The 134,313-nt window shown below is 39.2% G+C and overlaps 6 protein-coding genes across 12 annotated transcripts; 3 read left to right on the forward strand and 3 right to left on the reverse strand.

Moving 5' to 3' along the window:
* The first annotated feature begins 2,311 nt into the window (after positions 1 to 2,311).
* Positions 2,312 to 29,999, forward strand: LOC118822337. The gene is made up of 24 exons (XM_036591314.1): positions 2,312 to 2,383; positions 4,339 to 4,464; positions 4,701 to 4,846; positions 6,134 to 6,320; positions 7,844 to 9,324; positions 10,307 to 10,466; positions 11,809 to 11,904; positions 12,016 to 12,111; positions 13,363 to 13,379; positions 13,779 to 13,922; positions 14,015 to 14,122; positions 15,806 to 15,947; positions 16,916 to 17,032; positions 17,188 to 17,312; positions 20,090 to 20,202; positions 21,181 to 21,364; positions 22,951 to 23,035; positions 23,151 to 23,296; positions 24,039 to 24,129; positions 26,821 to 26,969; positions 27,172 to 27,257; positions 29,349 to 29,418; positions 29,544 to 29,665; positions 29,753 to 29,999. Exons 2-24 carry the CDS (start codon positions 4,350 to 4,352, stop codon positions 29,919 to 29,921), a joined length of 4,149 nt encoding a protein of 1,382 aa, XP_036447207.1. The 5' UTR covers positions 2,312 to 2,383; positions 4,339 to 4,349; the 3' UTR covers positions 29,922 to 29,999.
* A 1,022-nt stretch (positions 30,000 to 31,021) lies between these two features.
* Positions 31,022 to 39,823, forward strand: cdc42l2 (cell division cycle 42 like 2). The gene is made up of 6 exons (XM_036590925.1): positions 31,022 to 31,095; positions 34,511 to 34,644; positions 34,804 to 34,876; positions 35,919 to 36,028; positions 36,207 to 36,404; positions 38,551 to 39,823. The coding sequence occupies exons 2-6, from the start codon at positions 34,540 to 34,542 to the stop codon at positions 38,638 to 38,640; spliced, it is 576 nt and encodes a 191-aa protein (XP_036446818.1). The 5' UTR covers positions 31,022 to 31,095; positions 34,511 to 34,539; the 3' UTR covers positions 38,641 to 39,823.
* Positions 39,824 to 40,712: 889 nt separating this feature from the next.
* On the reverse strand, positions 40,713 to 46,158 carry LOC118822338 (F-box only protein 44-like). Its single transcript, XM_036591315.1, has 6 exons — positions 45,900 to 46,158; positions 45,545 to 45,794; positions 42,579 to 42,693; positions 42,314 to 42,409; positions 42,103 to 42,238; positions 40,713 to 40,856 (listed from the first exon to the last, which is right to left on the reverse strand). The coding sequence occupies exons 1-6, from the start codon at positions 45,966 to 45,968 to the stop codon at positions 40,713 to 40,715; spliced, it is 810 nt and encodes a 269-aa protein (XP_036447208.1). The 5' UTR covers positions 45,969 to 46,158.
* An 8,786-nt stretch (positions 46,159 to 54,944) lies between these two features.
* Positions 54,945 to 73,312, reverse strand: LOC118822419 (F-box only protein 6-like). 4 transcript variants are annotated; one of them, XM_036591464.1, is made up of 7 exons: positions 73,237 to 73,312; positions 61,475 to 61,807; positions 61,132 to 61,381; positions 58,687 to 58,801; positions 58,361 to 58,456; positions 58,129 to 58,264; positions 54,945 to 55,504 (listed from the first exon to the last, which is right to left on the reverse strand). In XM_036591464.1, the coding sequence occupies exons 2-7, from the start codon at positions 61,529 to 61,531 to the stop codon at positions 55,358 to 55,360; spliced, it is 801 nt and encodes a 266-aa protein (XP_036447357.1). In that variant the 5' UTR covers positions 61,532 to 61,807; positions 73,237 to 73,312; the 3' UTR covers positions 54,945 to 55,357. The 4 variants fall into 4 exon arrangements, with proteins under 4 accessions (XP_036447357.1, XP_036447360.1, XP_036447358.1 ...); XM_036591467.1 differs by lacking the exon at positions 73,237 to 73,312 and adding an exon at positions 67,899 to 68,021 and having other exon boundaries at positions 61,475 to 61,598; XM_036591465.1 differs by lacking the exon at positions 73,237 to 73,312 and having other exon boundaries at positions 61,475 to 61,598; positions 61,738 to 62,048.
* Positions 61,499 to 73,214, reverse strand: LOC118822418 (F-box only protein 6-like). Of its 4 annotated transcripts, none has more exons than XM_036591460.1 (7): positions 72,960 to 73,214; positions 72,617 to 72,866; positions 71,541 to 71,655; positions 71,215 to 71,310; positions 70,983 to 71,118; positions 67,810 to 67,898; positions 61,499 to 61,598 (listed from the first exon to the last, which is right to left on the reverse strand). In XM_036591460.1, exons 1-7 carry the CDS (start codon positions 73,014 to 73,016, stop codon positions 61,535 to 61,537), a joined length of 807 nt encoding a protein of 268 aa, XP_036447353.1. In that variant the 5' UTR covers positions 73,017 to 73,214; the 3' UTR covers positions 61,499 to 61,534. The 4 variants fall into 4 exon arrangements, with proteins under 4 accessions (XP_036447353.1, XP_036447354.1, XP_036447352.1 ...); XM_036591461.1 differs by having other exon boundaries at positions 61,506 to 61,598; positions 67,749 to 67,898; XM_036591459.1 differs by lacking the exon at positions 61,499 to 61,598 and adding an exon at positions 65,359 to 65,526.
* A 12,368-nt stretch (positions 73,313 to 85,680) lies between the features above and the next one.
* On the forward strand, positions 85,681 to 114,971 carry LOC118822341 (sodium-dependent lysophosphatidylcholine symporter 1-like). The gene is made up of 14 exons (XM_036591318.1): positions 85,681 to 85,988; positions 89,015 to 89,134; positions 92,148 to 92,272; positions 94,282 to 94,414; positions 97,354 to 97,432; positions 98,760 to 98,944; positions 100,864 to 100,954; positions 103,279 to 103,400; positions 105,175 to 105,258; positions 105,359 to 105,442; positions 106,753 to 106,865; positions 107,111 to 107,254; positions 111,196 to 111,372; positions 114,735 to 114,971. The coding sequence occupies exons 1-14, from the start codon at positions 85,920 to 85,922 to the stop codon at positions 114,775 to 114,777; spliced, it is 1,569 nt and encodes a 522-aa protein (XP_036447211.1). The 5' UTR covers positions 85,681 to 85,919; the 3' UTR covers positions 114,778 to 114,971.
* Positions 114,972 to 134,313: the final 19,342 nt, after the last annotated feature.

Here is a 134,313-nt window from a genome sequence, read left to right on the forward strand (position 1 = left end):
TATTATATAGAGCACTATTGCTGAACACGACGTCTGATGAAATTTCGTCCCGGTCAACTTGGAATAAACCAAGTACGAAATCTGCACAGAGCTTAAAAGCATCAGCTACTGCGTAGAAGCGGAAACTGCTTTACGTGCGAGCATAAACACGTTCAATAAGTACCATTCTGTATACAGCGAAGTGGCTTATGAGGTGTTTAAACTGGTATATGTAGACAATTTCAGATGAATGACTGCTTTATTGTTATGAGCGTCAGCGTGAACGAGTCTAATCGGCCCCCTGCACAGCGTGGCCAGTCCGCCCACAACCCGCCATAGCCTGTTTGAACGAACTCACGTAGGCTGGCGTTAAAAGTCAGACATTTAATGCGCTTTGTCCTGCTGTCGCCTAACGTGGGCGGGGTATATAGATATACATGTACATGTTTTTAATTTGATTCTTTTATTATGGATATCCTGAATTAATATTTTAAACGTAAAATCAGTTTTCTTTTAATAAAATTACGTAATTTCGCTACGAATATTGAATATCGTGAATTAATATTTTAAACGTAAAATTAGTTTTCTTTTAATAAAATGACGTAATTTCGCTACGAATATTGAATATCGTGAATTAATATTTTAAACGTAAAATTAGTTTTCTTTTAATAAAATGACGTAATTTCGCTATGAATATTAAATATCGTGATTTAACATTTTGAACGTTAAATCAGTTTTCTTTTAATAAAATGACGTAATTTAGCTATGAATATCAAGTATCACGATTTAATATTTTAAACGTAAAATTAGTATTCTTTTAATAAAATGACGTAATTGCGCTATGAATATTAAATTTCGTGATTTCACATTTTAAACGTAAAATTAGTTTTCTTTTAATAAAATGATGTAATTTTACTATGAATAGCAAGTATCATGATTTAATATTTTAAACGTAAAATTAGTATTCTTTTAATAAAATGACGTAATGCGCTATGAATATTAAATTTCGTGATTTCACATTTTAAACGTAAAATTAGTTTTGTTTTAATAAAACGACGTAATTTCGCTGTGGTAAGGTTTGGCCCGGCCTGCACTCGGAGCGGATGTATCCAACACGTATAGTTGGAGAAAAGACGTGTTAGCACGTTCGTGAAAATCATGTTTTGGTTATGAATATGAATCTTGAGAACCGGTTATGTTGAAAACCGTGACGCGTATCGAGATATTAAATCCAGCGTTGTTTGTTTTCATTCGGTCAATGGTTTCCGCTTCTCTGAGAACATTGACCAATCGCAGCGCTGCTGGCCCTGAGCTGGGGGCGGAGCTACGGGCGGAGCTACGGTCGAAGTCAACACAATTAGCGGGCTGCTGAGCTGCGCGGGAGCTGGTAAGTCGCTGAGTTTGTTGGTTTAAAGTTTGTATTAAAGAAAGCAGCGAATATTCACTACGGGTAGAAGCGTGGTTTCTAATTGTACTCGTAAAAGCAGACATGCCTTACTGTGGTGGTGGTTAGACGGGCTGAAGGCTTCCTCGGACATTGCAGAGTGAGGAGAACACGTGTGTCGCCGAATAACTAAGTCAGTCCTCCGGGGTCTGGAAGCGCCTCCTAGTAGCTAAACTGGGAGGACATTTTGGCTGATAACGCCGTTTAGCGGCGCTGAAAGGATTCACATCTGCAAGAAACTGGACTATTTATATCTTCACACTGTATTCTGCGTCATTTAACAAGGCACAGTATACTTGTAGGTGCTGAAGCACTAAAAATCAGTCGGTTTGCCTGTAAACAAATGAGGGGTCCCCAGTAACTTAGTAAATATTGAAGCGTAAAAGGTCCTAAAAGTAAACAGACCCTTCAGGAACACATAACCGACTGTTTCCTTCCCCACTTGCTTTACGCTTTATTTCTCAAAACATATTTTTTTCCACTAAGCTCGATAAAGGAAGCCAAAAGTGAGGGGAGCCCAGAAGAAACGTCCCTTTATTGGACAGATTTGCCTGTGTGCTTGAGCTTAGACTATCTGGCTGACTGACAAACCCTGCTTTGTGGAGTAACGTTACCCCTACAATATAATGTAAACGTGTATGATTAAGAAATGAAAAATTATTTAATTTTAACCCAGTTTGCAGCCACGTTCCTACCAAGAAAGCACAGCACTGTAGCTCAAATGCATGGAAACACTTCTTTGTGTTTTCCTACCCCGCATTCAACAATGCAGAGAGAATGAATGAGAATGAATGGATGAATGAATGCCTATTGTCATCCGGGTGCCTGGCACGGCTCCCGCTGATTGGCTGAGGCTGCCCCACCGGTCCTCCCTTTAACTTTTAGCGGCAGCGGAGAGGATTCAGTGAGGACGTGGGTTCAGTAAACCTGTTTATTTCTTCGACTAAAGACACAAACCAGGTTTAGTATTCTTCGAAGAAACCGTCGGAATTGCGCTGCCGTCGGTTACACTGGGAATAGCAATGCGACGCATCGTTAAGGGCGAACTTTGTTAGTGTTTACATGAGCAACGTGCTTTCCTGTAGCTGAGGTGTGAGATAACAAAAGGGGAATTCCACTGATTTTTCAAGCGCTCTGCATGATGCAATCGTTAACATGTAAACACAATAGTTCAGACTGTTTTCATGTGAAATGGTGCATTGTAGAGAAACTTACGGTTCATTTTTTTTACAGTGGTGGTGATAAGAACCACAAGTCACAGTGTCTGCAGTGCAAATATAGCCATTTTATATGCTGCCCAGTATGACCAGTGAACCTGGATTTGTCTCATTTGATTTGATAATGGTAAAGTAGTGGTAAATACTCAGAACAGAGACATTTTCTGCCTAAAGCTTAGGTCAAAGCTGTTGTAAAACGATGTCTCAAACATCCAGCAGCGTATTTGTAATCGTTCCCATTAATTAAATGTTTTGGGCGACTGGTTCACCACCACTGTGTGAACAGTTCTGATTCCTCTAGATGAGTCATTTCACATCAAACCAGTCTTAATGACGTTGTTTACATCTTTACGGTTTAAATCTGCAGTTAGAAGTTCCGTAGTGGAATCAAAGTGTCAGTAACTGTGATTAAATGCTTGTTAAGTGTTTAGTCAATTACATGTAATTACATACACTCACCAAGCACTTTATTAGTAACACGGTAATAATGCTGGGTGGGGCCTCCCTTTGCACTCAAAACAGCCTGAAATTATATTGGCATTGATTCCACAAGATGTTGGAAACGTTCCTTTGAGCTTCTGGTCCATCTTGACATGATTGCATCATCAAGCAATGCTTGCAGATTTCTCTGGTGCGCTTTCAAACTGTCAATCTCCCATTCTGCCACATCCCACAGGCGTTCTGTTGGTTTCAGGTCCGTTGATTTAGATAGATAGATAGATAGATAGAAAGAACGAACGAAAGAACTTTATTGATCCCGAAAGGAAATTGCAGTGTTTCAGTAGCAAGACATATCATTTCACATAAACTTACATATACTATGCAGAAAAATAATAATAGACATAAGTTAAGTATAACAGTAGAAATAAAGTATATCTAGTTGCATATTTACATAGCATATGAGACAGTTGTTGTATTTACGTGGTAGCAGACACTGATTTTGGAACAAGTAAATTGGGAAGGCCACCGAAAAATCACTGGACTTATTGTGATGTTCATGAAACCAGTTTGAGACGACTTTTGTTTGGTGACATGGTGCATTAACATGCTGAAAGTAGCCATTAGAGGATGGGTAAATTGTGGCCATGAAGGGTTGCACATGGGCAGCAACAGCACTCACATAGGCTGGGGCATTCAGGCAATGATTGATTGGTATTAAAGGGCCCAAAATGTGCCACAAATGCATGTTGGGTCTGTGGATTCATGCTGTTTGTGAGTTACTGTAGACTTTCTGGTTGTTTGAACCAGTCTAGCCATTCTCCGTCGACCTCTTTAATCAATAAGGCATTTATTTCCCTACGCAAAACTGACGATCACTGGATGTTTTTTATTGCACCATTTTGAGAATGAAAATCTTTGGAGAGAAGTACTTAAACGTCCAGCACCAACAACCAGGCCACGGTCAAAGTCACTGAGATCACATTGATCTCTGCTGGACCATATCTGCATGATTTTATGCTCTGCACTGCTGCCACAAGAGTGGCTGGTTATTATAGACAGTTGAATGAAATGAGGTGTACAGGTAAACCTAATAAAGTGCTTTGTGAGTGCATGTATGACTGACATAACTGTAAAATTATTTATTATGCTCAGGGCCAATCCAGGATGCTGTCTTTTATTGTGTATTACATTGGGTGTGCTATATAGGGTGTTGGTTACTACAAAGCAAATTGTTCATATACGTGCTTTTTTCATCAGGTTATGGGAAGATGGTGGTGAATGGGGTTCTTACGCCAAATGATAAACATGCTGACTCTGAGCTGCTGGCCTGGCTCAATCACACGCTGCAGTCTAGCTTCATCAAAGTGGAAGAAACATGCTCAGGTATGAAACTCTGGCTTTTATTCATATGTTTAACTCAGCAGAGATCATGAGGCTTGTCCAGTTCTGATGATTGCAGGTGGTATGTGCAGATGTAACATGATAACTGCAGTAATGTTGACGGATATTGTAGCTGCAATTATCAGAGATGGTACATTTTAGTCCCTAAATAAATGTGATTTGTCAAACTGCCTGAAGTCTTGTGAGAACACCGCTGAAATGTGCCTGTATTTCTCCAGGTGCTGCCTACTGCCAGTTGATGGACTTGCTTATCCCCGGCTGTATTGACTTAAAGAAAGTAAAGTTCAAAGCTAAAGATGAAACAGACATGCTTAGCAATTTCAAGCTGCTTGAAAAGGCCTTCAACCTCAATTCCATCAAAAAAGTGAGTTTATTCCATGCAAATGATGAACTATTTTTGAATTGTGAACTGACTGGCAGGGATGCACAACGTATGTACAGGCGATGTTTTTTTCCGATAAATGGAAAAATGTAGTTATTGTCAGTCCAATGTTGAAATTATGGCTGATTACAAACAATAGGCCTCATTCACTGTTGCGGTTTAAGAAATATAGTTTATGATAAAAGTAATTGGGTCACAAATCTAACGTAGACGTTTTCTTAGGACCTTTCTTTAGAACAAATTAAAAAAAAAAACTTTGGTGAGTTGAATTTGGTAAGAAAAAGATTTTGGTGAATGAGGCCCAATTGTTTTCCATCTCATTTCTAGTACTGACTCATGTGTATAAGCACATGTAGTCACCAAAGGTGGAAATTTCCAATCTTCTAGACCCCACAGCTGCTTCTGCCAGTACCTGTGAAGTAATGTCCTGTAATGCACTAACACAAAAAATCTACTTTTACCATAAACTATATTTGTTAGTTAATATTTTAGAACATTTACGTTTTTTAATGTACAACAAAGTGTTACACAATTATGCACCCCTTCCTAAGGTGAATGCTATAAATAGCCAGAGACATTCAAAATTGTTCAGATGTTCGTTATTACAGTACCTTGATAGCTGCGACGATGCAAAGGTAAGTCTTGTGAAAAGTTTAAGAAATTGTGTTGAGGAACATGTTTTCTTACTTCATTTAGCTGAGTTACTAAATGCAAAGCCATGTTGATGGTTTATAGCTAATTTAAAGCAGTCAAAGCTCTAGTTCTATCGCAAGTGAGTTAACGTCTGCAAATCTCATTCTGGACTCATGGCTCAGTGAAGGATTCCAGTGTTTGATACAAAGTTGTATATGTTTTTAGAGATGATATTTAACCTATTAGCCTGTTTTCAGGTTTGTCTCATATACGCTGGGCCAAAACACTTGAGTGAGGACCCTCTCAGCTTCACTTATGATTGAATCTTGAATAATGATGAATCTTATGCTGATTGTTGTTCAGTATGCAGTACTAGAGGCAAACAAATAGACTTAAAGGGGGCTGGCGTTTTTTGCTTGGTTTTTTTGGTATGAACCTAAAGATAAATTCAAGGATAGGGGGCTTGTTTGATCATTCTTTACAACTATGCGGACATTTTACATGCTAGAGATGAAATCATGAACAGTTTCATGTATTCATACATGGTTTTTAATTCAGTTTTATTTGTGTAGTTCGTTTTACAGTTGACACTGTCACAAAGCAACTTCTTTCTTTGGTTCTTGTTTTCCCTTACAGCCGCTGGAGTTTGACCTGGTGATCCTTGGCAACTTTGTAGAGACTGGCAAACTGCTGAGATGGTTCAAAGTGTATTTTGATCAGAATTTTAAAGGACAGACATACAATCCTGTGGTGGCACGTGGTGGACAGAGTCTAGAGCCTTTCCTTGATAAGAAACCTAAGGCTCTTGCACAGCTGGACTTCAGTAAGGCTTTGAGTTTTTCCCCTACATTTCACATTTATATACACTCTCAGAAATAAAGGTACAAAACTGTCACTGGGGCAGTTCCCCTCTTTTCACTGGGGTGGTAGCCTCAAGGAAACATCTCAGTACCTTTAGTCAAGGAACATAACTGTACCATAATCCATTGAAATGATATTTTCTGAGTTGTATTGACTCCACACACCCCGTCTCGTCTCCAGGCTTTTATTTTATTGTTCTGTTTTAAAACATTAGGATATGAAAAGGTACAAATACAGACTGTTCTCCTGGAAAAACTTATTTAAGGTTCACAATCAGACCATAAAACTATTATTGTACCTTTTGAGGGTACATTTATATTGTTTGTACCTTGATGAATGAAAAATGTACCAGCACCTTTACTTCTAACAGTGTAGTACACACTGCATGATACTTCATTTGAGGGCTTATTTGGCTTAATTTTAGGCATTCTCCCACTGTGTTACTTACTTGCAAAGTCAGTGAAATCAAAATCACACCAGTATTCATTTATGCTGTTTTTTTTTTTTGTTATAATTAAGATGATCAGATACCGAACTGCTATTACCATCACTATCTGTCTTTACTATCACATCCTCTTTAGTGATGGGAACGGCGTTGTTCATTTTGAGAGAAATGTCTTGGACATACCGACCCAACTGGATAGCTATCATGCAATTTAAATACACTACAGAAGTTTGTAGACACCTGTTCATCCAGCTTTTCTTGCTGCAGTAACAGTCTTTACTCTTCAGAGAACTCTTTACACTAGATCTTTAAACATTGCTGTGAGGTTTTGATTTAATTCAGCCACAAAAGCATTAGTGAGGTCAGCTACTGATGTTGGATGATAAGTTCCGTATTACAAACGCCACTCAAGTTCATCCCAAAAGTATTGGATTGAGCTCCATCACTCCAGAGAACACAGTTGCGCTGCTCTACAGCCCAGTCAATGCGAGTAGTCTTAAAACACCTTCAGTCTGTGCTCGCCATTGGGCATTGTAACCTTAAGTTCAGGTGTGGCTGCTTCAGAGCATCTCATTGTATTGTTAATGCTTTTCTATGCAGATTATACCAGCTGTGTGCGCATTTGAGCACCTGTGTATACCTAGGTACACCTTAAAGTGGCTGAATTCACAGTTTAAAAAGGGTGTTTAAAACTTTTGGACGTACAGTGTATGTTAGAAGAGAAACTGACCATTTCTGATTTTGAAAGTCTCAAATGGTATTTTCCATTTTTTAACATAATGTTTAAAACAGATGTTACGACAGTATTTGAGAGAATTTGACAAATTATAATGTGTCTGTAATGCACTTTTCATATCTGTAGCTAGGCTAAGATTATGAACTTAGGGACTGTTACAGTTATAGTCCTAAATGCGGCGCTAACTGCACTGGTGACTAAACCTGTGAGATTTTAACAATTCCTATAAACAACCAACATCTGTTCATTTTGTATGAAAGGTGGAGATTTCCTAATTGTTTGCTTGCTTCTTATTTCTGTGTAGCAAATAAAGGAGCTGGACGCCAGCTGGACATCAACACACAAATCGAAGCTGTGGACTCATTCTCCTGCAGCCTGACAACGCTGCTTTTTATCAAGAAACACTGGTCATCTTTCTCGGCCAGCAACTTACGTGTTACATATAGTGCAGTCAGACATGTGCTGGGCCAGAAATACCCCACTGATATCACAGCCTCCTGCGTTCAAACCCCTTATTGCCTGTATGTGTACCATGCAGTAGAGCTTATGGAAAGGGAGAAGGGTAGTGTAATCCTGATAGGATATTTTGACCAGGTTGCTGGAAAGAGCAGAGTCAGGCTGCTTGATGTCGTTCAGCCCATGGAGGAGACAAATGCTGCTTTGCTGACCTGTCTAACGGAGACGCTGAAGAAGTTTGAAATCCCTCTAGTGAACCTGGCAGCGTTTTATTCCAATGCACCAGACCCTACAGAGCTTGTTTCAGACCTGAGGGTCCTGAATCCCAGAACTCTCTTTCTGTGTAGCCTCACTGATCTCGCAGGACAAGCTTGTCGTGGTGGCATTATGGCGATGGAGCTGTCCAGGAACATCCAGGGACTTCTCAAGAAGGTCCAGCAACACTTTCCATCTCTCCCAGCTTCTCTGAAGGAACAGCTCAGTAGTATGGAGGACACCAACTTCACCTCCTCTTTGACATCCGATTGTGTGCTCTTGAGGACAGTGGTCCATAAAATGACCACAGTTTGGTCAGACTTGGCGCAGTACTTTAGCTCACTGGATGCTCGTGGCGGTATAAGGGAAATTCGTCGTCTCCTCAGTGATCAGTGCTTAAGAGTGAGCTTCTTGTTTCTTAGCCATGCTCTACAGCCTCTGTGTGAGTTTCAAGAGATCTGGCTTCATGATGGGGATTTGAGGAAAGCCCTCAAAGATGCTTTTGGCTTAATCCAGCTTTATACATCCAGCTTCCTCCAGCCTAAATCCATGGAACACTTCAGGAGAAGCAGTGGGTCCCTCAGAAGTGACCTGATGGAATATCTACCGAGAGATAAGGTGAAGGTTGGCGAACAGGTGGTGGAGTATCTTCGACAGAAAGATGCCAAGCTGACTGACAATCTAGACCTCTTCTACAAGAGCGCTATCTCGTTCTACACTGCAGTCGCTTCCAGTATCATCAAGAGTTTACCCTTGCCTGACACTGCTCTGAGGAACATGCCTCTCATCTTAAGTCCAGAGGGAAAGATGGAGGTCACTGGGAAAGCTGTAGCAGATTTAGGTGTGCTGTTTGGGGTTTGCCCAAGTGCAGAGGATGTTAACTTGTTAACAGATGAGTTTTTGGAGTACCAGTTTGCTGAGCAGGAAAACTCACCTAGTCCAGCTGACCAGTCCGTGGAGCAGTACTGGAGGGCAGAGATGAGGATTATGGGAAGGTCGTCCATTTTCCGAAAGCTGATCCTGAGCCTCTTGGCCCTACCTAAAACTTTGAGAATGGAAAGCGTCTTTGCACAAGTGAGTAGCTATGCATCATATAATCAACACTGTGGGACATACGACACTGCATAATATACACTACATAACCCTGGTTCAGAATCAAGTATATTCTTTTTCTAGGAGAAATACAACTTACATTTTACTGTAATTTAAGATTTTCAGACAAATGAGGCTGTTCCAAGTTTGCTGTGATGGGTTTTTGTAGCTTTAGGGTGTATCACTCATTTATATCTGTGTTTTAAATTAGTTCTTTTGTCCGTAAAATGCATTTATCCTGGAATCTGTGCCTTTAATATCGAGCTAACTGAGAGTTTTGCCTGATGATAGGTGGGGGTGGTGAATAAGGCAAGTTTATGATCAATAATATTGGTCAGTAATATTTTCACTTCCTGTTATTGCACAGCAGCGTAGCCAAAATGTAGCCAATGTAGTTTTTGAAGCTAGCAAAAGTCATTACACTCTGATGGAATCTGAATTTTGTCTTTCAAATGATAATGAATGTTCAATAATAGGACCAGGAACATGTTTAAAATGGTTAAAGGTAAAAGTGAAAAATTGATTTCAGGTTGATTTTAAGAAACGACTTATGTAGTCCCTATGCTTTGGCATGCATTTCTTTGCTGTCCGAAAAAAATCTGTTTTTCGTACATCATTTGAGCACAGCGGTAGCCCTTTAAAATGGGTTAAACATTTCATGATGAGTGGACCAATAGAAATTGCTTGGAATATTTTTTTTTTCTTTTTTACTTTAATTGGCATTACAAATAAAGAATGATTTTGTCTTCACCTGTAAAGTTGTTATTTTGGAAATACTATTTTGTTTTTGTTTTTATGTTGGGGGGACAGCAATGATTTGTTAATGTGTTATAGAAGCACTTTAAGAACTTCAGACCAGACAAGCTTTGTAGAAGTATTACATTGCATTTAAAATGTCTGTAAACTGTCATAAATTCCAAACCTAAAGGTTGTTGTTTGGGTGTTTGCTTTCTGTTGATTGCAGGTGTTTAACGGTGCAAGTGATTACACTCTGCACGCGAAGGAAATGGAGACCTCAGAGGAAAAGAACGTGCCACAGGATGATGATGTTACCGACAGCAGCTCCTATAAAAGTGCCCCGTCACACCCTCTCAGCCCAGAGACCCAGGAGAGCGTAGCATCAGGTAACGGTCATTTTTACATATCCATATAATTATAAGTCATATCAACCAAAGCTGGTATGGCCAAAAATATTGTCCATATCTTTTCGATATAACTTGACTGATAGTTATTGATTACTTTTTCCAATGTTTAGATCTAATAATAATTTGAATAATAATACTTTGAAACCATAAGAATCCAAAAAAACACTTAACTTTCCAAAATGACCCGTGAAATTTTATACAAAGTGTTGATCCTGGAAAAGTAGTGGTAAAAATACGTTTTAGGCCTAAACCAGATCTCAGGACCATCAAAAAAACAATGTTTCAGGCAGTGCATTCAAAACTGTTTCCTGTAATAATTTTCAAATGTCCAAAACGTTCAATGCCCCATAATCTTCCTCACACAGTGAAAGAAAGCATATGTCCTTTGGCGTGTGCTTTCTTTTATGCTTCATCATATGTAGTTCTTTTGTTGTGTCAGCTATGTTGTCTTTGAGTTGTGTGTCCTTTAATGTTTTATCTGTATTGTTTCTCCTGAGACGAGAACGTTCGCTCTCCCCTGAACCCAGACCACAGACCCCCTTCACTTTTTAACCTACCTCATCTTTCTATTTGCTCCCTCAGTGTTTCTGCTTAACCCATGTCAGACTATGTATTCATTGGACTGGCGACAGACTGATGACCAAGCTGTCGCCATGCATGATTCTCAGCATACACGTGAACAAAAACCCAGTCTCCTGACTCTTCCTGACGAATTTCTAGCAAAAGGCATTAAACACTTTGGACATTTGGTTCCTATCACCACCACTATGAACATTCCTGATTCAGTAGGTTTCTCTAGAACAGCGCATTTCACGTCAGATCACTCTGAGTTTTTACACCCATTTAATTTTGCAGGAAGGTTGAAAAATTAGTGGAACTCACCTTTAAAATCTATAGTGTTTATGGTTATTATTTTCATATATGAAACTCCCACATATACTTCAGTACTTTATGTCTAATATGCAAACACTGCAAGGGCTGCTGCCTCACATGAGTTTTAGTCAGTAAATCTTCAATTGACTGCTCTCACTGACCGCCAAGGCCAGGCACAGTTCACTTTTAATAAGTCCATTGGTTGTGAGAGAATGACTAGACTTCTTCTCCTTCCCTGTCTAGCGAGTAAAAGGTGCACATTTCCACCTAGTGTACCAAAGTAGCTGTTGTGCAAGTTGTCATTTTACCAACAGGGGATCTTACTCACATGCTTGTTCCATTTCCAAGTCAACTGGAAAAAGGAAAAGGCGTATGTTTTGTGATCTGTGCCTTCTAATAATCATTGCTTTACCTCATGAATTAAACAAAGACTTTTTATGATTCTCAGACATTATTGACCTGACTGAAGTGGATGATGTTACTCCTATGGAGACGAACACCTATACCTCTCATTCAGAGACAGAGGTGAAAGGGAAAAAACAAGGTTTAGTAACATGACTGCATTTACCTAGTAATAATTTCTCATTGATGTGCTTTATACACCTGATTGTGTTTGTTATTGAATTACACATTTTTCTGTAATTTTGCCCTGCAGACAAGACAAAGATTTCAGAATCAATAGTCATTGATGATGATGATGATGATGAGGATGATGAAGAAGACGATGATGATGATGGTGATGTCACTGACGATGATGTTATGTGGACTGATAATTTTTATCGAGAGGTATCTAGAGCTTCCATTTTCTCTTCATAGTGTTAGTGAGTTGTTCACTGTTCACTAATGAGTTGTTTCCCATTTTCAGCCGGTTCACAGTTCAGTGAAGGAAATCACCTCAACGCCCAACAGGAAAGAGGAAATGCATCACACATGTCAGGTAATCAAAATGAAAATGTGCACCAAGTGGTCAGCCATTTTACCATTTGAATTCTGGTTGTGTTGAGCACTATAACTCACAATTTGCCAGTGGAACAAATATTATGTTTATTAACCTCTTTAACTCCTTGGGACCACCGGTGGTTCCAAAACACACTTGGTCATATTCTTTACTTCATAACTTTCATATTTTATAATCTACATTCAAAAGGTGGGTGCCATATGCGAACTATAACTGTCTTCTTTCCAGTCAAATTGACAGGTAATGTAATTTTTAAACTTTATAATAAAAGAAGCTGAACTTACAATTTTTTATTTTCTACTGAAAGTCGAAATCTGAGCTAGAAACTGGATCTCAAATGGTGTCTCTTCAGTGATCTGCACTGTAGAAATTACTTTTATAAAATAATACAAAGAGCGTCTAAGATTTTTGGCTTTCAGCAGTAAATTGTAACCATATAGCAATATGTTTATGATCATAAAACACATTTTCAGTTCATTTGAAGGGAGCTTTTACAAAAAAAACTACAGTTATTTCATGCAGTTACAGAATAATTTGCCTTATGATTTGGGCATGTAAATTCACTACGAGCATAACACGCAAGTGTTTTTCTGCATCTGTAGTAGAGATGGAGCGATACCGCTTTTACTTTCGGGACACTCATACTGAAACCTTGAGAATCGATCGATACAAGAAATATTTTTCTAGGAAATTTGTTATATAGTATTTCTTAGAGATGTCACATCAGTATCAATGGGTATTGATAGCAGGCAGAAAATGCTGGCTCGGATATCAGTTCACTGTAATGTCGCGCAGAAAAGTTTGAGTAGTTTGATCGTGATTACCTACTTTTGGATGCTTATCTAAAGTGAAGTGCTTCAGTTTAAAACAGCCAATGTTCAGCATCGCCAATTTTAAACAAGAAATATCGGATTAGTATTGATATCGAACGATACTCGAGGTTTCAATATCGGAATCAGAGAAGAACAATTGACAAACACTCCTACCCTTCCATTAATGCTATTTTTTGAGGTTATCATGGGGTTACTGATGTTATAACATGACTGACTTTATGTTTTGTGGTGCTACAAGCAATTCTGTGCTGTTTTTTAGGTTCAATTTGTGACCGAATCAGAACAGTTTTAAGTTTTCCTGGGATATCCAAGCCAGTATTTAATGTTAATGTTGGCCCGGTGTCTATGTCTTCGGTTCAGTGCCATCTCTAGTTTCCAGTGTTTTTCTGCAGCATCTGTACCATACAATTGATTTAATATGCACAATAATTTCAGTACATTTCGGTGTACTTAGAAAAGAACAGAAAACCTGTTGACTGAAAACATATTTATAACAGAAGCCAGTGGGGGAGTTCTGTCTGAATTATTATCTACTGTGCGCAGCAGATGGAGATTAGGTTGAAAAACACTGGAGTATTCTATTAGATATTAAGAAATGCCATAACTTGTCTCCCCCTGTAGAATGAGACGGTGTTTGCAGTAGGGGAGATGGTGTGGGGCCCGGTGGAGGGCTTTGCTGTTTGGCCTGGCCTGGTGGAGGAGTTGACTAGACTGAAGGATGGAGACACCATGTGTAAAGTGGCTTGGTTCGGTGATGGTATGATCTCTCAGGTAAGAATAAGGACAGACTGCGTAATGTGTTCTGTACTAGACTCTTCAAGCGGCTCAGACTTGAGATAATCTGTTTTTTGCTGCTATTGCAGATCCCTTCAGATGCTCTCCAGCCTTACTCTGTGTTTGCGCAGTGCTTCTGCCCTAATTCCTTTGCTACTGTGACGGCATACAAGGACGCCATCTTTCGTTCTCTGCAGGTAATATTTAGCACGTTGTTTCTTTTAAAGAATCATTGTGCTAGAATCTCTAAATTGTCCTCACCATCTTAAGACTTCTTCTCGCTGCTTCATCCTGCTGCCCAGACTGGTAGCACAAAGCTACGGGTCACTTGCATAAAACGTCTTAAGATAATTTTGGCCTTAAGTTTTCCCTTTACCTTAAGTAAGCTGTTTAAAATCTCTTTAGGGAAGTTTTCAAGTGGAAAGTGAAAAAATCCATAATTGTAATGACAAGTTTAAGACCAAAAGATCAGATCTCCAGTTTTTGACTCTTATAAATTTAAATTTCAATTTACAGCTTGAAATATTTTCTCTCAGCATTTAACTTAAAATCTACTACTCGATAAGCCGTTTTTTTCCTTCCACTTCAGTGTCTTTGTGTGAGTGTTTAATAAAAAGCACCAAAAAACCCATAAAAATCAACGCTTCATGAAAAAAACTCACAACGACTAAATATTAAAGTAACCTTAAGAATGAAAAAAGCTGCTTCTAATGGCAGTTCTTTCATGTAGTAGCACCCCAGTGTGACAGCAGCTCACTGCTGAGTGTGTAAATGAAGTAAAGAACCTTCAGAAATAGTGGCATAACTGGAGGAGGGGTCAGAGTGGGCAGTTGTATTGGGGCCTGCATTGTGACCCCTCCAGACTGGGACTGCCCATGGGGAGTACCTGGAGATTTTCTGACCTGTAGTCTGATCTGTTGGTTGGACAGCCAGACCAGTAGCACAAAAGATGAACTAAATGAAAGCATCACACAAACATCTATTAATAAGTGAAATAAGTGATTAAAGTTTTTATTTTTTTAATTAATATTTTTAGAGACATTACATTTAAAGGCGTCACTGCTCTTTAACTTAATGTGTCCAAGTATTTAAAATATCATATGGAATGGAGAATTGTTTACACTGCAATGTTGAAGTGACTGAGCTGATTATGATAATGTCATAATTAATGGGTGGGTATCATACTTCGGTAGGTTACTTAGTATCACATGATATACATTTTATATCTGGAAGAACTTATCGTAAGTAAACGATAGCAGGTTATAAAATTATATGTAAAGTTATTTATCTAGGTGGTAACTTGTTTCAGAAACACTAACATTAAAATCACTACAAATAAACAAGTAAAAAATCTGTTGTGGATCAAGTCTAGTATTTACAGTCACTATCCAATAACTAACTTATCTAATCAATATTTCATTAAATTCAATCTGGTGTTGCTGATGCAGTGGAACAAATCCATGTGTTCTTCCAACAGTATTCATCTAACCTACATAATACATAATTTCACTGCCAAACAACACATTAATTTTACTGTACATGTGTTTATTTGTATTTATTCCATAGTGTTATATAGCAAACCGAATACATTAGATGCTAGTGGGTGGAGTGGCATGTCTTAAGAGCATCAACTCGTTTAATATGTAATACAGAATCAACATGAAAATTACATTGTAATTTTGTTTTATTATTTATAAGTAATTATTGTATGGTGGGGGGGCTATTAATTGTTTATGCACTGGGGCCCATTAGATCCTAGTTACGCCACTGTTCAGAACCCCTTATGCTAACAAAATGAAAAGGAAAAAATATATATATTTCTTGCCAGGCAGAATGTGTCATCTCTCCCTTTTGCTATTGTTGTTGTTGTGCACCTATAGGTGGCTGCCAACCGCACTGAAATGGTGTTTTCTCTTGAGTCGGACTCTCAGGATGAGCTGCTGAGAGTTCTGCTGGACTGGGCTTTCGGAGGCTTCAAACCTGCAGGACCAAATGGACTTAAACCTCGATCAAAAGAAAATGGTAGATCATCATTAGAAAACGGTTCATTTCCCTACACTGTTCTGGGACGGTCTTCAAAGCCGGCCAGCATAAGATGCTTTTAGCAAAACAGACTAAAGCTACGTTCACATTACAAGCCTCATTGCTCAAATCCGATTTTTTCCTCAAATCCGATCTCTCTGACAGGATGGTTCACACTCGTTTAGTGTTAGTGTTAAGTGACTCAAATCTGTCTTTAATGTGAACGAACCGGCGTCCTGAAATGACCCACATGAGCACATCCTACTCGGTAATGTCACGTGAATGAATCACATGCATCATCAGCAAACAGACTAACGAGCAGAACGAGCTTCGCTGAGAAGATCATTATCTCTGATCAGCTCTCAGCTTCATTATTAGAGCGAGACGAAGGAGAAAAAGGTGAGATGAGCTGCTTTTCCACCGTTTACAGGCTTTAACTTCTGTTCGGCGCTGCTGCCATGGTAACGCTGAATGATGGCGCACGCGCAGTGGAAAAAAAGCACATCAATTCCGATCTGAGCGTCACATTAAGGTCGCATGGCCACAAATCGGATACGTATGTGATCTAGGACCACATATGAAAGTGGCTCAGGTCGGATTTGAAAAGATCAGATTTGCGTGTCCACACAGCCCTGAAAACATCAGATCTGAATCACATTAGGGGAAAAAATCTGATTTGTGCCACTTCAGCCTGGTAATGTGAACGTAGCCTAAAAGTGTCAGTATAATAACTTGGTTTTATTCATTTTCAGGGTGCTTTAAAGTTTTCAAGTGGAGCCCACAAAAATCAGCTGAAACACCTGTGAGGGAGTTTCAAAGGAAAAGAACACAACAAAGAAAATCTAAAAAGGTATTCAGGTTGAAAGACGTGTCCATCTGCTTGGAGAATCTGTCTAAATCTGTGGACCTGCAGAAGGGCTGGGTGGACCTAAAGGATGAAGAAGTTAGCAGACAGTTAAACTGGAAAGAGGACTCCTCTCAGTCTGTGAGGAAATCGTCTCTATCTGACAGCCGCCCAACTCCCAGAAAACTAAAAAGTGCTTCCAAGAATAAAGATCAAAACAAGGATCAAAACAAGGATCAAAGTCCTCGTGTTCAGAAAAAGCAGGACTACAACAGGCGTATGTATACCTTCTGTTTTCTTGCGATACGTCTAACCTTTTGCAAAAGTGTTTATTTCTTGATTAGATCAGAGTTTTTTGTTTTTTTTCCTCAACATTTTCTTGCATGTTTCTTACAGATGAAATGGTACATGAGGTTTTGGACAAAGGGAAGAACATTGAAGATTTCTGCCTGTCATGTGGGACTGGACATGTTGAGATCTTCCATCCACTGTTTGAAGGGAGTCTCTGTTTAAAATGCAAGGTACCGTGTCTTGATTGGAACATTTTCCAAACCTCTCCTTGTTTAATATTTTATACAACATACCCATGACGAACTTTTAAGTTATAACTGTAGAAAAAGTATCAGTTCTCTATTTACTATTTTAATGTTTTTTGTTCCAAAACACATAACAGACTATATATAAGATTTTTTTTTCATAATATACCTTGTTGGATATACAGAATTTTGGAATGAAACTCGTTATTTCTATTTGAGTTGCTTTTGAACTTCAAGTATCAAAAATACTGATAGTTATTCTTGCTATCCTAGAAGAACTGTGGTATTTTTGATACCTGTGTGACTGCACATATAATAAAGAGAGTTTAGATTTGGCAAACTCTTCTGTTTATTAAAAATAGCTTTAATCCGAAACAATTTACATTGTTCAAAATGTACCATACATTACTCTGTTACCACTGCTATATCTGATAAGTGCACCATTTCAACTTTGGGGTTTACAGCAACAAAGGTAGAATATCTATATAGCCTGTCACATTCTTAGTCATTTTTGGATCAGTACATTAGAGGCCTGCTCTACCGCAGATTCCCGCGGGACCCGGCACGAAATCTTGAGGCGTGGGACTAATTTTCAGTGTTGCTTGTGGGAGGGAAATAAGACTCCGTCAGACGGGAGCGGGCGGAAACACGCATGAAGAGAATTCCCGCAAATTAATGAATAGCCTAAATAAAGTAGAACGATCACTAAATCATATGTAAACAATAACAGTAAAACAGTTAAAATGAATAAAGTCATTCTTGAGCAACCGATCACATGAACAACACGCAATTTTCATAGGTCTGATTCACATATTGCGTCTGCGTGGCGTGAGTGACACAGAAAGTCTTGTTTTTCATTTCGCTGACCATGTTAAGTTGTCAGTGCTTTCAAACAGAGTCCCAGTTGCCGCACTGAAGCGCGCAGTGTTTAGAGAATAGCTGCATGCGTCACGCGGCCAAATACACTGAAATAAGCCAAGAAAATCAGTGGAAATGAAACAGAAGACCGTATAAAAACTTAAAAAGGCGGTTTTAAATGTAATTCATGACAAAATACTAGTTAAACATTCTGTGCTGCAGACAGGTTTCCCAGGTTGGTCTACCAGGCTTGAAACTTTTGCCTAATCAGAAGTCAGAATGCTGTCCAGGATAAACAAATATACCGTGCACTTTTATAAATCATATTTCTAGGGAGCAGAGTGACTGATGTGACCATTTATCCGTCTGGAAACAGGAATGTCTGTATAATTGTCTCGCTGCTCCGCAGCACAAACGCTGTGTGTATGAAAAGCCAGTCCGTCTAAACTGTAGCGCTCGTGCTGCCGCTTCACTCATGCCGTGCAGAGTCAGCATGTGTGAATCAGGTGTTAGAGAGATGGTGGAACCTTCAGCCTTTTGGTGTCCAGCAAAACCGCTCTGTGGGTTAATTCCTGCTTTGACTGGGAATAAATGGCATTTGATGAGGTTACTTCACAGTGAGCCGGATGACCATGACTGCTGTGTTATTTCAGTAGAGGATAATGTGTTTGTGATAAGACTGTGTCAGATATTGGATGTGCGCAGGCGGGAGCGGGACAAATGATTTCGGTTGCGGGCGGGAGCGGGAGAAATGATTCCGATTTTCTGCGGGAGCGGGCGGAACTGGGTTAAAATCCCGCGTACAGGCCTCTACAATACATTCAAACTTTCAGAAAGACGTAGACAAACAGTTAGTCTCAAGTATCTCCAATATGCATTTGAAGGATACATAAAGTTACCTATAGCGCTAAAAGGGTAATGATAAAGACTAAAGGACATGGAAATTAAAGAACAGTATCATTCTTGTTCTGCAGGGAAGGCAAGTGTATTTTACGCACATGGGATTTGATTCAAGAGTTTGTACACATTCATAATGCTGCAATGAGCAAATGTACCGTTCTGTACTCTTTAATCCAGATCCTGGAGCACATCTGCTCTTGTGTTTTTGGTTTAGTGAATGGGTTAATATTAACTCTCCCCTCCAAACACTTTCAATATAAGCTATGTGATTAAAAATATTCCACACACAAAATGCTACACATTTTGGACCGAGTTCAGGGCTGTCCGTTCTTATCCACAAAGGGCTGGTGTGGCTGCAGGTTTTCATTCCAAACAAGTTCTTTCCAGTTGTTTAATCTTCAAGTCTTCAAATAATTGCTCATTTGTTCTGCTGCCTTGTTGCAGTGAAGTACTCAAACCACACTGACCCTTCACAGATCAGTTTGGACACCACTGGCTTGGATAAAGTTAATGTGCTCCAATTGGACCATCAGTAATTAGGGGTGGGGTGTAATGAAAAGCATGCTATTATTGGTTTGCCTTGGTGTAAAGTGTGTCACATATTTTAGAAAATCAAGTTTTTTCTTACTTAAGAGTAACGAGTAGCAAGACAAATTAGTGGAGTAAAACCTAAACAGTAGGAAATGTAGTGAAATAAAAGTATCAAAAATGTAAAAACAATGAAGAACAGGTACTTAAAAGTACTTAAGTATGGTAACAAAGTATGTTTATTTCATTACTGAGACTGATTGAAACTATTATAGCAATGGATATTGTGAGTGCATATAAAATCCTGTACAGTTAAATTCACATAATTCCAATGTTTATATATGTTTCTAATGTTTTCAGTGAATAAAATTAATGAAGAAATAATTGTGATTTAGGTCACATTTCTTTAGTGCCTTTAAAGGAGAATTATGCTGATTACTTGACAGTGCTTTTCTGTGTGGATGTGTGTTGTCTAGAATAATTTCACAGAGACGCTTTATCGGTATGACGACGATGGCTACCAGTCGTACTGCACTGTGTGCTGTGCTGGACTAGAGGTCATCCTGTGTGGAAACGACAGCTGCTGTCGGTGAGTTAAAAGGATCAGACACTTTTATACACAGTTTTCTGACTTGTACTGTGTACTGTTGTATGTTGTGAGCTTTAAACTGTCACACAGTTGTATGGTGGTTTGATAAGGGTTATAAATACAGTCAGATGCAAAGGTTTGGGCTCAAATTACATGTATTGTTGTTTTTGTAAAAAGTGAAAATAAGTTAACATATCCTCTACAGAGAACATACCTCTGCACACTTTAATTAAATTATTGTTTACTTGCATAATTTACCACATTGGGTGTGGGGGGACATAACATAAAATGTGGCCTGTGCAAATATTATGGCACATATGTGATGTTTTTATTTTTTCCCAATGTGTTAAACTCAGCAAATAAATAGGAATGGTGGACTAAAATGGTCATGAAAATGCCATATTTAAGTGTGTTCTTTTTAGAGAATGTTAAATTATTTCTGCTTAGAAAATCAACAAAATAATTAATTTGACAGGGGGTGTTCAAACATTTGCATACAATATTACGTGCACATCAGTAGTGTGTAGTAATCAGCTCTATTTACACTAAAAGTTTGTTGGATTTATACTTATTTTTTTAGATCTTAATATTTTTACATACTCTAGTGTTTTTGTGAGGAAAGTAAGTTATTTTATTACTCATTTACATTCCATTGATTCACATCCATTTTCCTGTCACACTGGTGACAGCATGTTTACTACTTTGTGATTGGTTTTGACTTTTAAAATTACTTATGTAGTTGTTGACCTGTTACTTTTGTACTTTAAATCATGTTTTTTGTTTTTTTTGTTTTTTTTAAAAAGTTCAAAAGGTCATTGTTTCACCAAAGAAACAGTAACTTTACTTGAGTATGGGTTTAAGTTACTCTGCTCAATCTCTTCATGATTCAAAATTATTTGGTTCTGTAAATTGATTTATAGCCAGGCTTTCTTCAGGTACTCCCAAAACCATGCTGAACCTGCTGTCTCCTGTTTTTAGCTCCTTCTGTGTGGACTGTGTGGATATCCTGATTGGTAAAGGCACGTTTGACCAACTAAAGGATCTGGATCCGTGGATCTGTTACCTGTGTGCACCAGAGAAAAGCTCTGGGGCATTGAAACCCAGACATGACTGGAGTATCCGTGTCCAAGAGTTCTTTGCCAATAACAGTGCCATGGAGTTCGTAAGTGACCTTATCTTACCTTTCCTCAGTCTTTTATTGTAATAAGAGATTTCTACTACATGTTAATGGATTCTTTTAACATTATTTGCTTATGTTCACTTTGTAACATCAGAATGTGTTAAATGGAGTGTGTGACAGTCGTTCTGATTCTGCGAAGATTTAAAGCATTTAAATTTTTCAGTCATCCCAGATGTAGTCAATCAGCCAAGACATGCTTGAGCTTCTAGGCTATTGTGGCTTACACTTGTCCATAGACATCTTTTGCTTTGAAACATCCCCAAACCCTCTTTCAACCCACATTAAGATCTTCAGATTGTTAATTCAGCGCTTAACCCTGAAGGTTGACGTGCAGACTGCTGGTCACAAAGCAACGCAGACAACAACCTCGCCTAGCTAGTAGCTAATGAAAAGGCAAAGAGAACGATTTAAGACGAACATCGATAATTTAGATATTTATGCATTTATTTATTTATGCACTCAGCTGGTTTCACAATATTCAAACAAGTCATGAAATTGGAGTCAGTTTCTTTGTATTTTCCCGTTGCACCTTAAATGCTGCTGCAGTTACATTCTGGCACCTCAGGCACCGTTTAAGGTGAAACGGGAAAATTTGAACAAGAAACTGACCTGGTTTTCACGACTTCGAACATGAAGCTGGCAAATGACAAGCTGATTTAAGCGAAAAGTTGAACATTGAGGAAATGTTTTCTGCCTGTGATGTGAAAAAAGTGGCTGTAGCTGAGTTATTGCCCGGAAATCTTTGTTTTTGTGATTGAAATTAAATGATCTTTTTCAGGGCCTATTTTACAGTTTTCAGTGTTGAGCAATTAAGGAAAAGAAAATTGTATTTAGAAAAAGCTGAGTTTGGTTTTCCTGCGGGCCGCTATGCTTTGTAGTTATAAACAGTTGGGGCTTGGGGTTGAAAACGTTGAGAACCCCTGTCCTAAATGACACTGACCAGTCTATGTGACTTTAATGACGAACTGGTTTGAATAGGTTGAGAGAAGTTGTATGGATGTATTTACAGAAGAGAATTGGGTGACTATTGACTAGAGTTTGTTAGCAAAGTAATCGTCATAGCCAAACGTCAGTGTCAAAGTAAAGAAGCAGGGTTTGAACGGCAAACATGTCTGATTCACTACATCTGGGTGAGTAGAAAATGGTGTGAAATTGATTTTTCTCCAAACCATTCCTTTAAGATGAGAATCTAAAAGTAGGCTCAAATCAGGCTCACACTGCTCAGACACTCTGCTGCCCCAGAAGAAAATACAGCTAACATTACATCACACAATGTGTGTGTGTGTGTGTGTCTGTGTGTGTGTGTGTGTTATTTCATTTGTTACAGCATTGGATCATATTTATTGCTTTTTTCTTAGGTATCCAGTTCAGCATTTTCTCTTCAGAAGTGTGCCAGAAGTGCTTTTATCTACAGGCTTGGTTCTATTGGTGCTAGATATTAGCCTTGTGAACATGTTTTAGGAAAAGTATCTAGTATGTTAGGTTTCTGGGTGAAAGCAAAATCACACCCTGATTAAAGTTACAAGAGTGACTATTTAGCTCATATCACTGACCTTCTTGCTCAACAGGAGCCTCATCGTGTTTATCCAGCAGTCCCTGCCAACATGCGTCGTCCAATCAGGGTCCTCTCTTTATTTGATGGTATTGCTACAGGTAAGTCAGAGGCCTATTGAATGATTTTTGTTGTAGTATTTTAGTGCCTAAAGATGTGATTCCTTGCTTTGTCGTGTTTCTGTAATATTAAAACAGTCTGTGTATTCTGTTTTAGGATATCTGGTACTGAAGGATCTGGGCTTTAAAGTGGAGAAGTATGTCGCATCAGAAATAGATGAAGAATCCATTACTGTCTCTGTGGTGAACCATGATGGAAAAATCACTCATGTGGATGACGTCCGAAGAATCACCAAAAACCATGTATGTTTACATGTTTGCTGTGTCCCTTCGCCTGTCTTCTTCACTCAGTCTTTTTGGTGTATTATTATTTGAAAAAGAGGTACATCCTAATTAATTGAAGCATTTAATACTGAAGTCTTGTTGTAAGGTTTAAAAGGAGAAGGATATTGGCTCCTGAGTGGCGCAACCGTCTAAGTGTTGGCCCTGTCATCAGGAGATCGCGAGTTCGATCCCTGGTGATGCTACAGCCATCCGTAGCCGGGAGTCCAAGAGAGCACAATTGGCCTCGCTCTCTCTGGGTGGGTAGGATGGTTGCCCTTCTCCCCCCATCACTCAGCGCGATGCTAGTCAGCGCAGGCGTCTGTTAGCTGACGTAACAGATCTGGCGGTTGGCGCTTTCCTCCGAGCGCGTTCGGCTGTCCAGTGACGTTGCGTGAGCGGCAGCTCGAAAAGAAAGCGGTGGCGCTTCACAGGTCTCGGAGGAAGCCTGTGTTAGCCTTCACCCTCCTAGCGTTGATAGCATCGTGTGATTGGGGGAGTCCTAACTAGCGGGGTGGAATTGGAGACGACTAAATTGGGGAGAAAATCGGGTAAAAATTAAAAGGAGAAGGATATTTTGAAAAAAAGCATTTTTCTAGTTTTAAAATGATTAAATTGTGTACCTGTGAGTTAAAAAGAGGAAACTGAAATGAGATGCTTGACCAGTAACGTCTCTAAATGACAGTGAATCGGTGTTTCAACCTCTTAAATTTGTGTTGTTCAGATTGAGAAGTGGGGTCCATTTGACCTTCTAATTGGTGGGAGCCCATGCAACGACTTGTCTATAGTAAACCCAGCACGAAAAGGATTGTTCGGTAAGGCATTTCACAGGATTAACCCCATCTATCACATATTTATTTGTTTATATAATGATTGTTTTGATCAGGGCTGGGAAAAAGACTTGATTCTTGGATTCCCTGCAAATCTCTTTTGAAAGATTCTGATTCGATTCATAAAACATAATTGGGTATTTAAATAGGCTCACAGGCCTATTTAAAGAGTTTATTGCTGTAAAATAAACTCACTTTACAAAATAGGATCCTTTGGAACAGCCTTGGATGGAGAGGAAAGAAAATGCAGGATCTCACTGATGCATGCATGTCCACAGTCACAAATAGGTCACACTTTTTGTGTATATAAAGTAAAAGGCCCAAAACCATTTTAGATATGCATTATTAATGATGCTGCTTTGTTTAAGAACCATGTCTAAAAATTGCTTACAGGCTAATGAGTTAATCCACAAATACAGTTAGGTTAAGTGACCCTTATTAGTCCCACAACAGGGAAATTTCATCTCTGCATTTTGACCCATCCGTGCAGTGAAACACCACATACACACTAGTAGGGGTGTCGGGGGAAATCGATTCTTAGATGCATCGCGATGTGGATCGATTCACAAATGTCAAAAATCGATTTTCTAAATTTGATTTAATAACAATGTTGACGGAACCAAAAAAGGTGGAACCTTGCAAAGTGCGGAAGTGCAGCGCCCGGACAGTCTGTGGCGGCACACTACATTAAAAGCTAGTGTAGGGGTCGCAACACAAATGTTAAAAAGAGTCATTTTGTCTTTTCAACAAAAATCAAACCACCTTGGAAACCACATTTTGAGTCCATTTTACCATCTTGGCTGTACATACGTCTCAGTATGTGCTAATGTACTAGTATAGACAGAAAAATATAATACAAACAAAAATGCAGACTCACTCTGCTCTGCTTTAAGCTTTAGCTCAGCTATAGTCGCTTTTCTTGCATCACCAGCAGGAAACTTTTCCACAAATGTAGAACAGTTTTTGTAAAACGTCTCTCAATGTTCTATTTTTTATGTGGCTGAAGTCGCTTCTCATTCACCAGCCTCTCATTCGAATTTTCCCGTTCCACCTTAAAAGGTGCCTGAGGCACCAGAATGTAACTGCTGCACCATTTAAAGTGGAACGGGAAAATTCAAACAAGAAGCTGGCGGATGAGAAGCTGACTTCGGTTTCACGTTTTTCTTTTTTTTTTCAGTGTTTAGTATTTGACAGTTTCTCGTTGCAGATTAAACATGTCAAGAAACCAGCTGGAGTGATGATAAACGTCTGTTAGTCTCCAAATTATCGATGTTCATCTCAAATCTTTCTCTTTGCCTTTTCGTTAGCTACTAGCTAGCTAGGTGAACTAGTGATTATAGGCTACATAAATTCCAGCGTTTAAGATCATTTATTGTAAACTGTGCTGAATGATCAGCAGAGCTTTATTTTACTGCAAAGGAGGATTATTTTATTTTTACCTACAAATCTAATTCTAATGTGGAACCGCAGGTTGCCGACCCTTGAGCTAGTGTATGGAAGCACTTTGGCTTCAGTGCAGTTGAGGGGGAAAACCATATTACATGTTACCACCCGTTTTCCGCCCGGTTGTAGTTGCTGCCAACCAGAGGACCATCGATCTAATTCTTTAGTTGCTGAAGTCTTTTTCAAGTGCCTCCGAATCTTCCCATTCCACCTTAAATGGTGCGGCAGTTACATTCAGGCACAGAATGAAACTGCTTCACGATTTAAGGTTGAACAGGAAAATGTGAATAGGAAGCCAACCTCAGCCTCATCTACTTCGAGGAATATTTGGTGGAGGAAAATTTGGAGGGTAGCTTTCACCTGAACGTTTTCTACTGCACTTCACTATCTGAAGTGATAGTGCCCACACAATGCTGTGTGGGCGGTCGCTGTCTTTGTTTCGTGGGGTGGGGGTGTGACTTCATTCTCTGCTCAGGATGCCATTACTCCACTATATCTTCACATAGAAAATAGTTGTTTGCTGCTGTATTAAGGTTTAAAATGTCATATGTAGAACCTTTAATAAGTTACTGGATTGACTTGCATTCAGATTCAGTTAATCGTTGCTGTTGGGACAAAACCGTGCATTTCCATTTTTGTTGTTTGTCATTTTTTTGATATACATTTTAAAAAGACCAGTTGCCCTTTAAGATGTAGCAAAATGTCATGATGAACGGATCAACAGAAATGGTCTAAAATTACTTGAAAACGATTATTTATTTATTTACTTGCTTCCGTTAAAAGTTAGAACGTTTTTGTCCTTCTCCTGTAAAGTTACCTTTTTTGGAGAGACAAGGTTTTATACTGACAGCAATGTAATACTACTTGTTAATGACAAATACAGGAAAAATCACAAAGTAAGCCTCAGAAAATCAAGATGCATCGTTTTAAAATCGAATCGAATTGTAGGGTGCCTAGAGATCCCCACCTCTAGTTTTGAACTTACTGATCTCATTATGTGTCTGTAATTCTAGCGAAGCCTTCCAGCATCTCACTACCTGATAAAAAAAAACAAAAAATAATCATTTCATACATGCCTTACCATTTAAATTATAAACAATCGTGTATTGTGTTCTTCAGCATAAACAAATAGAGCCTTTTATCGAATGAAGATACAAGGCAATCTCTGCTGCAGGCTTTCTGCTTTTGTGTTGTAATTAACTCACTGTGATTTTACACCTCTGCTCCTTGCAGAAGGCACTGGGCGGCTCTTCTTTGACTACTATCGGCTACTGAACGTCATGAAGCCGAAGGAAGACGACCCTCGGCCGTTCTTCTGGCTCTTCGAGAATGTTGTGTTCATGAACAACAGGGACAAAGCTGATATCTGCCGTTTCCTAGAGGTGAGGCTTCATTTCCAAAGGAAAGAAGTCTTGTTCATCGTGTTCATATGTTCTGTGTTGTATTTGGTGCCCTTACTGATACCATAACATCAGATGTTACAGTCAACATGGCTGCAGTACATACAGTGTGCAAGTATTATCGTTCAATAATGCACGTTATCACAGTTTCCTGTTTTTCTCTGTGCGTTTGTGTTGTTCGCAGTGCAACCCGGTCCTTGTTGATGCTGTCAAAGTGAGCCCAGCCCACAGAGCCCGATACTTCTGGGGGAACCTCCCAGGCATGAACAGGTGTGTCTTTAATGCCCACTATAAAACTGTTAAATCCAAAGTTTTAGTGCTTTTGAAACTGAACGTTTTAACCATTTTCATTGTGCCTAGACTTTTATTTTGTAGTACTGTTGTAAAAAGATGAAAGTACAGTATTCTTCTTGTAATACTCTTGTAGCAAGTGTTTTAGCTACTCCTAGGAAGAGGGTCTCTTAGCACTGTAACATACAGTGCTCAAAATGGTCTTGGGACCCCTCTGTCATCATTTCTTTTAGAATTATTTAATTTTTTTCATGGATTATGAAGATTGTGCTTGACTATATTTAAAAGAACATGATGCTAGGTATATGATAACCTTTCAATCAAGCTTTAGGTCCAAATTAACAATAGCAAACTAGAAAACATTCACAAACTCCCCCATTTTATTAAATAAACAATATTGAGACATTAATCTAAATGCATATACATCATATTCAAATCACCCAACATACCTGACTCAAACATTTCATGAACATTCTGAAAGATACTGCTTTAGATAACATAATTATCGTTTACTTAAGTATTATTGTCTCTTAAAATGTGTCTGCTGATACAAAAAAAAATGTACTGTGAAGTCATGGAAAGAGACAGTAGTGAGTGTTCAAAACCTGCCGCGCTCTGGCCGTCCAAAACAGAGAAAACAAGCCTGGCTGATCATCACTTGCAAACTCACACACTGCATGCCTAGACGACTTCAAGCTGTCATCCAAAAGAAGGGATATGCAGCAGTATATTAACATAAATACAAAATATTAACCTACCTACAGGAAAGAGACTAGTTTGTACTCAGTGTGTGAAATACTCCTCGGTATTTAAGGGTTTTAGGTTGGCTGGCTACTCCAGTGTTGGCTAACTGTTAACTTATTCGCCTTAGCAGTGCTGGTGCTAGCTTTAATGGCACCAGTGTTTGGTTCAACAATACTTCTTGTGGAAAGGCACTTTCCTGGTTTGGTAATGCAGTCTTCCACACATTAATTGAGATCTTACACTTCTCCTCTGGTGTCTTTGGTTTGAGAAATGAGCAACAACCCACTAGAGGTGTCCAATATGACACAAATATTATATTGTGATACTTCAAGAACTTTTTATGATACATAGCGTCACAGTATTCGTTTTGCCAGACATCTGATCAGTTGGAACAGAGAAAGATGAAGCAGTAGTGCTACATTTACATAAAAAATACAAATACAGTATTCAAAAACTGTGAACACTGATTTTTATTCAGTGTTTTACATACTGTGTTGCACTAAATCCAGTCAAACAGTTGCTCTCTTTAGAATAAAACAGTCAGTGTTTGTCAGTGTACTACAAGTACTGACGGTATACATGATATGTTCAAAAAAGCGTATTGTATTGCGACATAATTTATCATGAAAACTATATATATATATATATTGTCCTATTTCTCAGCCCTGTTGTCCACCAGTGTCTTGCGAAATTGGCCAAGTTTTCAGATTTACAGATACGGTACAGCATATTGTAAAGTTTTTTAGGGGTATTCTGAGCATAGTTACAGTTGCTAGGCTATAAAGAGCCAATGGGGCGAACTAATTTGCTACAGCGCCTCCCTGAGGCAGACCAGTGCTGCATAGTAGAATACTAAGGACAGAAGTTTGGCAGCTGTGAATAGAATAAATAATGTCCTTTCCATGAATTTGTATTTGAGTGTCTATTTTTCCCTAACAAACAGCATAACTTCATTATAAGTTGAATTATGAGACATTCAGGGGGACCAAGAGATTAATTAGGGAGTCCCGGACCCTCCAGGACCCCCTGTGTTTTGCATTGTGTTTGTACTGCTGCCGTTTTAATACCGTGATCATTTTGCATTTTCTGATGCATATGTATTAATAATTAGTGACCTCAATTCCACAGTCGTAGTACTTGTGAAACTAAACATGTTAAACATTCTTGGCTGTTTTTGTTGGAACTGTGAACCTGAGTTTTATGTTTTAATTAGATGTTCATTTAAAAGTACTCTCTCAAAGATGTACCCACCTTTAAGAAGTAGGGTTGAGTTACTGTCATTGTGTGGTGTTTTAATAAGTTTTGTAAAATGGTTTTATATTCCAGACCAATCATTGCTTCTCAGAACGACAAACTGACTCTTCAGGAATGCCTCGAACCCGGCCGCACTGCCAAGGTCTGGTGCAGTTAGATTTCTTTTTTTTTTTATTTTTTGTTGAAAAATGAGGAAATAATTTTGCATTTGTGCAGAAGACACATTGTGCTAATTCTTCTCATTTTCATTTGTGATTTTCATTATAGTATGTCAAGGTACGCACTATTACCACTCGCTCAAACTCCCTCAAGCAGGGGACCAATGACAGTCATTTCCCCATCACAATGAATGGAAAGGATGACGGTATATGGATCACCGAAATGGAGAAGTTCGTCTTTTTCTATTTTTTTCACATGGAAACCACTTATATAAATGGTAAACAATGGTCTAATGGTCTCTTTGCACTCTTTGACAGGATTTTTGGATTCCCAAAGCATTACACAGACGTGAAGAACATGGGCCGTAATCAGAGACAGAAGGTGCTGGGTAAATCCTGGAGCGTCCCGGTGATCAGACATCTGTTTGCTCCACTGAAGGATTACTTTGCCTGTGATGAGGTCCTCTCAAAATGTGGAGAGCTTTAAGAGAGCTTGTCTCTCTGTCACAGTTCAAGACTCAGGAATGTATCGATTTCCTTGTAATTTGTGATTTTAAAGTTGCTAAATTTTTTAAACTTTTTTTTTCTTTTTTAAACTGAATGTATAGATAATCAAGTCATGCTGAATGTACCGAACGTGAGAGTCAAAGATACTGACTCAATTTTATCTACTGGACCAAATGTTTGGTCTTTTATTGTGATGAATAATGTTTTCTTGAATTGTCCAACATTTGTTTTTTATTCCACTGTGTTAAATAAATGAACAGCAGTTTGAATAAAGTGGATAATCTTTTTGGAAAGTCTTGGTGTTTTAAGTGTGTTTTAAGGTGACCCACACATTTCTGGGCGAGTTTGTAATTTTAAAGTGTAATTTACCCATGTTAGTGTAAAAACCCATGTTAATTTTTCCCCCATGTCTTTTCTGGGGCTCCATATTTAATTGAATTTATTTTCTAAGAATCTAAATAATCTGAATTTATTAAGACAATTTTTTTATTTATATATCACAATGAAACAGCCACCCTTTATAGTACTTTATGACCACATTCTAGTAATAATTTTATGTTCTTGCCAAATTACAACAGAGGTACTTTTACTTTGGAAAAACAGTTTTCTAATAATCTAAATAATCTGATTAAGATGATATTTTTATTTATATATCACAATGAAACAGCCACACTTCATAGTACTTTATCACCACATTCTAGTAATAATTTTATGTTCTTGCCAAATTACAACAGAGGTACTTTTACTTTGGAAAAACTCTGAATATATTTAGATGATTTTTTTTATTTATATATCACAATGAAACAGCCACCCTCTATAGCACTTTTTGACCACATTCTAGTAATAATTTTATGTTCTTGCCAAATTACAACAGAGGTACTTTTACTTTGGAAACACTGTGTTTCTAAGAATCTAAATAATCTGAATATATTAAGATGATTAATTTTATATTTATATATGACAATGAAACAGCCACCCTTTATAGCACTTTTTGACCACATTCTAGTAATAATTTTATGTTCTTGCCAAGTGACAACAGAGGGACTTTTACTTTGGAAAAACTGTTTGGGCGGCCACCGGAAAATTTCTCGGTCCTGATTGCCGAGTTGCTCGCTCGCCGCTGTTCGGTTCGCGGATCGGTGGAAACGACTGTGGTAAGAAACGATTTCACATCTTCGAGACTCAAACTTTGTAACCAACACTGAATAAAGAGTGTCAGTGTGATGATGGCTGACCTTCCTCTGTGAAGTCCGGGGCTTGTCATGGCTTTAAAACAGGGAATTTGCCAGTTAGCGGATGGGAAACCAGTTAGCTTGGTTAGCTTCCCAGCGATAATGAGCGGAGCTCAGTTTGAGCTGGTGGCTAACTAGCTAGCCTCGTATCATGTTAAACCTTGTTACATATTGGCTCTGTTATTTTGTTTATGTGAAATATGGCCATGTCACAACACCTCATGACGACTGAAGGCAACGTTAGATCGATGTAAATATCGTCAGAGTAACGTTAAACGCTGAGCTTGGGAGCTTAACTTAGCTTATTTAGTGTTTTGGCCCAGTTCAACGAAAGGCGGTTTGACCAAATCGTCACTAAAATGTGTAACTTATACATTTTTGTGCACAGACATTGAACATTGCTGAAAATACATACACTTACAGTCACACCACTGGATATTGGCATATAAAATGGGCTCAAACTGGCTAGATTTAACGTTAGCTTCCTCTCCTAACGACCCTGCCAGGGTTTCCTGTCGTATCTGTAACTTTTCTTCTTCTCAGGTAATTTTGAATTACGTCCAATAGTCTAGTTTAAGTAACATTACATCAGTGGTGCATCTTCATACCTGCAGGACCCACATTTTTCCCGCACTACTCACTGGTATTTTGTCGACTCTCAGCTGCAGGGCCTCTGTCTTTGCTCATAGCCCTGCAACAGCTACAGTTCACTGAGCTGTTCAGTAGGAAAGGCAGCAGCTGTAGTTCTGCTATCTACACTTATATAGATGCTGCAGTCGTTTGAACTGAGATCCAACAAGAAATGCTTCTCATCCTGTATTAAAACCATAAAAAGTGATTGGAAAAACATTTCCCACTGACTGGGCAAAACTGTGCTCCTATATTGCAGCCAGAGCTCCTAAAAGCATTTCAGTTTTAAGAGATGGTTAACTGGTAGATAGTAGGGGTGGGGGGAAAAATCGATTCTTAGATGCATCGCGATGCGGATGTGAACGATTCTGAATCGATTCACAAATGTCAAAAATCGATTTTCTAAATATTTAATTTGTAACGTAATGTTGACGGAACGCAAAAGGCGGAACTTGGAAGTGGGAAAGTGCAGCGCCCGGACAGTCTGTGGCGGCACATAACAAAAACACCACTGGATGAGTGAGAAATCCGACCGGCTCCCTCTGCATTAAAAGCTAGGTTAGGTCAGGAGTCACAACACAAATGATAAGAAGAGCCATTTTGTCCTTTCAACAAAAATCAAACCACTTTGGGAGCCTCAGCATTTAATGTCCAGTATGTCTCAGTATGTGATGATGTCCTAGTATGGGCTAAACAATATATACGAAAATGCAGACTCTGCTTTAAGGTTTAGCTCAGCTATCGCCGATTTCCTCCCATCTCCGTCAAAAGTTGAATAGTTTCTTGTAAAATGTCTCTCAAAGTTTGACTGTTTTACGAGGCTGAAGTCGCTTCTTATTCGCCAGCTTCCTGTTCGAATTTTCCCGTTCCACCTTAAATTCTGACTGAGGCGCCGAATGTAAATACGGCACCATTTAAGGTGGAACGGGAAAATTCGAAAGAGAAGCTTTGCAACTTTTGAGTGTTTGACGTCTCTTGTTGCAGATTTAACATACCAGGAAACCAACTGAGCTTCTTATAAATGCGAATAAGTCCATTTGTCTCCGAATGTTCGTCTTAAATCTCTCTCTTTGCCTTTTTGTTCGCTACTAGCTCGGCGAGACTGCATTGCTATGTGATCTGCAGTCTGCACGCCAGTTCTCAGTTGTTGAGAACCAGGGCTTTCGCGCTATGTTGCACACTTTGGAGCCGAGATACAGCGTCCCGTCTCGAAGATATTTTACTGACACAGCGATCCCCCACACGCTCTACAACGAGACCAAAACCAAAGTTATGAAATCACTACAGAAAACGGGTAGAATAGCTTTAACATGCTGCGTGGACACCCAGTGCCTCTGGATCTTATTTCACCGTAACAGCGCATTTTATCACAGATGAGTGGCAGCAGCGTCTCATGTGCTCCAAACAAGAGCAGTGAATGAGAGCCTTCCAGTTCACTTGCCACATCACTTCAATTTGATTTATTAATAAAAGATATTGGAATTAAATTCATTATGGATCGTTACAAATACTCTGCTTTAAAACTACCAAGTCCTCAGACAGTGAGAAAAAAGAAATCCTGTATAGAAAAAAAAGACGCATCAAGATGCATCGATAATCGTTTTATAATCGCATCGCAGCCTCTGAATCGTATTCGTAATCGAATCGTGAGGTGCCTAGAGATTCCCACCCCTAGTGTGTTCATGGTGATGCTCGCTCGATGGTTTCATGTTAGAGGTGGGCGATATGGCAAAATGTCATAGCACGATACTACGAGACGTTTTTACGATACACGGTATGTCACTTTTTATTTTTTCAGACGTCTCATAAGTTAGAACAGACAAAGTAGGACCACATTTTGAAAAATACCAGAAAAACTATTCATTCAGTGATTTGGTTTTAAAAATTTCACACACTGTGCTGCACTTAATCCAGTTAAACAGGACTAATTATACTTTTTTTGTAATCAAACATGCAAAAGATAAGGCGCTTTTAAGTACTGATATCCATGATTAGTTTAGAAAAGCATTTTATGATGAGCTTTATCACAATTACTATTAACCTTTTAAACTCCTTGGTTCCAAAACACACTTCGTCATATTCTTCATAACTTTCATATTTCATAAGCTACATTCAAAAGGTGGGGGTCATATGAGAGCTGTAACTGTCTTCTTTCCAGTCAAATAGATGGTGATGTAATTTTTAAACTTTATAATCAAAGAAGCTGAACTTACAAGTTTTTGTCTACTGAAAGTCGACCCATTTGTCCACAAATCTGGGCTATAAACTATAAACAGATGGCGTCTCTTCAGTGATCTGCTCTGTAAAAATGATTTTATAAAATAATACAAAGAGCGTGTCAGATTTTTGGCTTTCAGCAGTAAATTGTAAGCGTATAGCTATATGTGTATGATCATAAAACACGTTCTGTTCATTTGAGGGGAACTTTTACAAAAAAATAAATAAATAAAATAAAGATTTACATTTATTTCATGCAGTTACTGATTTGGTGATGTAAATTCAGATGGAAAAACTAAAATATACCCACGAGCATAAGAGTTAATATCATCATATTTCCCAGCTCTATTTCATATATCTTATATTTTGACCCATGAATCTAAAGCTTTTCTGACATTTAATTGTTCTCATATAACCTCTTATAAATGTAACATGAAACGTTATTCAAATATATGACCAGTAAAGATCCTTTTTCCTCTCCCTGTTGCAGATACCAGAGCACAGATTCACAGTGCAACAATGCAGACAATTAAATGTGTAGTAGTTGGAGATGGTGCTGTGGGTAAAACTTGCCTTTTGATTTCATACACCACAAACAAGTTCCCTTCAGAGTACGTACCAACAGTAAGTACACTGAATACAACCTCTTCAATGTTCACATTGTGGTCCATAGTTTTAAACTGTATGTGTTGAATTAATGCATCTATTTTAATAATTCTGTGTGCAAACCAAAGAGAAAACCTAGTCAGTTCATAGCTGCATAACATTTGTCTTCTTTTTCAGGTGTTTGATAACTATGCCGTAACTGTAATGATCGGCGGTGAACCTTACACTCTTGGATTATTTGACACTGCAGGTATGGTGTTTTCTTATTGTACAAACATGCATAAAATGTCTGTAGAACAAAATATTATACCTCAAGTCATAAAAGAAGATGCTAAAGAGAGTTTGGATAAAAAAAAATTGTCCTGTCCATTCAAAGTGCTGCAGATGGTGAGACTAAGGCCCAATCCTATATTTTTATTTTTATTTTTATTTTTATTTTATTTTTTTTTCACCCCTACCCCTTGTTTTTGAGTTACAAGGGGTAGTGATTGAAATCTTTCCCTATGAAATTGGACAACCCTCAAAATAAGGGAAAAAAAAACACTGCTTCATTAAGAGGCTACTAGCGCTGCTCTGTAGGCGACCCGGCCCGTCTTCAGTGACAGCAGAGGAGGGTAAAGTTCAGCTCCTCACTGCTGGGCTTTAGTTACATTTAGGGCATCATATGCCTTTAAAGAGGCGGGCAATTATTTATTACCGCCCACCGCTAATTCTTCAGTGATATGAAGCTGAAGTCAGGTATTCACCAGCTTCTTGTTCGAATTTTCACGTTCCACCTTAAATGGTGCAGCAGTTACATTCTGGCGCTTTGGGTGTCAAAACCGCTGGACTATTTAAGGTGGAATGGGAAAGTTGGCTAGCTAGCTACCAAGACATTAGCATGCTACTAGCGATTTGTAATGCTTGTTATGAAGAAAACGACCATAATACATTGAAACGACATTAAACTAAGATAATAAAATGGTTATCGTAATTTTTTTAACTGAGAAAATTCTCACATTTGTGGGTTTCTTTGGTCTCTTGTTCAGCCATCTTGCCGTTTTTTCTTTTTTTCCTCATAGCACTCTGTTTGGAGTCTCTGAAAAACCTCCGTTTGGAGGGCCATGTAGCCCCAACACTTCGCCCTACCCCTCTATCTCAACAAAAATTGGGACACCCTAATCCTAGACAAGAACATGCAAAACAGAGGGCTAAGGGCTCAGTGGTAGGGGTGAGGGGTGGAGTGGGATTGGGCCTATATTTTATGCATTTTAGCCACAAATCTAAAAGGATGTCATTTTCTCTGTTTCTAGGTCAGGAAGATTATGATCGGTTGCGTCCCCTGAGCTATCCCCAAACCGACGTCTTCCTAGTTTGTTTCTCTGTAGTTTCACCCTCTTCCTTTGAAAACGTCAAAGAAAAAGTAAGATCTGATTTTGGAAAAATTCAACCAACAACAGCCAACAGTTTCTTGCTCTGTTTTCTCTTTGTGAGATTAAGGTGTTGATGTTTTGAAACCCATCAAAGTGTTTAATCTCAGACCTGCCAAGCCGACCTAGAAGTGTGTTTACAAGCTTTCCTGTCTTTCCTTGTGCATGCAGTGGGTCCCTGAGATTACCCATCACTGTCCAAAGACCCCATTCCTATTGGTCGGAACGCAGATTGACCTTAGAGACGATCCCTCAACTACTGAAAAGCTTGCCAAGAACAAGCAGAAGCCCATCACTCCCGAAACGGCAGAGAAACTAGCCAGGGACCTGAAAGCGGTGAAATATGTGGAATGTTCGGCTTTAACACAGGTGAGTAGACTTTAAACCACAGGCCTTAATCTGCAATCACACTTCAGATTTGCAGTTTAGATATCTTGCGAAAAGGGGTGTGGCCAAGGCTGGACCAGAAGATTGGTGCAGTTGGCAAACTAGCTAACTAACATGAACAGTAAAGACACAAAAGCAAACATAATTATATCACTGTACTCGGAAGAAAACCTTGTATCTCCAAAATGGTAACTTTACAGGAGAAAAAACCTGCTTTACTTTTAATGTAAGTCAGTGGAACCAGACTTTTTTTCCCAAGTAAATTTGGGTCATTTCTTTTAGTCCTATCATCACGAAATTTACACACAATGTAAAGGGTAACAAATATTTTCAAATTATGTCAAAAACTGAAAATGTCAAAAAGGAAATACGAGGTTTTCTTCCGACAATGGCAATATACTCGCTAGCACGTTGAGTTGTGCAAAAAAGAGTATGTAACTGCCACGGTTGTTGGCAGTTGGGTGACTTGTGTGTGCAGATGCTAGCCTAGCAGTTAGCATGCTGGCTAACTCATGTACCATAAACAGTGAGTAGTAGAGTTTCCCAACTGACAGTTTGCTTTACAAGCTCTTTTTATGTGTTTATTCATAACTAGTGGGGATGATATGTTAAAGATGTGCTTAGACACTGCTAAATTTAGCGTTTACGCCCGTTTGTATATTCAGCACAGGTCAACACGGCCCAAACAGTAGCACTGTTGGTTGAGGACTTGTGACAAACCTCAGCAATGCTGAACTCAAGGCAAAGTTTCACAAATGAAATTTGAAAATTGTAAGCAACTTATCTTGGCAAACTCATTTGAAATGAATCCTAGGGAAAAATATATAAATATAATATAAAATATGATATATATATATCTAAATTCTTTTTCCTGGGAAGAGAATGCAGATACATGGTGCATGCCTAAGGCTAAGTTCACATTACCAGGTTGAAGTGACACAAATCTGATTTTTTGCCCTGATGTGACTCGGATCTGTTTACAGAGCTGTGTGGACACGCAAATCTGATCTTTTCAAATCCAACCCGAGCAATTTTCATATGTGGCCCTAGATCGGATACGTATCCGTTTTATGGCCATGTGACCTTAATGTGATGCTCAGATCGGAATTGATGTGCTTTTTTTCCACTGCGCGTGGATCATCATTCAGTGTTACCATGGCAGCAGCGCCAAACAGAAGTTAAAGCCTGTAAACGGTGGAAAAGCAGCTCATCTCACCTTTTTCTCCTTCGTCTCGCTCTAATAATGAAGCTGAGAGCTGATCAGAGTTATTTATCTTCTCAGCGAAGCTCGTTCTGCTCGTTAGTCTGTTTGCTGATGATGAACGTGATTCATTCACGTGACGTTACTGAGTAGGATGTGCTCATACGGGTCATTTCAGGACATCGGTTCGTTCACATTAATGACAGAATTGAGTCACCTACCTAAACAAGTGTGAACCATCGTGTCAGAGAGATCGGATTTGAGCAAAAAATCAGATTTGTGAAATCAGGCTTGTAACGTGAACATAGCTTAATTGCGGTCTTTCTTGTCAGTCTTCTGTGGCACCATCGACAAGCTTATTGTTGATGTTGACAAGCAGACCAGAGCAATTTCTTGTCCCACTATAAAATCCAACGCTCAAGATTGGTTTAGGACAGGGGTGGGAATGTGAGGGCCAGAGGGCCCCCCCACCACTCTAATACTCCAGCTAAATCTGGCAGGTAACCGATGAGTTGAATCAGGTGTGTTTGTGCAGGAAAGTCACCCATTTGTGCAGGAAGCCAGCTCTCCAGGACTGGAATCCCCAGTTTAGAGAGTTTAGACATTTCAAACTCCATCACTCCGATAAATTCTGCCCACATTTAAAGCCAAATTCCTTCTTCTCTCCATCGTTATGAGATCACATCTTGGACCACAATACCACCCTTAAGCTTCTCTGATCATGGCAGCATTCATGGTGTCAGTAGTGTGGATGGTCACTGGTGAGAGATTAATGTGCCTCCTAACGCATAATTAGGGCTTTATCAGTGCTCTGCCACTATAGCCAGAGATGTTGTGCTCAGCATAAATACCACGGATGCAGGTCTTATTCTGCTCCGGCTTCTGTTCTTGATCAGACTAACTCATTTCCTTGCTGTTTATTTACAGAAAGGGCTGAAGAATGTATTTGATGAGGCCATCCTAGCTGCCCTGGAGCCCCCGGAGCCTAAGAAGAAGCGTAAATGTGTTCTTTTATGAGTTCAGCCTTTACGTAGGTCCTGTCAGGCATAAATCATCATGATGTACGGTTATGGAAAATGGAAACTAAACACAAGAACCAGTTTTGATTCTGAACCACTTTTGGTTCTTAATCTGAAACAATTATCAGGAAGTGAATTGAACTATTTCGAATACCATTATTTTTCTTTTTCATATTTGCCTTGAAATATTATGCCACCTCAGTTGAGCAAAGTGGATATGTGTAATGAGTGTAAGATATTACTTGGCAAAAAACTTTGTGGTCAGTTAAGATTATCTTGATTTGTCAAATGTGTCATAATTGTCCTCTTCTGACATGGAGGTGATGTAGTGCTTAAAGCTAAAGAGTGCTTTTCAGTTCAGCTATTTATTTGTGGTGAATTCTGACAATATTAAGATCAAATATCCTATGATAACCTGTTGGATATTTTTCATGCATTTCTGGAATGGCAGCAATAATTATGGTGTTTATTTCATACAAATTAACCAATTATTCGAAATACTTTTAAAGGTCTCCACAAAAGCTGGGAACTAGTAAGTGTTACTGTGTCTGATCACATGGGCTCAGGCTTGATTAATGTACCAGCATACAGACCTTGATGGCTATACCTTTTAGGTTACAGGTAACCTAGAACAACTCAAAAACTGTAATAGAGAACTTTTCTGAAAGTGGGCCAAAAGTTAAAAATATATGAAGACAGTCGATCACTTTCACTAAAATGAATTCATAAAGGATTTTTCCAGTTTGTTATTAGGATTTTTATTTTATTATTTTTTTTTATTTATTTATTTTTGGCTTACCTAAATTTAAGACAGATGGATCGAGAAATGGATGGAAGTTCCCTTTCCATACACTTTAACACGTCTGTAAATTAGAACTGTGGTCATGTTAAATCCCATATTTTTCATATGTTCATTTGGATCAGTCAGTCCTGACCTTCTTTGAACAACCTTCAGTTTTTTTTATTTATATGTATAATTTTCATTACTCTCTTGATGAACTTATAATTACGTTCAAAAGAATTATGATGTAAAGTTGATCCCTTGCCATTCAACAGTTCAAATGCAAAACCCATGTTTTTTTTTTTTAATATATATTTTTATATTGAATGTTTCGTTACAGAAAAGAATTATTACATGTGAATATTACATAGAAATAAACATTTCCAGCATTTCAAACACATTTATTGTTCAAAGCAAATCTCTTATGTACTAAAGCAAGGGCTTTTCAACCACTGGGCCACAGACCACAAGTGGGCAGGCGAAGCATGTTTCAAAGGGCATACAATATTATTATAAGCCCTGCAACAGCGGCGCACAAAGACAGGTGTTTTTTTTGTTTTGTTTTTGTTTTTTTGCCCCTAATCTCTAAAAACAAAATACTCTAAACTACTGTACCTCTCTGCTTTAGGATTGATTACTGGTGACCCATACATCTCATCACTGTATACTATATGAAAAGGCATCTCTGGCTGTGCGTCAGGAGACACACTGGCTTCTTTTTATCTATTAAAGCACTTACTGGCCATGTTCCATCGTTCATCACAGAAATGCTCAGTGTGAATAATGCATTTCACCAGACTCGTTTCATTGATTGGAATTCATAACAGGAAACTAAATACTTTAAATAATGATGTAAAGGTGATCCTTTGCCGTTCAACAATTCAAATATATATTTTTTATTTTTTCCTTTTTGCAGATCTTTTTATTGTGCAACATACGAACAAGTACAAAGGAATAAAGTGAGGAAAAAATGATATATGTAACCAAGTCAGTTTTAGTGTGAATGAAAATACTGTAAATAATAAAAGAACAGGAGAAATGGCACGCATTAAGCAGGAATCAGATAGCCTTTAAGTTAGATATAAGTGGATGTGGTCCAGGGTTGCCATATTTTGTTAAATCTTAGAGTGGAACCTTTGAAGGTCCAACGAATATGTTCAAGAGTAGCATGCTGAACACATATAATCTCTAGAAACAAAATACACCCCCCATACAGTATTTTTAAAAGAGGTGGTGTGGATTAAGGCACAAGTACAACACAGTAATTCCTGTAGTAGTGGGTGTAAACATCACCCTGCTGTTAGGCACACTTTAACACTGCTGCTGGTGACCCGTATTCCATAGTAGCCTGCCCAGCACTTTGTGTCCTGACCTCCATGAGTGAAACGGATGAAGCGAACTCCTCGTCCGTAGTTTTTAAAGACATGTTTCATCTAAAATACAGCAGAGAGGAACATCATTTTATGCATTTAAGTCCTTCAGAATTGTTACCCTTTAACTTGAATTTATATTTGGATTAGATTAGGATACAGACAGCCTATGTCTCTTTAAGAGGCAGGATTAGGAGGATTACTTTAAAATTGTATTCTGGTACGGATTACTGAGTACCTGTTACATACATTCCATAACCAAATCTAAAGGATTGTGATAGAAAATTAACATATTCTAATTAAGTTCTGTTTTTTTTGGAAGGCTTATCTTTTTAAAGTCATATCCACTAAATGAAGTTAAAACAGGTTCTGACCGATTTCAACAACATCTTGGAAACAAGCAGACAGGAAAAACTTATGAAATCCATGGCCACTTTATTTATTTATTGAATGAATAAATAAACAAATTGCAGATGTCCTTAAATGACAGCTATCCTTTGTTCCTCACAAAAAAGGCCGAGGGTGCCCTTGGTTGCCACTTTCAAATTTGATAAGAGTGAAAGCAACACAGAGTTTGAGCCCTCGTTCAGGAGCTGAAACTTGTTTTGCTTGTAGTTCAGACATCTGTAGCCCAGTTTTATCTGCGTTTGAAATGCAGCACCTTACATGTTGAAGCAAAGGACAAAGGATAATCCTGATCATGTTAGTTACAAGTTTATGTCGCCTGTCAACAGTCTCTGAAATCGAAAAGGGGACAAAAAAATCTTGCATTTTTCCCATTTGAAAAATTGTGTTTGGTGTGTAACAGTGGTTTTAATGTAATCCTGCTCATAATCACCCAGTAACGCCTGGTAAAGGGTGTCATGCACAATGAATAATTCACTCGCTGTTGAATCATTTGAGCTAGCAAACACAGAGTCAGTCTGATATGGATATAAGCTGCTTTGAGAATAGAAATAGTATATAGTCATTGCACATGTAGAACTAAATTACATTAGAAATGAAATTTTAAAAAATTGTTTCCATGACATGAATTAAGCTTGTTCTCAGAATAAATTGCAATGCGATTTCTTTTAAGCCAAGGGTTAGGCTTGATCTGGGTCTGTGAAACTCTCTTATTGTCAGTATTAAATTTAATCTAAGGATGCCTGCAGACACTTTGCCAATGTTTTTGAAATCCTGCTAAAGGGAGAATAGCTTTCTGATCCCAAATTAAAGGGTAAGGCAGAGCCTATCAGTCAGTCTATGTATAGATTTGTCAAGTCCCTTTTTCTGAATACTGTTTTATTCCATATAATATGTTATCCACCTCTTTCCATTGCTGATCATTCCACTGTGGAAAGAAGACACTCTCTGGTTGAAAGGTTTGGATTGCCTCCTGGTTTTGATTCAGCAGTTCAACGCAAATGTCATATTTGCTTCCACAGTCACGCCGTGGGGCATACCTGTACAAAAAGAAGATTACTTCAGTGAATGTGATCTACATATCCCCACCGCCCCCCCAATAAACGAATGCTCACCAATCTGAAATCACAATGTCAGGCTGCATTTCATCAAGGAACGCAGGACTGTAACCTTCCTTCTCCAGATCAATCAGCTGACATTTCAGGCATGAACTGAGGAAATAAGTTAAAATTGATAACTTAATTGCTTCTATTATATTTCCAGCTTATTATATAGAGCAGTAGAGGGTGGCATGCAACAAATAAGTAGCATGGAAGTTACTAGTGTCCAATATATGAACAGTGAAAAGAATTTGTAGTCATTTTAAAATTGAGAACTTACTGGTAAGAAGTAACAAAGCATTTTGTTACTGTGTTATCTGGGTGAGGTGCAAATATGCGCTCAATGGTCCACCCGTCACCTCCATTTTGTATGATCTCCCAGCCACTGAAACTCTCTACAAAAGAGAACAAGAATAGTTGTTGGTAGTAGTAGTGATACAGTAACAGGCCAAATGTGAAATGCTGCTAGTATTTGGGATGTCCCAGTGTCACACTTTGATCTTTTTGATTGTTTTCTTATCTAAATATATTCTGGAGAAGTCATAGCTACACATCTAATGGGACAATCTGTGCGTCATACTTTGTTCTTTGAGTAATCATGTCTTTTTTTTGGTGACAGCATTGTGCTAGCCATTTAAAACGGAAAATGGTCCTTGTAACTAGTGTGCAATATGGCAAAAATATATCCTGATACTTCAAGAAATTTCACGATACATGATATTTCATGATATCAATTTTTTCCGATGTCTGATCAGTTGGACAGACAGCAAAGGACCAGCAGTGCAATTTGAACACATTTGAATATAATAAATTTTTTATTAGTTAAAGCAGGACTAATGCCCTGTTTGTAATGAAACATGCAGTTGGACAGTATTCTAATAAAAGATATTTTGTGTTGTATTGTTAGTAATTTACCACAACAATGCTAAATCTCATCACATTGCCCAGCCCCATGACTAACAATGCCCAATGCAGTACAGTGTTGCCAGCAGAGCGGTGCCACTTGGGGCAGTGGGGATTGGGTGCCTTGCCCAGGTGCACATCCAGGGGTATGTAATCCGATTCGGGCTGATTGCTCGCTCACCTCTTGCGACTAGGCTACCAGCCACCCCCGACCATTGATATGTTTGGCCTTTAATGATAAAGCCAGAAATTCTCAAAAATAGGACCAGAACTATATGCATATCACTCGAATTTGATTCTTGAAGGGGTGCAGCGCAGAACTGTTTAGGGTTTCTTTGGTCCTTTATATAGTTACCATAATTGAATCTGGGTAATGGGTCAAAGAAAACAAAACCCTGACACCCCACCTCCCATGATTGAAGTACAAGCACCTAAACCAGAGCTCAATCCGAGGCGTGTTAAAATATTAGTATGTTAGGCCCAATCCCATTTCACCCCTCGCCCCTACCACTGAGCCCTTAGCTCTCTGTTTTGCACGTTCACGTCTAGGAGTAGGGTGTCCCGATTTTTGTTGAGATAGAGGGGTAGGGCGAAGTGTTAGGGCTACATGACCCTACAAACGGAGGTTTTTCAGAGGCTCATCCCAAGTGGCTTCAGAGGCTCATCCCCATGGAGTGTTATGAGAAAAAAAGAAAAACCGGCAAGATGGCTGAACAAAGAAACCCATGAATGTGAGAATTTTCTCAGTTAAAAAAATTACGATAACCACTGTATTATCTTAGTTTAATGTCGTTTCAATGTATTATGGTCGTTTTCTTTGTAACAAGCATAAAAAACTCGCTAATAGCATGCTAATGTCTCGGTAGCTAGCTAACTTTCCCGTTCCACCTTAAATAGTTCTGATGCCTGAAGCGCCAGAATGTAACTGCTACACCATTTAGTGAATAGCTCACTTCAGCTTCGTATCACCAAAGAATTAGCAGTGGACGGTAATAAATAATTGCCCCCTTCTTTTAAGGCACATGATGCCCTAAATGTAACTAAAGCCCAGCAGTGAGGAGCTGAACTTTACCCTGCTCTGTTATCACTGAAGACGGGTCGAGTCGCCTATAGAGCAGCTCTAGTAGCTGTTAATGAAGAAATGTTCTGTGTTGTTTTTTTTTTTTTATATTTGAGGGTCCCATTTCGTAGGGCGAGATTTCAACCACTACCCCTTGTAACTCGGTTCCAAGGGGTTAGGGTGACACTCGAAAACAAGGGGTAGGGATAAAAAGAATAAATGGGATTGGGCCTTAGTGTGACGCTGCCACATTTTACATGATTTTAATACAGGAGGTCGCAAACTTTCGAGGCTTATTTGGTGTGAGATTGACAAAGACTAACCAAACTTTTTGGTGTGACACTGGCCTGAAATGGGACTGTGGTTAGATGACTTTTGACATCTGGATAATTAGAAAACTCCATGAGATGATACAGATAAGGTTACAGCCACGTTGCAATATTTCATAAATGACACTCTGGTTTTTGTTGTTTTCCCGTTAGCTGTGAGACAGTCTTGCATTCTTTTATCTCTTTTAGCTCTCATCAACGAGTAAAAGCCAGTGGGAGATTTACTCTTGTCCAGTCTCTTGCTCACTTTCTCTTTTTCTCTTCCTCGCTTGATGTTTTTTTCGGTCTCTTAACAGCCTCTGACATTATATCCATACTGGGATTATCGAGCAAACTTCTTATAGCTAGCTGAGGACATAGTTGTTGGACGCTGTGCTGTAAAGCATTACACAGTTCTTGCGAGAGGTCTCGTGCCCACTCCTCCAAAGTTACATGGGCCTGGAGTGGCAACGACAGAGATGCTGTTTTCCCGGTTATAAGTCAGTGGACCATCATGTTGTTTCCCTGCTGAAGAAGGACCATTAGAAGCCATTACGATTAAATAGTTTTGCTTTCTAAAAGGAATTGGCTTATTGCTGTTCAGTAGAGACCACTACTTTCCTGTAGAACACCTTTAGATCCCATTAAGAAACCATCAGATGCATTTAGAATCAGCCATTGGTCACCTGTTAAACCACTAGGATCTTTTACATTGTGATATCAACTCACTAAAAAAGCCAAAATATTACAAAACCATCAGGAACCAATGGAAACACTTAATGGTTAAAATGTTTTTTTTTTTCAGCAGAGTTTTACACTCTGAATTAACTCATGAAGGTCTTTGTAAGTAGCTCAGGCGAGTTAAATAAAGTAGAATGTATGTTAAGCTCTACAGTGTTGATCTTCCAATGGCAAATTTGACTCAATTGTGAAAAATGTAACGTTACACAAGCAGTCAGTCCATTTCCGACTCACCGTCTGCGCTGGGATTCTTCAGAAGGTTGCGAGCCTCCTTAAAAAGAAAGTAGAAGGTCTTCCAGTCCCAGAGCTCCGTGGTGATGCAGCGGGGTTTCAGCCCTTCTCTGCGGCACTTCTCTCTCCAGAATGAAGCGCTGTCCACCACCACCTTCCACTCGCGACACACCAGGCGGCACACACGCAGAGCCTGGTCAGCAGGGAGGTTCAGAATGATCTCCTCAATAACAGCAACAGGCAGATCTGGACACTGAGGCAGTGGACAACAAGAAGAAAAAGACATTTCTTTACAGCTACTCAGAGCTTCCGCTCACTCAAAACAGAATCTCTACTCTGATGCAGGTCACAAACTTACATCTTGACCATCTGGCCTATTTGCTGACTGATCCATTTTCCTCCTCCCCCTCCTTGCCCTCCTCTTCATTGACTAAATTTGACTTGACTCTCTTATCTCGTACAGTGCAGTAACGTTCCTGTAAGCTATGGCCCACTGCTGTATTCAGCTGGGAGGGTCAGGCCGGTTCTCCAAGGCTAACTGCACACAAATGAAACTAAAAACGGCCGTGTTAGAGGCACAAGTTTTTATGATGACTTCCTTTGTCGTCATAGACTACTTCCTCTTCCTTTTTTTTTTTTCCTTGTTGTTCTTTTTAGCCGTGCTCCTTGTGCCTTTGCTGCTGCCCATGTGCTGGAGTATTTACAATCAATCAAGTACTATAAAAAACAGTCACTGGAAACAACCAGTTAAAACCTATTCTCCATGAACAAACCAGTGGGGGATTACGGCAGGCTGGAAAACCTCCAAGTCGGGGGGGCATAACAAAAGGGTGGGCAGAACTCAAGAGTGCTTCACTATTGGTTGTTCTCATCGTTTATTCATAGCCATACAGATATAAGGTGATGTGGTACTACAACCACCCAACCCCCCTCCATCCACGGCCCTTCCTATATTGTGAAAATCGTGATCAACTTTCATTTAATGGTTTTGTATTATTTTTCAAATTCGCTGTACATCATTCCAAATTGCAGTGATCCATAAGGACTTGAGCCAATGCTTTACTGAAATTTTGGTTCTGTCCGTCCAATTCAGCAATATACGTTTTTTGGCAATGGTAAATGATATCACTATAAAGGATTTGGGGTGATTGGGTGCTGAGAATGAAGTAGGTGCTACAATGGGACATAAAGGGATGACAAGGCCCAAAATCTCTGAAAGCCTGTCCACGACCTCTGACCAAAACTGCTGAGTAGGGGGACAAATCCAGAAAGCATGATAGTAATTGTCTGTTAAAGCTGGACAATGTTGGCATGCATCACTGTGACTAATCCCATACGGTGTAGTTTAGAGGCTGTAATGTGTGTTCTGTGAAGGGTTTTATATCGAATTAGCTGAGTTTTGAATTGCTGGTCATAGAGAAGATGTCACTGCACATATTTTGCCAGTTGAGATTTGTTTCTTTTATATCTGAGGTCCATTTTTAACAACATTTTTCACTATTAACTATTACTATAAACTACTATTTTTCACTATTAAGATGTTTTCTTTATAACATCTTTCAGTTGTGTATACTGAAAGTGACCGTTATCCGGTATGTTATCATGAGCAAGCCATCAGAGAATAACTGTGCCAGGCTGGTTATTCCTGCTTCCAGGCTGCACTCCTGTCTCGGAGGCATCTACCTCTACAGTGAAGGGTTCAGATGGGTCCGGATGCTTAAGTACTGGAGCAGAGGTAAAAGCGTCCTTCAGGGAGTTGAAAGCCATCTCAGCTTGAGGGGTCCAACATAACTTACGAGGGGAACCCTTTAAGGGGAATCCTATACTACTAAAATGACGTATAAAGCGTCTGTAAAAATTTGCAAAACCCAGGTAACGCTGAAGTTCTTTAACTGAGGCAGGTTGAGGCCGGTTCATGATCGCTTACACCTTGTGGTCGTCCATTAAGACACAGTTCTGACTGATTACATAACCTAAGGAACACAGACTGCATATGAAATTCACATTTCTCTCCCTTAACATACAGGTTGTTCTCTCGAAGTCTCTGTAGGACAGAACAGGCTTGTTTTATATGAGTATCTAAGTCAGGGGAGTAAATTAGAATATCGTCTACGTAGGCAATGACAAACTGACCAACCATGTCTTGTAGAACATCATTTATGAATGCCTGAAACACAGAAGTGGCATTAGATAAAACAAAAGGCATGACCAGGTACTCATAGTGCCCCCTAGTGGTAACAAATGCTGTCTCTCACAAGATTGTATGCGCTACGTAAGTCTAATTTGGTGAAATACTTAGCTCCTCGAAGTTGTTCTAAGGCTACCAGGATTAGTGGGAGAGGATAGGTGTACTTCTTAGTCACTTGGTTTAATGCTCTGTAATCTATACAAGGACGAAGGCCACCATCCTTCTTTTTTTACAAAGAAAAACCCTGTGGCTCCTGGTGAAATTGGCGGTCTGATAAACCCCTGTTTCAATGCTTCTTGTATAGAAATATTCATAGCCTGTTCCTCTTCCTGGGTTAACAGATAAATTCTCGATTTGGGTAGAGTAGCATTTTCAATAAGGTCAATATGGTCATATGGATGATGTGGCAGTAACTTAGTGGCGTTTCCCTTATTAAAAACTTCTTGGAGGTCGGAATATTTGAATGGAGTGCTATAAGTTGTGTCTGCTTTAGGACTTTCTACTGATATAGAGCTGACTTGAATACACAGTAAGGTAAGGCAGTTCTCATAACGATGTTCTGACCATGCAGTTACTGAATGGGAGGACCAAGAAAGACGGTGATTATGCTTTTCTAACCAGGGGAGACCTAATATCACAGAGAACTCAGAGGCTTCTAAAACTAAGATGGAAATTTGTTCATTGTGAAGCGCACTGGCACACATTCTAATAGGTTTCTTGAGTGATGGATCCTGGTTCCACAGGCTCTCCATCTAGTGTGGCAATGCGCAAGGGAACCTTCAAAGCCATCACAGGAATCTGCAGCTGCTCAACGAGTCTTGCGTGAATGAAGTTCCCCTCAGCTCTGGAAACGATATGGGTTGGAATGACAAAGGAGAGAATTTGGCACATCACCACATTTTCAGGGGTCGGCGCCTTAAATCTGTGTGGACGGGCACTGCAGTCTCGTAGAACTTGACCAGCATCTCCACAGTAGAAGCAAAGCCTTTCCTTCATCCGACAAAGTCTCTCCTCGGCCGACAAACGAGATCACATTGCATGGGTTTGATTGGCTCTTGAATCACCCAAGGTAGCACGGCTGGTGGTTTAATTCCTCTCTTGTTTCCTGGATGTTGTTCATTCCTGAACATTCCTCATTCCTGGTTCACTCTATCCGCTACCTGCTGCCAGTGTATGGAATTCCAGAGAATACGCAACTACTGTGCAATCAGAGTGAGGAGGAGAATTACTAAAGAATATGGCACACTGGAAAAGAAAACCATGGCACCTCCTGGATTACCATTAAATTTATCAGGCTTAACCGAAAAAACAGAATTGGATATTTCAATGGGCGTAGACACATTAGCCGCATTATCACTCTCTGCTGACATACCTAGAGCTTGGAGTTGTGAAGTGAGCTCTTTCACACTGGCGACCAGCTGTACGAGTTGCGTTTGCTGTTCTGTCTGTTGTTGAGTTAATGCAACAGCCAAAACCTGTTGATGTTGCCCGAGCATATGACCCTGATTTCTAAGGGCCTTCTGGAGAGACTCATGATCCGCCGTCTGCATTGATGGCGAGGTATTCTGTAACATGACAGACCCAGTCAGACTCTCGCGGAAAAGAGGAGAGGCTTTAATACAAAAGGAATTGGCAAGAATCGTAGTCGTGTTACAGGTGTGGGTCAAATCCAAAATAGCAAGAAGGCAAAACAGACCAATCATAACCAGTAGGGCAGAGACAAAAGACAACAATGAAAGATCCAGAAGAGAGTCCAATAAACCGAAAGGGCAACCATATTTGATAAGTGGACCTAATAAAATTGACAATGAATACAGAAACCTGTGTGTAGGTAAATGTACCAAATAAAGCAGACCGTGAGTGTAGATAAATATATACATACACTCACTTGTGGTGGGATAGTTTCTCCCCTGCAAGCTCTAGTTGGTCATTTTCTTTAATCTCCATCTCCATTGAGTCTTCCCTGCTCCAGTGAAATGGTACCCATTCACCAGTGTTAATCTGTACTATATGCAACATAATTTACATTAAAAATACACATTGCACCATCAAACAAAACATCAACCAAAACAAGTCTAAGTGAAGCAATTAGAAGCACAAAAGTTTATTGTTCATATACCAGAGTATACATACAAAGATCGCAGAGGAAATGCCTGTCATTGGAAACAATACCTTTTTAAGCAAGTCACGTGCTTAGCCACACACGGGTCAGCCATCAGTTCCAACACTCAGCCAAACAGCCTCTTTGCTAACTGAGTTAGTATTGTTAGACAATAACTACAATTCAATGTTGATTTAATGTCTTGCTTTCAATGTTTAAACAATATTTTAGAAATCAACCTAAGATTTGTAGTTGATTTTTGCTCAACAAAAAAGACGAAAATTACAACTTTTCAACGTTGATTCAACGTTACATTGCTATCTGGGACATTTTGATAGGCCAAAACTCTTAACCTTAACAAAAAATACTACCAGTGTTAAAACTATTAGGCTGAATTTAGCTTTTCTTCCACCAGCTTACTGTTCGAATGTTCCAGTTCCACCTTAAATAGTGCAGCAGTTGTGATTAGCTACAGGACAAACATTAGAAAATGGGACAAAACAATACTGATCTGTTTGCAGGGCCATAACTAGGATCAAAATTTTAATGAGATCCATTTTGCAAAAATTTTACCTACATCTCATGGACAGCAAACGAACTGCTGAATATGAGTATTACACCAACCGTAAGTTTCCTCTTTAGGTTTTTCATTGCTCCTTTTTTTTTTACCCCTTTATTATGCACCTTTTCCTTGTTCCTTCCCCATCCCTCCATTCTTCTATAAACTAATATTACTCTTCTATAAACTGATTTGACTCCTACTTAATTAAAACTATTTATTTATCTTTATTTTCAGCTGAAAATACATGTTAAAACCTACACTAAATCAAGTGATAATTTCAAATTGATTTAATTTACCTCTCTCTCTCTCTCTCTCTGCTTGTTTCTTTGCATCTCTCTCCTCCCTGATGACTGAAAAACCGAATCACGCTTCTCTGTCTGGCAATCCGATGGATGAGTCTGGGTTTGGCGGTTGCCAGGAGACGGTACTTGTCTGACTGCATTGTGCCAAGTGTAAAGTTTGGTGGAGGGGGGATTATGGTGTGGGGTTGTGTTTCAGGAGTTGGGCTCGGCCCCTTAGTTCCAGTGAAAAGAACTCTTAATGCTTCAGCAAACCAAGAGATTTTGGACAATTTCATGCTCCCAACTTTGTGGGACCAGTTTGGGGACGGCCCCTTCCTGTTCCAACATGACGGCGCACCAGTGCACAAAGCAAGGTCCATAAAGACATGGATGAGCAAGTTTCTGTAGTCCTGACCTCAACCCAATAGAACACCTTTGGGATGAATTAGAGCGGAGACTGCGAGCCAGGCCTTCTCGTCCAACATCAGTGTCTGACCTCACAAATTCGTTTCTGGTAGAATGGTCAAAAATTCCCATAAATACTCTCCTAACCCTTGTGGAAAGCCTTCCCAGAAGAGTTGAAGCTGTTATAGCTGCAAAGGGTGGGCCAACATCATATTAAACCCTAAGGATTAAGAATGGGATCTCACTCAAGTTCATATGTGTGTGAAGGCAGATGAGCGAATACTTTTGGCAATATAGTGTAATTCGCTTTTTTCCACAGTGAATCTCAAAACCCTTCAGAAACTTCAGAGAACCTCAGAGTCACAACGCTAGTTACAAACATGACAGGCACTGATTACTAAAGAAATTGCGGATAGCAACGTTTGCTAAGCATTGATTGGAGGGTTGAGACGTTAAGGCGGAGCTTAGCAGATTTTAATTTGTTATATTACAGTGACAGCGCTCACAGAAAACAAACCAAATTTCATCAGTATAAAAAATGATGCATAATAAATATTCTGGGAAGGTCTGTGGTACTGTGGCTGCGCCCCTGAATAAACAACTGTATTATCATAATGGGGCTGTTTCTACGTTTAATCTCATGAGAGAGAAAAGTGGAAAAAAAAACATTTGAAACTACTAAGGTCCAGACCACGGCGTCCTCATGCAGTTACAGCCATGCCTGTTGATTTTATGAAACAGCAAAAATAAGTTACTCAGCTGTCAAGTAGAAATAGAAAAACCTCCTCATATCAAGCCTTTCAGCTCTCTACGAGGCTGTAGTCAGCTTTTTCACCAGCTGCTTGTGTGAATTTTCCTGCTCCACCTTAAATGGCGCAGCAGCTGCGAACGTAACTGCTGCACCATTTAAGGTGGAACGGGAAAACAGGAAGCTGGGGAATGTCCTGAGAAAACGTCCTCAGAAAATGTAACCAGGATTAAAATAATAATTACTCTGATAACCTAAATCAGCTAACCAGGGGTGAGCAGTGATATTAAGCAGAGTCTGTACTGAAGTGCAGTTAAGTTTGTAGAGCTTTTCAAATCAAGCTGTGTACAGAAAGGAAAGATCTATCGTGTTTCAGTGAGCATCAGATGAAGAACAGAGAACTGCAGGGAAACCTGCTGATTTCGTTCTGACTTCTTTTCACCTGCCCTCAGTCTGTACATGGAAAGGTCCACTGCCAAAACCCGCTTAAGGAGGCTGCAAGTCAAATGACGTGAATTCAGTGCGCAGTAGCTTTAGCTCACATGTAGCAATATTCATATTCCAACTATTTAACAACCTCAGAATTCAGGGAATCCAGTGGTATTTGAGAGAAGAATGTTCACAGGACAAAACGTATCGGGTTCTGGACATTTTTATTTAACACAGGGGGCGATTTTTCGAAAACCCTATTCATTCTGGCCATAGAGAAATGGAGCTCAGACCCGGAGTTCCTAATATGGGCATAAGAGCATGGAGCCGACTACAAAATGACGACACGACTACAGTGGTCTATACTGTGTACTCGCATACTGGACGTATATATTTCTTCAATGAATTGACTGAATTTAGTACATACTGCTTAAGTCTGCCATTTCGGATGCAGCCTACAAGTTCTTAGGCTACGTCCTCCCAGAAAGGCCACACTGCATTTTGGGATGCAGGATATCACAGAGATAGTTCTGGCAGCCTACTGGAAAATTTGCCAGAGCAGTACGTCATCTGGGAATCTTTGGCGTACTAAAGAAATTAAAGTTGGTCACATACTGCAGAATCAGTACCCGAGCAGTATGTGGGCTATTTCGAACACAGCCCAGGTTTCCTTGTAGTGAATAGTGCTCATGTGCTCATCTTGTAAATACAATATTTCTGACGCAACATGAAGGCAGCAATATTTTTTCCTCTTAGGCTACAGAGCTGGGGAAAACAGCACCAGTCTTGAGAATTCTGGGAAGCTCTACCCTCCACGTATGGAGAAAACGAGCAGGCAGTTATTTAAATGTTTAGTATTTGACTTTAAGGTTCACTTTAATTACTAATACGACCTGTGAACAGTAAAGTTTCATTCAACAGTAACAATAAATTACAAACTAGACACCAGAAAGTATTTCAAGATGTTTTACTCAGTATTTATGTTTTTGGGAGCAGCAAGATATTTTTATTTAATGATAAAAAAAACTGTATTTATGTATTCATAGTAACTTCCTGATACATTTATCTGCCTTGAGATTTGATCAACGCTTTTCAACTACAAGGCATTCTGGGTGTTATTTTTTTTAATAACTTCCTTTTTAGCTTTCTCAGTCACTCCTGAATCATCTCCAACGCTCTGTTCATCATTCTAGACATGCCTAACATTTCTTCATTTTAAAGCTTCATGCAAATTAGTTAGAATAGAAACCTACTGTAGCATCTTAACTGAATCATTTCCTACATTTATCTGCAGCATAACTGTTTTTTTTTAAATGGAAACAGCGAATCCAAACTGACAACCCCCCAATATATGCTTTATCATGTCCGCAAACTTCAATATTAACATATTTTTCAAGAAAAAAAATGGAAAAAAAAAATCAAACATTTTTTAAATCAACAGGGAAATGTAATCAATTTCCAAAATTTCAGCATAATTAAATGGTTAAAATGTAAGTGAAGTCATTCAGAGTGGTTTGCTGTGAAATATTGCATTACACAAAAAATTACCAAAACAGAATTGTTCAAAGTGGTGGCAGGAACCAGATGTCTGAAGTGTTTAATATCTGTGAAAGCTAAACAGGCAAAACATTTCCCAAAAATAATTTTTTTTCTAAAATTCAAATTTTTTTTCCACTAACACCTCTACATATAAAAGCTGAGAAGAACTGGGCAAGTCTTAGACAGTAAATAAAATGGCTATATTTGTGTTGTAGACATCATAACTCCTGGTTCCTGTCACCACCACTGTAATGAGTGTTACATTTCTCTACAGTGTACCATTTCACATCAAACTACTCTGAATTACTTTGTTTACGTCTCAATGACTGAACTATGCAGGAACCTTTAATGATCAAATAGATTACATTATAATTTACATATTACAAAGTGCAGTTAGAGTGTATTCTATGATGGCGTTTTAGGGCCACTTAATAAAAATAAAAATAGTAGACTTCAAGAATAAAGTCGTAATATTTAGAGAAAAAAGTAGGAGAATGACGACATTAAAGTGGCATTAATACCAGGAAAGACTGCAATATTGTGGCCAAAGGCTTTGCAAAGGGGAGCCGCACCTCCTCGTGTTAAATGAGGGGCGGTGAGGAGTTGGTGGAGTTACACTTTCATATCGATTCACCCATAAAGAAACACTCAGTCTCCCTGTCTCTCCTGCACATCAGCACCAGCCTGTTATTAGTATAAGAACCGGCTGAAACGGCTGAGCAGGAAACGGTTTATCTAGAATAAAGAGCCAGACGGACTTGAGGAAACTGTCTGTCTGTGTTGTTGAAGGAGAATCGCAGGCAGGGTCGTCTACACGGCTATCAGGGCTTCATCTCCACACCATTCAAAGAGGGCATGAAGTTTCACAGACAGTGAGAATGATGATCAAAATGATCCACAAAGAGACAGGAGTGAGTGGAGCTCCGGCAACCGAGACCCCAACGCGTTATGGCAGCCCCCCTACAGTTAGCCCCCCTACAGTTAGCCCACTATATCCTCCAAATATTACGATTTTTTTTTCTCAAAATATTATATATTTTTTTTATTAACCCTTTTATTAACCCTAAATTTTTTTTATTAACCCTAAAACAGCGTCACAGTATTCAGTATATAGCTTTAAACAAAATTTTAGGATTTAGGAGCTGTCTTGTTGAATTGTTAAACAAATTTCAATGTAATATATATTCATATATGCAATACATACATAAATAAGAACACAAACAATGGAGCAGATATATATATATATATATACACACACACACACACACACATACATATATACACAGTATTATTTTTCCACTCCTGTAGATAGCAGATACATTATCTCTTGTGTACGTGTGGGTACATTTATATATATATATATATATATATATATATATATATATATATATATATATATAAAAAACAACAATACAGAAATAACAAGAATTATTATTATTTGAAGTCATATTTTGGCTTCCTCTATCAACAGTATAGTAAAGTGAGGCTGGCTGCATGAAGGCACAAACATCTATGGGAAGGAATTTACTATTCATTTGCTGAATAAAGAAGCGAGAGCACACACTAAGCTTCTTCTGCTGGGTAGATTTCCACACTGCTGTTAGTGACCCGGATTCCATACCAGCCAGCCCAGAACTGTGTGTCTTTCCCGCCGTGAGTGAACTGGACATATCGAACTCCTGGTCCATAGTCACTGAAGACATGAGTCACCTAAAATAAAACACCAAGAGAGAGAAGAGGAGGATATCAGGCAGGACATCACGTTTAGCTAATCACCCAGCAAAAGACATTTGAACAATAATAATGACGATGTTTAAAGCTGTGTTATGTAAGGTTTGGGGATTTGGCGACATCTCTGGTGGAAATGTGCAATTGCACACAATGTGCAGAAGAACACTTGTATAATGTTGGGTGTGCTTCAGACCCGGGGCGGCCTTTGCACTAAGCCAGGGGTCGGCAGCCCAAATGTTAAGAAGAACTGTTTTGTCCTTTCAACAAAAATCAAACCACCTTGGGAGCCACAACATTTTAAGGCCATTTTATCATCTTGTCTGTAAATATGTCTCAGTATGTGCTAACGTACTAGTGTAGGCTCACAAATTTAATATAAATGAAAACACAGACTTACTTTGCTTTGCTTTGAGCTTCAGCTATAGATGTAATTAAAGTAAATAAATAAATGTATGTAAATAAAGCCGTTCAGAGTCTCCATTCAAAATAACCAGTGAACCTGCAAGTATCTCCTGAGCTTTTGATACTGATTATAGTAAAAATAGTGGTAAATCTGAAAAAAAAAAAGTTGTTTTGTTTTCTTTGGGGACGATTTTGCCACATAATGCCCCACACAAACCTCTCCATCATGACTGAATTTACAAAAATATGATTTAGGCCAAAACTTTACCTACAAACTACTGTAAAACAACGTCTCTGACATCAGGCAGAGTATTTGTAACCATTTTGTGTAATAACGTTCTGTGAGGGAGCTTTTAGAAACATTAAATTCTTCAGATATCTGGTTCCTGTCACCACCACTGTAAATAATTCTGCCTTGGTAACTTTCTCCACAGTGGCACTTCTCACATTAAACTGCTCTGAATGACTGTTTACTCAAGTCTTAATGACTTGAATTCCACAGAAATTTTGAGAAATAAAAGGAATTTTGATTTAAAGATGGTAAAGTCACCCCAAAACTGATCAATGGAAGAACTTCAGCACAGGAACTGGCCCAACTGGAAGACCTAGTGCTTTCAAACCAACCATTGTTAGAGAAATGCTGAAGGAAACTGGGCTGAGTAGTTAGTCTTAGTCTTAATTTCAAGTATTTAGCCAACTGTCACCAACACACACACACACACACACACACACACACACACACACACACATCATCTAAACCGCTTATCCTTCTGGGTCGCAGTGGGACGCTGGAGCCTATCCCAGCCGTCATTGGGCGGAAGGCAGGATACACCCTGGACAGGTCAACTATCACCAACAAAAGCTTACAAATTTGTTTTAGTCAGACTAAAATACTTCACATGCTGACTTTCTGCAACAGTGGTTTCTGTGCTGCGACTCTTCCAGTTGGGCCAGTTTAACATGATCTCCTCTGAATAGCTAACGCTGAAGCGTATGTACTTCTACCTGTATTTAGCTGGGCCTTTAGTTGGGGGCAGTTTGACAGGTTTCTCAGACTTACGATGTGAATGAAACTGATTTTGAGGTCACCACTGTCCAGCTTAAGCTTGTTCATTTTTATTGGTGGCCTTTTCTGCAACTTATTTGATGGTTTGGGCCATTGTGAATACAAACACTTTAAATGATCTTGGAATTAAACATATGAAACAAGCTTTTCCCTATTTTTGTACATGTGGAGAGATTCAACACACAGCCTGACGAATCATGAATCTGGGTTTTCCCTGCTCCTAACTACAAAATCACTACTGTTGAACTATCACTGTACACAACAGTTAATGTTAGTGACAAATGAGCCACACTACAGGCTGTACCAACTACCTCGGTGGGACTTTACGACACTAGGTGGAACAAATTATAACTTGCGCTACTATAAGTTAAACTATTTAACTATTAAAAGACAACTAACCTTATGCGTTTTAGTGTTTTTGTTTTGTTCTTTGTTGTACTAAACTTCTACTAAACCATGATGTCTAAACTGCAGTGTGAACCAAACCATGACCTCTGTGTCCAGTTTTTCAGATTTGCCACTACTTTCCCAACATTACACATCGCTGCTGTTGAAAGAAAACCTCAGATCTTTTTTCAGGTTTTCACATAATTTAAAAATACCTGTTGCCCTTTACATTGTGTGTAAATTTCATGAACAGACCAAAAGAAACGGCCCAAAATGACTTGGAATAAAGTCTGGTTCCACTGACTTACATTAAAAGCAAAGTATGTTTTTTCCTTCTCCTGTGAAGTTACCATTTTGGAGATACGAGGTTTTCTTCTGACAACAACAACATGCAGGTAGCATGTAGGTTCACTGATAATTTTGGATGATAAACAAAATGACGGCATTTACATTGCAGACATGGCAACCCACGGTTCCCATCACAACCAGGGTGAAGAAAGCAAGTCTTCGCAAGTTTCTCTATAATGCACCATTTCACATCTGATCACTCTTAATGGCTGTTTACATCTCAATGACTGAATTATTGCTTGTTTTACACAAATGTTGTTTTTATTTTCTGTTGAACTGTAAACTTTTTGCCTTAAAAATGACAACTCAAAAAGGTTTTTTTCCACCTGTAAATATGATATAGCATATATTGTGTTGGGTGGAAACCCAAAGATTCTGGTTTAGAGGATTAAACATTTACCTGGTTCCACTGCTGATCATTCCACTGTGGAAAGGTGACGGGCTCAGGTTGGAAGGTTTGAATCGCCTTCTTCTTGTGATTGAGCAACTCTACACAGATCTCATATTCACTACCACAGTCCCACCTCGGAGCATACCTGTACAAGAGGAAGGTGATTTTTTTTAAAAAGCATATAATTAACATGCCACTTGTGACAGGAGAAGGAATAAAGGAAGGCTGAGTTAAAGCTTACCAATCTGATATGATGATGTCAGGCTGCATTTTATCAAGGAGCGCAGGACTGTATCCCTCTTGTTGCAAGTTGATCAGCTGCCTCTTCATACATGGGCTGAGATATGAAACATGCTTTATTATTGCTGAATAATAGGCTTCTACTGCACAAAGGCTGTACACAGACATTTTTATATCAAGCTTCACTTGATGGCTTCAGGCTTTATAATCCTTTCATGCACTTTAATGTAACATCACATAATAGTTCATATGAAAGGCGGAGCCTTTTATCTTTATGTGTCACGAAGATAATCAGTGATTTTTGAAGTTTTCAAGTGTAAAACTTACAAGTAAGAGGTAACAAAGCATTTTGTTACTGTTTCATCCGGATGAGGCACAAACATTCCTTCTATATTCCACTTGTCCCCTCCACTTTCTATGATGTCCCAGCCTCTATAATTCTCTGGACAAGAAAACATTGTTGACATAATTAGTAGCAATATTACAGTAACAGGCCAATAATTTGAGATTTTGCAGGTTATTAGTGTCCGTCTTGGCACAAAGTTGGTAAAAACCATTCCGAATGTCATATCGCTGTTGTCGGAAGAAAACCTCATATCTCAAGTTTTTGACATAATTTAAAAATACCTGTTACCCTTTACATTGTATGTAAATTTCATGATGAATGGACTAAAAGAATTCACCCAAAACGACTTGGACAAAAGTCTGGTCCCACTGACTTACATTAAAAGTAAAGTAGGTTTTTCCCTTCTCCTGTAAAGTTACCATTTTGGAGGTTTTCTTCCGACAACAGCGATTTGCTTTCTTGTTTTACTCAGTGGATTCAGTCTGACACGATTTCAATCCACCAGCCATTTTGCTGAGACCAATCAATGTACACTGTGTCCAAAAGTATCAACAGACCCCTTCTAATGAGTGAAATCAGCTGTTTTAGGTGCGCTGGTTGCTGACACAGGCGTTCAGTTGCGCTTACAGCTTGTATAATCGCCCTCGAAAAGCACTGCCAATAGAACGAGGCATGCAGCTGAACACGAGCCAAAGGTCCCTATGCCCAGTGTCTAGCAGGGGCTAGGTGGGGTATGAAGCCCCTCAGCACTGGGCTGTGAAGCAGTGGAACTTTGTACTCTGGAATGATGGAGCACCATCACATACTACTGGGATGACAGGTGTTACGTCCCAGACGTAATATTTTTCTGATTGTGAAAATGTTCACTCTTGTTTGACCTTCTCTCTGCTGTTGTATGTTGCAGTGCTGCCCCTTCTGTCTTGTGTCCGTCTCTGTCTAGGTTAAGTTTAAGTTGTCGCCTGACTTGCTGCGCGTTGCGATTGGCGGTGATGTAACGGCTTCGTGACTATAAAGTGCCTGCGATGAGACGTGATACTGCATGTGGGGTTTTCGCCTCGTGGCCCACGGCAGATTTTGGGGTTTGTATTTCGTAACAAGCTTTAGTACCACTTTTAAACCTGGTGATCCATAGTTTCACAATCGTTCTTTAGGTCCGACGTGGATTTGTTTCTTTTGTACACAGCTTGGGAATGTTCTCCTATAACTGTGCTTTAACTATGTCTCTAGCTAAAGCTGACTATGCTCTGTAAGCAGTTTTCTAACTTGTCACTATAGTGGGGGTGAGTGGCCTTTATTTATGCTTCTTCTTTTCTCCTGTTTAGGGAGTTAAGCTTAGTAAATGTTGTTTATTTTCCTTAGTTTTGTTAGACTAAGTTAGTTGCTAATAAGGAGATTTGTTTTGTTCATTATTTTGATCATATTGAAGATGTTACTAGTGGCTCTAGTGAGTTTGTTTGTATGTTCTTTCTCTGTATAACCCCTTTACTGCCATGCTTAAATACAGATTTACTTTTTTTTATCAGAACTTTTCTGTATCTGCCTGATTATTTATGTTACATTGCTTGCAGACCCCTAGATTGTTATGGCGTTGGTAACATTTAGATAGGGGACGTAACAAAGGCCAAACCCCCTATTAATACCCTTGATTTCAGAAGAACCATTGGACAAGCAGGTGTCTACAAACTTTTGCACATACAGGCTATTTTGATGGCCATGGGTTAAGAAAGCACTCATGCTTCCTATGAAAAACAAATTCAAGTGTGAAAATTGATCCACATACAAAATCGGAAACTGCTGAAAACTGACGCTGAGGCACGAACGGTTATTAGATGGCAACATTAGTGCTGCAGACATGGCGACCCCTGGCTCCTGTCACCACCACTATGAAGTAATCCGAGTTGGTAAGTTTCTTTAGAATGGAGCTTTTCACTTCAAACTACTCCGAATAACTTCGTTTACATCTTAGCGACTGAGTCATGCAGAACTAATGAACATCTGGTGCAATTTCCCCTCTAAATAGGCCTGATTTGAAAATGTCAAAGCAGTGGTCACCAGCCTGGTCCTGGAGATCCAGCTTGGCTGGATCGGATGCGTTGGTGTTCTGCAACATGGGCAGAGATGTAAAATTCAAGTCCAGAAAGTAAAAATCCTTCCCAGGATTTTGTTCCAACGGTCTGGCTTCTCTAGTTAGATCAAACCACCAGCAGAGCTGTCCAGGCAGTTGGAACAAAATCCTGGGAAGGATTTTTACTTTCTGGACCTGGATTTTACACCTCTGAACACAGGAGTGGCATGTTTGACACAGGTTGGAACTAAAGTCTGGGGGAAAGTGGAGGGTTTGGTGACCACTGAGTCAAGTGATCTGTACGAGTGCACCACATTGACCTTAATCGGCTGCTGTGCTGATAACGCGATGTTCTGTTCACCTTCGGCTTTGGGGTTCTTCAGAAGGTTCTTTCGTTTTTTACACAGCCAGTAGAAGAGCTGCCAGTCTCTGGCGCTTCTGTCAACGGTGCGGGGTTTCAGCCCTTCTCTGCGGCACTTCTCTCTCCAGAATGAAGCGCTGTCCACCACCGCCTTCCACTCGCGACACACCAGGCGGCAAACACGCAGAGCCTGGTCAGCAGGGAGGTTCAGAATGATCTCCTCGATAACAGCAACAGGCAGACCTGGACACTGAGACAGTGGACAAGAAGAAGAAGACATTTCTTTACAGCTGCTCAGAGCTTCACTCAGTCAATACAGAATCAACAGGCTGTTCAAACTTACATCTTGTCCATCTGCACTACTCGCTGACTGACCCATCCTCCGTCTCCTCTTCTTCATTGACTAAATATCTCTCTTATCTCGCACTGCTGGGGCAGAATGGCAGCTCGGCAGCTTCTTTCTGACCCTGAAAGGGACACGTTTACAAAGATCTAGCAAAAACAGATCACAAACTCTTCCAGGTGGAAACCGCTCGCGCTGTTTCTTGCACTTTCGATTAGTGTGTGGCGCGTGCTGTGTGTGTTATCAGGTTACTTTGAACTAACGGGTGTCTGAAGTCCAGTACTGTTCCTGTGAGCTACGCCCCACTGCTATGGTCAGCTGGGGGAGTCAGACCTGCTCTCCCAGACTTACGTAACTGCAGGAAAGAATGTAAACCAAAAAACAAAACAAGTGTCAACTCCCTTCGTCGTCTTTTTTCTCTTCTTTTTCTTTCATCGTCTTCTCATTCCTGCTCTTTGTACCTCTGCTGCCTCCTACAGTGCTGGAGTCTTCAGAAACAGCCAATGACTGTAAAAACAACCAGTCAGTTAAATCCTGCTCTCCTCTCCAGCCGGGTTCAAAACAAACCCCAGCTAAATCCCGGCACATCCATTCTGTCCAAATGGAAAAATAAATAAAATTAAATATAAATGACTTAGTAAATTAATATATGAAGAAGAATTGCAAAGAATAATGATAAATCTAAACATAAATAAATATACACAACAATTAATATATTAATAAATTAAATCTCATCTGAAATAATGTGTCTGCATTTATTTATATGTCTATTTAGTAATTTTCCCTTCTTAGTAATTTTTTTTGTTATTTATATGTCTCTTTATTACATTTTTTCTGTTTTTCTGTTCATTTTATATTGTTTCCATAACCATTAATTTCTATATTTATTTATTTCTGTATTTCCTTGTCCTTATGCTAATAAAGGGGCTGTCAGTCAATGATGTCACAGCGTCTTAATATTCCTATTGGTTGATCGATGTCACATTCTGTAGATCGATTGTTCATGTCTTGCTCTCTCAGCGGTAACGAAGTACCAGACAGTGCAGTGGTGTCTTCTTACAGCAGCAGACAGTCAGAGATCTGAGAGTCTCGGCTGATCTGGCTGAAAATGCAGGTCCGGATTATTGACTCTTCTGTTGGAGGCTGTGGGGACAGTTTGGTCCATTTTGCTGCCTCTGCTGGTTCAGAGGTCGACCCAGTAGTGTTCAGAACTTTGGAGGAGATGGTTCATCGTCTTTTTCTGCAAATTTCAGATCACTCAGACACACTTCTCACATACGGCCTGTGGAGGCATCGAGAGTTATTTATCGGCAGGTTTGTCTGTCTGTGGCACTGCAGCTCTTTATGGAGTGAAAGAGCAGTTTAATCAGCTCTTCTCCTCCTGGGCTTGATTGCTAAGCCTGAACGTGAAAACCACGCCCCCTAATTATCATATGAACGACGAAATACAGAATTAAGTAAATGAATTTATGAAAAAATAAATAAATGAATACCTGAATCAATTAATAAAGAGAACAATTGTTAAAAATATAGATATGGAAAAAATATATTAATACAAAAAATAAATAGTACAGAAGTAAATAAATTGAGAAATATATAACTGCAGAAAAAGGAAGTATGTGTATAATTACAATCACAATAAGCAATATATACTTTAGTTTTTTATTTTTTGATTAATTTACTAAGCCATTTATTTTTTAATGTTATTTATTTATCGGTTTGGCAAATCTGGTCCTCCATACTACAAGGGGTAGCATTTTTTAAATGCAAAACTTTCCAATAACTTTCTTAGAAGCTGTTTCAATAGGATACTGTTTGTTTCACAAATTCAGGAAATGTTTTCATACACAAGGTATATGAAAACACTGTCTTTTTACATTTTTCATAAGGAGCTCATGTACTATTTTAGTACCTTAGAGCGCACAAAAAATACATTTATGAAAATGGTTTGAAAGACCTTAGGGAGCTGTAATTGTGTTACTCCCCTACCCCCCACCCCCCACCCCCCTCCCATTTTTTAAAATTGTTTGTTTGTTTTGTTTTTTGTTTTTGGTTACTTGACTTTGCCGACTGCTTTCGGTTAGTGTTAAGTAAACAAGTGTGCACTGCATTGCCATGACTAGAATCTCTGTACATGTACACAGTTTAATATCCTTTAACCCTTTGATACTCTCTTCACCTTCTCATCTACTGATAAGGGCACTGGTGTAACTAGGATGCTGTAGGCCCTGGTGCAAAAAATGAATGGACTCCACACACAAAAATAGTTTAAATTATGAATAAACAGACAAACAAATAAGTAGAGAAATAACTACATAAATTACAATTCAGTTTGATTGTTTACTTGCTATTGCCATGTCTTAATCATGTTAGGGCTCTAATGCAGGCTGTGTGTAGGTTAATATTAAAAGGCTGTTTTGAGGTATATTATTAAAAGGGAATTCCATCGATTTTTCAAAGTTTCTTCATTATTAAATCATTAAGATGTAAACAAAGTCATTCAAAGTGGTTTGTTGTGTAAAATGGTTCATGGTAGACACTCTGATTTCTGGTGATAGGAACCAGGGGGTGCCACAACACAAATACAGCCACCAGGAGCTATATTTGGGGTAGGGAACCTACCTACACATGTTTTATATTGAATGTTAATGAAGGTAAAATAGCGATATTTCATGTGATAACTTTCTGTGGGGGAGCATTTTGAGGTGGACGTCTGGTTCCTATCACCACCACTGTGAACGACTTTGACTCGCTAAGTTTTTCTAGAACAGAGCATTTTACATTAAACCACTCTGAATGACTCTGTTTACATGTCAATCATTTAATTATGTAGAAATTTTAAAAATTGGTGGAGTTCCTTCCCCTTTAAGCTAGCCACAGGGGTCACACACACACACACACACACACACACGCACACACACACACACACACACACATACATATATTATATATACACCAATCCGGCATAACATTATGACCACCTCCTTGTTTCTACACTCATTGTCCATTTTATCAGCTCCACTTACTATATAGGTGCACTTTGTAGTTCTACAGTTACAGACTGTAGTCCATCTGTTTCTCTGCATACTTTGTTAGACCCCTTTTACCCTGTTCTTCAGTGGTCAGGACCCCCATGGACCCTCACAGAGCAGGTACTATGTTTAAAAACTCCGGCAGCACTGCTGTGTCTGATCCACTCGTACCAGCGCAGCACACACTGACACACCACCACCACATCAGTGTTACTGCAGTGCTGAGAATGATCCACCACACAAATAGTACCTGCTCTGTGAGGGTCCATGGGGGTCCTGACCACTGAAGAACAGAGTAAAAGGGGTCTAACAAAGTATGCAGAGAAACAGATGGACTACAGTCTGTAATTGTACTACAAACTACAAAGTGCACCTATATAGTAAGTGGAGCTGATAAAATGAACAATGGGCATAGACACAAAAAGGTGGTCATAATGTTATGCCTGATCGGTGTATATATGTATATATGTAATATATATATTAAGACTACTGTAGAGGACTTGTTTTCTCAATATTACAAGAAAAAACACAACTGCCTTCTGAAAAGAATATACTTGCTATTTTAACCAATAGATCTTCAAAATATTTGCACACTGTGCATTGCACCATATATATGCATGGTATAATAGTGTTGTCATGCTGGTGTATGCTCTACAGATGGGAATAAAGATGTTAACTGAAATTTGCAATATATGCTAGTAGAGCTATGCCATATTATAAATGATCGGAAACAATTTTAAGACCAATTTATACCAACTAAGGCAGAAAAATTGAACAACAGTGCAATCCAAAGGTCTTGAACTCCAGCAGCACTGCTAACATACCTGAACCAAGTAATAAAGAGCTGTAGAACACTGAATATTCTATACATAGGAAAGATGAAACAGATAGCCGATGTTCAGACAGTGATGTTTAGTGCAATAACAGAAGCATCAGTGTGAGGTCCCTTGAGTAAGAGCACAGTTGAGTGTCGACAATGAACTGCCACCACAATGAATAAGGCCAAAAGAGAGCACGGTCCTTTGGAAGGATTGAAAACAACACCGTTGATTAGTATCTGTATTCAGCCCAAGTTAGATTTTGTTAAGGCAATATTTAGAATTCAGTTACGTTTTACATGTTAGGAGAATGCAAAAAGAAACACCATCAATGTTTGTTTATGAACTATTTTAGAATCAGCCGTTAGAATCCTGCTAAAGCCTGAGTAGACTGATAAATCAATGATGTGATCAGTTATTAATCTCAGTGTTACTGAGCTCTGCTAAAGCCTGAGTAGACTGATAAATCAATGATGTGATCAGTTATTAATCTCAGTGTTACTGAGCTCTGCTAAAGCCTGAGTAGACTGATAAATCAATGATGTGATCAGTTATTAATCTCTGTGTTACTGAGCTCTGCTAAAGCCTGAGTAGACTGATAAATCAATGTGACGATCAGTTATTAATCTCAGTGTTTTTGAGCTCTGCTAAAGCCTGAATAGACTGATAAATCAATGATGTGATCAGTTATTAATCTCAGTGTTACTGAGCTCTGCTAAAGCCTGAGTAGACTGATAAATCAATGTGATGATCAGTTATTAATCTCAGTGTTTTTGAGCTCTGCTAAAGCCTGAGTAGACTGATAAATCAATGTGATGATCACTTATTAATCTCAGTGTTACTGAGCTCTGCTAAAGCCTGAGTAGACTGATAAATCAATGTGATGATCAGTTATTAATCTCAGTGTTACTGAGCTCTCCTAAAGCCTGAGTAGACTGATAAATCAATGTGATGATCACTTATTAATCTCAGTGTTACTGAGCTCTGCTAAAGCCTGAGTAGACTGATAAATCAATGTGATGATCAGTTATTAATCTCAGTGTTACTGAGCTCTCCTAAAGCCTGAGTAGACTGATAAATCAATGTGATGATCAGTTATTAATCTCAGCAATACTGAGCTTTTTTAAAGGACTGATCAAACTAATAATCTTCTCAGTAGTGGATGTTTACAACTGAATAATTTCCTACATTTATCCGCAGCACAACTGTTTTTTTATGAAAACAGTGAATCCAAACTGACAACCCCCCAATGCTTCATCATGTCTGCAAACCTCTATATTAACATATTTTTCATTTTTGAAATCAACAGGAAAATATAATCAATTTCCAAAATTTCAGCATAATTAAATGGTTAAAATGTAAATAAAGTCATTCAGAGTGTTTTGCTGTGAAATATTGCATTACACAAAAAATGACCAAAACAGAATTGTTCAAAGTGGTGGTGGGAACCAGACGTCTTAGGTGTTTAATAACTGTGAAAGCTAAACAGGCAAAACATTTCCCAAAAATAACTTAATTTTTCAAATTTATAACAAATTGTCCCACTAACACCTCTACATATAAAAGCTGAGAAGAACTGGGCAAGTCTTGGACAGTAAATAAAACGGCTATATTTGTGTTGTAGACATCATAACTCCTGGTTCCTGTCACCACCACTGTAATGAATGGTACATTTCTCTACAGTGTACCATTTCACATCAAACTACTCTGAATTACTTTGTTTACGTCTCAATGACTGAACTATGCAGGAACTTAGAAAAATCTGTTGAATTTTCCTTTAATGATCAAATAGATTACATTATAATTTACATATTACAAAGTGCAGTTAGAGTGTATTCTATGACGGAGTTTTAGGGCCACTGTTAGTAAAAATAAAAATAGTAGACTTCAAGAATAAAGTCAGAATATTTCAAGAAAAAAGTTGTAGAATTACGACATTAAAGTGGCATTAATACCAGGAAAGGTCGCAATATTGTGGCCAAAGGCTTTGCAAAGTGAAGGCAGCACCTCCTCGTGTTAAATGAGGGGCGGTGAGGAGTTGGTGGAGTTATACTTTCATATCGATTCACCCATAAAGAAACACTCAGTCTCCCTGTCTCTCCTGCACATCAGCACCAGCCTGTTATTAGTATAAGAACCGGCTGAAACGGCTGAGCAGGAAACTGTGTTTATCTAGAATAAAGAGCCAGACGTACTCGGAGGAAACTGTCTGTCTGTTTTGTTGAAGGAGAATCGCAGGCAGTGACCGTCTACATGGCTATCAGTGGCTACATCTCGGCAACATAAACAATGGAGCAGCCAGAATTCTGGTCAAGAATTTTTAGTACAAAATCACAAGTGCATGGACTAACTACAAGTACTCAAGAGATAATGTATCTGCTATCTACAGGAGTGGAATAATAATAATATAGAATATTAGCGCACACACTAAGCTTCTTCTGATGGGTAGATTTCCACACTGCTGCTAGTGACGCGAATTCCATACCAGCCAGCCCAGCCCATTTTGTCTCTCCCGCCGTGAGTGAACTGGACATAGCGAACTCCTGGTCCATAGTCACTGAAGACATGACTCACCTAAAATAAAACACCAAGAGAGAGAAGAGGAGGATATCAGGCAGGACATCAAGTTTAGCTAATCACCCAGCAAAAGACATTTCAACAATAATAATGACGATGTTTAAACCTGTGTTATGTAAGATTTGGGGATTTGGCGACATCTCTGGTGGAAATGTGCAATTGCACACAATGTGCAGAAGAACACTTGTATAATGTTGGGTGTGCTTCAGACCCGGGGTGGCCTTTGCACTAAGCCAGGGGTCGGCAACCCAAATGTTAAGAGGAACCGGTTTGTCCTTTCAACAAAAATCAAACCACCTTGGGAGCCACAACATTTTAAGGCCATTTTATCATCTTGTCTGTAAATATGTCTCAGTATGTGCTAATGTACTAGTGTAGGCTCACAAATTTAATATAAATGAAAACACAGACTTACTTTGCTTTGCTTTGAGCTTCAGCTATAGATGTAATTAAAGTAAATAAATAAATGTATGTAAATAAAGCCGTTCAGAGTGTTTTGGTACAAACATAAGTTTTATTTTACTATCCAAAATGACCAGTGAATCTGCAAGTGTCTCCTGAGCTTTTGATATTGATTATAGTAAAAAAATATATATATAATAAAATAATAATAATAATAATAATAATAAATAAAATCTGAAAAAATAAGTTTTGTTTTCTTTGGGGACAATTTTGCCACATAATGCCCCACACAAACCTCTCCATCATGACTGAATTTACAAAAATATGATTTAGGCCAAAACTTTACCTACAAACTACTGTAAAACAACGTCTCTGACATCCGGCAGCATATTTGTAACCATTTTGTGTAATAACTGTCTGTGAGGGAGCTTTTAGAAACATTAAATTCTTCAGATATCTGGTTCCTGTCACCACCACTGTAAATAATTCTGACTTGGTAACTTTCTCCACAGTGGTTTCGTTTCACATTAAACTGCTCTGAATGACTGTTTACATCTTAATGACTTGAATTCCACAGAAATTTTGAGAAATAAGTGGAATTTTAATGTAAAGATGGTAAAATCACCCCAAAACTGATCAATGGAAGATCTTCAGCACAGAAACTGGCCCAACTGGAAGACTTTCAAACCGACTATTGTTAGAGAAATGCTGAAGGAAACTGGGCTGAGTAGTAAGTCTTAGTCTTAATGTCAAGTATTTAGCCAACTGTAACCAACTATAGCTTACAAATTTGTTTTAGTCAGACTAAAATACTTCACATGCTGACTTTCTGCAACAGTGGTTTCTGTGCTGCGACTCTTCCAGTTGAGCCAGTTTAACATGATCTCCTCTGAATAGCTAATGCTGAAGCGTATGTGCTTCTACCTGTATTTAGCTGGGCCTTTAGTTGGGGCAGTTTGACAGGCTTCTCAGACTTATAATGTGAATGAAACTGATTTTGAGGTCACCACTGTCCAGCTTAAGCTTGTTCTTTTTTATTGGTGGCCTTTTCTGCAACTTATTTGATGGTTTTGGCCATTGTGAACACTTTGCATGATCTTGAAATTAAACATATGAAACAAGCTTTTCCCTATTTTTGCACCTGTGAAGAGATTCAACACACAGCCTGACGAATCATGAATTTTTCTGGGTTTTCCCTGCTCCTAACTACAAAATCACAACTGTTGAACTATCACTGTACACAACAGTTAACGTTAGTGACAAATGAGCCACACTACAGGCTGTACCAACTACCTCGGTGGGACTTTACGACACTAGGGAACAAACTATAACTTGCGCTACCATCAGTTAAACTATTTAACTATTAAAAGACGCCTAGCCTTATGCCTTTGGGTGTTTTTGTTGCTTTTCTTCTGTTGTACTACCTTCTCCACTACCTTCTCATTGAACCTACATTGTTGACAATGGTCATTTTGGATAGTAAATAAATGGCTACATTTATATTGCACACATGGCAACCCATGGTTCTTATCACAACCATGGTAAAGAAAACAAAACTTGTCAAGTTTCTCTATAATGCACCATTTCATATCAGGCCACTTTTAATGCCTGTTCACATCTCAATGACTGAATTATTGCTTGTTTTACCTGAATGTTATTTTTTTCATGATGAACAGAAAATTTTCTTTCCAAAAAACAAAAACTCAAAAAGTTGTGTTCCTCTTGTAAATATAGCAGAGCATGTCGCTGCTGTCGGAAGAAAACCTTGTATCTCGAAAATGGTAACTTTACAGAAGAAGGAAAAAACTACTTTAGTTTTAATATAACTCAATGGAACCAGACTTTTTTCCAAGTCATTTTCTTAGCCCGGAAAAGGATTGCACGCCCACTCCAGGTAGGGGGAAAGGACTTGCCCCAGGTGGAGGAGTTTAAGTATCTCGGGGTCTTGTTCAGGAGTGATGGGAAGAGGGATCGTGAGATCGACCGCAGGCTGGGACAGGCGGCAGCAGTAATGCGGTCGCTGTACTGGACTGTAGTGGTGAAGAGGGTCGGTCGGTCGGTCTACATCCTGACCCTCACCTATGGTCATGAGCTATGGGTAATGACTGAAAGAATGAGATCGTGAATAAAAGCGGCGGAAATGAGCTTCTCTGCAGGGTGGCGGCTACACTCTATTTGATAGGGTGAGGAGCTAGAGCCGCCACTCCTCCGCATTGAGAGGAGCCAGCTGAGGTGGTTCGGGCAACTGATCCGGATGCCCCTGGACGCCTCACGGTGGGGGTGTACCAGGCACGGCCTACCGGGACAAGACCCTGGGGTCGTCCTAGGACCCGCTGGAGGGATTATATCTCCAGGTTGGCCTGGGAACAGCTTGGGGTCCCTGGGAATGAGCTGGAGGAAGTTGCGGGGGACAGGGTCGTCTGGGATTCTCTGCTCTCCCAGCTGGTACCGCGACACTATCTGGACTAAGCGGTTAACGACGATGATAAATTTGGGTTGTTTCTTTTGATCCATTCATCATGAAATTTACACGCAATGTAAAGGAAAACAGGCATTTTCAAATTATTTCAAAAACTGAAAAATGACAAAAATGGAGATACGAGGTTTTCTTCTGACAGCAGCGATATATTGTGTTGGGTGGAAACCCAAAGATTCTGGTTTAGAGGATTAAACATTTACCTGGTTCCACTGCTGATCATTCCACTGTGGAAAGGTGACGGGCTCAGGTTGGAAGGTTTGAATCGCCTTCTTCTTGTGATTGAGCAACTCTACACAGATCTCATATTCACTACCACAGTCCCACCTCGGAGCATACCTGTACAAGAGGAAGGTGATTTTTTTTAAAAAGCATATAATTAACATGCCACTTGTGACAGGAGAAGGAATAAAGGAAGGCTGAGTTAAAGCTTACCAATCTGATATGATGATGTCAGGCTGCATTTCATCAAGGAGCGCAGGACTGTATCCCTCTTGTTGCAAGTTGATCAGCTGCCTCTTCATACATGGGCTGAGATATGAAACATGCTTTATTATTGCTGAATAATAGGCTTCTACTGCTCAAAGGCTGTACACAGACATTTTTATATCAAGCTTCACTTGATGGCTTCAGGCTTTATAATCCTTTCATGCACTTTAATGTAACATCACATAATAGTTCATATGAAAGGCGGAGCCTCTTATCTCTATGTGTCACGAAGATGATCAGTGATTTTTGAAGTTTTCAAGTGTAAAACTTACAAGTAAGAGGTAACAAAGCATTTTGTTACTGTTTCATCCGGATGAGGTGCCAAAATTCCTTCTATATTCCACTTGTCCCCTCCACTTTCTATGATGTCCCAGCCTCTATAATTCTCTGGACAAGAAAACATTGTTGACATAATTAGTAGCAATATTACAGTAACAAGCCAATAATTTGAGATTTTGCAGGTTATTAGTGTCCGTCTTGGTACAAAGTTGGTAAAAACCATTCCGAATGTCATATCGCAAAGCTCACATCTCAATTTTTTTACGTATTTCAGTTTTTGACATAATTTAAAAATACCTGTTACCCTTTACATTGTATGTAAATTCCATGATGAATGGACTAAAACAATTGACACAAAATGACTTGGAAAAAGATGGATTCAGTCTGGCACGATTTCAATCCACCAGCCATTTTGCTGAGACCAATCAATGTACACTGTGTCCAAAAGTATCAACAGACCCCTTCTAATGAGTGAAATCAGCTGTTTTAGGTGTGCTGGTTGCTGACACAGGCGTTCAGTTGCGCTTACAGCTTGTATAATCTCCCTCGAAAAGCACTGCCAATAGAACGAGGCATGCAGCTGAACACGAGCCAAAGGTCCCTATGCCCAGTGTCTGATTTGAATACGTCAAAGCAGTGGTCACCAGCCTGGTCCTGGAGATCCAGCTTCCTGCAGAGGTTTGTTCTAACCACCATCTGCGACACCTGCTCCAGCTACTGAACTACTTCAGAAGTCCTAGCTTGGCTGGATCGGATGCATTGGTGTTAGGCAACATGGGCAGAGATGTAAAATTCAGGTCCAGAAAGTAAAAACGGCCTGGCTTCTCTAGTTAGATCAAACCACCAGCAGAGCTGTCCAGGCAGTTGGAACAAAATCCTGGGAAGGATTTTTACTGTCTGGACCTGAATTTTACACCTCTGAACACCGGAGTGGCATGTTAGACGCAGGTTGGAACTAAAGTCTGGGGGAAAGTGGAGGGTTTGGTGACCACTGAGTCAAGTGATCTGTACGAGTGCACCACATTGACCTTAATCGGCTGCTGTGCTGATAACATGATGTTCTGTTCACCTTCGGCTTTGGGGTTCTTCAGAAGGTTCCTTCGTTTTTTACACAGCCAGTAGAAGAGCTGCCAGTCTCTGGCGCTTCTGTCAACGGTGCGGGGTTTCAGCCCTTCTCTGCGGCACTTCTCTCTCCAGAATGAAGCGCTGTCCACCACCTCCTTCCACTCGTGACACACCAGGCGGCACACACGCAGAGCCTGGTCAGTGGGGAGGTTCAGAATGATCTTCTCGATAACAGCAACAGGCAGACCTGGACACTGAGACAGTGGACAAGAAGAAGAAGACATTTCTTTACAGCTGCTAAGAGCTTCACTCAGTCAATACAGAATCAACAGGCTGTTCAAACTTACATCTTGTCCATCTGAACTACTCGCTGACCGACCCATCCTCTGGCTCCGCCTCTTCATTGACTAAATATCTCTCTTATCTCGCACTGCTGGGGCAGAATGACAACTCGGCAGCTTCTTTCTGACCCTGAAAGGGACACGTTTACAAAGATCTAGCAAAAACAGATCACAAACTCTTCCAGGTGGAAACCGGTCACACTGTTTCTTGCACTTTCTATTAGTGTGTGGCGCGTTCCTGTGAGCTACGCCCCACTGCTATGTTCAGCTGGGGGACTCAGACCTGCTCTCCCAGACTTACGTAACTGCAGGAAAGAATGTAAACCAAAAAAAAAACAAACACTGCTGGAGAGACTGCCTTCTGAAAAGATTATACTTGCTATATTTTTGCCAGTAGATCTTCAAAATATTTGCACACTGTGCATTGCACCATACATATGCATGGTATAATAGTGTTGTCATGCTGGTGTATGTTCTACAGATGGGAATAAAGATGTTAACTGAAATTTGCAATATATGCTAGTAGAGCTATGCCATATTATAAATGATCGGAAACAATTTTAAGACCAATTTATACCAACTAACCACTTGGGTAAGAGCACAGTTGAGTGTTGACAATGAACTGCCACCACAATGAATAAGGCCAAAAGAGAGCACGGTCCTTTGGAAGGATTGAAAACAACACCGTTGATTAGTATCTGTATTCAGTCCAAGTTAGATTTTGTTAAGGCAATATTTAGAATTCAGTTACGTTTTACAATGTAGGAGAATGCAAAAAGAAACACCATCAATGTTTGTTTATGAACTATTTTAGAATCAGCCGTTAGAATCCTGCTAAAGCCTGAGTAGACTGATAAATCAATGATGTGATCGGTTATTAATCTCAGTGTTACTGAGCTCTGCTAAAGCCTGAGTAGATTGATAAATCAATGTGATGAACAGTTATTAATCTCAGTGTTACTGAGCTCTGCTAAAGCCTGAGTAGACTAATAAATCAATGATGTGATCAGTTATTAATCTCAGTGTTACTGAGCTCTGCTAAAGCCTGAGTAGACTGATAAATCAATGTGATGATCAGTTATTAATCTCAGAATTACTGCGTTTCTTAAAGGAATGATTAAACTAATAATCTTCTCAGTATTGGATGTTTGCAAGTTTAGCTTTAGTGTTGTACTGGACTTCTGCTCGGAGGATTGTGGGAGGAGCAGTGGACTGAAGAAGGCAGTGAGAGAGAAAAATTTATGAATTTTGTTTTAAATGATAAGCAATTTTCATTAACCATATTAACAAGCGAATGGGTTATGTAGACGTAATTCAATTAACTGACCCTTAATACAGGGCTTTATGTGTACACTTACATTACATGTGCAGGAATAAAACTTTTACCTCAAGCAGCTTAAACTGAGCTTAATATTAAGCTTTAGGCTAAAACTAATTTTAGTTTTTGAATGTATCCCTGCTGGAAAAATCCATAGCAACTATTATGTTTTTCTTTGTGTTTCTGATGGTTTTGTAATGTGTTTTGGTTTATGGTTTAACCGGTGGTTGATTCGTATATTGGCAGTGATGTCCCTTCCTGAATGGTAATACGCATGACGACACATACAACCAGCACAAACAGTCGCTGTTTACATCAGAGACGTTATAAATCAGGAGACCGGCCACTGGTTTAAATATGAATGTGATGCTCATAACGCGCGACTTTCCTATAAGGACTTTGTTTACATGGCACAATCGCACTGTCTTACTGCGCATGCGTCCCACTGGCCTGAAACCACTGTGGATTTCAGTAGCTTAATGAACTTGAAGATTAAGGAATTTGGTCAAATGGTCAGTTTTGTTGTTACATTACTGTGATGTCGATTTGAACAGATCTCCGCATTCTTAATGAGTGTTGACACTTAGGGATGCTCCTATGTCATTTCTTGGGCATAACAGTAACAGATAAAAATATTTAATATTTGTATATTTATATATTTATATTAGTCAACATGTATGATTTTCTGTGTTTTAATTTAGACTTTAAAATTGCTAACCTTTGGAAAATATAGTTAGACCCGAGTGGATGCTAAAGAAACATATTTCTCTGAAGTTTTGACATTTTTATAATTACAGTTAAAGAGAAGACGTCATAAATGTGATTCATCCAAAAAGCTGAAACACAGTTGATGGCACTGAATATTGTGGTGAATGTGGTGATATGGCTGAAAAATTCTTTATCGACACCTGAAATACTGCGAAAACCTACATTCTAAACTTTTTTATTTTAGAAAATGAATGCATTTATGCATAAACTTAGTGTCACGTGACAGATTTCACTCACGTGCCTCTTACAACAAACACAAACAATGTGGTGGAGAAGTCTGAACTGAGGAGATGACAAGGGAGTTTTTAAAAAGCCTTACAGAGAGAGATGTCCAGAAAAGACTACAGCCACTCTAAACGGAAAGCTCTCAAAACGCTTTGTATGGCAGAGAAACGTGATCTCATAACGGTGCAGGTGGAACATAAATACAATAGAAAACAACAATAGTAAAATAAATGAAACAAAGAAGGAGTGTCCTTATCAGTAGTTTATGGGGAAGTTAGGATGGCTGCAAAATACATTAAATAAAGATTTAAAACTTTTTTTTTATAAATAAACCAAAACTTAAATAACAAGTGTTATTTTGCAGGAATTTACATCATTATGTAAAGTATTTGTATTGTTAAAAGTGAGGAAAACATCTAAAAACACAACATTTATTAATGTATTGTCATTTAATTACTTGCCATTTGCACAGAAATTGGATGGGAACATGAATGTAGGATAGAGAGGTATGATTTTACAGCAGTGTGAGTTTGGGTGGAAACAATGTATTTACATTAGGTATTGAATATTAAATCAAGACATCACCTTGCAGAAAAAAGAGCAAAGACCAGCATGATTTTCATTTTCATTTTTATTTTCCTTTCATTTAAGCTGGTCTAAGCTGGCTTATGATGGTCTGGTGCTGGAAAAGCTGGTCATGGTCATACCGGCATCCAAAACATAACATATGTCGGTTTTGTTGGTGACCAGCTGTGCTAGTCCATGCTGATTTTTCGGGCAGGGCACCTCAAACAAATTAGAATTTTATTAGAAATAATTTACTGTCTCCAACAGTACACAAGCAGGGTGCAGCTACAAGGGTGGTGGTTTTAATAAAGATGTAATATATTATAATAACCAGAATGTTTCTTCACTTGTAAAGTTGTTCTCTGCTGTTGGCTCTTCTAGTGTATGGAATGCAGACTTAGCCACCAGTGGAGGTGTGGCCCTCACTGCAAATGGAATCGGTGCTGGTCCAGGTGAGTGAGCTACTGAGAAAGTAGCAATGATGGGTTTGACCTTTGTTTAGAACAGTTCGTCCTCTAAATAAGGTAATTAGCTGTGACCTAGTTAACTGTATTAACTGCAAAATTTACCATTGACTTATTAACGCTATTCAGTAACAACCATACATTATTCATTAACTACTTTGAATCTAATATGTTGTAGTGAAGAACTGAAATGTGGGCCCACATTCAGTCACTTAACTTGAAACCATTGTGAACTTGTGAACTCCCATATTACACAGTTTAGTGTTCTTTCTGCTCTAACAACTTCATTTTAACCTCATTGAAAACTTGTACCTGAGCTAATATGTCAACCCCTTAAATGGCCAGGGTCCACCTGTGGGCCCAATGTTTTATTACACGCTTCTATAACCTAAGAATAACTCAACCAGTTTGCACTGAGGTCCCTGTAGTAACTGAATAATAAGCCTTAGTATGTAATAAGCCTTAGCTAAAAGCTACTTGAACCTGAACCAAATTAGGAATTTTGTATAAACTGTTACACCCCTCTCAGCTAGTCTATACTCCCTTAGGAGGTTGCGTGTTCTACTCCCTGCCACCCTCGAGTTTGACCCAGTATGTCATCTCTATGCTGTTGTATAGGCATTTTCCCCAGTTCTTCTCTGATCTCTTCACTTACATAGGCAATGCTGGATTTAATCAAGTGTCACTAATTGAAAGCAGACGGTGTATCTTTGCAGCCCAATAACAATAATAGGCTGCTAGGAATCCTATTTTACATTTGTTGACAGTTTCCTTCACATCATTCATTATATGCCTTTACAACCACCATGTCTTCACTACTGAAACACACAATAACAGCTCTCCCATAAAATAATAACTTCGGCCAGCTCTATTGTCTTAGTAAAGCATTTATAGTTTCATCGTTGGTTGATTTGGGCACAGAAAGTAAAAATTCTCCACACAATTTGGTTTCAACTGTCTGGACATCTCTGTTGCTGTTTTGAGGTAAACACAGAAGCCAGATGGCTCCTGAGTGGCGCAACTATCTAAGTTGGCCTTACCATCACTTGTTTGATCCCCAGTGACGCAGTCATCCATGGCTTAGAGTCCAAGAGAGCACAATTGGCCTCGCTCTCTCTGGGTAGGTAGGATTGCCATCCCTTTCCCCTTCACTCAGTGCGATGCTAGCCAGCACAGACATCTGTTAGCTGACATAATAGAACTGAGAAGTGTGTTCAGCTGTCCAACGATGTTGTGTGAGGTGAGCGGCAGTTCAAAAAGATGTAGTGGCTGGATTCAAGCGCTTGTGCTAGCCTTCGCTCTCCTAGTGCTAGTAGTATCGTGTGATCAGTGGTGGACGAAGTGCACAAACCATGTCCTTGAGTTAAAGTAGAGATACCCAAGGTAAAATATTACTCCAGTAAAAGTAGAAGTTCCTCCCTTTAGACCTCCACTTGAGTAAAAGTACAAAAGTATTGTATTAAGTATTAAAAGTAAAAGTACTAAAAGATTATTATGACTCTGATGTCCTTTTACCATTATTGTAACAAGACTCTTACATTAACTCATTTTAGGTGAAAACACTCCAGTGTCACTCTTGGTAAACCAGTCTTTTAATAGAATGTCATTAATTAGTCACTGATATCTATTAAAATTATCATAAGCACAAAACACTGAAGGCAAATAATTTCCATTAGGTAGAACTGAGTGGCTCTGAAATAACTTTTTGCAAACAAGCAAAGTTTCAGTTTAACTTGCTTTAATCACAGATTCACAAATGAGTTTTCCTTTACTAAACTGCATCTGTAGGTCTCTGTTCATAAACATAAACTAGCAAAAACAAATTTACTATAAAATGAAATAGTGTTTGTATAAATTCAGAAAAAAGAAACACATCAGTCACAACTGCATGTGTGTACATATTTCTATATTGTGGTCTATTTACACAAAGTTAGGTTAGAGTCAAGAGTTTCTTCCATCATTTATGTTGAATAGGCACTCCCAAAATTTTACGCTGCTGCACTGACGTTGAACCGTATGCTTGCCCTGGGTCGGTATGTCCAACAGGTCAAAACAAGCTCAAAACAAAGTGTGCGCTGTGCCCTGATTGGAGTTCTTGCTTTGCGCTTCTTTTGTTTTGACATGTTACATTTCTATACACACATTAACCAAAAGGAATGACAGATTTTGCAAAATGTAGCGGAGTAAAAAGTATGATATTTGACTTTGAAATGTAGTGGAGTGAAAATAAAAAGTCACCCAAAATGGAAATACTTCAGTACAGATACATGAAAGAACTACTTAAGTACAGTAATGAATTACATTTACTTAGTCACTGTCCACCACTGCGTGTGATTGGGGGTTCCTAATCCGTGAGTGGAATTGAATAAGGCTAAATTGGGGGTAAAATTGGAAAAAAAAAAAATACAGAAGCCAGACTTCCTTGGAACAAAATCCTGGGGATAATTTTTACTTTGTGGATCTTGATACTGTAAACATAATCCCACATCCAGAAAACATGCTTGAGATGTCCACTTGCTGAGAAAGCTGGTCAATAGGACGAACAGAGCCAAGAATGTTAACGCAAGAGAGACTGTAGTACACAGGGTGTACCTACAAAAGTAGGCCGCCGAGGGCTGGTAGTTCTCAGAAAAGCCTGCAATCTATTGGGGATCAAAGACACTCAGAAAAGAGAAGCCATTAAAACAGTGGTTCGGCTGATAGGCATGACCTCAACCCTGTCCTCATCTGGAGAGCAAAGGACTGTTTGTCATTAGTTAATACTTTCTTTGATGGCCACTTGCTCCGGTTTGCAGTGTCCGGTAGAGGCGTGGAATGCAGAGCTGCGCTGCACAACCCACCTCCTTCCATCAATGGATGTTGTTGTTTATGCTGTTTGGACTGATTCATGAGTTGAAGGTGTGTAAATGTATTTATTGTGTTATTTTGTGCTGGGCTGTGAGGTATGTAGTGTATCTCAACCATAGAGAGGAAGCATATGGTTAGGAGTGTCCACCTTCTACTGTAGTTAGCGTTGTGGTCAAGACTGAGACCGGGACCGGGACACATCGAGTCCAATTCTAGACCAAGACTTTTAATAGTCGAGTCTGAGTCAAGGCTGAGACCAGAATTATATATACATGTTCGTTTTATGTTTGTTTGTAGTAAACTGCACATTCATTGTGATTAAATATACATTATATACCTCAGTGTCTCTGCTGGACTGAGAATAGTCCACCAACCTAAAATATCCAGCCAACAGCGTCCTGTGGGCAGCGTCCTGTGACCACTGATGAAGGACTGGAGAATGACCAACACAAACTGTGCAGCAGCAGATGAGCTATCGTGTCTGACTTTACATCTACAAGGTGGACTGAAAAGGTAGGAGTGTCTAATAGAGTGGACAGCGTGTGGACACAGTGTTTAAAAACTCCAGCAGCACTGCTGTGTCTGATCCACTCGTACTAGCACAACACACACTAACACACCACCACCACGTCAGTGTTACTGCAGTGCTGAAAATGATCCACCACCCAAATAGTACCTGCTCTGTGAGGGTCCATGGGGGTCCTGACCACTGAAGAACAGGGTAAAAGGGGGCTAACAAAGTATCAGAGAAACAGATGGACTACAGTCTGTAACTGTAGAACTACAAAGTGCACCTATATAGTAAGTGGAGCTGATAAAATGGACAATGAGCATAGAAACAAGGAGGTGGTCATAATGTTATGCCTGATTGGTGTATAACATTTTGTGTAATGTAATAATAAATAATATAAAGCCAAAAAAAAATCATAGTCTTATAGGCAAACTTTGCACTGTAACTGGAAGCAATGGTGACATTAATCTCTGTAACTTTCTTCTCTTAACTTATTCAGAATCACCACAAAAGTCAAAAGAACAGAAACTAAACTACATCCACTGTTATTATTAAATGAAAACATAGTAAAAATAACTTCTGATCTGCTTTCAGGGATGTTTGAATTTTGGAACATCAGTACACATCCACAAACAAATAATCAGTCATATATGATCAATTAGATCCTCAGCCAACATTTTTTATTTAAACATGTACAATAGTGGTTTTCAACTTGTGGGCTGCAGCCCTCCGGTGGACCGTGGTGGTGCTGCAGTTTTTATTTTTAAATGAAAAAAAAAATGTTACAATACATAAATTTAATCAAATGTAATTATAAATATGATCAATATTGTGGGTTACAAAAACAAAACTTTTATGTTTACACTGAGCTCACTGATTGTTCTAGTTATGTTTGTATTTTTAGTACAAGCATAACCAAAATAAAGCAAATACAGTGGTGAACACATAGCTCTGGGCTCTACATGCGTGAAAAGTGAAAACAAGTAACTACAGCTCTGTGCAGTTTGCTCAGGGGTCTTTCCAAATGAAGCTTTGAAACCCAACAACTGACACCGTCACTTTGTGGTGTAGATATCTAAATCCCTGGATCTGATCCTGAACTCCGTTTGCAGCTTTCCTCTATTCAACCTGACATCCAGCACTTGGTAGCTGACAAATCAGCATTTTCATTATGTGAGTCAGAAAAAAAAATCTGATTGGAAGCTTTTGTGGTCGTTTGTGTGGGCCATGAGATGCAAAGGTTTGGGAACCCCTGTATTTATTCTGTGGACTGTTTTATTCTATTTATTCTGGTTTTGTCCATGTTCAATAATAATTCATTTTCCAGTTACCTCAGACGGAGGTATCGCACTCAGCTGGTCTCGACAACAAGTCCACTTTACCCGAGACCGGTCTCAGACTCGAGTGCTATTACACTAATTCCAGTGACTGTGTATGTGTACTTTCTGCTGGTGTTAATAAAGAACTTTTTTTGTAGCAGAAATCAGGGCGTCTCCCATGTCTCCTTCTTCACCAAGATGCTAAATTTGGTGTCAGAAGGTGGGGTAGTGCACCACTGCAGCAGGGATTGCAATGGTGTTTTGAAGAACTTCAAGGTGGACAGCGAGGAAGACCACGGTGGCTGGGACAGTGCAGTGAAGCTCAACGGCGGAGGTGGTTCAAAAACACTCAATAGGCCAAGCGCAGCATAAACAGCAGTCGGCTCATCGTGCTCGTCGATACGGGCTTGTCGATACAGGCTCATCAGTATCCTTACTACGACCAGGCATGCTCACACACACTGAGGGGGTGGATCAGATGGGAGGAAGGTGACCAACGTCCAGGTCAGGTCAATCACGAGAGGCAGAGCCAAGGCTGAGAGCCAGGGCTTCTGTGCGCACGAGCAGCACCCTCGCCAGCATCAATGGGGCAGTGGATGGTGTGGAAAGTGAAGGGCAGCTGAGAGAAGTGCTGTTGCTGCTGTTGCAGTCCTGTGGAGTCCTGTGTGGGCTGAGTACTGGACTGGTCAGTGCTGTGATTTTTAGTTGTTAACTTGCCAGTTATGTAGTTGACAGCTGTGTTTAAAATATTTTGGTTTTGATTATTATAGCTCTAGTGTGTTTCTAACATTCAAGTGAATATATAAATGTGTTTCTTCTATGAGTCCATTGTGGTGTTTCATGTTCAGTATAAATGAGGTACTGTCACTTTAAGAGAATTGTTATTTTCTTTTCTTTTTTTTTTTGCGGGGAGAGAAGCTGGAGTTCCTAGTGGCGCCATGACGTGTAGGGCAACACAGTTTTCTTACTAATGAAGAGGCAAACCAGACAGCTGCAGTGTGGTGATGGTCTACTTGTGCACGTCATTTGTTTGCAAAATGTGGAAACCAACTTTGGTTTCTCGTTTTAACCACCCAACTAAGTTGCTAGTGGATGACTGTCAAACTCAGAGACTTTGCATGAGTAGACCATCACCACAGCCCAGCCGTCTGGTTTGCCTCTACACTGTGTTTCTTTGTTCACCAAGACGCTGTAACATAATACGTGTCCACACCACTTCTTGTAACAAGTGTAATACAATGAATACAGATTTCTTAAAATTTCTGCATAATTCAGTCTGAAATGTGTAGAAACCAGGGGACATGTGTGTGTGTGTGTGTATATATATATATATATATATATATATATATATATATATAAACTATATGGACAAAAGTATTGGGACACACCTCTTAATCATTGAATTCAGGTGCTTCATTCAGTCTCATTGCCACAGGTGTACAAAATCAAGCACCTAGCCATGCAGTCTGCCTTTACAAACATTTGTGAAATAACGGGTCGTTCTAAAGAGCTCAGTGAATTTGAGCGTGGTACTGTAATAGAATATCACCATTGCAACAAGTCGGGTCGCAAAATTTCTTCCCTCCTAGATTTTCCATAATCAGCTGTGAGTGGTATTATTGAGATTCTGCTGACTCAGTAACTGCAGAGTCCAAACCTCTTATGGCATTAACATAAGCACAAAAAAAGTGCTGGGAGCTTCATGGCATGAGTTTCCATGGCCGAGCAGCTGCATGCAAGCCTTACATCACCATGCACAACGCCAAGTCTCGAATGGAGTGGTGCAAAGCTGCCACTGGACTCTGGAGCAGTGGAAACGTATTCTGTGGAGTGACGAATCATGCTTGTGTATCTGGCTGCCTGATGGACGAGTCTGGGTTTTGTGAATGCCAGGAGAACGTTACCTGCCTGACTGCACTGTGCCAGCTGTAAATTTTGGTGGAGGAGAGATAATGCAATGGGGTTGTTTTTCAGGGGCTGGCCTAGACCCCTAAGTTCCAGTGAAAGGAAATCTTAATACTTCAGCAGACCAAGACATAATGACCTCGGTGCACAAAGCCAGCTCCATAAAGGCATGGATGGGTGAGTTTGGTGTGGAAGAACTTGACTGGCCTCCACAGAGCCCTGACCTGAACCCCATTGAACTCCTTTGAGATGAACTAGAATAGAGATTGCAAGCCTGGCCCTCTTGTCCAACCTCAGTGCCTGACCTCATGACAATTCCCACAGACACACTCCAAAATCTCGTAGAAAGCCTTCTCAGAAGAGTGGAAGCTGTTATAGCTACAAAGAGGGGACCAACTCCATATTAATGCCTGTAGATGTGGATGGATGTCCACACAGTGTGTGTATGTATATATATTCAATTCATGTAATAACTTTCTGTGGGGGAGCTTTTAGAAGCATTCAACTCTTCAGACGCCTTGTTCTTATCCCCACCGCTGAGCACAATTTGGACTCGTCACATCAAACCACTCTGATTGACTTTGTTTTTCCTTTCTACAGTAGCCGTTAATGGTCAAACTGCTTATTGCTGGTACCACAGATGAGTAACCCATGTGTCCTGCCAACCTGAGCAACGTTTGCCACTGTTGTGGTGCTTCCTTGGAGTACAATGAATTAGACCATGTGAATGTTTAATTTGTTTAAAATGTTTCTTTCTTCCTACTCTTGTACACTGAACGCGCTGGATGGTGTACAGCTCGAGCTTGTTTGATTTTCAGTTAATGTTGTCTTTTGTACTTTGTCTTGTTTGTGCAGTGATGTTTTTGCCCTATGTGTGTTTATAAGGCATCATGTTCTTTTGATACTATTGCCCCCAAATTTTCCCATGGAGATCAATAACGTTTCTATCTATCTATCTATCTATCTATCTATCTATCTATCTATCTATCTATCTATCTATCTATCTGATCTGTAAACAGTTTCAAGCACGTTAACTCAAACTGTCCAATAATCACAATCAGTTTCCACTGAGCTGGCAGTTCTCTACTTTTTCAGGTCTTGCTTACTCTTAAATTAGTGAGGTTAACCTGAATCAAATGCTCTTCCTTGTGTAGTGTGTTCACATTAATTCACAGAAGTACATTATATCAAATAGTCTATTTTGTACTGTAATAAATAAACAGGTTAGATGAGACTATGATCGATCGCGCTTTACTGAGGACTCTAATTGCTAACGGCACATTCGCCATTCAGTGTATATATATATATGGCTCCAGGCTGGACTGGCACACCTAAGCACAAATACACCATCCTGGTGAGAGTAACAACATATGAAAAGCATCCAAACTTTACATTTAACGTGAGAGTATATTATGAAGCAAAAAATATCATTTTACAAAGAGAATTACATTAATAAAGTACAAAAACAAGAGTTAATTAACAGAAACTGACAAAATCGTTCAGAATGCTGCGAAGGTTTTTGGGCACAAGACTCTTCAGTCTGTTGGACTTAAACACATTAACTGATCATTACTAGATTTAACTAACTATCTAAGGATTACACAAGAAGTAGTGTGTTAATAGATTTATTAGTAATTTTAACAAATGAGTAAACAAAAAAAGTTTGTGCAATTATTATGTTTCTATAGTTTTGTTTATCTATGTGTAAATACTGTTCTCTGCATAATTTGTGGAACTCGCACTCAAGTTTTTCACTCACCTGTGTCCCTGTACTCTTGTGATGTGACAATAAATCTGATTTGATTTGATTTGATTTGATTTGATTTTTTACAGAGAGCAATGACGCACAATCCACTGGAAACAGAATGAAGATAGATAGATAGGCAGATAGATAGACAGACAGACAGACAGACAGACAGACAGACAGATAGATAGATAGATAGATAGATAGATAGATAGACAGACAGACAGATAGGCAGACAGACAGACAGAGAGACAGACAGACAGATAGACAGACAGACAGACAGATAGACAGACAGACAGACAGATAGATAGACAGACAGACAGACAGATAGATAGATAGATAGATAGACAGACAGACAGACAGATAGACAGATAGATAGATAGATAGACAGACAGACAGACAGACAGATATGCAGATAAACAGACAGACAGATAGACAGATAGATAGATAGATAGATAGATAGATAGATAGGCAGACAGACAGACAGACAGATAGATAGACAGACAGACAGACAGACAGATAGATAGATAGATAGACAGACAGACAGATAGATAGATAGACAGACAGACAGATAGACAGACAGACAGACAGATAGACAGACAGATAGATAGACAGATAGGCAGATAGATAGATAGATAGACAGACAGACAGATAGATAGATAGATAGATAGACAGAGACAGACAGAAATATAGATAGATAGATAGATAGATAGATAGATAGATAGATAGATAGACAGACGGACAGACAGATAGGCAGACAGACAGACAGATAGACAGATAGATAGACAGACAGACAGACAGATAGATAGATAGGTATATAGATAGACAGATAGATGGTATTCAGCTCTTTGTGGGGACCACATGTCCCCAGATTGGTGGAGATCAGTGGGGATTTCTGTCTGTTAAAAGAGAATAATTTATCTATATTAATCCAAATGCCAGTAGAAAAAAAACACAAAACAGGATCACAAGCCTCTTTGTACGGCAGTGGCTGTCTGCCAGCGTCCAGAGAAAGAAGCGGCAGTCTTTCGCAGAGGGTGTATATTGTTGTAGCCAATCAAATCACAACACCGCCGTGACGGGGCTCAAAGTTTCAGCCGCATCACATGGAGCTCGAAGGGATGTTTTCATCTGAGACCTGTAATATCCGCAGACCTGAGCTCCCGGACAGCTTACTGGACCCTCAGTACTTCAGATAAACAGTTACATTCAGTAGAGCTGGCGGTTTCCACGACACCTCGCTGTTAACTTTACCGTGTCCGGGTCTGAGAGCTGGTGTGAGGAGAACTGAGGACAACATGACTCAAGACTCTGGAGATGCACAGCTGAAGGAGGCTTCGTGCGCTAACATAGAAGACAAGCGACAGGTACTCACTTCACTTCACTGAACGGTTACAGGGATTAAAGTCTGAGGCCAGCGCGGTGCACATTTTGTGTGGGAACACTGACAAACCACTGAGCTATAAGACTGGATTCATCATCCATGAACTGGGTGTGCAGAGTGAGAGGAGGGCAGAGTGCTGTATGAGGTGGAAAAACTCCTCACATACTGAGTTTATTACAGAACTGTACTTAACTGTAACGGCACTTCTCAGTACACTCAGCGCATCAGCAGTTATCAGGAGCCGCTCTTCCATTTATGTACTACTTTTCTGTACTTTTCCTCCACTTTTCTGAAAATAAAGCGTTGAAAAGTGAGAGGTGGAAGCTGTAGAGTACGCAGTAAACCCTGAACAAGTGCCGATTACTCAAACTTTCTGAGGTAACTTGTTTCCTCAGACGAATGAAGATTAGAAAGCCAGTTTTTCAAGTTGCTTGAAAGTATACATGGAATTGAACAAGTTTAACAACATATATATATATATATATATATATATATATATATATATATATGTATGTATGTATATATATATATATATATATATATATATATAATGACAAACTATACTGTTGCAGAAACATGAGCTTTTAAGTTGAAGTAACTACTACGTTGTTTTACGGTCTGTGGAACCCATTTTCAATGTTTACCAAAAGAAAAAAATGTGCGATTTCTTATTATTTCAACCTCAGATTTCTTGGTCTTTGCTCATTTTCTGTGAAGAACATATAAAACATTTTCACTGTCTTCACTCTGTTCACCCCCCACACATCTATATTACACATGTGGTGTTGGGTGAATAAAAGTGAGGAGGTGCTGTGTCCTTCACTCGGTTCTCCTCCTACATGGCCTGCTGTTAGTGTGTGTGTGTATGTGTTTGTATATATATATATATATATATATATAAATATATATATATATATATATATATGTGTGTGTGTGTGTGTGTGTGTGTAAGGGTGGACAACATGGACAGGCTGCTGACTGGCTACAGCTGGTAAAGTAGAAACCTACGCTGACCACTCATGATATTTTAAACATCTGATATTTTACATGAATTGTTATGGCTGTATTGACTAAAAAAACAGTAATGCAGTGGGTCCAGCAGACCACTGAGTAACAAACACATCAACACCACACAAGGGTTAACTCATGAATTTTGACATAATTGACATAATTATAATAATCACAAGCTGAGATGTACAAAAAACTCTTTCTAAAAGATTTCTCAAGGGTACGTAGTCTTATGTCAACTATGAGAATAATAACTGTCTTAACAGCAGTTTAAGTTATATTGTTACAACCAAACTGACTACTCACCAGAGACAAAGGCCCAATCCCATTTCACCCCTTGCCCCACCACTCAGCCCTTAGCCCTCCGTTTTGCGTGTTCATATCTAGGGGTAGGGTGTCCAGATGTTTGTTGAGATAGAGGGGTAGGGCGAAGTGTTGGGGCTACATGGCCCTCCAAACTGAGGTTTTTCAGCGATTCCAAACGGAGTGTTTTAAGAAAAAAAAGACAAACTGGCAAGATGGCTGAACAAGAGACCAAAGAAAATCACAAATGTGAGAATTTTCTCTGATAAAAATGTACAATAATGATTGTATTATCTCAGTTTAACCTTTTCTTCATAACAAGCATTAAAAATCGCTAGTAGTATGCTAATGTCTCTGTAGCTAGCTAGCTAATTTTTCAAGTTCCACCTTAAATGGTGCAGCAGTTACATTCTGGTGCCTCAGACTTCAGAACTGCTGCACCATTTAAGGTGGAACTTGGAAAATTCGAAGAAGAAGCTGGTGAATATCTGACTTCATCTTCATATCACTGAAGAATTAGTGGTGGGTGATAATAAATAATTGCCCCCCTCTTTGAAGGCATATGATGCCCTAAATGTAACTAAAGCCCAGCAGTGAGGAGCTGAACTTTTCCCTTCTCTGCTGTCACTGCAGACTGGCAGAGTCGCCTACAGAGCAGCGCTAGTAGCTGTTAATGAAGTGATGCTCTTTTTATTTGAGGGTCCCATTTCGTAAGGCAATATTTTAACTCGGTTCCAAGGGGCAAGATGACACTCAAAAATAAGGGTACGGGTAAAAATAAGAGATGGGATTGGGCCTGGATAGATTTATGTTTATGAAACACATGAAGTACATCTACATCTAACATCTACATCTGACAGGCACGTGTTGAATGAAGATATGCTTATGGTACATTCCGTACGTGCACATGCAAAGTGAGGACATGATTGCGTAAACTGCACAGAACAGGTTTTTATTGGTTACGTGATTAGAGGTTGACAAACGAATTAAGGTATTTCAGTAATTTCAGTCTGTGTGCCTTTACTTGGAAAAAACGTAGCCAAACACTTTCGGAGTCAGTGGGAGTCAACTGGCAGCTTGAAATGGTCAGCTGCCAGCCCAGAGGATGAGTAGAGTAGCCTAAACCACATTCCAAGACTAATATTGTCTCTCCAGTGAAATGCTGTCCCACATAGAAGTAGATACCAGCTTCAGTAGGGTTGAAAAGTTTCTGGTCAAAACCAGAAGAAAACCATCAGTTACATCAAAATGGCACAGTTGTGCTTGATAATGCTACATTTTGGTCTGAAAATAAAGTAATAGAGCTGGAAAGTGAAAGATATGAAGGAGTTCAGGCCAACAGAACACAATATACATGTAGATAAAACCCATAAAATCTGAGTAAACATGGAAACAGATTCCTTTCCACTCCTGAGTACAAACACCATTTAAAAACAGTCAGGCAAAGCACACATCCATTAAAACCACACTATTACAAGTGTATGGAACTGATTAAAAATAACTTCCACCCAACTCTGTTATGAAATACTTGAACACTACGTAACATATGCTATTACCTAGCCATTATATAAAACCTTATGTTGAACATAGTTGAATGTTGGCCTGAGGGTGTTTTATTGTGAAAAGGACAGTAGAAAGATGATGATTAAAACCAGATGTGGTTCTTCAATGCAGATGTTTTTTTTTTTTCTTTTACAGAAAGGCCCAGGCATCCCACTGTTGAAGAAACTATGCTACGCTGTCGGTGGAATGCCCTATCAAATGACATCAAATGCCAAGGCCTTTTTTATGCCCATCTTCTTACTGGATGTTGTGCAGGTAACAAAGGAATATGCTTTATGGAGAGGGTTTTGTGATGCTTCCCAATTTTTTTATCATCTTGCTGATTGTTATTCTTTTATGTTTAACAGCATAATAATACAACCCCATTTCCAAAAAAGTTGGGATGCAAAATGTAAATAAAAACTAAATGCAATGAAGTGCATATCATTTAAACCATATATTTCATTGAAAATAGTACAAAGACAACATAAAATGAAATGAAATGTTAAAACTGAGAAATTTTATTGTTTTTTGAAAAATATATGCTCATTTTGAATTTGATGCTAACAACACGTTCCAAAAAAGTTGGGACGGGGGCAACAAAAGGCTGGCACAGTTGTGTAATGCTAAAAAAACACCTGGTGGTTAATTGGCAACGGGTCAGTAACATGATTGGATATAAAAAGAGCATCTCAGAGAGGCGGAGTCTTTCAGAAGTAAAGATGGGGAGGGTTCACCACTCTGTGAAAGACTGCATGATCAAATAGTGCAACAATTCAAAAATAATGTTTCTCAACATAAAGTAGCAAAGAACATTTGCTTTTCATCATCTAATAATATCATAATAACATTAAAAGATTCAGAGAATCTGGAGAAATCTCTGTATGCAAGGGGCAAGACTAAAAACCAGTATTTGCTGGCCGTGACGTGATTCTGTAATAGAAATGACTGCATGGGCTCAGAAACACTTCTGAAAAACACTGTCTGTGAAACAGTTCATCACTGCATCTACAAATGCAAGTTAAAACTCTAAAACACAAAGAAGAAAACATATATTTACGGGATCCAGAAACGCTGCCACTTTCTCTGGGCCCGAGCTCATTTAAAATGGACTGAGGGGAAGTGGAAAAGTGTCCTGTGGTCTGATGAATCAACATTTGAAATTCTTTTTGGAAACCATGGACACTGTGTCCTCCAGGTTAAAGACCACTCAGCTTGTTATCAGTGCACAGTTCAAAAGCCAGTATTCATGACGGTATAGGGGAGCATTAGTGCACATGGCATGGGTGACGTGCACATCTGTGAAAGCACCATTAATGCTGAACGATCTATACATGTTTTGGCAACATCTGATGCCGTCCAGATGATGCCTTTTTCAGGGAAGGCCTTGATTATTTCAGCAAGACAATGTCAAACTACATTCTGCATGTATAACAACAGCATGGCTCCGTATTAAAAGAGTCCGGGTGCTAAACTGACCTGCCTTCAATCCAGACCTGCTAACATTTGGTGCATTATGAAATGAAAAATACGATAAAGGAGACCCTGAACTGTTAAGCAAGAATGGGAAAACATTTGACCTTTTAAAACTACAGCAGTGTCTCCTCAGTTCCCAAACTCTTACAGAGTGCTGTTAAAAGAAGAGGTGATGAAACACAGTGGTAAACATGCCCCATCCCAGCTTTTTTGGAACGTGTTGTTAGCATCAAATTCAAAATGGGCATATATTTTTCAAAAAATAATAACATTTCTCAATTTCAACATTTGATATTTTGTCTTTGTAGTATTTTCCTTTAAAAATATGGTTCAAATGATTTGCAGATCATTGGATTCTATTTTTATTTATATTCTGCGCAGCCTCAGGTTGCTATGTCTTCCGTTTGGTCATCAGGCACACACACAAACACTCTGACGAATGCTCACTCCAATTCCCCAGAAACTGTTTACGGAAAACGTCAGCATAACAACCACGTGATTTGAATATGTTAATCATTCTAGTTGGACACCATTTATCAGAATCATGGGGTTCAATTTGAAAGCGTCACCGGGTCTTTGTTTACTGTAGAGGAAGGAAATGCGTTCGAGCTAGAATTAAGGAAACCTTCCCTGAGGGATGCATATGGAAATTGATTTGCATCCTAATAATTTTTGCATCCTCTCTTGTTAACACTTTGTCTCTCACGTCAGCAAGTAGAAGGATTCATTTAGTTCAGTCTACAGCCTTTACTTACTTTAATTTATCTTAGGCATTTCTAATTTTAATTAGGCATTTCTAAAATTAATTTTAAGTGTCTCTATTGTAAAATGTGCAATACAGAGCTAAACGACTGGGGCCTATACCCCAAAAACTCTGATGACTGGGGCCTATACCCCAAAAAGTCTGACAAAAGTAGGACGTCATCAAATGGTTTTCACAATATTCCTTGGTTCACGATGTTCAGTTTTCACCATATCCAGTACAACGTGAGTAACATTTGTCCTGACACAAAGGGAAGGAAGAAAAAGAACGAAACGGAACATTGCACAGCCGTGTCATTATTCTTTGTCATTTCAAAACAGATGCCTTAAGTTGTTCTTGTCAGCCGTCTTAACTTCCTTTGTAACCCTTTTGCAGAAACTGCAGCTATAATCAGTTTCACAATGCAGGCCAAGTCATCAAAATGAGTGTCTGTGTTGAACAACCATAGATGTAAAAAGCAAGATATGCAACATAAAATTAGCTTGTAAGAACCTAATGAACCCCCCGGAAGTTTTTCAATGGATCCTGGCAAAACATGCAACAGGAAATAGCGTACCATTAAGCAAATGATTGCTTGTTTAGGAGTATCGTTTGTACAATGTTATTGTGTTGTCCGTTGAGGAAGTGTGTTAAGTTGATTTCAGATATGTGACTGATTGCATTTGCCGCAGCCTTAATTATTCTTTCTAATATAAGGTCTTTCTACAAGCCTGTGCGGTACCCTGAACGTATCTGTGGGGGCATCTCTCTGTGCACAAAGCTAACATGTAAACCTGATTACATCAAAAGGAAGCAACAGGCTCCTGCATGGGCCGGTCTTTGATGCCCTGCGTGCATCTTACTGTGCATATTTGCATCTGTTTTCCTTTTAGTGGAAAGGTTTTCAGTGCTGTGTGACGTGGATGCCGCAAAAAATATATTAATTGTAATTAATTCCCTCGAGCATATCTTTACAGGAAGAAAGCTTGGGGTAAAAAACGTAGTACTGTTTTTATATTCAGTTGGTAAACATGTTGTTTCTTCAGTCTTTTAAAAGTTCATTTGTTTCAGATGAAGCCCTTTTATGTATCCGTGATCCTTTTCCTTGGGCGGGCCTGGGATGCCATTACTGACCCTCTGGTGGGCTATGCTGTTAGCAAGAGTGGCCGCACCCGCTTTGGCAAACTCATTCCGTGGTAAGAAAAAGCAGGATATAAGACGTGCAGTTTGGCGTGAGAGGGATGATGTACAGTACTGTGCAAAAGTCAGCAAGTCTTATTTAAAGTTAAGTTCACTTTTTTCAACATCAGGACAAAAGCAGGAAACATATTTAACCCTTGTGTGGTGTTGGGGTCTGTGGGACCCGTTTTAATGCTTATCTGATGATGTGATTTATTATTATTTCAACCTCAGATTTCTTGGCCTTTGCTCATTTTCTGTGAAGAACATATAAAATAACCCATTTTCAGTGTCTTCACTCTGTTCACCCCCATGTGGTGTTGGGTGAACCCGCGGGGAGTAAAAGTGTGGAGGTGGTGTGTCCTTCACTCTGGTCTCCTCCTACATGGCCTGCTGTGTGTGTGTCTGTGTGTGTGTGTGTGTGTGTGAGGGTGGACAACATGGACAGGCTGCTGACTGGCTACAGCTGCTAAAGGAGAACCCTATGCTGACCACTTGTGATATTTTAAACATCTGGTATTTTTACATAAATTGTTATGGCTGTATTGATTCAAAAAACACAAAAATGTGGTGGGTCCACCAGACCACTGAGTAACAAACACATCAACACCACACAAGGGTTAACAGTTACACAGAAACCTCAACAACTAATATAATACAAACATTTTTTAGCAATTAATGTGTCCACCTTCTGCCTTTGATACAACTTCCGTTCTTTGAGGAGCCTTGCTTTCAGTATATTTTTCCACACTTCTAAAGTTCAGTCTTAGAAGCTGGTTGCATTTTCTTTTTCCAAGTGATCCTAAACACATTCAATAATATTGAGGTCTGGACTGTGGAGCGGCCAGTCTATTGTTCTGAGAACACCAGCAGCTTCTTTGTTTGTTAAGAGCTTCTTGATCTTCCCAGTCAAATATGGGAGTATTGCATGATGTATAAAAATGTGTTTGTACTTATCAGCATTTATGATCCCTTCAAAACAAATCACCAGCACCAGATGTTGTCATAACGCACTGGTCCTCCACTGTGCTTGACTGATGGTTGTACACATGGTTGAAGAGTCTTTTATTACTTCAGTGATGTACATACTACCTTCCCTTACCTCCAAAGACCTCAAGTTCAGACGCATCAGTCCATAAAATGTTACTCAATATCTCAGATGCCCAGTTTTGGTGTTTTTGTGCAAGTTTTCTTCCTTTTTTTGTCTGTTTCCTTTTCTCAGTAATGCCTTCTTGACAGTTCACATCCTTTCAGACCCATAGCGCTGAGATGTCTCCTCACAGTGGAAGGATGGACAGAAACAGCTGTGGTTGTTTTCAGATCTGAAGCAGCTTGATTTTCTCCTCTCTCTCAAAGATGAAAGCTTTAAGTGCTGTTTATCTGATGGTGACAGTAGAACTTAACAAGTCTACCAGATACACAGTTGTTAGGAGTCTAATTTTTCTCTATATCTTTTAATTATTTTTTGAACTTCAGTTTTTAAAACCCTGTTTTTTCACATATTCCTTATGCAAGTAGATTATCTTAAAAGAAATCTTCAAGGCAGCTTGTGTTTATTTGGGTATTTGCTGTAAGTACGAATAGGTTTGATATTGTAGTGTTTGAGGGTTTTGCATAATTTCCTGTTAAATATATGTTTCATGTCCTTTTTACTGACACTGAAAAATGGAGAACCTGTTCTTAATGACCGTCTTGACTGGAAGTTGAATAAACGGAAGGGTAGTCTGTGACTTTTGCGCAGTACTGTACACTGTTTCAGGCTAAGGCTAAAGCAGTGGTGATCAATTATGGTCATGGAGATCCAGAATCCTGCATAGTTTCTTAATTTTACTGCTGTAAATCGCCACATAAAGCCGTGAATGTGATGGTGAGTTGTATTGCTGAAGGGACAGAAACTGAAAAAGGTGATATTTTGAACATTAGCCACACCTTTTAAATGCACCCATTCTCCCATTCATTTAATGTACTTCTTGATTATATAATGCCATTACTTCCATGTTATACATGTTATTCTCTCTCCTCCCAGGATTGTGTACAGCATGCCTGTGGGAGTGGTCTCCTACATCATGATGTGGTACACCCCTCAGGACACCATGTCTGCTGCCTCCAGCTTCTGTTGGTACTTCATATGGATCTGTCTCTTTGACACTTTAATGAGTGTAAGACCTCTATCACTATCACCCACATTACCACAGCTGCTGCACTGCTTCTCAGGGCTTACCTGGGCATAGGTGTAGTAACAAATGGACTTGAGTCAATAGAAGATGCTGCCTTTTTTTTCTTGGTTATGTCTGTACAATGTAAGTTCTAGTGTTTATGGTAGTTGTAGTCCATTAGGTAATTTGTCACTACAGAATGAATCCAAGTGTTTGTAAACAAAGGGCTTCACTATGTCCAAAGAGTTGTTCAGTTTGAGGCTGTAATATCACTGTATTATCAGTGCTCTCCAGAAATATTGGCACCCGTAGTAAACATGAGCCAAACAGGCTGAAAAAAAAAATTCATTATTGCTTAGTCGTTTGATCTTTAAATATTAACAAAATCTAAGCATTTTTTAAAACACAATGATTGAAAAAAAACTAAATCTTATTTAATATATAATATTTTTCTCAAATCTGTGTGGGCCACAATTATTGTCACTCCACTTAGTACTTTGTGTTGCCTCCCTTGCAAATATAACAGCTCTGAGTCTTCTGCTTTAATGCATGGTGTTACTGGAGAATGTATTGCAGAGGATCTGAGACCATTCCTCCATACAGAACCTCTTCAGAACCTTCAGATTCTGAGGTCCACACTGTGGACTCTCCTCTTCAGCTCATCACACAGGTTTTCTATGGGGTTTAGGTCAGGGGACTGGGGTGACTATAGTAAAACCTTAATTCTGTGGTCAGTAAATCATTTTTATGTTTATTTTGAGGTGCGCTTTGGATCACTGTCTTGCTGGAAGACCCAAACTTTGGCCCTGTTTAAGAGTCCTAGCTGAGGCAGTCAGATTTTAATTTTATTTCCGCTTGTACTTGATGGAGTCTGTGATACCATGAATTCCTGAATAAATTTTCCAGGGCCTTTGAAAGAAAAACAGCCCCACAGTATCACAGATTTACCACCATACTTCACAGTGGGGATGAGGTACTTTTCTGCATGGCTATGTTTGGGACCACACCACACGCATCTCTGGTGTTTGTTGCCAGAAACCTCTATTTTGGTCTCATCTGACCACAGAACATGCTCCCACTGAAACCCCCAATGACATTTGGCAGACTGTAGGAGCTTAAGTTTGTTGGTCCTTGACAGTAGAGGCTTTCTTTTGGCAGCCTCCTCAACCAACTTGTGGTTATATAGGTGGTGTCGGTTGTAGTTTGAGATACATTGTGATCCCAAGACCTGACTAATGTCTTCAATTTCCCATCTGTGATCCTCGGGGATTTTTTGTCCCCTCAAACTATCCTCTTCACTGTATGTGGGGTCAGTGTAGACATATATCCTCTTTCTGGTAGGTTCTTAACATCTCCAGTCATTTTAAGCTTCTTAATTACTGCCCTGCATGTCGAAAAGGGGCATTTTCAACTGTTTAAGTGTTTTCTTGTAGCCATTTCCTGATTTGTGCAGCCCATCAAACTTTTGTCCTACATCACTGCTGTATTCTCTGGTCTTTCTCATAGTGATGGATGACTGAGGGAACTTGGCCTGTGTTTCACCTCATATATATTCCACAGTGTAACAGGAAGTCATGGCTGACCATTGACGTGTTCCTAATCTTTCAGGCAACCTTATAAAACATAAAATATGAATGGAAAGTTAGATTTCACTCTTACGAATTTCTAGGCATGCCAATAATAGTAATTGTGTAGATATAAGAAAAATGTTTTTTCATGACAAGACTTGGTTTTTTCTTTCACTCATTATGCCTCAAGTAAAGGTTTGATTTTTGCTAATATTTTGAATGAATGATCAAAAAGAATCTATAATTAAGATATTTTTCCAGCTCATTTTACTCAGGGTTACCAGGGACGCCAACATTTGTTGAGGGCACTGAATGTAAAGCCAGCAAAGAATAAATATTTTACTTTATGCCGGCTAAAAAAAAAAAAAGTCATCCCAAAGACGTCACTTTATCCTGCCTTTGATACCTTTAGCCTATTTACCATTTGTAGAATTAACAGAATTAAAATCGCATATTCAATTGAGCCTTATCTTTAGGTGATAAAGTATTTTGTTTAACATGTTTCGTTAATATCTTGTGGTCTTTGACTTCAACCATATGTGCACTGGTGCCGGTTTCCTCACGTTCAGTGATACTGAAAAACCCTATTTGAGTGCTAACAGTGTCCCTGTCTAGGGAAGCTGAATGACTGGGGATCTTGTGATCTGTTCCACTTATCTCAGTACTTAAAAAGTGTAATTTGTGCTTGCATCTTTTATAGCACCAGTGCTACCTGCTCAAAAGGTTTACTTAAAGCCCTGCTTCAAGCATACAGCTTGTTTAGCTTCTGCAGAGTGGCTGGAATTGTTATTATAGTAACTACTGCATATTCTGTGGCTGCGGTTACACTTGACCTTACTGTTTTTGATCTGTATTTGAGTTGCCAGTTTTACATCTACCTTATTTGTCCCTGCATTCACTGACATTTTATCAGGGACACCTTTTATATAGGTACTTATTGTGCATTATCAGCCCTTCTATACCTTGTTTATCAAAGGAAAGGGACCACCTTAGGACCAGATATTGTTTGATTCTCATCTCTATTATGTTGGTATCACTGTTGATAGTGGTAGTGTCTGTTGTGCTGGTACAGAAAGAAAATAACAGCTATGCTGCTGCAACTGACATACCAACACAACACACTACCATGCACTTTGTTATCACTGCTGTGCTGAGAAGCTGAGAATGGTACACTACCCAAGTAAGGGGTCCCTTTCCGTTCCATGACAGGGTAAAGGGGGTGATAGATGAACTGTAAACCTACATATTACATCTATATCAGGTGTACCTGATAAAATGGCCAGTGGGTGTAGCTACTAAGTTAATAAAACATGAAGGTGATGGCATACTGCCACTATTATTCACTTAATCTGTTATTTTTCCCTTTTTTCTCAGTGCTACCATGTGCCTTACTCCTCCCTGAACATGTTTTTGGGAGGAGATGACAGAGATAGAGACTCAGCCACAGGCTACAGTAAGATACAAGACCAACAACCATTATTTTTCTTAGTCTTTAATTTGTATGATGTTGTAATTTCAGTATATAGTGAATAACATGGACAAAAGAGGGTCAAATAAAGCACTTTTGATGTTGTGTATCACATGTATACGAGTCTAAACAATGGGCTTTTTAGATAAGAATAAGTAAATAGTAATAATAGTCTGGTTTTATACACCCATGTAATGCAGACACAGTAGATCTATTATAGAAGTATTGTAATAGAGTACTAGTATTACTGCACACTTGAAATGAGTAGTGATAAGATGAATAATAGCATATACAATTATATGCAAAAGTACATGTTTTGAAATAAGTAAATACATTTTGAAAATAAAACATAAAATGTGGCCTGTGCAAAAGTTATGGCACTTTATATTTCATGCTTTATTCTTCACAATATGTGAAACTCTAAAATTCACAGAATAATGGCATATTTAAAAGTTTGTTCCCTGTAGAGGATGTGTTAAGTTATTCTTCACTTAGAAAATCAACAAAATGTGTAATTAGACCAGAGATGTTCACATTTTTGCATCGTACTGTACTGTAAATCCATTAGTTTGATGAGTTAGGGGAGTAGTAGCAGGTAGTACTGACAGCGGTGGATTTTTTTATTTCCCTGGAAAGATAAATATGGCCACACCTCTATAAATCTCCAGCCCATTATCTGTTTGGAAAGAAAAAAAAATTGATACCAGCCTGAAACTATTCAGAAAGTGCCCAAGGAGGAAATAGGGAGTAAAGAGCAACTGAGGAGTTGGGATATAGCTCAAGGCCTGTTTCCTGGACAGTAGAGGAAATGACTTCTGTGGTGAATTGTTCAGCTGACACAACAGTTCAAGGACAATTCACTGACTGATGAACAGGATACAAAATGCAGATTATGTAAAAGTAATAGCAGCCTGATCTAATACATATGCTAATGCAGTCATGATACCAGTGCAGCAGTAGGAAGCTTGTACTGGTGTAACAGTATGGCCACTATAAACTTGAAACTTGTATTAAGAACATATTAAAAAACGGTTAGTAGTAGTTTAATTGTGGAGCTGTGGGATTAGTAGTTTACAGCAGTGCTGATAATAGTTGTAGTCGTAAAAGTGTACTGTTTTCCCTGGATGACCACACCTGTATAAAACCTCAGCTCTTTATCAGTCAGGAACAGATGATTTCCTGACTCCAGTCTGTCTCTGCTGTGCTGCTGGAGGGAATTGGGTCATTTGATATGGTCATATTGGCACAGTTGTCTTTTCTCTTCAAACAAATTTGATCTCTCTGTTCTTCTTTGTCTGCTCTTCCTCCTCAGGGATGGGGATGGAGATGTTTGCGACGTTGCTGGGAGCTGCCATTCAGGGTCAGATTGTGGGGGTCTATCACGCTAAGAGAGTGCACGATTGCAGCCAGCTTAATGGTAGTGAAGCATTCTCTGGAAATCACTCAGCCGCACTGGTGAACTTCACCTCTCCTCTCTCTGACACTCTACAGAACACGGTGAGGCTTGAAGAACTACCCCCCCGCATACAGTATCGACAGTAAACATGCACATGTGCCTTTTCTTAGTAATGCCTTGCACTTGACAGTGTCAGCCACATTAGTCTCAGAGAAACCCTGCAGTTATTAAAGGGCACATATAATACATTATTATAGTTTTTCCACCCTGAGCTCCACTTACGTGTGTGGTTTTATGTAATGAAAACCATTAAGATATATGTAAATTACCTCTGTTCTGATTGGTTGCCTCATTCTAAAAGCAGTCCAAGTTCAAACACTCTTCATAACTTTGGCGTGAATGGACGGGGCTAAACTGCTGTAGAAGTTCCTCAATAGGAGGATAAACACCGATCAGGCATAACATTATGTCCTTGTTTCTACGCTCATTGTCCATTTTATCAGCTCCACTTACTATATAGGTGCACTTTGTAGTTCTACAGTTACAGACTGTAGTCCATCTGTTTCTCTGCATACTTTGTTAGCCCCCTTTTACCCTGTTCTTCAGTGGTCACCCCCATGGACCCTCACAGAGCAGGTACTATTTGGGTGGTGGATCATTCTCAGCACTGCAGTGACACTGACGTGGTGGTGGTGTGTTAGTGTGTGTCTCAGTACAATAAAAATCAAAGTCCACTTTTTTATCCTTAAAACTGAACTTGGGACAACTCACTGCTGCATGTGTAAATAAAGCCTCAGATCATGAACCAGCACAGAATATTAATTCATACGAAATGGGAAAGAACCTGATTAATTCTACCTTGCATGGATATTAAAATTATTGACAAATTAATATTCTCTCATTTTTAAAACCATTAAAACATTTTTCTGCCATTTTAAAATATTTTTGTCATCAAAACAAACTTCTGAAAAAAGTCAAAAATACAGACTTGACTCTATTGATGCAGAACACAAACTGAATATACATATAAATCAATACATAATTGGATAATTCCTCACATGTAATCAAACTTAAATAGTGTAGCAAAATGACAAAAACTACTAGTCCTGTCACAGTTATTACATAATCGCCCAATCTCAGTTCTTAGAAATGAACACAGTTACTTGAGATGATCACAATTATTTAAGCAGACAGCAGTTGTTTCCCACAGTCGTTACATTTCACAGTCACATTACGCTGCATCAAATAACATGTAAACTGGGTTTTTTTTTTGGGTTGAGGCAAATAAGTGTAAATGAAAGTAGTAAATGAAATGAAAGAGACACATGAAAACTCTTAAAACTCATGAAAATAAAAAAAGTCTAACTTCTAGTTACACATGAAAACCTTTAGAGGGCAGCACTGAGTAATGTTTGTGTTAGCTACGTAGCGAATGCTAACCTTTTTCAGTATGTATGCTGACAGAATGAGTGTTTTTTTGCTTATATTCTTAAGAAAAAATCAAACTTTTTCTCTACACACTGCAGACATTTAAGTAAATAAGCTATTCATCTTGTTGGGCCACTTTAGGATGGTATTTAAAGTTAGTACAAGTCTAGCTTCATACAGTAAACAAAAAAAAGGCAAATCATTAATTACAATTATTTCTGTTACCATTAATTGTCTGCTAAAATGTCTTGATTGCAGCAGCTCTAATAACAACTCGAGTTCTGAGGGTAAAATGACATGCAATATTAGATTTGAGTATTCTTTATTTTAATATTTATTCAACTAAAAAATAAAAGTGTTTAGCATCTCTTTAGCATTGCCTTCAGGCACAGTGTAGCAGAACTTTTATACCAACTCATTTTCACTGTCCTGACTGTGTAGAAACAGGAAATATGTGTCATATCTGAGTTTCGATACATGTTTGTAAATCTTTGTTCTTGTTTTGCAGGCATTTCTATCTCATTGCTGATCTCAATAATACACAGTTATAATAACAAAATGTGTAACGCCAGCCTGTGTTGTGATCTTACAGAGGAGAGCGTATTTGATTTCTGCATTGGTGATAGGAGGTCTCTACTTCCTGTGCTGCCTTGTGCTGTTCCTTGGAGTGAAGGAGCAATTGGGTAAGAATGGATCTTTCCTGAAATATCCTTTTTTGTATAACAATAAAACATATTTAGCAAAATAGCATATTTGCACAATCACCCCCTTATCTCAGTTATATTAGATAAGCGAGACACAGCGAGACAATAAATGAGACACGTTTGATGTCCAATATTTGCTACGCATCTAATGTGGGTAACAAACAATGGAACCTCATCTGCCAGCAAGTAGAGCTTCAACAAATATTTAAAAGTTCAATAAATTTGATAATTAAAATCATTAAAAATGATTTTAATCAATTTACTTACCTGTTTTTTATGAAACCATAGATGTCTGGGCGTCAGTCCACTGGGAAATAGTTTCAGAGCCAGTTTATAAGGAGCTGGCCTCTTCCTATTTCCCTCGTTATATCAAAAACAGGACTGCAAAACAGCAGAGGGCGCCCGCGAGCGAGTCCTCAATGAATGGGGTAAATGGAGCTCAACGGCTAAAAATGAAAAGTCAAAATAGTTTCTAATCACTCACCCAGAACTTTCTTTTCATTTAGTAGAAGAATGTAAAAAAACTAAAAAAAGCAAAGAAAACTCACCTGTATGTTTCCTTATATCTACAGCAAACGGGTTTTGGGCAGCAGGAAACTAGTGTTACTGCTACTGAGTGCTGAGTGGTTAGCATTACTGCTACTGAGTGCTGATTGGTTGGCGAGCGGAGCAGCTCATTGGCTGTTTCCCCCTCACAAACGTCGTGGACGTACATGAGGCACCGTTTCAAACCCCTCTAACTCGAGTTAAAAGGCTTCTTAAAGTATAACAGCAGTGTTAAAATGTTTTATGCTGTTCTTTGTTCAGGAAATGATTGTATTCTTTTACATTAAAAATGTTTAAGCATTTATAAACTACGATTTTACTCAAATGCTCCATCTTAACCCATTCATTTTGGAGCGCCCTCTAGTGTTTGAGAAACCCATAAGACATTAGAGAGCAGTAATTCTCCTCTATACAAGTTCTGATAGTTTTGTTTATGAAGCTAAATGCTAGTGAGTCACCAGTAGCACACGGTAGCAGCATTATCTTTTTGTGTGTCAGTCAAGTGATCCTTTTCTGTCATCATCTGAGCAGGAGTTGAGGCAGGGTTGTGGATGTTCCTAACTGCCTGTATTTGAGCTCTAACTTGAGGTGATAATGTCATTTTTAAGCAGCCAGTTCAGTCAAAATGATTTTCCTGCTGCTTTGTATTGCTAGCAAGCTCGATCTCAACATTTATTTCTGAGAATAAATAAAAGTGTGCTGGCTAGTGAGCCGTCCATCCAGAACACAAACTTTTTCAGACCACAAACACAGTAAGACAGACACTGCTGAGTTTAAATACACACGTGTAAAGCAGCTTTCAAGTGGCTTAAAAAAACGAAATGAATCTATATAGAATCTTAAACATGATCACTCCCTCGCTTACTGACAAGAAATCACCAAAAAGTGTTTACATGCACTCAATAATCCAATCATAATCAGATTTCTGCAGTTATCCGATTTTTCAAATGGTCATGTAAACACCATACTCTGATCTAGAAATCCAAATAAGAAATCTGATGAAGAGGCTGGATTTTAGCTCAGTAATCAGATTTCTCAGGGCACGAAAACTCTTACTCTGATTTCTTTCGGATTTCTCGGTCTGCGCATGTGCGGAACAGACTCCTGTACCAGAAATACGCGAGCGGTGTTGCCACGAGACGCAGCAAAACACTTTTGGAGCGACACTGAAACCAACTACATTCTCGACAAAATGAAGGATTTAAACGTTTCTTTAAACGTCTTCTTCTGTAGTGTACTGGCTGGTTGTAAAGCAGAAATCAAATTACTGCCTGACTCATGTAGACCTGGAGTTTCACATGTTCTGATTACTCAATTGCTTGTAAACATGTTGAGCAGATTACTAACAAAATCTGATTTTCTGCAGTTATCGGATTATTAAGTGCATGTAAACACACTCAGTGTTTCTTCTGCACTTCTGCACCACTCCATGTTTTTAAACAGCCTCAGGATCCACCAGATTACTATTTAATGTCACTTGCTGTGACTAAAATTGTTTAGTAGTGTTTTTTATTATGTTTTATGTAGTATCTAATTAAAAAGCATAATAAATAAGAATGCAATAATAATTATTTTTATTATTTAAACACACATATGATAAACACACACAGTATGTTGAGCTTTTTTAGTTGTATATTCAAATATACAATTTTCAAATATTTGAGGTAATAATTGATAGAATTATCAACAATGAAAATATTCAGTAGTTGCAGTCCTGCACTAATTAACATCATCAATATTCATGTCTTCATCACCAGCTCCACTGAGTAAGCTGGACCGCATACAAGTGCCGTACCTGACTGGCCTGAAGATGGTTGTGAGACATACCCCGTATCTGTGGCTTGTGTTTGGTTTCCTCTTCTCTTCGGTTGCTTTTCAGGTCAGACACCCAAAACCACAGTGTGTATTATAAGGGCTTTTTAATAGGGCTGTATAATACTGACATAAAATGCAGCGTTTGACAAAGCTGTCAGATATCACAGTGACGAGAAGTGACAAACTGTTATTTAAATAATGTGCCTCTGACTAGAACTACATTCACTTTACCGGGTTTAAGTGGCACAAATCTGATTTTTTTGCCCTAATGTGACTCAGATCTGATGTTTTCAGAGCTGTGTGGACATAAATCTTTTCAAATCCGACCTGAGCCACTTTTCAATGTGGCCTTAGATGGGATACGTATCTGTTTCATGGCCATGCGGCCTTAATGTGACGCTCAGATCGGAATTGATGTGCTTTTTCCCACTGCGCGTGTGCCATCATTCAGGGTTACCATGGCAGCAGCGCCGAACAGAAGTTAAAGCCTGTAAACGGTGGAAAAGCAACTCATCTCACCTTTTTCTCCTTCGTCTCGCTCTAATAATGAAGCTGAGAGCTGATCAGAGTTAATTATCTTCTCAGCGAAGCTCGTTCTGCTTGTTAGTTTGTGCTGATGATGCTCGTGATTCATTCACGTGACGTTACTGAATAGGATGTGCGCATGAGGGTCACTTCAGGACGCCGGTTCGTCACATTAATGACAGATTTGAATCACTTACCTAAACAAGTGTGAACCATCGTGTCAGAGAGATCGGATTTGAGCAAAAAATCGGATTTGAGCAAAGAGGCTTGTAATGTGAACGTATCCTAAATGTGACGCAAGTACAGGTTTTTTGGATGGGTAAACAGAAATCTAATTAATCTCTCCTTTTAGCAAATAGCAAAATACCAAATTACAAAAGCGTCATTCACTATTATGCAAAATAAAAAGAAATGAAATATCAGGAGCTGCTTACATCAGAACTGCAAGCGCATTTTGTGCACTGAAAAGCAGAGAAACAGTCAGCATCAACATCTGCCTCACACACTTAAAACACAGTACTCTGTGTGAGAACAATCTGAATATTTGATGGATTTTTACAGGCTTGTAGTTGAGGATGGAGCAGTCTTTGAGCTATATACATGTATTTCGTAATATGCTACTTAGCGGAATGGTTACATTACTCATCTCCCGTGTGGGAGAGCAGGGATCAGTCCCAGCTCGGAGAAGCACTCGTTGTGTTGTTGTGTTGGCAATATAATGAAGTCTTTATGAGGTTCTTTGGTCTGTGTTATTGTCATTGTTGCTCTTAACCCTTGTGTGGTGTTCAGGTCTGTGGGACCCATTTTCAATGTTTACCAAAAGAAAAAATGATGTGATTTATTATTATTTCAACCTCAGATTCTTGGCCTTTGCTCATTTTCTGTGAAGAACATATTAAATAACCCATTTTCAGTGTCTTCACTCTGTTCACCCCCCACACATTTATATTACACATGTGGTGTTGGGTGAACCCACAGGGAGTAAAAGTGAGGAGGTGCTGTGTCCTTCACTCTGGTCTCCTCACACATGGTCTGCTGTTAGTGTGTGTGTGTGTGTGTGTGTGTATGTGTGTGTGTGTGAGGGTGGACAACATAGACAGTCTGCTGACTGGCCACAGCTGCTAAAGGAGTAGTGGGTCCACCAGACCACTGAGTAACAAAAACATCAACACCACACAAGGGTTAACGATGTGTTTATTGCGATAATGAAAAAAAATAAGATTTATTGCGTAGCCCTAATATTTAATATCATGGTACTGACTGAAAAAATAAAATACAGTGCTGATAACTGTAATGGTTTATGTACGTTTCAGATAGCTCAGGGAAACTTTGCTCTCTTCTGTACGCATGCAGCTGGAATGGGGGCATACTTCCAGCACCTTGTGCTCATATTGCTGGTGAGTGGTCTATTCAGAGGATGCGTGTTTCATTTTTGTTTGACATTATTTATTTTATTATTTTTGTATAGACAACTAAAATGTTTCTCTCATAATGTAGGTTGCAGCCACAGTGTCCGTCCCTCTGTGGCAGACACTGCTAGTCAGACTGGGCAAGAAGACCACTATCTTCGTCGGCCTATCAGTGAGCTTCTTTCCTTTTCTCCTGACTGTTTTTTCAAGTGCAAATTAAGACAGTGTGGATTTAATGAAAAATATGAGTGGATGTGTTTAATGGGGTTAGTATTTAATACAGTCAGTAGCTAAAGCTTTAAGTGGTCTTTATTACCAAGAGTCACATCAAGCAGGGTTGCAATTAATAATTTGCGAGTAATAAAATTAATTAACTAACATTTTTTACTATTTCTCTGTAGTTATTACTTTTTGTTTTCATGTATTTTATCATTTTTCATATTAAAATGTTACGGGCTATAGTGTCATATGGACGCGTCCGACTATAAAAAGCACCTGCGTCTTCGGAGGATTTTGCAGCGAATGTTGCCGTGTAAAAATGGTGAAGCAAAAAATTAGATTTTTTCACACAGTCTATGTCTCTGTCAGACCTTAAGAGGTCATCTGCTCAACCCCAGTCTGACTCACGACCAGTCAAATAATGAAAGACGCTCACGAAGATATTCCTAAATAACTGTCCACTTCAAGCACTTCATGCAGAAGAACAACCACAGAAAGATTTCAGAACTTCTTGGCTTCAGGAATTTGCGTGACTCAGATATGATAACATAAAGCAGACTTTGCCGCGAATTCTGTTTGAAAGGCGGCAAAAATACAGCCGGAAAATAAGGATTTCGTAACAGGAATGAATGTGCACGCGGAAAAACAGCTGCGAAAGAATTCAAAGACCTTAAAATTTAATTCACAGCCTACATGACAGCATGTGAAGAATAACCCTTCACCAAATTCACCTCCCAAATCTTTTTAATGAAAAAAGCGGACTGGATGTGTCAAAGACGTCTGATAATATGTATGATAAGAATCAGGCACGGTGGAAAGCAGAGATACGTAAATCACGGAAATGACCTGGGGTGTGTTGAAAACTATTTTTGTACATATCACTGTTGTCGGCACAAAACCTTGTATCTCCATTTTTGTCGTTTTTCGGTTTTTGACATCATTTGAAAATACTTGTTGCCCTTTACATTGTGTGTAAATTTCATAATGAGTGGAGCAAAAGAAACGACCCAAAACGACTTGGAAAAAAGTCTGGTTCCATTGACTTACATTAAAAGCAAAGTATGTTTTTTCCTTCTCCTGTAAAGTTACCATTTTGAAGACACAAGGTTTTGTTCCGACAGCAGCGATATTATTATTTGGCACTTAAAAAAGCTATTGGTGCTGTTTCTTTTTCCTTTTAGGAGCTAGTGGCTCCTAAAGCTAATATTTTGTCTGGATCCATGTTTAGAATCACTCTTGTGCTCTTGTTTTGCTTCTTTGCAGGTTTATATTCCTGCTCTCATCATTATATCCATCGTGAAGAGCAATTTTCCTATTTTTGTCTTGGCTGGTATTTTAGCCGGCACCAGTCTATCCTCCCTCTATTTACTGCCCTGGTGAGTGAGGCTTTAACATTCCTAAACACTGGCAAGTTGAAACACTGCAATGGACCAAGTTTTGGTCTCTTGCTAAAATTAGCACCATGTGAACAGCATATCATTTGTGTAATTACATTTATGTCATTTATCCAAAGAACAATAACAATAATCCACACAGCAGCCTCCCATGACGTGATGGTCAACATCAGTGAGGAAACATTTGTTGTTTTTCTCGTTGTAGTGATTGTCTTTTCTCTTGGCAGGTCAATGCTGCCAGATGTGGTGGACGACTTTAAGGTGAAGAATCCGTCGTGCACTGACCTGGAGCCCATGTTCTACTCCTGCTATGTCTTCTTCAACAAGTTTGGAGGAGGCGTGTCAAACGGAGTCTCCACTCTAGCACTACAGTAAGAGCTTCATTCAGTCAGACTGCTTTGTTGAATGTGGCTGCTGGTCTGTTTCAGTCTGTACACTTCATGCTTGAAAGTGTTCGAAACCTACATCAGTACAATTGAGTGTCAATAGGAATGAAAAGTCCATATAAATAGTACAAAATTAAAATTCACAGGAATGTATAGGAATCCTCCTGGAGATCCAGCATCCTACAGAGCCTAGTTAACACCCTGATCCAACAAATCAAAGGTTTAGCTTTCAGGATGGACGATAGCGCTGGTTTTCTTTTTTAAGGAAAGTTAGTATCCCAATACCTGTATTTTTATTTTTGAATATTCTTTTAAATATTATCTTGAGTATTCACGATTTCTAAAAGAATAACAGAAGCTCAATATGTTTCTCAAAATGTTTCTCTTTAATAACTGAATGTAAAAAATTCCCAATGCTGCTTTCATTAATACTATTATGGTGTTATTATTTTTACTAATATTGATTAGATTTACATTTACAGCATTTAGCAGACGCTCTTATCCAGAGCGACTTACAAAAACTGCTTTGTCTACTTAGAGAAAGTATCTTTGCTAGTTACCAACAGGTCAGAGAGAAAGCCAGTCCTGAGCTCAGAGACTGCTAGAAACAAAATACCTTGTTGATACTGAGAGAAAAAGGAGCAGAATTAAACACAGCGCAGTTCAATACATTACAATAAATACTTAACTCATTTAAGTGCCGTCTAAAGAGACGTGTCTTCAGTCTGTGTTCGAAGACCATGAGACTCTGCTGTTCGGACAGCCGGTGGGAGTTCGTTCCACCACCTGGGCTCCAGGACAGAGAAAAGTCTTGATGTTATTATAGTTATTATAATAACATCATATAATATAATTATAATAACATCATATAATATTGATGCTATTATAGTTATAACTATAGTGTTGTTGATTAAAAGAATATTATAGTTATTTTTACTTTGCACACTTGCATAAATATGTATGTGTTTAATATTCCTTTTTAATAAAATGTACTACAACAACGTAATGAAAGAGCATGATAAATAAATAAAAAATTATTTTCATTTCGGTTGCATTAAAATGCTAAACCAGGGCTCTTACCCAATTTGGCAACCCTGAACATGCTCCTGGCTGGTTTGAAGAGATGTTAGTGGTGCAGGAAAGCAGAGGAAACAGCATCTTTTTATCCTTCGTCTTAAAAATGAGATCTTTTTGGTCAGCTCTTGTCAGTGAATGGGAGGGTGATTGAAGTTTTTAAGTCCCTCAAATCATCTTTACACCAGAGCGTAGTCTAAACTGAGCAAGGCTGGCTTAAACACCCAGTCCAGATAATTTACCTACAGCTCTGGACAGCTAACAGGTGCTAGTAAAAAATTGAACTGGACTGAAAGTAAAACTGATTGTCAAGTCAAGTCAAGGCTTTATTGTCATTTCAGGTTTATACGAGTACACAGTGAAACGAAACAACATTCCTCCAGGACTATGGAGGACCAGATTTTCCAAAAATGAAAAATATATAAAATTAAAAAGAAATGATGTAGTAAATTAATATATGAAGTAGAATTGCAAAGAATAATGATGATAAATCATAATAAATAATAATAAATATACATAACAAATAATATATTAATAAATAAAATCTTATATAAATTAGTATGTCTGCATTTATTTATGTCTATTTAGTAATTTCCCGTTTTTGTATTTATTTTTTTTTGTTATTTATGTTTCTTTATTAACATTTTTTCAGTTTTTCTATTCATTTATTTCCATAACTGTTAATCTCTATATTTATTTATTTCTCTATTTATTTATTTCTGTATTTCCTTGTCCTTATGCTAATAAAGGGGCTGTCAGTCAATGATGTCACAGCATCTTAATATTCCTATTGGTTGATCGATGTCAGATTCTGTAGATCGATTGTTCATGTCTTGCTCTCTCAGCGGTAACTAAGGACCAGACAGTACAGTGGTGTCTTCTTACAGCAGCGGACAGTCAGAGATCTGAGAGTCTCGGCTGATCTGGCTGAAAATGCAGGTCCGGATTGTTTACTTGTTTGTGTTGGAGGCTGTGGCGGACAGCTGCTTCCATTTTGCTGCCTCTGCTGATTCAGAGGTTGACCCAGTAGTGTTCAGAACTTTGGAGGAGGTTCAGCGTCTTTTTCTAACAATTTCAGATTACACAGACATTTGGACGCCCTTCTCACATACGACCTGTGGAGCCATCGAGAGTTATTTATCGGCAGGTTTGTCTGTCTGTGGCACTGCAGCTCTTTATGGAGTGAAAGCACAGTTTAATCAGCTCTTCTCCTCCTGGGCTTGATTGCTGAGCCTGAACGTGAAAAACACGCCCCCTCATTATCATATGAACGACGAAATACAGAAATAAATAAATGAATTAATGAAAAAATAAACAATTAAATGAATACCTGAATCAATGAATAAAGAGAACAATTACTAAAAATATAGATACGGAAAAAATATATAAAAATGGCATTAATAAAACAATAAATAGTACAGAAATAAATAAATTGAGAAATATATATCTGCAGGAAAAGGAAATGTGTGTATAATTACAATCACAATAAGCAATATATACTTTATTTAGTTTTTTTTTTTTATTTATTGATTAATTTACTGAGCCATTTATTTTTTAATTTTATTTATTTATCAATTTGGCAAATCTGGTCCCCCATACCATGGACCAACACAGGAACACAAGGGCAAAACAATACAATAAACACAGCTCAGACAATACAGTATAATAAATAAATACAAAAGACTTACAATAAACACAAAACAGGACACAGGCAGTACACGGTACTGAGAGTAGCTGGAGCTGTGCAAAGGAGGATGTAACACACTATGACATATTAGCAGCTTAGCAGATAGCCTAGCATATATGAGCGTAGCAGTCACTGAGGTAGCAACCAGAACAGCAACATACAGTATACAGTGTTTGGTTGATACAGTAATTCTAGCAGCTAACATTGTTAAAGTACAATGTGCAAAAATGCAGGTATTCAGATCTACAGTTACATCAGATGAAGTATTTCAGTGAAATGCAGTAATTATGTTTAAATGCAGTGTTCCATATGTGTGTGTTTGGGTCCGTGTGGGTGTCCTTCAATTCAATTGTCTCACAAGCTGTGCTCAATCACAGTGTCCAGATGTGAGTCCAGTGTGCAGAGCTGGTAACTGTGTGCTACTGGTGACAAGCAAATATTCGGCTTGATAAATGTTTGTTTACATATGGAAATGCATGGGTTCATAAAATTGAAAGCTGTGTCAGTCATTCAAATAGCGTTTCCATTTTTTATTATCTTAATTATTGAATTTATTAAACATTACAGAATATTGGTTGCAGCCCTGATATTGATACTTTTAGAAGTCTTCTTGTTCACACTAAAAGGGGAAATTTCTACAGCGAAAATTAGTGAATACAGACATCACTAAAAATATTTAAAACATCCTCGGTTAACAGCTGGTTCAAGAAATGGTTGAATAAGAGAGAACGTAAAATAACACAATAATCAGCCTATACTGTATAATTTATTGCTCTTTTTGATATTGCTTGTGCTTATGGTCCTATCATACACATTAACTTGCTACAATGATTTTTCAAAACAATAAAATAAATGGAAAACAAAATTACTGCTGTTTGTAACTTGCTGTTTTTATGAAAGGAATGGATTACAAAAGGAAAGTATTTGGTACTATATTGATCATCCGTCTCGCTTCAGCGTCATTAAGTATATATCATATTAGATCTGGTATATATATATATATATATATATATATATATATATATATATATATATATATATTTTCTATACACCATATATATATATTAGATCTGAACTGGAGCTGCAGGACGGTAGATGTTCAGTGTAAGGCTTGGTGACTGCTGCCCTAAAACATGCTGTAATACTCTTTACCTGGTCTCCACAGCTTCGCAGGGTACCAGTCTGGGGCGTGTAAACACCACTCCAGAGTGATCACCACACTGCAGGTGCTCTTCGCACCAGTACCCATCGTCCTGCTGCTAATGGGCCTGGTGCTCTTCTTCTTCTACCCCATCAATGAGACGCGGCGTCAGCAGATCCAGACTGAACTGCAGAAAGCAGCGTAAGTGACATTATTGTTCATGTTAAAAATATTACATGTTCATGAATAAGTAGCAGTGTGATAAAGCAAGGGTGTCAAATCTCTGGCAAAAGTCCTTAAAACAGCCATGGGGTGAGAATGCCTATGGCAGTAATTAGTCACAGTTGTGAAGCTAAGAGGTGTTAAGTGTTACTGCAGAGGGTAACACTAGGGGGCTAAGCCTGTACTAGGGGCGCCTGGTCTCCAAAGAACTTTTTTTAATGGCCCAAAAATGATTATAATGCACTCTTAGAGCTAGGGGTGCAACGGTTATTCGACTTTAATTCGACTAAAATCTGCAACCAAATTAGTTGGCAACTAATTTAGTAGTCAGTTAGTTGCTGACGTCATTACACATCTCTCTCGCGCTCACTCGGAATGTTTTGACATTACTGCTTACTGGAGAGTTAACAGCAGCGCGATGGCAGCCTCAAGAACAAAATCCTCCGAAGTGTGTGAGCTAAACTCAGAGAAAAATGTTGTCAGTTGTGCTGTTTGTAAAGCCGACCTTAGCTGGCACAGAGCACATCCTCCATGCAGGAGCGTCTGAAGAGGAAACTCGTCAGTCCACTGAAGGAAGAAGATTCTCGGTTAGATACGCTGCATCCCAAACCGCATACTAGCACACTAAATAGTGTGTAAAAATAGCGCATATACCATTATAAGTGCACTCATTAGTGTAGTATGTGAAGGACAGAAGTGTGTGGTTTGGGACGTGGCAATAGTTGTGCTAGAGAGCTAGTTAGCTAATGGTAATGTTAAAAGCTGTCCCACTTCATGTAAGCAGCTGTAATGTTGCATTTTCTCTGGTATTGTTAATGCAGTTGGAACAGAGAAGCAAGTAACTCAGAATCATTCAGATTTAACTGTTCATAGAGAACAAGTTTGCCACAAACGTTCACCACTTTCCCATCCACTCCGTCAGAGCGCATCTTCTCCGCAGTGGGGAGTATCTGTTCTCTGAGGAGAGCGAGACTCTCACAAGAGCATGCAGAGATGCTGACCTTCCTCTGTTTCATTAAAGATCTGTTATTGTAGAGTTTAGCTTCAGCGGAGTGTAGACAGACGGCAGAACGCACAGGTCACAGAATTTAGATTGATTTGTTTATTTACTTGATTATAGGGAAACTGATTTAGTTTTGTCATATTTTATTGCTGCTACTTTGCACAACCTTGGTTTTAAATTTTGACAGGAAAAAAGAGTTTTTTTTATCTTCCATATTAGCAGGAAAGTTCATTACAGTAGTGAATTTTTGAATAAGTTATTCATTTTTATTGTCTTCATTGTTAGTTAGCAAATGCATAAAACAACCTGAAGTGAAATTTTAAAGCCAATAGCTACATAAGAGTCATTTGGTAATGTAATGATTTATAATCCGAATAATCGATTATTCGTTTCAGTAATCGATAGATTGCAGACCTACTTAGAGCAGCAACGGCCAGAAAATGTCAAGTACATCAGTCGTGTATTTGGTCAAATTGGCACACAGTAGATGTGTCTCTTTGTAGTTTGTATTAAGCACAGTGCCAGTATAACAAACACTATATCCATCCTCTTACAACAGATCAAGCAAAAATACTGAAGTCAATCAATGCTCTCTCCTCTCTCTTAGATCAGCTGCAAGCTTCTAAATATATTATTCAAACACACAGATTATTGATCAGTTCAGTCTCGGTTGGTCCAATCAGAAAGAGCGTGATTTTGCTCTGTAGGCATGTTTAATAAGCTAGGCAACAAAATTTAAGTCATGGTGACAAAATGATATTTTATTTTCTCAGTTAAATTTAATTCTGTATTCATTTTAACTGAAAGCTTATACAGTTCTCCTTGGCTTTCTTCTTGATCACTAACCTCCATCAGATCTGCTCCTTCAGTCCTGTCAGTCTCCTTCAGCTTCTTTCTCTCCCTCTCTTCCTGTGTTTAACAATACATTAATTTTTATTAAACTCAGGTTTACAAGAACCTCAAGGAAATAATGATCAGGGTCGGGGGGGTGTTTGGGTGGAAGAAAGAAGCCATTACTGAAGAAAAAACACATCAAAGTACATCTGAAGTTTGCCAGAAAGTGTGGCGCAAACCTGACACTGCCCATTCTTCAACAAACACCACCCAAAGACAGTTTCATCCACCAGGCTGTCAGCATGCTCAACTTTCTCCCTACTTTGCCCCTCCTCCCCCCCTTCTGCCCCCCACACACACAAAGTTTGGACCCAAACACAGGTTCCTGACCCCCACTCCCCAATACTGAACTCTGACATTCCCAGGGACTGTTACGCACTCATCACTTTCTGTACGCAACCCTTTAACTGCTCCATAAGCTCAGTCTAACTGCACTACTGTTTATAATTGCACTATTTTTACCCACAGACCTTAATCTGTTTGTGCCTTATGTCACTTTAGTGTTAATTTCAGGACCTTCTTATATTTATATTATTTTTTTATTATTCCATTTTTCTATAATTATTGTTTATTTTTACGATTAGTGTTTAGTGTTTATTTAGTGTCTATTTAATTCACACATTTGCTGTTTACCATCTATTTAATGTTATCACTACACCATGGGCGCTGAGAGTAACACAATTTCAATACTCTGTATGTCCTGTACATATTGTAGTATTGACAATAAAGCTGACTTAACTTGATCTAAACAGTGAAGTATGGGGGTGGCAGCATCATCCTGTGGAAATGCTTTTTCTCAGTGGGGACTGGGGATGTTGTTAAAATTGAAGGACAGATGGATGGATGGTGCAAAATACAGGGAGATACTGCAAGACAACCTGGTTCAGTCTGCTAAAAATCTAAAGCTTGATAATAATGATTCCAAGGCCAAAGCAACACAGCAGTGGTGGAGCAACAAAAAGGTGAATGTTCTACAATGGCCAAAAGTCCAGATCTCAGTGCAGTCAAGAATATTATGCACTATTTGAACATTGTAGTCCACAAGTGTCTTCCAACCAACACGCACAAACTGGAACAATGGGCAAAGAATGGAAGAATCAGCCAAGGTGGTAGAAACTCACCCAGACTTCTAGCTGTTATTGCAATAAAGTTTTTCTACCACACGCTAGTCTGAAGGGATTGGATACTTACACAAGCAGCATTTTTCATTTTTTACTTTTTTTAAAAAAAAAATGCTGACTGACTGATTTACTTTAAGGCCACATTGCTTTGCAATAAGAACACTGACTGGAACAGTCTGTGTATCAGTTGTTATCCAGATGTTTGTGACTTTTAAGTGGACTGAATACTTTTGAAAGGCGCTGCCTCATTAAGCTTATCGTTAAGAGTACTTTAGTCATTATGTGACTGTATGTCATCTCTTTTTCTTACTCTCTCACTACAGAGCGGAGACCAAAACAGAGACAAGGCAAGAAGCTTATCTGTGAAGAATGCATACTGGATCTGAATATGCCTGAAGGGACCTGTATGATTGTGCTGTTCATGTAGCTCACTAAACAGCAATGAATGTGTTTTTTTTTACTTAGACATCCAGAGAAAATTGTGGACATAAACGCGTATATCTGTACAATGTTGTAGCAAGAAGGTGTTCTCAAATAAACGTTCTTATGCTTGTTCCTAATATGCGTAGATCCAGTGCTGTATTCAAACGTATATAGAATTTCCTGTTGTAATATTTCTATATTTATTTATAATAATTTTAAAGGAACCCACAAGGCATTCAGTGTCGACAGCACCCTCTGATTGCGTATATTCTTGAGTCCTTATGCGTCACTTCACAGTCACTTACGTCTAAATCCTAATACATTATAAATCACACTGCATAACTGCCTTCAGTTAAGCAACTCTACCACTTTGCCTAGCACTCCAGTGGGTGTTTACAGTGGAAGCAGAAGTATAGAACATGTTACGTAACAGAATATCTGGCAGCACATTAGAGAGGGAGTGTGTTTGGCAGATGAGTGACAATGGCTTAATCACCATGGTCAATCTTCACTCTTACACAGTTAACTAGACCAGCGTTTCTCAACTTGTAGTTAAACTCACATTGATAAACCAATAACAAAGAAGCAGAAATCAAGTAAGATTTATTACTATTGTTCATTGTGAAGACGCTAATCCAAAAACCCCCTGAGTATGGATTATTTCAATTGAGGCGCTAAAACCCTCAAAACTAAAGAGGCGTCTCCAGACCAAACCATGACTCCTGTGGGAGCCACAAGAGTGTTTTCAGTGAAAACACGATAGACTGCAGCTCCAATCACAGTCCACATCTACATCTGCCCCCCCCCCTTTTTTGACATCTCTGCAGATGTATGTTTTTTAACATGTTATGCTTTTAACATAACTGCAAATTTTGGTCTTTGTGATTGAAGTGAAATTGGCTATCTGATCTTTTTCAGGCCCTAATTCACAGGTTTTCAGTGTGAGCGTAACGCGGCAGAATGACGCAGACACTCGTGGGTAAAAAGTGAAAGAGAGGCTTTACTCGTGCAAACAGAATCCACAATCATAGTCAGGTCACAGGCATTGGTCAAATCCAGAATAGGCAATATACACAAAAACACAAACATAACCAGGCGAACAGTCCAAAAGGGATTAGGCAAAAGGCAGGTCAAAAACAAGGCAAAACAGGTCAGAACAGGAATAAATTACCAGAAATGACACTCAGTAGCTCTGTGGAAAGAAGCAATACCTCACAATGAATCTATCTACAAGCCCTGGCTCTAAACTAAACTAATCAGAGAAGAACAGGTGCAACAAATCAGTATTCTGGGGAACTGGAGTGCTGCTTGGAGCGTGAGAGTGAGGCTGGAGTCATGTGATCTCCCAGGGGGTTCTGGGAGATTGAGTCCAAGAGAGTTCAGAGCCAAAGGGAGTCGTGACAGAGCAATTAAGATTAAAAAAAAGAATTAAAAAAAAAAAAGTTGATTTGATTTTAGTTTTTAGGTGGGTGTGGCATGCGCCCGCCCCCCCGGGCCCCGGCGATGACGGCCGCGAGAGCCGGCAGGAAGGCGGGGCCCGAACAACCAGCGGCGACGAGCCTCGGCCAGGGGGCGGGCGCATGCCACAGTGGGCTGCTATGCTTTATACTTATAAAGAGGTGGGCCGTGAGGTTGAAAAGGTTGAGAACACCTAATCTAGACCACTTCAAAGTTTAGAAGTGCTTTAGGGGCATCTTCATTTTCTGAGCCACCTCATAAGCTGCGTCCTAAAGCCCAGGCTTCAGCCGAGGTGGGCTGCATTTCTTGGACGCTACATCATATCAGGCTGTTCCAAAGTGAAGGTCCCTTCATATACAGCCTATAAATGCAGCCTATGTTCAGAGTGATTTCCAGGATGCATCAGGTGTATCCTCCCAGGCCTTCGGTTACACACAGTTCTCTGCACACGAACAACGCGAAGGAGAAAAAAAAAACAGCATCACGAAAACGGGGGAAGGCAAAGCCGTTGGAGCAGAACTTGTTTTAAAGTGTAAGTTGTTTACGTTCTTGAATTTGTCTTTGTTACCTTAAAAAGTGTAAAATGACTGATTAATTAAAGCATTCGTCACAAGTTCAACACACTCGACACAAGTCTTCATCGGTCAGTCCTGCTGAGGACCCGCACTACCTCAACTGCAGCCTAGGCTTTGTTAAAGTTAAGTGACCCTTATTAGTCCCACAATGGGGAAATTTCACCTCTGCATTCTAACCCATCCGTGCAGTGAAACACCACATACACACTAGTGAACACACACAGTGAGCACACTTGCCCGGAGCGGTGGGCAGCCCTATTCACGGCACCCGGGGAGCAGTTGGGGGTTAGGTGCCTTGCTCAAGAGCACTTCAGTCACGTACTGTAAGCTCAGGGGATCGAATCGGCAACCTTCTGGTCACATGGCTGGTTCCCTATCCTCCAGCCCACGACTGCCCCCAACGTAGTTTGGAACGCAGCTACTATCTTGTAGTTTTCCAGAGGGCTGAAAAAGTCCAGGAAGGCTAAGAAAAATTCAGACGGAGTAATGTAGTGCAAACTAATACAAATGGGGTTTCTGTACTGTGCTGCTGTTCTGTGCTGTATGTTGGGTGGAAAAAGAGCTGATTTTCCCTTCAATCCAGGTACTATCACTCTCAGACTGGACACCAGCGGTCTTTCTGGATTAAATCACCCAGTTGCATAGACTCTTTTCAAATGGCAAAGATTGGGTTGAACTTGCCCTGATCAATGGGCAGCAGACTTGGCATGAGCCCCGACAGGGGGAGAAGAGGTCAGTGGGAGCAAGTATAGCTAGTTGCCAAACTAGCCCTTCTAAAACTGAGCTACCTTGCTCAAGTTGCTGCTGAGTGGCCTGCAGTTGTTTACCTTGCTCTGTTCCTGCAGGCTCGGCAACCTTGCCACACATATTTTCAAGGCAACATATGTTGCAATACCACACTAGGAGAGCGTGGCTGCAACCGCAGAGTTGATTAAACAAAATACGCGGTCCAAGAAACAGAGGGAGGGACCGGCAGTCCTGGTCAAAAAAACACTGAATTCAGAGGAGGGAAAAACACAGGATTAGCCACAGGCTAAAAACCAAAGCAGAGCAAAAACCAGAAATGTTCCCAAAGCCTTAACCAAAAACACAGATGCACAGCTTAGAATTGTCAACAGGGAAATTGTGGCAATACCTCCACAAGTATGGGGAGGAATACAAAGGGCCAGATGTGCGAGCAAAGGCACAGCACAAAATGTGCTTTAATGCAACTGCAAGATGCGCCTTCAATATGCCTGAATTTATTATTCTGTTTACTAAGACTGCAGCTTATAAAACTGTGTGTACAAACTGTGTGTAGCCCCGCCCACTAACTGTGTACAGGACAGGGTTTAAAAGAGAGGGAGTGAAATAATAATTCAAAACAAAACAGAAAATGGGACTTAAGTGACAAAGAGATAGTGTTGTTAATTAAAGAATTTATTTCCCACCAAAACATTCTGCATGTTATTTTACCGCAGAAAAGAAAACAGTTTGTGAAACCACTAATGTGGACTGTACTCGCACACTGTGGCTGCATCCTGGCATATTTTGCCCCATCTTCTCACACGTGTATGTCTGGTCCCGAGACTTTAAACAGTGTTATTCTGATGGTAAATACTGTAAAATACTGTTTTTTTATTCTGTATTCCAGTAGTTGAGTTTCCAGTAGTATGCATGTTTAAGTAATGTAAGAATTTGTGGTAACACTTTCTATGAATGTCACCTTTGTAAGCATCTATAAACACATTCATAACATGTTATAATGCATTCATAAGGCATTATAAACATGGTTATAAATATTTAGAAAAATGCATTACACGTTATAGCCATGCTTATTATGCATTATGAATTGTTAACATAATACATTATAAGTACTGATCATAACAAATTATAAGAGCTCATAAGTCGTATTTGTCCACTCTAAGTAAAGTGAAGCGTACTGTACTAAAGCCTCCTCCAGTGTTCAGAGTGAGGCTTCAAGTTGAAGTATTTACTGAAGGATTTACTGAAACACTAAAACATACACAGTAAAGCACATTACAGGCTTCAAATGTCAGAGTTTAAACTAGAGCTGCCATCAGTGTTTTACCCAATGTGGGAAAGGTAATGTTCACCACCGTTAGCTTGGTATTTGTCTTTACTTTACGCTCTCCAAGCTGGGACTGACTTCTTTGGCACTGACAGTATAACATGTTATCAGCACTACTTATAATGCATTATATTAACAATTCATAATATATAATAAACATGGCTATAAAGTGTAGTTCAGTGTAAATCATTTTTATAATCATGTTTATAATGCCATATTCATTCATTCATAGAAAGTGTTACCAAATTTGTTTCTCCGTCCCCTTTTATTATCCCACCTTGACCGCTCTCTGTCTGCTTGTTCTCCTTCGGAGCTCCGGGAGTGCGCAAGAAGCAAAGACACACACACACACATGCATCAAAGTTCAGAGACACACTCCTCTTCGTGCCACATGTGAAATGCCATGGGCATGTTGCATGAGGAAAGACAAACAAGATTTGCCCCTCAGGGCAGGTCAAAATCAACAGAACGCTCACTACAATTGTGTGAGGACCAGTATTCCTTATCTACTTGTGAGGCATTTTCTTGTATTACGGCAATATCAGTAAGGCTGGGATCAGTAGACAATGGATGAGAGAACAATTTTATTGCCTAATGTATGGACATGGTGGGCCATTTTTCGCAGCGTTTCGCAACAGCATCTGGTATAAAATTACCAGCTGCTTCTTCTCCCGAACTAGGGGACTCATGGCCCTCAACTTTGACAGTAGCCAGTCTACTGTAAAAAGTGCAAGCATGTAATAAATCAGAAATCAGTGTGGAGTGAGATATTGGTTTCCCGTCTGTGAGAAACCCGCGCTGGACTCAGATTCGGCCGTAATTATGAGCCACGCCCCAGCTATACCTGCTGTTAGTCGGGATGCCTTGAACTTTAATTAGAGTACATGCCCTAATGAGGGCCACAAGTTCTGCCGCCTGTGCTGACTGATAAGGAAGCGAGTGTGCTTCAATTACCAAATTAGGAAGTTGACATACAGCATAACCACATAGAAAAAACACCATCACAGGGCTTAGAGCATTAGCCATTTACAAAAACCTTTTCACCATGTTCTAATGGTGACAACAACAAATGAGCCCGACAGGCAGACTCTTCTATGATGTCAATGCAACAGTCAAAAAAATCAGAATCAGAGAGAAACAACATTTGATGCAAATGAAATGCTAGAGATTGTGCTGAAGAGGTTTTAATAGAGGAATTGCTAGCGCATGTCAAAATGCTCTTGTAACCACTGTGCCTTTGTGCTGCCATGTGGTGTGTTAACGTGCTGTTAAGGATAGTAAGCACCTGATGTGAAGTGTACAATGTCACTGGCCGTGAATTTTTTCTGTATCCAGTACCATCAGGGCAGCTGCAGCTACAGCCCGCAAACAAGCAGGCAGCCCTTGTTCCACTACATCTAATGTGGGGATAAAACTGTAAAACCTAATTCTGGGGAAAGCCCAAGGGACTGGATAGACAGGGACAAAGGAAACCATTTCTTACAAGTAATCTGTATATTTTTATGTTTATGACAGTCTAACAGATGCATATGCTGCCACTCTGCTTAGGTCTGGAATGGACTACCAGTTTCCAGGCCTTTCTGTTTCAGATTTTCTGTCACCAAAGGTCACGAACACAGGTGTTCAGCTAATGCTGGAACATATGTACTGATGTGAGTAAATCAGGATTCGCAAGCAAGAGCAGGACAGACAGGGAGGGGTCTGCAGATCAGGGAGTTACAGGCTGGAGAGCGGCATGATGACTGTGGAAGTTCTCTGAAGACAGAGAGTGCAGATGGACAGAGCACTGTTTGATCGCAGACTTGGCCATCGCAGGCAGATGTCACGATGTGACCATGCATAGAGAACATCACTGCATCCAGTCTCCTGAATCTCTTCATTGATTTACAGCAATATTCTTTCTTGCACATATTCAAGCTTCCTCCATGTAAATGCTATGGCTGCTGTTAGTCTTAAAGGAAGTCTCCCAACAACACGACTTTTGAGGCCTTAAAATTAATTTACATCTGTCTGGCCTAATTTACATAAGGCTAAATGATTAAGGGAAAATACCTAATTGCAATTTTTCTGACCAAAATGGTCATGACTGCAGTTCGATCTGTGATTATTTTCCATACAACAAGCTCTAGGCCTGTTTTTCGGCCTTTTCTGGCTTGAGGCTTGATTGCTGAATGTAATGTTTCAGACTGCCAGTTGTGGCTGTGACGTCACAGCACCTGGATGCTTGGTTACAACTGATTGGTCTGGCTCATCTACAGGCAGGTCTGTGTTAATAGGTTAAAAAATTCTCCACTTAGACCTTAACACAATGTTGTTGATAGTGCAGGCTATAATAAAAATTTCAGCTATTGCAAATTTAAAAATTGCACTCTTTTAAATTACATTTCTGATAGAAAACAATGACCTTTTCAGCCTCTTCTGGCTACCAGGAGTTGCTCAAACTGCAGTGAGTCAAGTGGAATATGCAACAAACCACAATTCAGACCTCTCCACCCACGTTTTGCACAATCATCATGTTTTGTGCAGCCATTCCTCAAATGTATATGTGTGAGAAAGCGATGCGTACTTTGCACTTTTTCTTTTTGCATGTTTAAGCCTGCGTTACTGAGGGAAGAATGTGTCTGATTTGGAGCACAAGGCTTAGTACTGTCACATTTGGCGAGTGATGAGGCTACATGTAGTTGCAAGCAGGTTTTATTGACAAAAATGAACAAAACAAACACTGAGAATGATACTAAAATAACATACTACAGTGCTTTTAAACAAGAAACACAAAAGGCAAACCAGATACAGGATAGACACACAAGACTAGACAAAGAGGGACTGAAACACAGGGCCACATATAACCACCCACAAAGGGGAACACCTGGGAGGAGGAGGAGAAATGAATGACACAGGTGGGAGCACTAATGGAAAAGCAGGAAAAGGGAGGGGGGCAAAAAACAAAAACAAAAGCACATGACCAAAACAAAAGCACATGGCTACGACACAGGGGCAGAAACAAAAATGGTAAAAATGCTGTCGTATTCTGTAGAAAAGTAGTTTCCTAAGTATGGAGACACTCAAAGAAGTGCTTACTTGTATCCTCTGTGGCTAAAATCAAGCCGATATGCACCATCTTACCATCTTAGTGTACAAAGCAAAATATTAAAACATAAAAACATTTAGCATTAAATATTATATGCTGTGATGTTGACTGCTGGCTGTGAATTCCCAAGCTAATGAAAAAACTAATGACACTGCATTTACTTAGGATGGGATGATAGGAAAAAACGCTAAATAACAGATAAATTAAATGTTTTCTACCTTTTTTTGGAGTGAAGGAAGTCCTTAAATCAAGAAGCCGCTCCCATCTCTGCCATTAATACCGAGCCTTCTTATGCTATACAGATTGGTCATAAACATCACCGACATTCTGTGGTAAATTGGCATAACCTCACCTCCGTGTGTTAAAAGTAATCCGGTCTGAATAGTGCTTAAGAAACAAATGCTGGATCTAGTAAAATCTTTGTTTTGAACTGTGATCATGACTCCTGCAGCATGTAAACATCATTAAGTAGCAAGTGTCTTGACCAGGGGTTGACAACCTGAATATTAAGAAGATCCATTTTGTCCTTTCAACAAAAATCAAACCAACAATATTTTATGTCCATTTTACCATCTTGGCTGTAAATATGTCTCAGCATGAAATTGTACTAGTGTAGGCAAAAAAAAGTAATATAAACAAAAACACAGACTTCGCTCTGCTTTAAGCTTTAGCTCAGCTATAGCTGCTTTTCTCGCATCTCTAGCAGGATACCTTTCCACAGAAGTAGAACGGTTTCTCGTAAAATGTCTCTCAACGTTGGACTTTTGATGAGGTTGAAGTCTTGTTCACCAGCTTCTTGTTCGAGTTTTCCAGTTCCACCTTAAATGGTGCCTGAGGCACTAGAATGTAGCTGCTGCACCATTTAAGGTGGAATGGCACAATTCGAACAAGAAGCTGGCAAACGAGAAGCTGACTTCAGCTTCACTGCTTTTTAGCGTTTGACAGATTCTCCATCTGGAGTGCTTGTAAATGCAAATAAGCCCATTCATCTCCAAATTACGGATGTTCATCTTAATTTTTTTCTTTTGGCCTTTTCGAACGAGCTAGGTGAGATTGTTGTCTGAATTGCTACAGTGACCAGCAGTCTGCACACCAATCTTCAGGGTTAAAGGGTGAATTAGCAGTTAAAGGCTACATTAACTCCAATGTTTAAGACCTTTTATTGGTATCAATAATCATCAAAGCTTTATTTTACTACAAAGGAGGATTATTTTATGTCTACCTAAAAGTCTGCTTCTGCTGTGGAGCCGCAACAGGGCAGTAAAAGAGACGCATGTTGCCGACCCCTGGGTTAGACGCTTTTGTTATAACACATACAACAAGAACTTTGGGTTAAAATATATCACAACATCACTTTAAGTGTAAAACCAAATCTATTACTGAAGGGAAAGGGACTAGGATTGTGTATGCCATGTCTTTGGGGGTGTCCTCCTACATCATGGTGTGGTACATGCATAAGGGCAGCATGTCTGCTACATCCAGCTTCTGCTGGTACTTGGAGCTGTCTCTTGGACACCATCCTTAGTGTAAGACCACCATAACCATAACTGACATTCTTATAGTCCTTGCACTGGGCTCACTTGAGGTACAGGGTAAAGTCACAGATGGACCTCAGTTGTTAGAACACTGTTGAAATGTACTATTAAGTGGGAAACTCAGTGTCCTTAAGTCTTTTTACATTGATTTAAGCACATAGCCGAGCACATAGCATGGCTTTTGTGTAGGCCTACAGTTGTTTCTTGCATCCACTTAGCAGTTGGAATTGTTACTATGGTAACTAGTGAACATGCTCCATGGGCTCTTTTTTGTATTTGCTGTTACACACAGTGTGTATGCGTTCAGATAGCAAGCAGGGGATGGCACAGTGCCCCTGTTATCCACTTCATCTGTTTCATGTCCTTACTTGCAGTCCATGTGCCCTACTCTTCACTGAACATGATTTTGGGGGAGATGACAGTGATAGGGCCTCAACTGCAGGCTACAGGAAGATACAAGACACATTTACTATCACTACTGAGCTTTTAACAGGTTTAAATAAGGTGTCCATTTTATCAGCTCCACTTACTATGTAGGTGCACTTTGTAGTTCTACAGTTACAGACTGTAGTCCATCTGTTTCTCTGCATACTTTGTTAGATGATTTATTTCACTTGTAAATCTTTGCAGAACAATGCAGTAAACTGTAAATGGTTTAAATGAGCATAAAGTTCATTATGTAATTGTACAAGATCTCAGTATGAACCTCCTCCAGCTGTACGGACAACATCAACGCCATAGTCAAACTCATCCCATACTGGATTGAGCATGTCGGGTGTCGCTGCACTCACGGCTCTTTCAGTGCGATTTCGGAGATCATCCAGTGTTGTGGAACCAACGACGAACGCTCTGAGCTGTTGGAGGTTCACTGCCCACGAAAATCACACTGCACAGTTATGACGGATTCACTCTTATTGAAGTGGAGAACGCAGAACGCTTTCTGCTCAGGGGTCTCATCTCCTCTCAGACTGAAGGGAGCCATCTTCCGCTGACAGTCGGAAACTCTATGACCCCCTCTTTCAATTGGTATGTGATTGGTTCCAAGGCTGTAAAAATATGGCGCTTTGAAATCGGATGAATCGTTTTGAATCACGCTGTATTATGATTTTATGTGTGTACAGCTGTTTTATGCTACATTTGCTAGTCATAGAAATTTTGGAGATTAAGAGATTTCAAGGGCTGTTAAATGTGCTCGAGGCTTGGTATGAAATTCCAAGCACACTGCATTTCAGTACATATGTGGTACCAAACATGAACGAAGAAACAAAGGCAGAACTTTGTGCAGAGCTGAATGAGGCACAGTTCATTGCAATCATGATGTACAGCTAAGCATCTCAAGTTGTTCTACCAGCTTCTCTCCTGATAAAAGTAAAACGTGAAAAACAAGAGATGGTTCGATTGATTTCACTTGATGTTTACATTTCATTTGCTCGCTGTTTACATTTTTTATTCCAATTGATGTTTGTTCTTCTTGTTGACGTTCACATTGATTTTGCTTGTTTTTGCACTTTGTTTTGCAACAATTTCATTAAAAAATTACTTTTCAAAGCAATTTATTTCATTCTAGTTTTGAAATGACTTCTTTTGTATTTGAACATCTTGCATAAAATCTATAATAAAAAAAACAACAAACTGAACTGTGGTTAAGAAACTGAGAACTGAATTGTGAAAGGGGTGAACCATTACACCTTTTTACCCCAGATAAACTTTGCTCTCTTCTGTACAGTGCAGCTGGAATGAGGGCCCTTCCAGCACCTTGTGCTCATGTTGCTGGTGAGTGGTCCATTCAGAGACATTACTCTAGGTTTTGCAGGCGCTCAGGAACTGCTGTGCTCATGTATGTTATAATCTGACTGCGTAAACTCACAGATCACAGCATATTAAATAATCTTTGCAAATTATTCTCACTACCTCATGCTCAGAAATGAGTCCTGTGTCTGCGCTGCACTATCCTGTCTGTTTACTGTGTCTAATGTCTGTTTTATTTATCATATTGATTGTATTGTTTCTAGTTTAATTTTTTTGCACAATCACGTCTGCATGTTTGCACTTTGCACTGTCTGTTTTGTTCCATGTTGCACCTTGTTGTTCTTGGAGGAACGTCATTCCACTCCACTGTGTGCTTGTACATAGATGGAATGACAATAAAAGCCCCTTGACTTGACTTGTTGGTCAGACTGGGCAAGAAGACTACTGTCTTCATCAGCCTATCAGTGAGCTTCACCTCTCTCCTCCTGATTGGTTTCTTCGTGTGCACATTAACAGAACGGGGTTATAACAACAAATTTGAAAGGCTAAAGTTAATATTTAATGCAGTCAGTCGCTATAATTTTCAGAGAAGTGGGCTTCATTACCAAAAGTTATACCAAGAATCAATATTGTGTTCTTTTTTTTATTTTTTTGAGGATCCATGTTTGTGTTCTGGTCGTTACATCAATCATCAGAATCAGAATCAGAATCAAGCTTTATTGGCCAGGTTTGCTTACGCACACAAGGAATTTGGTTTTGGTTACAGGAGCTCACAGTGCACAATACCAGACAGACATTTACATGTAGTGAATAAAATAAAATAAATATAAAATATAATAAAATAAAATAAAATAAATAAAACATGCATTCCTACCATCACTCACTCAAACACACACACACACACAGTCATACCTGTAAACCTTACATTGTGCAAAGTATGGGTCTAAAGTTAAAGTGCTGAGTGCAGCAGCAGTTAAAGGGGTGTATTATGGCAGAGAAAGGGACCAGTGAGGTAACAGTCCGATAAGTGGGGTAATAAGAGCAATTTTCATGTAGAGCAATCATGAAGAGCAACTTTCCTGTCTTTGTCACCCTCTATCTGCAAATAAGGTGGTGAAAAAATATATAAAACAAATGAAATGTTTTATATAAGCAGTGGAGAAACTTATAGGTTAGCTATTGTTTGCCTTTTCTGTTTGCAGGTCAATGCTGCCAGATGTGGACAAATTTAAGGTAAAGAATCCATCATGCACAAACCTGGAGCCCATGTTCTGCTCCTGCTGTGCCTTCTTCAACAAGTTTGGAGGAGGCATGTGAGGCGGAGTTTCCACCTTAGCTCTATAATAATAACTTCATTGAGTCCGATGAAAAGTTTGCAGGAGAACTTCTGTATGTTTTTTGTCTAAAGTTGATTAACTCAGCCTCACTAATCACCTTCTGGTGATCTACCATCCTGCAGAGCTTCATTTCTTCCCTGATTTGTCTCAGGCAATTCAACCAAGGCCCAAGGTTTAGCTTCGTTTGGTGTAGGAGATCTAGACTGGAACTGCAGGATGGCAGATCTTCAGTGGAACTCTTGATGACCACTGCTCTAAAACAGGTTGTAATGCCCTTTTACTGGCCATTTCAGCTTCAGGGTACCAGCCTGGGGCGTGTAGGCCCGACTCCAGAGTGATCACCACACTGCAGGTGCTCTTTGCCCCGCTGCTGACGGCCTGGTGCTCTTCTTCCTCTACCCCATAAGTAATTAACAGCACCAGCAGATCCAGACTGAACTGCAGAAAGCAGCATAAGTGACTTTATGGTTGATGTTGAATTGAATAAATGATCATGAACAGGCAGAAAGGAGCTACAGCAGCCAAGCTGAGTTTTTGTCCAGCAGATGGTGCTATAGCGTCATCTGCTGTAGGTCACTGAGCGTGAGCATTTTTCAAATGTTGTGTTGATACTATGGCAAGAGGCCTTTTTCTAGCCGGTGAAAGTAAGAATGTAGACTGTTTTAGGGATCTGCTCCTGCTCTGTAGTGTGTTTTCTCCTCTGGTAGACAAAGCATAGCTTGCTGCTGGTCTATAAACAGTATCTAAATAGCAATTTTAACAGGATATAATCTCTTCAGGATTTTGTTCAGTCTAGGGGTGATTTTCTGATACTGAAGTGAGTGGAAAGTGCATAACATCACCAAATAAATCAGTTATTTAAGTAGGTTGTTTAAATGTGGGAGAGTTACGTGAAAGGGCTGGTTTCCTGGACATGGATTAAACCCAGTGCTGGATTACACACTGTCAGGAACAAGAACTGACCCAAATGGGAGCCGATGGAAGTTTGGGTTATAGCTAAAGTCTATTTCCACCTGCTTGCGAGACAACTAGATGCCATTAGAAGTGACCACTCTCTTCATTACTCTGACCTTTGAATGATGATAGTCATATGCAAAAGTTTGAGCACTCCTGGTCGCAAGACATGTTTTGTTGATTTTCTAAGTGAAAATAAGTTAAAACAGCATTTACACACTTAACACACTTATATCGTGTTAATTTCATGAATGGCATGAATTTCACCTTTTAAACAACATAAAACGTGGCCTGTGCAAAAGCTTTGGCACTTTTTATATTGTATGTTTTATTTAATTTGCAAACTCAGCACTACAATTTGCAAAAAAAATCCACACTTCAGTTTGTAGAAGATGTTTTTGACCTACTTTCACTTAGAAAATCAACAAAACATGTAATTTGACTGGGGATGCTCAAGCTTTGCATATGACTGTATTCTGTTAAAGGGGAGTTCTGTGTGTTGACTTGGCATTCTTAACCATTCAGCAATGAACTCCTGAGTGCAAGAACAGATGAGCTCTCTGACCTTTACATCCATAAGGAGGACCAGCAAGTTGGGAGTGTCTAATAGAGTGGACAGTGAGTGGACACAGTGTTTAAAAACTCCAGCAGCACTGCTGTGTCTGATCCACTCATACCAGCACAACACACACTAACACACCACCACCACGTCAGTGTTACTGCAGTGCTGAGAATAATCCACCACCCAAATAGTACCTGTTCTGTGAGGGTCCATGGGGGCCCTGACCACTGAAGAAAAGGGTAAAAGGGGGCTAACAAAGTGTGCAGAGAAACAGATGGACTACAGTCTGTAACTGTAGAACTACAAAGTACACCTATATGTGTAGAAACAAGGTAGATGTGCCTAATAAAGTGTTCAGTGAGTGCATATCTTAAACATTTCTCAGTGCTTGATTTATAAGCTATGTATCAGGGAAGTAGTCTTATTGTTCCTTTGCTGAGGTCTTAAAAAGGTCTTCAAAGGCATTGAATTTTTTTAATCGTGCAGCAACCCCTGTGGGTGGATAGAAAAAAAAAAAACACAGTTCCACTTTTATGCTGCCAAACATTCTGATGCTTTCATGCCAAATAGACACTTTGATTTAGTAGAAAGACTCGGAATGTGTTTCATTGCTTATTCTTTGGTATCACTGACCTCATCTTCGTTGGGGTCCACAAAAGCAAACAGTTTGAACTACTTTGCTCATTATGTGGCTGCATGTTGTCTCTTCCTCTTCCTGTTCTACAGAGCAAAGAATCTGAAGGTGCCTCACTAGGCTTGTATGATTACGCAGCTCATGTCGCTCTCTCAGCTGTAATAGTCAAGTCAAACTTCATTGTCCTTTATTGTCACTGTTATTGTCATCACAGCTACGTGTGGAGAGAGGAGTGAAATACAGTTCCTCTGGGACACAGTGCTACATCTTTTTAAGAGCCAACATTACAAAACACAAATGATACAGGTCACAATACAGTTGTGTGCACAATACAGTTGTATACAGTTGTAGGCACACCTGGTCAAATGACATGTTTTGTTGATTTTCTAAGTGAAAAAATGTCCACATCCTCTACAGAGAGCTCACTTCTGCACACTTACTGTTTATTTGCTGAATTTAATATATTGGTGGAAAATAATAAAGCATAAAATGTGGCCTGTGCAGAAGTTATGGCCCAATTTTATTTAACTTTTTTTTTTTTTCCATCGTGTTTAGGACTGTAAATAAACAGAAACTGTGCAATAAAATTAGCAGGAAAATGACAAATTTAAGTTTGTTCCTTGTGGGAAATTTGTTAATTTGTTTTCACTTAGAAAATAAAAAAAATCATTTGACTGAAGGTTTTTAAACTCTTGCATACAGCTGTATAATAAACTATGCAAACAGTAAATACTGAACAGTCAATAAGTACAAAACAATGAGTGCATTTACATGCACTTAATAATCTTATCATAATTGGACTCCAGTAGCTATTTAGATTATGCAAGTAAACAGCATACTAAGATTTCTTAGATTGGATTAAGGCCTTGAAATCTGATAAAGAGAACTGGATTTTAGCTAGTAATGGGGTTTTTCAGTGCATGTGTACCCTTACTCTGATTTCTTTCGGTTTCTCAGTCTGCGCATGTGCTAAAACAGAGTGCTGTCCTGGAAATAGCAAGCCATGTTTTACACAAACCCCACAAGATGGCAACAAAACACTTTTGGAGCAGAGCTGAAACCACTTAAATGCTTGGCAAAATGAAGGCTTTAAATATTCTTTATCTACTAGGTGATGAATATTCATATGTTCCACTAAAGTGACCTGAGATAATTGTGAGTTTATTGGCCAGTGGCTTAGCAGAAATCCGATTACTGCCTGACTCATGTAGACCCAGAGTTTTCCCGTTACCTGATTACCCAAGTGCATATAAAAGCGTCGAACAAATAACTGACAAAATCTGATTATCTGCAGTTATCAGATTATTACGTGCATGTAAACAATGAAAGGGAGCAGACAGATGTACAGAGTGTAGACAGTGTGTAGAAATGTTAATTGGACATTGTCACGCATCCAGCAAGCGCTGAAAAGAGACGGACTTCATCTCCTAGACTCCACTAGGAGATTACGTGACTGAGCAACTTCCCTCAGACCCGGACTCCGACACGGACTCCATTGCCCAGGATTCTATGGGGACTCATATGACCTCTGACTCTCTCTCGCGCTTCTATCAGCGCTCTCAATCCCCCGAGTGCTAACTGGTATCACCTGTGTGTGTAGTCACATGACTCTCGTAGTTTAGTTTATAAGCCTGGGCTTTAGTTAGAACCAGTTGCCAGGTATTGTTTCCCTGTGAACTACTGAGCGTTTATATTCTGATTGCCTATATTCTGTTTTTTTTTTTTGACCACTGCTTTGTTTATCTGACTCTGCCTTTTGCTTTCCCCTTTTTGTCCTTTTGCCCGTCTTGTCTGATCTGTGTTTTTGAACCTTTTGGCCTGTTACTTCGACCACGTCTTTTGCCCTGCCCTATTGTGTTTGTTCGCCGGGTGTTATGATCATCATTATTCTCCTCCTCTGTTTTTTGGATTTGACCCACGCCTGTTACTGGACCACGTTTTTGCCTTGTGATATTAAAACTGTAGTTGTCTTTTCCACTTTTTTATCTCTCCATAGGAGTCACTGGTGTCACCGATCGTCATTGGTGTTACACATAAGAAAGGTAACACCAGAGACATTTTTAATGAAAAACTCTTTTTACAAATTGGCTGCTACAGAGCATCAAACCACATGTTGTCAATCATTGAATATACACTAAAATATGTCATTTAATCCATTTGTATTCTATTTTTTCACAATTACCTCAGAATAAAGTCGGTCACACCAGTGACATCAGCTAAAAGCTTCATATGAAATCATGAGCTGAATGAGAGAATCTCTGATAACTGAAAGACTCAGTGGACTCACCATGTGCTTTTCTTCACAGATCCTCAGAAAACAGGTAAAAGGAAGTCAAGTGATGTCATCAGTGTGACTTTTATTTCAAAATAAGAGATTTTTTGTTACGCAGTAACACCAGTGACACGACTCCTGGGGACCACAACTTTCTTATATATCTTATATATTATATATATATATTCTTATATATCTAATATTTATCATTTGTTTTCTTTGTCATTTAAATCATATATTTCATAGTCATGCATAGATTATTGCAGTTAAAATTGCAGAAAAAACATGTTTTTACCTCAAAATATGTCACTCACCCTTTACATATGACTGTGGGGACGAGCTCTTCTGTGGTGCTTGGAATTCTATATGATTGATTTAAAAACCAATATTGCTAAATTGAGGCTCAAGAAGGTGTGATTGATAAAATAACTTATTGTTTTATTTTAAAATATAAATAAATTGTAAATCTAACATGTTTTTCAAGTGTGCTATATCTGTAAACGCTAGGGACACAAAAATGGACATTTCCGTAGAATGACTCATTAATATTCTGCCATTTTGAAAGAAATCCTTAAGTAAACTTTCTTTACTTATTCATTCAGTTTAGAGAAAACCCCATTCTTTTCTAAGGCTGGACACGACCTGGGCCTAAATACAGGATAACTCTTCTTATCTTTATGATTTTTTGTGTATTATTAATGGTAATGTTGTAGCAAATACATTTTCAGAGATAAATGTGCAGATGTTCCAAATGTTTATGATTCAGTGAGGTATTCTGTTTTGAGAGAAATGCCTGATATAAATATTCTGTCTTTATTTTTGATTCATTTTCGAGGAACACCAATTTTTTCTAAGGTATTCGATGTCAACAGCACCCTCTGATGATGCATACTGTTGAGTGTGTCGTTATGCATCGCTCCACAAACACCTCTCTACACCTAAATCCTAATACATTATAAATCACACTGCATAACTGGCTTCAGAAAAGCTGTAACAAGCAACTCTTCCACTTTGCTCAGCGTGCCCACGCGCCAGCTCCTGCCGGTGGGCTTTTACGGTGGAAGTAAAAGTATGAAGCATGTTATGTAACCAAATAGCTGGCAGTATAGCACAGAGGGGGACACTGCCGGGAGGTGTAAAGTCTGAAGCTGCACATGCGCTGTCTACGTCAGTGTACTGGTATGACATGCTGGTCAAGGGATGAGGCACTGTGGCACACAAATCACATCTTACACTGTTTTGTTATTTATCAGACATTAATGGTTTGTGCATTCTGTTTCAATAATATAAGATGTACAATCATCAAAATCATTCTGCTAGGCCCATAAAGAGGGGAAATAATTATAAGTGATAATACATAATTTAAGTTCAAAGAGTTTGTTCTGATGTTTTACAACATGATATTCAATGTTATGTAAGTATCCTATTACTATCTTATCCTGTTAGTCTAATGTGGTCGACTGTAATACGTCCACTCCGTTTGCAGAAAGATGCAGTAAAAATTCACATAAAATTTCAAAATGATCTTATTAAAAAGTTTGAATTTCCTTGTCTGGTTTCACTTCTTTCCTAGCCTGGTCTTTCTCACACACCATCTAATGTCTAACTGTTTGGGGTTGGAGATGCACATAACAGGGTAGGTCTCTAAATAGTGTATCTAATAGGTTGTATGTATGCTTTAAATATATTTTATTATATTATGCATTATATTGTTTCACCTGCTTGTCTTTGTGTTCTCATAGGTCCATCGCATGGTGAAATGTTATGTACTAAGGCAGGGGTTGGCAACCCAAATGTTAAGAAGAGCCATTTTGTCCTTTTAACAAAAAATCAAACCACCTTGGGAGTCACAATATTTTATATACATTTTACCATCTTGGCTGTAAATGTCTCAGTATGTGCTAATGTACTAGTACAGGTTAAAAATATAATATAAACAAAAACGCAGACTTACTTTGCTCTGCTTTAAGCTTTAGCTCAGCTATAGCCACTTTTCTCACATCTCCAGCAGGAAACTTTTCCGCAAAAGTGAAATAGTTTTTTGTAAAATGTCTCTCAACGTTCGGCTTTTTACGAGGCTGAAGTCAGTTTCTCATTTGCCAGCATCTTGTTCAAATTTTCCCGTTCCACCTTAAATGGTGCTTGAGGTGCCAGAATGTAACTGCTGCGCCATTTAAGGTGGAACGGGACAATTCGAAAGAGAAGCTGGCAAACAAGATGCTGACCACAACTTTGCGACTTTTTTTAGTGTTTGACAGTTTCTCCTATCAGGAAACCAGCTGGAGTGATTACAAATGCAAATAAGTCCATTCGTCTCCAAATTATTGATGTTCGTCTTAAATCTTTCTCTTTGCCTTTTCATTAGCTACTAGCTAGGTAAGGTTGTTGTCATTGCTATGATGAACAGCAGTCTGCGTGCCAACCTTCAGGGTTAAAGGGTGAATTAGCAGTTCTACACTAACTCCAGCATTTAAGACCTTCTATTGTTAAACTGTGTTAAAACGATCAGCGGAGCTTTATTTTACTGCAAATGATGATTATTTTATTTTTACCTACAAATCTAATTCTTCTGTGGAGCCTCAATAGTAAAAGAGCTGCATGCGGCTCCAGAGCCTATAGCCTGAAAAGCTATGTTACAGGTAGTGGCGCCCCCTTGTGGAGGGTTTTTAGCTTGATAAACCTGAGTGAGTGAGTGACAAGCTAGTTTCTATGAGGTGCTTCCTATCTAAAAATACATATACAATGAATCTAAAAATAAATGTGAACACATCATGGTTTATGTGTTATTTGCCTATCTTGTCACTGTTGTGGCCGTAGCCAGTCGATTATAAAAAGTTTTGACTATAATTTAATAAAGTAAATAGACATAATTAAAGTTTTTGTTAAAAATTAATGAATGATGAATGCGGTAAGAATATTACTTATAAAACATGGGAAGACCTAAAAAAAAAACTGTACAATTTTAAGAACGACTTACAGCCCAGTGGGCTCTGTTATTCTGGCGAGTGCGTGGTGGACAGGGGGGAGGGTGGTGAAAATGAGTTGCTGGTCACGTGACTCCACAACGGCGTTGTAGAGATGACAAGTTCGACTCAATTCACCGAACCGATTCTTTCCAAGCGTCCGTTTCAATGAGTCGAACGATTCCTTGATTCGCAAGTAAACCGTATTTTCATGTCACTCGCATCTTCTAAGGCACTGAAATCAGCGAGTGAGTTTGATCTCGCTCCTGTTACTCACTAAA

Source organism: Colossoma macropomum, unplaced genomic scaffold (genome assembly GCF_904425465.1).
Source record: "Colossoma macropomum unplaced genomic scaffold, Colossoma_macropomum, whole genome shotgun sequence".
Taxonomy (NCBI): Eukaryota; Metazoa; Chordata; class Actinopteri; order Characiformes; family Serrasalmidae; genus Colossoma; species Colossoma macropomum.

Coding starts and splice junctions, on each gene's coding strand:
- cdc42l2 (XM_036590925.1), top strand. CDS start 34,540: ATGCAGACAATTAAATGTGTAGTAGTTGGAGATGGTGCTGTGGGTAAA. Junction 34,645..34,803: donor CTTCAGAGTACGTACCAACA/GTAAGTACACTG, acceptor CTTCTTTTTCAG/GTGTTTGATAACTATGCCGT. Junction 34,877..35,918: donor TGGATTATTTGACACTGCAG/GTATGGTGTTTT, acceptor CTCTGTTTCTAG/GTCAGGAAGATTATGATCGG.
- LOC118822419 (XM_036591464.1), bottom strand. CDS start 61,531: ATGAAGAAGAGGAGACGGAGGATGGGTCAGTCAGCGAGTAGTGCAGAT. Junction 61,382..61,474: donor GTAGTGCAGATGGACAAGAT/GTAAGTTTGAAC, acceptor CCACTGTCTCAG/TGTCCAGGTCTGCCTGTTGC. Junction 55,505..58,128: donor ATGATCAGCAGTGGAACCAG/GTAAATGTTTAA, acceptor GTTTTATTTTAG/GTGACTCATGTCTTCAGTGA.
- LOC118822338 (XM_036591315.1), bottom strand. CDS start 45,968: ATGAAGAGGAGGGCAAGGAGGGGGAGGAGGAAAATGGATCAGTCAGCA. Junction 42,410..42,578: donor TGCTTTGTTACTTCTTACCA/GTAAGTTCTCAA, acceptor TTATTTCCTCAG/TTCATGCCTGAAATGTCAGC. Junction 40,857..42,102: donor ATGATCAGCAATGGAAAGAG/GTGGATAACATA, acceptor GCTGTATTTTAG/ATGAAACATGTCTTTAAAAA.
- LOC118822337 (XM_036591314.1), top strand. CDS start 4,350: ATGGTGGTGAATGGGGTTCTTACGCCAAATGATAAACATGCTGACTCT. Junction 4,465..4,700: donor AGTGGAAGAAACATGCTCAG/GTATGAAACTCT, acceptor GTATTTCTCCAG/GTGCTGCCTACTGCCAGTTG. Junction 29,666..29,752: donor TGGATCACCGAAATGGAGAA/GTTCGTCTTTTT, acceptor ACTCTTTGACAG/GATTTTTGGATTCCCAAAGC.
- LOC118822418 (XM_036591459.1), bottom strand. CDS start 73,016: ATGAAGAGGCGGAGCCAGAGGATGGGTCGGTCAGCGAGTAGTTCAGAT. Junction 71,311..71,540: donor TGCTTTGTTACCTCTTACTT/GTAAGTTTTACA, acceptor TTCATATCTCAG/CCCATGTATGAAGAGGCAGC. Junction 71,119..71,214: donor GACATCATCATATCAGATTG/GTAAGCTTTAAC, acceptor CCTCTTGTACAG/GTATGCTCCGAGGTGGGACT.
- LOC118822341 (XM_036591318.1), top strand. CDS start 85,920: ATGACTCAAGACTCTGGAGATGCACAGCTGAAGGAGGCTTCGTGCGCT. Junction 94,415..97,353: donor TCTTTGACACTTTAATGAGT/GTAAGACCTCTA, acceptor CTTTTTTCTCAG/TGCTACCATGTGCCTTACTC. Junction 105,259..105,358: donor ACCTTGTGCTCATATTGCTG/GTGAGTGGTCTA, acceptor CTCATAATGTAG/GTTGCAGCCACAGTGTCCGT.